This window comes from Cucumis melo, chromosome 4, assembly GCF_025177605.1.
Source record: "Cucumis melo cultivar AY chromosome 4, USDA_Cmelo_AY_1.0, whole genome shotgun sequence".
Lineage (NCBI taxonomy): Eukaryota > Viridiplantae > Streptophyta > Magnoliopsida > Cucurbitales > Cucurbitaceae > Cucumis > Cucumis melo.
The window spans coordinates 3,124,045-3,264,701 of NC_066860.1; the positions used below are offsets into that span (position 1 = coordinate 3,124,045).

Genomic DNA, 140,657 nt, shown 5'->3' on the forward strand with positions numbered 1-140,657 from the left:
TATTCAATATTTTTTATGATATGAATTTGCATTTAAAAGTGCAAAATTATATATATATAAAAAAAAAAAAGTTAATCGTGCTTTGGATGGATTTTGAATAACATGAGTGACCTGAACGACTCTAAAATCATTTATGTTGACTCAGTACTTTTTGGTGTAGGCTCGATGTCTTATTTGAGCCCAAGTTCCCTCGTCTGTTTGTAACACTTGACAGTGTTACGTCCTTTATCATGAAAATTCTAGTATTTGTGATAGGAAAGAGATGGAAATTCCAGTGAATGGAAAGTACTGGGATGACAAGTAAGTACTTTTTAATGCATCTAAGTGATAAATAAATTGAAGAATAATAAAGTTACATCAAAATTATTAAATAAAATATAAATTACTATTTCGTTTCATGATTTATGTTGTGTACTCTTGTGATAAATTATGCTTATTTTGACAATAACTAAAGTCTTTTAATTACATTTACTGTTTTCATTTTGATAACAATTATAAAAGTTCTATAGCCACCGTATCTTTTAGTACGTGAATGAAATGATAACAAAATTCTATGTGATCGTTCTCTTGTGTGTGTGTGTGTTTTTTTTTTTGTTTACCTTTATCATATAGTCTTTAATTGATTGTATTGATGCAAACATTATTACTTAAACTCGTATTTATGCATATTATGTCATTTAATATATTTGGATTGCTAATCTAAATATTGCTCAATTATTTAGAATACGTGTCTTCAACAAAATGTAAGTAAAATTTTGGTATTTTTTCCTTGAACTAAAATGAAAACAAATGTACGAATATTTTAGTTAATTAATATTAATATCAATACTCGTTCCACGTGGTGGAATATAACAAACTTGGTATTGAGTAAAAAAATCTCTGTTAATATTCCAAACATGATCTCACCTATTTACTTTTGTTGGAATTGTCATTGGGCCCTCTAAATTCACCCAATACATTGCTTGAATTGCAAGGTAATTACAATGAAAATTTGAGAATCTGACATTGTAGTTGTTGGTTTAGTCCAATTCCAACGTTATCAAAATCTATCATAGGTTATTGCATTGCATATTGACACATGAAGTATTTTGGTAGAGGATTTTCGTAGTTTCACTACCTAAAGGTTTGAAACAAAGGTTAGAAGTGAGTATTTGTATGGTGGAAGTTTTTAACGGTTTGACATGATACTATTAAAGATGTATAACACTTTTAACTATAACCTTCTTGGAACTGTAAAGACAAATTTTGTTATATAACCTAAACGTCGAGGAAAAGTTTAACTTTACTCGTAAGTTTTTTTCTTGTATCAACTTGGATCTTATAATTTAAATTTCATTAATTTTGACCGTAAACTTGCTTAAGTGTTGCAAGTAGATCAAACCTCTCCATAGTTTTAATTACGGTGAGCTATATTTCGTTCGGTAACCATTCGATTTTGAAAATAATTCATTTATTTGTTATTTACTTTCTACCCGTGGTTTAGAAAATCAAGCAAAAATTTAAAACGCAAATAAATTTTTTTATTTTCTTTGAATTTGACTAATAACTCAACCATTCTAATTTGTAAGAGATGGAAAGAAAATATAATCAATGTTCAAAAATAAAAAAAATTCAACCAATGGAGTATTTGTTTTAAATATTGAACAAGCATCTTAACTTGTTTTAATTAAAATAAAAGTTTAGCTTAATTGAATTATACAAAAATTTAAATAAATAAAAAATGTATTTAAAAAAAATTATAAATCAAAATAGAGAACAAACTATTTATATAAAGCAATAAAATTGATCCTTTTAGTATATTTTACCGTAGAGGATAAATAATTTGTATCTTTTACTACTCTCGAAAAATCCTTAAAAATATATCGCATTTTGACTTACTTTCGGCGTGAAATAAATTCGGCTCAAAAGGGGAAAACGAAAAAGAAAAAAAAAAAAGAAGAAGAAAACGAGAAAACGAGAAAGCGAAACTTTATCGACTAAACGCTTGAAGTTTCTTAATACACTCCACCCGCGCTCTCAAAAATTGGATTCGCGGCTCACAGTGACGTAATCATTCTCTCTCTACAAGCAAAGACAAAATCGTTGCCGAATGAGCTCATACTTGTCCAAAATAATTTCCAATTCTTCCGTTTCCGATTCAAATCGCTATAGCTTCTTCCTTCATCCCAATTTGTATGTGTTTTTGTTTCTAAGCCATGCATTTAGGCAGATATGTTGAACTGGGAAGTGTTGGCGTCTCGTGCTGATTGATTTTTCTTTACCGTTTGTTTCTTTTGGAATGGGTGTTGGGAAGTGTTGTGTTGCGTGTGATTGAGAGGTTGTTATTTGTCTACTAACGTGGGGTTTAGGATTTCGAGCTACCAGGGTTATCTGATTCTCATATTGGGTGTAATTCTTTTTGTTGCTAATTTATGATTAGGGATTTTGTTTGTTAGATGAAACGTAAGTAGCTCGTTTGATGTTGAAATTGGTAGCTGATCGATTCTGTTATATGCCTGAGTTCTTGCTGAGAGTTTGAATTGTCAGGGGACTAAGACCTGCTTCTTGGTCCCCCACAGATGAATCGTTTTTGGTTTAAGCGAGACTAAGAGGATAATGAATGTGAAACTTGATTCTTCTTTCTTGGGGACTCAACTTCATAGCTCATTGCATTGTGTAACGAATGGAAAATTTGTATATTTGGGTCGACGCCGATTGTCGAAAGGGGACTCTAAGAAGTATGTATGTGCAAAACATAACGAATGGAATGCTCGAGTAGAGAGGTTTTCGCGTTTTTTTGGGCAGCATTTGAAGTCATTGAGCATAAAGCTTAAGCCAAGACACGAGTCTTTGATGAAATGTGCCAATGAGCCTTTTGTTCAAACAAAATCTCTATCAAGTTTACTACGTCCTGTGTGGAATGAGGGGTTGTTTTTGATTAGATGTTCTGCATTCGCTGCTGTTGTATCTGGTATATGCTTACTGGTTTGGTATGGGCAGACAAAAGCCAAGGGCTTTGTTGAAGCTAAGCTTCTTCCTTCTGTTTGCAAAGCAGTCAGTGACTGCATTCAGCGTGATCTTGATTTTGGAAAGGTTAGAAGTATTTCACCCTTGAGTATCACATTAGAGTCGTGTTCCGTTGGTCCCGATGGTGAAGAATTCTCTTGCGGCGAAGTTCCCACCATGAAACTTCGTGTTTTACCTTTCACCAGTTTGAGGAGAGGGAGGGTAATAATTGATGTGGTATTGTCTCATCCAAGTGTGGTAGTTGTGCAGAAGAGGGATTATACGTGGTTGGGGCTGCCCTTTCCATCTGAAGGGACCTTGGAGAGGCATTCATCTTCAGAAGAAGGCATTGACAATCGTACAAAAATCAGGAGAATTGCCAGGGAAAATGCAGCTGCTCTCTGGTCCAAAGATAGGGATGATGCGGCTAGGGAAGCAGCTGAGATGGGTTTTGTTGTTTTTGACAGGAGCTCAGGTTTGTATGATACTAGTGATTATAAGGAGGTTGTAGGTCCTACAGTAGATATCGGAAACTCTAAAACATTTTTTTTCAAGGATGAGAATGTTCATTCGAGGGAACATCACTGCATGGATACGGATGTGGACTATAAAATAAGGCATGCAAAGTCAGAGAAGTATTTTGATGTAAAAAGCCCTGATACAAGGCTTAAATTTTCATCCAGAGCAATGAAAACGCTTATAAAAGGACAATCAAAGAGGAATGCAAGTGGAGACGATGTGTATGTAAATAGTTTTGCTGCAAAAAAGAGAATTCTTAGGCGTAGTACATTGGCAGCTCAGGATTATTTCAAGGGTGCATCTGAGGGGAAGTTTGGGGAGCCTTCACAATTACACAAGAGTTTTAATAATGCGAACCTTGACTCCTACTTGATCAAAAGTGGGAATGAAACTAATGCTGACTCCTCCATCACGGATACAGATGTCCAGTATGGGAAACAAAGTTTAGATGCCAGATTGAATTCTCTTAAAGAGAAAAGGGATATCGATATTCCGAACCATATAGATGATCAGACTTCTACAGTTACAGGCTTGGGAAATAAAGACAGATGGTCTTTTTCAGTTACACCCAGCATTGATGAGTCCAATGTGAGAAAGGAAGATGTTATAGGATCTGATCATGTTCCTGATGGAATATCTGATCACATGCGTAACACATCTCAAACACCAACTTCAACAGGTCATGAACATCAGCATGGAACATCTTGGCCAAATTCTTTCTGGGGACTAAGCCCAGAATCGGCTTTATCTTATTTTCCTAAAGATGTGGCCAAGAAGCTGTTGTACCATATTAGCATGTACGTTCAAAATCTCAAATCTGGCTTTGTTCAACACGCTAGAGGTGTCATAGATGGTGGAGATGTGATGAAGAATAAAGGAACCAATACAATGCTTCCAGTAACGATTGATTCTGTTCATTTCAAAGGCGGGACACTTATGTTACTTGCATATGGTGACAGAGAACCAAGGTAGTGTCTACTGTCTTCTCAAAAGTAGTTTATCTAAAACGGTTTTTTGTTTTTGTTTTTTCACTTTTCTTTTTTAAATCAAAACATCTTTACTGCGCGAGACAGAGCAAAGAAGCAATATTTTCTATGCACACATATATTTTGAGTTAAACTTCGATGCTGGCCATCATGTGAGTTGAGTTATTATTTGGGAATTGTATATTGTATTGAGAGGTTATAGATGAATTGAGACACCACTAATGTCTACCGTAGGAATGCTCATATACGGTTTTATATGCTGAGGAATAGGAAAAAATGTGTAATGATGCTGCCTGCTAATAGTTTGATAATGTAACTGATTGAAGCCATCTATATGAAGTGATTAGCTGGCAGGGAGCTTTTACAAAAAAGTAGTAGAATGCTTTATATGGGGAATCAAGATCAGCGTGGTTAAAATGGTGTTTTCGATAATGTAAATAAATGCAAGCTCCATATGGACAAAGTGTTTACAATTTTTAAAATATGTATCCAGAGAGATGGAGAATGTTAATGGGCATGTGAAATTTCAAAATCATTATGGCAACGTGCACGTTCATTTGAGTGGTAATTGTAAGTCATGGAGATCAGAATTTGTCTCTGGAGATGGTGGCTGGTTATCTGCGGATGTTTTTGTTGACATCTTTGAGCAGGAATGGCATTCAAATCTGAAAATTACCAACATATTTGTTCCGGTATGCTTTATTAGCAACAATTATCTATATTTAAATACTGAGTTGAGATTTGGAAGTTCCCATCTACTTATATGAAGTGCTTACTCTTCATGGGTTCCCCTATCATTTCTATGCAGCTTTTTGAGAGAATTTTAGATATTCCAATCACGTGGTCCAAAGGAAGAGCCACTGGTGAGGTGCTTCTCTAACCTTTTGTCCTGCAGATTGAGCTTTAACACTTTCTAGAAGGATGTTAAAATTTTAAAGCTGTGACTAAACGTTATATGTTAACCTACTGATTTTATTTTATTTGTTATTATTTGTTTTAGCAAGAATTAAATTTTAAATTGAAGCAGTGAAAACAGACTAATGTTAAAGAATGAATGCCCAAAAAGAGAAAAATAGAGACAAAGCAAAAGAATTTAGTAATAGGTCACTAACCTGTTGATGTTTTACTAGCATGAAAAATTTAAATCAATATTTTAACAAGAGTTGAATCTGTAAAATTGCATTTATTTATTGTTGACTGCTATTCTTTATTTTATTTTCTTTTGGAAATTTATTTTGTGAATCTGTTGTCAGGTTCACTTGTGTATGTCAAGAGGAGATACATTTCCTAATTTTCAAGGGCAACTTGATGTAACCGGTTTAGCCTTTAAGATCTTTGATGCCCCATCAAGCTTTACTGTAAGTCTGACATTGTCAGTGTAACACGATTTTTTTCATTTCACGTATTAATTCTCTGCTATATCAGTAGAAATTTAAGTCCGTTGCAAGATTACTGCCTTTTGTGGTTTATAGGGAAAAATGCTGGTCATGTGTAGATCTTGTTCTTTGATTCAAAATGGATACTTTGTGGTAGGAATTCTTAGGTGCTTGGTGAAATTTTAATCCAATATTTTATAAAATTAAAGAATGGGCGTCATGTTTTGACGGTAAGTGTGACTGAGGAATTGCTTCAGAGAACAACCCTTAGAACTCCATCCTAAATACTATATTTAAAATTATTAAACTGTCTCCAAGGTAAAAAGAACACACACACACAATCATTCATTTTTTATGAACATTTTAAACACAGTTAAATTGCTCTGTTATCTGGAGGACCGGAGTTTGGAAGTTCAATAAGAACCTACTCTTGACAGTCAAATTGCTTTTTGTTATCTTCAAGGAAAGGGAGAACCTTCCCTTGTTGGTTCTGCAAGTCTCTATAGACGTTGAAGCTGCCTCAGAAATGTGAGGTGCTTCTTTTGTCTCTATTCTTAGGTGGTGTCAATATGAAAAAGAAAAGTTTCTGAAATACAATTCTTCTTTGATGCTCCACCCAAACTGGTGATCCTAATTTTTTCTTCTTAGGAGGACCCAACCATTCTACTTAGGAGGACCCAACCATCTTTTTTGTTCTTCTCTGACTGTAGTTCCTCGTTGGCTAAGGCTGATGGGGGCTTTTGTGGCCTGGGTTCATATGTCATATTAACTTGCAAATTTAAGGTTTTCAAGTTATTTTGGGTTAGAGTTTAAGCGTCCAAAAAACAGTTCAATGATTAATGCTTGCCCAATCTTTTTGTGGAATATGTGGTTAGACTTGCACAATCTTTTTAAGAATTAAATACTTTTTTTCTTTTACCAATAATAGGTTTAAATAATATTGACCTATTATTTTATCCAATGCTCCTTTCTTCGCTCAGGTGACACCTTGTCGCCTCTCGCCTTAAGGCAATGAGGAGACTTGTCGCCTTAGAGTGCACCTTGCACTTTAAAAACACTGGCTGACATAGAAAATCATTAAGGAAGTGAGAAATCAAGCGATCAGCAGCGGGAAGAAATAGTTTTGCCATGTCTGTTTGGGATCTTTTAGGCCTTAATACTTTTTTGTTACTCTCTCATAATTTTTCTAAGTAGTTGAAAATCTTTTCTTCGTAACTCTGGCTCTGAGGTTAAGGGTTTTATTCATTTATTTATTATTTCTTTCTGTTCTCAAACCAGTTTCTTATATGAAAAGAACAATAGTCCTGGGCTGGTTTTGTTTACTGAAATTTATTATAGTATAGTATTATAATATTATGTTTTTGAGCATGTTGAATACCCTGTCTTCTTTCCAAGTTTCTTTCTTTATCAATGTTGAAGCATGAATTGCTGCTTTCAATGTAGATTTTATTTAATTTTTATTTTAAATAATTTCTTAACATACTACCTAGTGATTGGATTGAACATTCGGCTCATTGTACTTTTAGCTATTTGCCAGTGCTCATTTAGAACTACAGTATCATGGTAATTCAAGCACTTATGCAGGAAATAGCGGCAACTTTATGTTTCCGTGGTCAGAGAATATTTGTACAGAATGCAAGTGGTTGGTTTGGCTGCGCTCCATTAGAGGCATCTGGTGACTTTGGCATTAATCCGGATGAAGGAGAGTTTCATTTGATGTGTCAGGTATGTTCGTATTTAGGGGAAACTGTCGACAATTATTTTGCCCTGATCTCATCAAATGTATATTACTCACTGTTTAGATGTATTTTGCCTTGTCATCTAATGAATAAGGTAAGATTCTTCAAATACATAGTCCTCACTTTCTTCCCTTCGACAAAAAAAGAACATTGAGAGGAGGACAAAGTCATTTATGGACATCTAAGTTGCAGTCTTTCTTTTGTTTTTAGTCTTAGGTAATCTGTTCACACCATCATTATAACCTTCTTGGGGGATTTTACTTTGAACATCTTCTCCGAAAGTTTCATTTCACAATATATTTGTGTACGTGTATAAATATAATACCAATCAAAAAATATTTCCCAATCTTTATCTCAACTGTTTGGGGTAGCGTCTATATAGAGGTCAGAGAAAGACCTAATTATCTTTTTAGTTACATTTTTCTTCGTACCTCCAGGAATTTTGATTGGATTCTTTTAACCCAATGATGTTTTTGCTGGACTATGTTGTTCTTGCTGTATTATGGATGGGCTTTTGGTTTGATCCGTAAAGCAAGTTCAAGAGCTTTTATTTAAGATTCTAAACGAGAGATATATGAGGAGCCTTGAAGACAAGCGCGGTGTGGTGATATTTTGGAGATTTGGGAGCAGATTTGTTTGGCCTCCCTACGGTTTCAATCACACCAGTCTTGCTACTTCATTTTCTGCTTGAACGCTTAGTCAATTGGAATCGAGTAATATATCTGGAAATCCCTATTGATTCTTTATTAACACCGTTTCAAACACGAGTACATTCCAAAATACTGTTACTTGGTCATCTTTACCCTTGACCATGACCTCCCTTGCATTTTTTATTCACACAACTCTTCCATTTTCAGATGGAAGACGAAGAAAAAAAGAAAAATTGGTAAAAGGAAAGAAAATTATGGAAGATTTCGTCACAATCAAATATGAAAATATAGTAATACAATTGATTTCTAAATTCAGTTATTGCAGTACAGTTTTTCATATAAGTATTTTGTGTGATATTGTTGCCCTAGCCATCACATTTTCATTTTCGTTCTCACTCTTTTATTAGTTCAATTTGCACCCGGCGCGGAGTTTGACTGAGGTTGAATTCAATTTGGGTGTAGATTTGTTTGGTCTCACTGTGGTTTCAATCACACCAGTTTGCTACTTCATTTTCCGGTTGGAGAAGTGGATTTTTTTTCTTTTAGATATATATATTTTTTATAATCCTCGTTATAGCTTGTGTTAGATTTAAACCTCAAGCCGATGTTTGTTTCAAAGGTTGGGATTGGATAGGTTAGGCCCTAAGCCCAACCCTTGTTTGGTACAAATGCTCTAGAAGCTTTGGCTTCCTACAAACTTTTTCCATGGGTTTGAATGGTAAATATTGTTCAAACCCATGGTTACCTCTTTGTTTCTTTTTTCCTAATTTAATTTAGAAAGTTTGTCGGCCAACTTTCGGACACCACCACCGGTGATAGTCGTCGGTCAACCTCCAAGCGTCATTTCCAGTGACTCTGTCGGCAAACTTCCGGCCACCAGCTGTGGTGACCTCCGTGGACCTGCCTCAGATTGCCACCGCTTGACCTTGAAAATATTAATAAAAATACTTTTAAGTATATAACAAACCAAACAAAACAAAACTTATATATAAAAGTACTTTTAAAAAAACACTTGTCAAACACATTTGTGTTTTTATTTTAAGAAGTTTTTATCAATAGTGTTTAATCATTCTAATATTTAAAAAAACACTTTCTAATCCTTTTTTGGAGCTCTTTTTAACATTATTATTATTAGATTATATTTTTTAATTATTTCACTTCTCTTCTTTGTTTATGATTAATGTTTTTTTCATTTTTGGTGATTTTGTTTATTTTCTTCTATTTTTCCTAGGTAAAAATTGACTACTTATTTATTGCAATCTCAATTATAAATCAAATATATTGTTAAAATAGTAGAAAATGTAAATATATATTGCATATACTATTGTTTATGTTTTAGTTTAATAATATTTTTGTTTTTTTCCTGAGTCGATTTAACTAGAAGACTTCTAACGTTTTTAAAACTTAAAAATCAAAATGTTGGAAACAATTTAGTTGCCAAATAAAAATAAAAATTGAAACTTCATGATTACTTTTATTCCTCAAATATAATTTGGTACAAAAATTTACAATTTTCCAATAACTGAAGTTAATATTAAAATGCTAATTTATTTCAATTTGAAAGTAGTAAATTATGGTTAAAAAACCCGAACTTTTTAGAATTAATTAAAGTAACAAAAGTTTGTGAAATCTTATTTCATAACCTAGTAAAATCAAAATATCAAATTAATAAACAATAAGTCAAATAAAATTATAATTAGTCAAAATTCTATTTCAAAATAATAATAAAAAAAATTCTTAGAAATTTTTTAGTTTATTTAAATTCAACTATATTAAAACTATTAGGATGAAAAATTTATACTAATTTAAAATCTAATCAATGATTAAATACAAGAAAATGTTTCACAAACTAAAGATTTAAAAATCTGCACTTCATCGCAGGCTTCCTAAGCTTGCACTCCAAACACAGTTTTCTTAAATTTAGACAACCTAAAACCTGCACTCCAAACATAGTTTTCACATTCCCAGGCTACCTAAGCCTCTCAGCCTAACCCACCGACTTAACATTCCAAACCTGTGTACCAAGTGCTGCCTAAATGGTAAAAGTCTACTTAAGACTAATGGGCAAAAAGAGAAATTTAACAATGGTTAAATCACCGGTTGACCCAAAAGTTTAAGCTAACGAGGGGAAGGTAAATTTAATATTAGTAACCCAAAAGTTTAAGCTAATTTAGTATATCAACAATTTTACACTTCCCCTCACATGTAAATTTGAAATATGTAGAAAACCCAGAAGTAGAAATCGATATTAGTTGGGGAGGAAACGAGACATTGTATGGGTTTGAACACAGGTTCTCTTGGATCTCATTTTCTAATACCGTGTTATATCACTAGTTAACTCAAAAGTTTAAGCTTATAAGGTGAAGGTAAACTTAATGTTATATCGACACTCTAACCGCCACAAATAATGAGGAGAAGCAGCAGTTTCTCTTTAGTGGTTATTTATCATTTTGTTAAATGGTTTCAACCTGTAACCTTGTATTTGTTATATTCTCAGGTTCCCGGTGTTGAAGTAAATGCCCTGATGAAAACTTTCAAGATGAAACCTTTCTTATTCCCAGTAAGTTTAAACAATTTTCTCCTGGAAAATCAAATGGGTTAAGAGGGAAGTCTTTATTATCACGATCAACCCTCTTTGGTTAATGTGCGATTTTCTTCCTTTAAAGTTTAAAGGCACACACACATATGTCTGAATGAAATAAAATTTCGAGAAGAATCTTTTAAAGAAACATTTCAGGCTTGTTGATTATTCTCATAATATTGATCACAGTTAGCTGGTTCGGTAACTGCTGTGTTCAACTGTCAAGGTCCATTGGATTCACCCATCTTTGTAGGAAGTGGAATGGTTTCCAGGAAGATGAATAATTTATTCTCGGATCTTCCTGCATCCTGTGCTTCAGAAGCAATTGTGAAAAGTAAAGAAGGTGGTGCAATAGCAGCAGTTGACCGTATTCCATTTTCCTATGTCTCAGCAAATTTCACTTTCAGCATCGACAATTGTGTATGTTTTTGAGATAGCAATTAGCTAATTTAGAGTTTTTATGGGTCAAAGCATTAACAAATTCTATTGTATTTTTGCTTACTTGGTTAATGATCATTAAAAATTGTATTTGAGTAGGTTGCTGACTTATATGGAATTAGAGCCAACCTTGTGGATGGTGGTGAAATTCGAGGCGCCGGGAATGCATGGATATGCCCAGAGGTGAACCACAGGCTATAAACATTTGTTGTTGGCGTGTGTGCGTTTTTTCCCTTTTTAAGACAGCTGTTTTAAGCTAATTTTGTTCTTTCCTAGAAAAGGGTGAATGCTTAACCACTCATCCATCCAAAACTTGAACTTTTCTCATTTTGCAGTTATAAACTTAGAAATGAAGTATGAAGTTGCTGGAGACAAGGGCAGTAACCTTACTGCCTTTTTGGATCTTGGTCAGGCATTAACTTGAATCCCATATTTAATCGGTCCTCCTTTTCAGGGAATTTCCCTCATAAATAAACCTCCATTAGTCACTTGACAAGTACAGCGTCGTTTCTGGCTTTTAGGATTCTATTCCAAGTCTGTTTAAGGGATTGAGGAAGAGTAACCCATTTCCAGCTCACAAGGTGGCATCTTTGTACGGAGCCAATGCATTCCCCTATAAAGTCCCTTTACGTTTTCCTCAAGGTTTGGCCACTTTGACAGGAGTTTTGAAAGGGAAGAAAAAAAATAGCGAGATACTCCTAAGAATAAATTGTGTCAAAGTAATCCTTCCACCTTTGGGGATGGGTGTATTTCTTCATTTGGCCAACGTAGTCTTTAGCTTATCAGCAGTAGGGTCCCAAAATGAATTCTACAATGGATTGCCTCAGAAGGAGAAGGCAAGTCATAGTGTCTACATTGTTGCCCAAATAACCAGCCTTGATTGCAACATCTTCATTAAGGACGCTGTGCCCTCTGATTGCAGATTATCTCTTTGTTGCATGAAGATTCCTGAATAACTCCTAGTGTATAATAATTCTCAAACGGCACCTTTATGCCCTAAAGAGATGTATTCATTTATTATAGTTTCATTGAAAGTTTTTAAGTTAGTGGTAGGTTGACTGAAGAGTAAATGCCATCATTCGGTACTTTTGAATGACTGTCATGAACATAGACTTGAGGAATTATTTTTTTCATTCATATCTTTAGATCTAAAGTTTTCGTTATTTTTTTTTTCTATTTTTCTGGAAGTTAATTTATGTCCTATTCTGACGTCGAATTTATTTCTTTTCAGGGTGAGCTGGATGATACGGCAATGGATTTAAATTTTTCAGGAAATATATCATTGGATAAAATCATGCATCGATATATGCCTGGCTATTCAGATTGGATGCCACTTAAATTGGGACTTCTAAATGGGGAAACCAAAGTTTCCGGATCCCTCTTGAGACCGTAATACTGTTTCTTTTCTTTTCAATTGTTAATTGAAAGCTGTCTCTGTCTTCCTCTTTGGATCTGTCAGGCATTATGTCATGATCATGTTTTCTAGAATCTCCTGGATTTTCATCATTCTTTGGGCTGGTTACATCTTTCCCTCTCTTTCTTTCGGCAGGAGGTTTAACATTAATTGGACTGCACCACTTGCTGAAGGATCGTTCAGGGATGCTCGAGGAGATATCAATATTTCCCACGATTATATTATTGTTAATTCCTCCTCTGTTGCTTTTGAACTCTTCTCAAAAGTGCAAACATCATATTCTGACAAGATTATGCTTGATGAAGAAGTGTTTGATACAAAGAGGACTCCATCATTTACTATTGATGGAGTGGAGTTGGACTTACATATGCGTGGTTTTGAGTTCTTGAGCTTAGTCTCTTATATTTTTGAATCTCCAAGGCCTATGCATCTAAAAGCAACCGGAAGGGTTAAGTTTGTGGGGAAAGTTTTGAGACCATCTAGTAAAGATTTTAGTAATGAGAAGAGTAAGCATCAGGTGCAGCCAATTGATGAAGAGAATAAAAATGGTCTTGCTGGCGAGGTTTCAATTTCTGGTCTTAAGCTGAATCAATTGGTTCTGGCCCCTAAGCTTGCTGGGCTATTGAGCATGACTCGTGAGTCAATCAAGGTTCTATCTGAATCCCTCTTCTGAAAAGAATTAGTCTTAACTTTGAAACTGACATATGAATTTATTTGTTTTACTTTGTACACATTTCCTGTGTAAGGTATTTCCTCAAGTTGTGTCTTTGGTTTATGGTTTAGCTTCAATTGACTTGTCATTTTTTTTTTGACTTTTTAATTGAAGGAAATCAAACTTAAGTTTATTTGGTGAAAAAGTCAAACAAAAAAGATGCACTGTTGGAGAACTGAGTTATTTATATAACATCATAACGAACAATAGAATTTAGTCAAATAAAAAACTTTTTTCCATTGTTGTTCATTCCATTAATTTATCAATAGTTGCTCTCCAACTATAATCCCCAGCAAAAGGCCTCCACTGCTTTTATCCCAAGTCTTGCTGTCCCTCTAAATCTATGACAACTGACAAATGCTGTCTTTTGCATCTGTATCAAAAACACAATAGATCTAAAATTCTTGCATCAAAGATGTCCAACAGTTCTTGCCAAGGGCACATTTAACAGAAAGTCATGCACAACACTTTTGTCTGTCCCTTACACACTACACACTAAGATGGACTAAAACTCATGCTTGAGCACCTCTTTTGAAATCCTTCTGCAACAATGCTTGGTCTCCAAGGCAACATGTACAATGAACACCTTCTTAAATAATTTTTTTTTTAATGGAGACAAGCTTCTTTATTAATAGAAAAACTCAAAGTACAAGAGAATTATTCAATGAGGATAATACAGAAGTCTAAAAAAAGGAGAGGGAGAGAAAGAGGATCAAGAGGCGCACCCGGACATCTCAACTATGTTATTAATAAAGAAGAGAGAACAAACAAATTAGTTTGTTACTAGGGATGCAGTTTGAGAGATATCATAACTGTCTGTTTTGCTTCTTGTTTGCCTTAATATGTTCGTTAGAGTAAGATTGTTTTTTGATCTCTAAAATGCCCAGATATTTTGAGTTCAGATATTTATGAAGTTATTATAAGCATACCAAGAATTAACATCCAATCTTGTTCTTATAAAATCTATTTATCAGTGGTTCTTTACTTTGTGCCCTAACTTCTCTCTGTTTTTGCAGTTGGATACAACAGGTAGGCCAGATGAAAGTCTTTCAGTAGAAATTGTGGGGTCATTGAAGCCTAACTCAGATAATTCTAGAAGGTCGAAGTTGTTCTCTTTTAATCTTCAACGGGGGCAATTAAGAGCCAATGCACGTTACCAACCATCTAGATCTGCACATTTGGAGGTATGCATATGGTTTTGATATTTCAAAGAAGGGATCTTTTGTACTTTGTGTGACAAGCTTACCAGTAATCACACTGCACACCGTTGAGCTGATACTCTAGGAACATGATAGGCTGATTATGATCTCCATTCTTTATGTCTGTTGTTAATAGTTACGTCATTTGCCGCTAGATGACTTGGAGCTGGCTTCACTTAGGGGAGCAATACAAAGGGTAAGGCCAATCTTGTTCTTGATACAATTGTTTCAAGGCTGCATTTTCATATCTATAATTTAAGCAATGGTAGATCAAGGGGGAAGATAACTGCAGCAGGAGGCTTGTGACAATATCTTTCTTCTTTCTTTTTGTGTAGGTTGGTGATGTTTTAAATGGATCGATCAAACATCACATTCAGTTTCACATATAAATTTTCTGTTGATACTGAACTTATTTTGTAAAGATGACAAATAATTAATTAAGTTTATGATTTATTTTAGCTAATTCAACGTGTTTCGGTGATATATTTTATTGAAGTTTTGAAACTAGTCCTAAATGGAAATTGATTGTTTTCCATCTCTTTTTGATGTGATTTCTTCTTTCTCCTCTTCTTCCCTTAATGTTTCTTCTGCTAGTTTATATAGTTGAAATCTTTTTTTTTTGAACTGAATGTTAATTTCTATTTCAATTATTTTTTTGAACTGAATGTTAATTTCTTCTGCTAGTTTCCGTTGCTATGTATATTTGAAGCTTGTACTTAACAATGACCCGTTTACTTTCAGGCAGAAATTGAACTTAATCTTCAGAAAAGAAGAGGTCATGGGGTTTTATCAGTACTTGACCCAAAATTTAGCGGCGTGTTGGGAGAAGCTTTAGATATAGCTGCTAGGTGGAGCGGAGACGTGGTAAGTCACATATATTTACTTGCGTTTGTTATTCCATTAACTTTTGTTATTTATAAACTGCTCCTGTTATCTCCAATTTTTTGGGTCTGGGGGGGGGGGGGGACACATTAAAGATGTTAACAACATTGGTAGACAACATTGACGTTCTGCTTACTAAAGATTATCTCTCCATACCTTTATTATCTTTTAGCCCAGTTCTAGTGGCCAAGATCCATACAATGGAAAGAGGAGAATGTGGGTGAAGTAAGTGGGGTGGTTTTATTATTATTATCATATCACCATCGGGAAGGTTGAAGAACCTCCCATTTTAACTTGAAGTTCTTGATGGTGGGAATGGAGCTTAATAAGTTTGTTCTAACAATTGATATTGTTTGATGAAGATATGTTGTAATTAATTATTTGTGCAGATCAGATTAAAGTTTGTTGGATAAAAATTATACCATAGTCAGGAAATTTAATTTTGATTAATAACAAAATTTAAACTGATTCAATTAATTTTTGAACGACTTTCAATTTAATGGATAAAATCATATTCTGCTTACTATAATTAATTTTGAATTCTTTTAAATTGAAAATATTATGTTAATATTCTTACAAAAGAATTATATTAATATAATATGAATAAGTAACTAATAGAGGCAATTAAAATTGATTGGTTAATTCTGAAGAGGTAAATTGATTTAGTATGATTAATAAGCTTTAGCTATAAGAATTTTGAAGTTGTCACACAAACATGTATAACAAGAAAAAGCAAAGACATTTCACTTGATCGTAGACTTTTTATGCCTAGTTATTTGGTTATCAAGCATCCTAGTTCTATCAAAAATTTGAACCAAATGGCTAATAGCTCGATGATCTCATATGGACGCAAAAACAACCTTTTTAGACCCTTTCCTTATATGTTTCAATTTCTCAATTATTTTAGGGTTGTTTTTAAATACAGAACAAAAATATTTACAAATATAGCAAAATATCCTAGTCTATATGTACGATAGACTATTGTTTGTATCTACCTATCAGATATTTTTAATTACTTTCAGCAGTTTTATCATCTAAAATAATTTCTCATTATTTTATACGAGCATTTGTGCTTCCATACTTTGTAAATTGTACCAGCTATTAAATATTTAACGATATTCAGATCACCATCGAGAAAACTATTCTAGAGCAAAGCAATAGCCGTTATGAGCTTCAAGGTGAATATGTGCTTCCTGGAAGCCGTGATCGAAATGTTACCGATAAGGAAAGTACTGGATTTTTGAAAAAGGCAATGGCTTCCCATCTGAGCAGTGTCATATCCTCCATGGGAAGATGGAGGATGAGACTGGAAGTTCCTAGGGCTGAGGTTGCTGAGATGCTTCCACTGGCCCGCCTTCTATCGCGAAGTACAGATCCTTCAGTTCACTCAAGATCCAAGGTTATCTCCTCTTTACTGCATGAAAATTGACCTCTCTTGGGTATGCGTATTTATTCTTAGATTGACTTTTCTTATTATTATCTTCTAAAATGTGGTCAAGAAACTTATATCTGCTTATAACGTCAACCATAGCTCTTCCTTAAAGCATGTCCTTTTATTTATTTAGTTTTTAACTTTTATTTTATTTTTTTCAATTTTTTTTGTAAATTTTATTTTAATATGAATATTACTCTTTTAATGGTGTGAACTTGCAAGGGGTAAAGCAATGCCATTTTTTTCCCTCAAATCTACGTCTAGCATTTTGATGAAAATGACCATAACAATTGTGGAAGGCTTTATTTTTTTATTTATTTTTGACTTCCTACGCCATAGTAGCACATTCAAATTTGATGTACGAGAAATATTTTATATCCATCATTTCTTTCTTTTGGATAAGAGATCATTTCATGGATGAATAACATAATCCAAAGAGGCACAAAATGAGGTCCCCGTAGGGAATACAAAAGGTGTTTCCAATTTACAACAATTAAAACAATGATCTTTAAGGGGCTGTAGCCTGTAGATTCTTACACATATGGGGCTTGCGCTATATCTTAATTGATGCATTTTACACAAGGACAGGAGCAAGACCTTAGCACCTCTTACTTGATAGATGGGTGCAGGCTGGATCAAGTTGACTTTTAGAGTTTGGATTACATGTTGTTCCTTGTCAATGTTCTTTTTGGTCATTCTCTTTTGCGTAAGAGGAAATTTTATGAAGGAACGTGTATAGGTTTTATAGCTGGACAAAAATAGTAGGATCTTAGGACGGGTAGATAAATATATTCGTTTGTGGGATTTAGTCATTGCTCTGTTGATATAGGTGGTATGCTCTCCAAAGAAACTTTTATATTTGTAGCATTCTTTATTAGTTACAATTTGATGACTTCTTTCTAACCTCTATGGACCCTCTCCTTTTTTTTTTTTTTTTTTTTTTTTTTTTTTTTTTTTTTTTTAACGGAAGCAAGCCACATTCAGTGAATAAGAGAAATGAGACTAATACTCAAGTTACGATATAAAAATACAAAGTATAAAAGAACAAAGGATCGGGAGGAGCACTAGGAAATCTCAACTAGGTTGATACAACCTTAGCACCATCCTAATATCCAAACAAACTATCTAACTGACAAAGCTAGACAATTACAACAAATGATCTCCACAATCCAAGAGGACAATACAACTCAAATGCTACCCTAACTGTAAGATGAGGTTCAAAATGAATATCTAAAGCAACAAGACGAAGATGTCAAGACTAAAACAAAAAGCAAAATACCCAAGGCGAGCAACATTAGCCTGTAACATAAAAGCTCTCCAATTGAGGCAAAAACTCTCCAGTTGAGGCACAAGTCTTGAATGGAAAAATCTGCAAAAGCCTTAGCTTGGCAGCACCAAGAAGAGGCAAGACAAGCAACTTCAAAGGGAACCATCCAATCAGAGAATATATCATGGAAGACATGTTGATTTATTTTAAACCAAACTTCTGCTAATAGTGCCCTAACAACATTGGACCATATCAAATGTGGCTTGGTGTGCAAGGCTGGACCCACCAAAATTTGTGATACATTATCACGGTTAACATTGACAAATACCCCACTAATGTTAAATATGTACAATAATCGTTGCCAATGTACAATAATCGTTGCCAACACTGTTTAGAATAGTGACAAACAAAGAACTTGTGTAGTAAATCTTCATTTCCAGCCATACAAAGGGGTCAAATGGAAGGAGACAAACAATGTAAAGGGAGTTTATGTTGCATAGTCGATGCACAATTCAAGCTGCCAAAGATTAATCCAATCAAGAATATAACGTTTCTTGGACTTTTAGACTTCCATAGGGCTTTACCCAACTGCTTATCCAATGGAGATGCCAAGGACAAGTGAATAGAGAGGGATTTAACTGAAAAAATCCCATTAGCTTCCTATCCATATTCTCATTTATCCTTATCTGAATTCAACTGAAGGAGATTCTGGAAATCAATTATTTCGTTCTCCTTCAATAGCCGATGGAAGAAAATAGACCAAGACGAAGATGATTTACCCAAGTGATCGAAACTGAGCCATTAGGATCTAAAGCAATTCAAAATAAAACAGGAAAGCGTAACCTGTGAGGAACCAAATTAATCCATGGATCGAGCCAAAACCCAATTCTTCCACCATTACCGACGACCAGAGACTCTACCTTCAACCATGTAAGAGTTATACTAATTCATGGACTTTGCAAACTTAGACTGTCCTTATCAGCAGTATTCCAATTGAATTTGTGTTTTCCATGAATACTTCTGACAACTTGGCACCAATGAGTTTTTCTCATTAAAATATCTCCAACCCTAATCACCCAACTTGTCCATGCTAGCCATAGTTTCTTTGAAAACTCTCAAACTTCATTCAAACCAAAATTTCCAAAAAGAAGCCACAACTGCATTAGCCCGGAGATTTTTGCTTGCCCACAACCAGAGGATTCAGCAGTTTTGTTTTACTTTGTTTTCTTCTTGCTATTTGATGGGGATGGAATAGCAAAATTTTATAATTCTGTGGGGTGGAGGGGTCCGAGGATCTTTGGTACACAACTAAATAACATTTCTCTTTGAAGACATTTGTTAATATGACTTTTTGTAATTATCAACTTAGCCTATTCGTTTGGTTTAGACCCCTTGGCGTGGGTCTGTTTCGTTCTTGGCCTTTTTATTGACATGTTTATTTTATTTTTTGATGTCTCATCCGGAATCCACCTAAAACGGTTTAAGAACCTCACAAGCATAAAAGTAGTAGAGCAATGAAGAAAACCTTGCCTATGAACACATCTTTTTGCGTTTGATCTCATCCCCTGCAGTGGAACTCTTTTATTTTTGTGTGGTTATTAATGAAGTGTTTGTTCTATATCTAGGGGAAAAAAGTGTAAAATTGAAGCGAACAGTGAAAATGCCTCCTTTCATGAGTATCATGCAAACATACCAATAAAAAGTAAAGTTGATAAGAGTAAAAGTTTTACCTTTCAAGAAATTGGAAAATAAGGGAGTTTTTAATTTGTGGGTATTCTGTATGGGAAGTGTGTTATCCTCACTTGCTAAGCTTTTAATTTTTCTATCAAATGCAGGATCTTTTTATACAAAATTTGCAAGCTGTTGGATTATACACCGAAAGTGTTCAAGATCTGATTGAGGTACTTTTTGATAGAATAGTTGAAGCAGCTATGTTTTAACTGTGACTTGCATTGATCAGTCTGTAGTCTGTATTACCTTCCCGGAAATGTCTTTTTTTCTTTTCTTGATCAATGATCTTGTCTTCAGCTGCACTGAGGACATACATTCAAAACCCCATGTTTTGTTTTTATCTTACTTTTCCAGGTGATACGGAGACAATTTATTCTATCAGATGAAATTGTTCTTGAAGATTTATCTCTTCCAGGCTTATCTGAACTCAGAGGCTGCTGGCGAGGCTCTCTTGATGCAAGTGGTGGAGGCAATGGGGATACAATGGTAGATCTTGAATTATAATTTTAGGCCATACAAAGTTTATTTCTCTTTCTTTCTGTTTTCGATGATTAGCAGTGGTGCATATTGAAAGCAATAAACATGAAACTGTCTTACGTGGAAACCCAAGAACCGGGAGAAAAACCACGATGTTTTTAGTTTTATTATTTTCTGATAATCATACAATAGGTACGAGAGGGAATAAATAGAAAAGTACAAAGAGATAAAAAAGGAAAGAATATTTAGGGTAAATCTCTCTAATGGGCTAAGCCCACTAATTTTAACACTCCCTCTCTAGTTGGGACGTAAATATCAATGAGGCCTAATGTGCTAACACAGAAGTCGAAGTTTGGTCTGAGAAGCCCCTTGGTGAGGACATCAGCAACCTGTTGGCTCGAATGGATGTACGGAATGCATATGCTTCCACTGCCAAGTCTTTCTTTGATGCCGATCAATCTCAACATGTTTAGTTCTATCATGCTGAACTGGGTTGTTAGCAATACTAATAGTGTCTTTATTATCACAAATAGCTTTAATGGAGTCTCACATTCCTGATGAAGATCAGATAGGACATTCTGAAGCCAAATTTCCTTACATATTTCCAAACTCATAGCTCTATATTCGACCTCAGTACTGCTCCTGGCCACAACATTTTGCTTCTTACTCCTCCAAGTTACAAGATTGCCCCAAACAAAGGTACAATAACCGGAGGTAGATTTTTTGTCAACAACAGATCCTGCCCAATCGGAGTCAGTATATGCCTCAATGGTCTTTCTGTCTGTCATTTCGAACATCAACCCTTTACCAGATGTTATTTTTTAAGTATCTCAGAATTCTTTTGACAGCTTCCATGTGTTCCTCTTAGGGAGCCTGCATAAACTGGCGGACAACACTCGCAGTAAAGGAAATATCAGGAAGAGTATGAGATAAGTAAATCAATTTACCCACAAGGAGCTGATATTGTTCTTTATCAACTGGAACTTGATCATCAGAGTTTCCTAGTTACAGTTGAATTCAATAGGAGTGTTAGCTGGACGACATCCCAACATACCTGTTTTGGTTAGCAAATCAAGGGTGTATTTTCTCTGAGACACGGAGATGCCTTCTTTAGATCTGACCACCTCCATTCCAAGGAAATATTTCAGATTTCCCAAATCCTTGATTTCAAATTCATTACCCATTCTCTGTTTAAGTTGACTGATTTCTGCCTGATCATCTTCAGACAAAACGATGTCATCCACATAAACTATCAGAATTGCAATCTTTTCTGTCTTTGAAACTTTTGTAAATAAAGTATGATTAGAGTGTCCCTGATTGTACCATTGGGACTTGACAAAAGTAGTGAATATGTTAAACCATGCTTTGGGTGACTGTTTCAGACCATATAAGGATCTCTGGAGTTTATAAACCTACTGACCAAATTGGGCTTCAAAGCTAGGCGGGACTCATGTAGACCTCCTCTACTAGATCTCCGTTCAGAAAAGCATTTTTAACATCCAGCTGATATAGAGGTCAATCTTTGTTTACAACAACAAAAAGGACTTGGACAGTATTCAATTTAGCAATAGGAGAAAAAGTTTCTAAATAATCAACACCATAGGTTTGAGTAAACCCTTTTGCAACTAACCTTGCCTGGTGTCTTTCAAGTGTTCCATCTGCTTTGTATTTGAGAGTGAACACCCATTTGCGTCTCACAGGCTTGTGTCCCTTGGGTAGAGCACAAATCTCTCGAGTGTTATTCTTTTCAAGAGCCTTTATCTCTTCCATGACAACATTTTTCCATGTAGGACACTTTAAAGCAAAGTTAATATTTTTTAGTATTGTGGTAGAGTCAAGGTTGGCAGTAAAAGCTCTAAACTGTGGTGAGAGATTCTCGTATGACACATAATTAATATGGAGTGCTTTGTACAAGACCTAGTACCTTTTCTCAATGCAATAGGAACATCAAAAGAAGGATCATACTTGTCAAGTTTCCCTGTATGACCCTGTTCAGCTTCATTGCTACTGGTTTCTGTTCTGACCTCACTACTGTTCTTTTCTTCCAAATTTTCAAGAACAACAACATCAGACCTTTCATTCTTATTCATTGTATTATTAGTACAAGGTTTAGTAGGGTTTTCCATACTTTGATCTCGAGGAGGTTTGAAGTCTTGGATTGGAGCCAGCGGTTGACTACTAAAGGACCTGACTTGAGATTCCTCCTGTAATACGCTTTCCAAGGAACTTGGTTTGTGGGTAGGATTATAGGATGAGGATCAATGTCAGACATGGTACTAGGAGTAGGTTTGATAAATTCAAAGGTGCTGTAAAGACTCTTCACTCACATTCTCCCTCTAAAGATGGCTAATGGAAAAATAAGGTTGGTCCTCATAGAAAGTAACATCCATAGTGACAAAGTATTTCCTGGACGGCGGGTGAAAACATTTATACTCGTGCTGGTGAAGGGGATACCTAACAAATACACAAGCCTGAGCCCAAGGGGTAAATTTGGTCTGATTAGGGCCAAAATAATGGACATATGCGGTACACCCAAACACACGAAGAGGAACCTCTGAAACAAGACGAGTAGAGGGGTATGACCCCTTAATACATTTTATTGATTAAATGAGCTGATGTAAGAATAGCATCTCCCCATAGGTATGAAGGAAGGGAAGTGGAAAGCATAGGGGAACAGGCTACTTCCAAAAGGTGACGGTTTTTCGCTCGACCACTCCATTTTGTTGAGTGTAGGTGCATGAGTTTTGGTGAACAAACCCCTTGAGGCTAGAAATTCACTAAGGTTATGGTTTTGGAATTCCTGACTATTATCACTTCGAAGAATAACAATTTTTTTATGGCATTGTGTTTCAATGATGTGATAGAAGTTTTGGACAATAGAGGAAACCTCAGATTTATCGGTGATAAGGTATGCCCAGGTAAGACGGGTATGATCATCAATGAAAGTTACAAACTACCTTTTCCTAGATGAGGTGGTGACCTTAGAGGGACCCCAAACGTCACTATGGATAAGGGTAAACGGTTGTGTGGGATTATATGGTTGTGAAGGAAAAGAAACTCGATGTTTGTTTTGCCCGAAGACACATCAAAAGATAACGAGGAGACATCTATTTCAGGAAAGAGATGGGGAAACAAATATTTCATATGGTGACCCAACCGAAAATGCCACAACATAAAGTCAAGTTCAGAAGTGCTAAAATTGGAAGACAGTAAACTAGTCGTAGAGATACTACTATCAGAGGTATCATCATCAAGGATGTAAAGTCCCCTGCTATGCCGGGTAGTGCCAATCGTCCTTTCTCGAACTCAAGTCCTAAAAGCAAATAGATTTAGATAAGAAAGTAGCTTTACAGTGCAGCTCATGGGTGATCTTACTTGTAAATAACAAATTGTAAGAAAGCGTAAGCACATGCAAAACATTCTAGAGGGAGAAACCGTCAAAGAGAACTATTTGTCCTTTTCCAGCAATTAGGGCTAAAGAGCCATCGGCTATCCGGATTTTCTAATTACCGGCACAAAGGTATAAGAGACAAAGTGCTTCGAGAAACCTGTCAAGTGATATGTGGCCCCTGAGTCCAAAATCCAGGGATTCTTCCCATCAACACTAATAAGGCCAAGGGACTAAGACATCCCTGACTGAGCAATGGCGCTTAGAGTAGTAGAGCTAGCCTGGCTAGCAGTAGGGCCAGTTGGCTGAGAGGTGCTGGCAGTCTCCCTAACATTGGTATGCCTTGAGTTCTGTTGCTCGTTGGAGGAACGTTTGTTACCTCTTGGGGGCTGATCGTGGAGTTTCCAACACTGATTCTTGGTATGCCGTTGTTTCTTGCAGTGCTTACAAACAAAAATTGGTTTCCCATTATTCTTTTCATTATCATGGGTCAAGGATCGAGCACTAAAGACAGCAGAGTTAGTTATATAATTTGAAGGCACATTAGGAAGTGAAATTATCGGGTTCTTGGAATACATCAGTAGATCGGTCTGTGTCGAGGATGCACCAACTTCAAAAATAGCTCTCTTATAGGTTTGGTTAATCCTGAGACCACAAACATATGGTTGTCCATAACCGGAGGGTGTCGATGATTCGCCCGCTTCAATCTCCGATCTGTTATGGCGTTGGTCAGCCCCGTTCCTATAGAAGAAAGGTTGCTGTAAAGGGTCAACGGACAGATTTGCATTGCATTCCATGGTGGTGTCCACGGCGGCAGCAGTAGCTTCTGTTTTGCTCTGGGTGTTTCCTAAATTTTTTTCTAGGGTTTCGTTGTTGCTTCGCTCTGATACCATATTGAAAGCAATAAACACAAAAATCGGCTTATGAGGAAACCCGAGAACTGGAAGAAAAACCACGATGTTTTTAGTTTTATCATTTTCTGATAATCATAGAATAGGTACAAGAGGGAATAAATAAAAAAGTACAAAGAGATAAAAAAGGAAAGAATATTTAGGGTAAATCTCTCCAATGGGCTAAGTCCATTAATTCTAACCGTGCATATACATTGAACAATGTGGCTTTAAACATTTTGGTTGAAAGTTAAGTTGATGAACTGAAAGTATGTTACTATCTGACTAAGAGGTCATGGGTTCAGTCCACGGTGGTCACTTACCTAGTAATTAATTTCCTACGAGTCTCATAACACTCAAATGTTGTAGGGTCAGGTGGGTTGTCACGTGACATCAGTCGAGGTGTGCGTAAGTTAGCTCGGATACTCACGGATATAAAAAAAAAAAAAAATTGAAAGTATGTTTACTGTCTGAACCATGTACTAGTTGACTAAATAAGCAGCTGCACACTTACCAAAACAAATGATGTCAGAAGTTCAATATTTTATTGAGTTTAATTGTGGAAACTGGAGGCCCTTTTTTAGATCAATAATAGAAATGCATATCATTGCTGCAAACAATTAATTGTGTTGAACTTGGATCCATTGGCTTCTAAGAATGATCATCATTTCTTGGTGATTTTCTCAGGCGGAGTTTGACTTCCATGGAGAGGACTGGGAGTGGGGAGTCTACAAAACGCAGCGTGTTTTGGCTGTTGGTGCATACAGCAACAATGATGGTCTGCGGCTGGAAAAAATTTTTATCCAGAAGGATAATGCCACAGTGCATGCAGATGGAACTTTGTTTGGCCCAATAACTAATCTTCACTTTGCTGTTCTAAACTTTCCTGTCAGTCTAGTTCCTGCTGCGGTTCAGGTAATTGAATCTTCAGCAAAAGATCTTGTTCACTCATTGAGGCAACTTGTAGCTCCTATTAGAGGTATACTGCACATGGAGGGAGATCTCAGAGGCAATCTTGCAAAACCAGAATGTGATGTGCAAGTAAGGCTCCTTGATGGTGCCATTGGTGGTGTTGATCTCGGTCGTGCTGAAGTTGTTGCTTCTCTTACCTCAGGCAGCCGTTTTTTGTTCAATGCAAAATTTGAACCAATTATCCAAAATGGCCATGTACATGTTCAAGGAAGCATTCCTGTGATGTTTGTCCAAAATAATATGGGAGAGGTGGAAGAAGTGGAAACAGATACAAGTAGGGGAACTTTGGTTCATGCTTGGGGGAAGGAAAAGGTACGGGAGAAGTTCAATGACAGAAAAAGTTCTAGAGATAGAAATGAAGAAGGTTGGAATACTCAATTGGCTGAAGGGCTTAAAGGATTAAACTGGAGTCTTTTGGATGTAGGAGAAGTTAGGATTGATGCAGATATTAAAGATGGAGGTATGTTGCTACTTACAGCTTTGTCTCCTCATGTCAACTGGCTTCATGGAAATGCTGACATCTTACTTCAGGTGAGCACACTCCAAACTACATCATGGGTTTATATCATCTAATTTCTTACAGACTGTAGTTCAATTACATTTACTCTAAAAAATAGGTTAGAGGGACCATTGAGGAACCAATACTCGACGGATCCGCATCTTTCCACAGGGCTTCAATATCTTCTCCTGTGCTCCCTAAACCACTCACCAACTTCGGTGGTACACTCCATGTAAGATCAAATAGGCTTTGCATCAATTCCTTGGAAAGTCGTGTAAGCCGAAGAGGGAAGTTGATTCTGAAAGGGAATCTGCCCCTTAGATCCAGTGAAGCATGCCTCGATGACAAGATTGATTTAAAATGTGAAGTTCTGGAAGTACGAGCAAAGAATATTTTCAGGTTCCCTGTCTAGTTATTTATGAATTTCAAGTACTCTGATGTTTGAAAGGTTGTGGAAGCTTGGTATTGATTTTGTACATCTGTTTTTTTCTTGATGTTTTGGATAGATTTTTACGACGTGGCCTTACTTTTTATTTTTTAATCCGATCTTGAGATTCATAAGAATAATGGATAAAAGTAATTGATGAGGTTTTTATATTGGTTCGTGTTTCTGATTAAATCGTGACTGTTTTCAGAAATAGAAAAAAAGGATAAAAATAATTGAAGCAGCCCTGTTTCATTTTTTGAGAGCATGTTAAGAAGAACAATGCTCTTTCTTGCTCAGCATAAGAAGTTTGGACCTCTATGTGACATGAATCTCAAGATTTATGCACTTTTATTATGTTGTTACATAGAGTTTGCCTTCCCTAACTATAGTATTTCCTAACATGTTCTCTCTAGCCTCTAGCACTCTTTCTAGTAAATCTCTTCTTACTTGTTGGTTGATCCATCCGCCACTTCTAATTCCTCTTTATTTGGTTCAGATTTCAAAGAAGTTTAGCTTTTCTCTTCATTTTTTCCAAAGATCTTCCTCTATAGTTTTGAGACCCTGCAGTGCGTGTACAAGAAGGAACTGGGAGATTAAGCCTGGATAACGTGTTGTGCTGATTTTATATTACTATGAAAATTGGCTCTGATTTTTCGAAATCTTCAGCCTATGTTTGTTTAGCTCCTAACTAACATTGCCTAGACGTGATGAGGAAGCTCATTGATCTTCCTCTGTAACAGTGGGCAGATTCTTCGGTGATGGGCCTTTTTTTGATATTATTTGGAGCATCTGGTTAGAAACATGAGTAGGACAATATATATATGTATATTATTTTGCCAAAGAATGTAATATTTCAAGGAGAAACCCTAAACTTAAAAAATTATTTTGCCAAAACTTAAAACTTAAAAAAATATTTCAAGGAGAAATCCTAAACAAAAGAGCACTTGCAAACAAAAGCTTCAAAATGGATGGATGGAGAGGAAACACCAAGAAAAGACAATCAACCAAGCTGCTTCGAGTTTGACATGATGAAAAAAAATTCTTTTGTCCAGGAGCCTTGCAAAAAACTTCAAATAAACCCCATCAAATCTCCAAGCTGCCTAAGTCAGAGAACTACCGAACAATATAAACTTTTTTTAAAGTGATTCAGAGTTAAAATTTAAAACCTTAGTTGGCATTCGATTGATCAGGTATGTAGTTGTGAGAACTGCGCTACCCCATAAATATTTTGGGAAATTCGTAGAGAACGGCGGCTTCAAGTAAATGTCTATTCTTTTCGCTCAACAATTTCATTTTGTTGAGGAGTATCCCGACATGTGGCTTGATGAAAAATACCTTTTTCGTGTAAGAATCTGGTTAATTGTTTGTTGAAATATTTAGTACCATTATTAGAATGAAGGATGCGAATTTTAGTTTGGAACCGAGTCTCAATTGTATTGTATAGTCTAACAGAAACTCTTTTACCTCCAACTTGTTAGTTAACAAATAAAACTAGGTTAAATGAGTATGATCATCTATTAAGGTGACAATCCAACTCTTTCCACTATAAGTTAAAACTTTAATTGAACCCCAAACATCAGTGTGAATTAAGGAAAAAGGTGAAGAAGCCTCGTAAGGTTTAGGCAAATAAGTGGATCAATGATGTTTGGCAAAATTGCAACTTTCACATTGAAAAAATGAACAATCAAGACTTTTAAATAAATAATTCTGGAAACAAATATTTTTAGTAAAAGAAATTGGGATGCCTTAATCTGCGATGCCAAAACATTGTAGTTTCTCTAACGGAAGGAGAACATACACTACTGAACCCCTCAACTTGTTTATAACTAGCTGAAACTTCATCAAAGTAATAGACATCACCAATTATCCTAGCACATCCAATCGTCTCCCTTGAGTCTTTATCCCTAAAAGTACAATGAGTGTCACAGAAGACAACACGACAGTTAGCATCTTTAGAGATTTCACCAATGGATAACAAATTGCAAACTAATTTTGAAACACGAAGAACATAATGCAATGCAAGTTTTGTAGTCAGAGGAATAGTTTCTTTGCCAACAATAGGAGAAACTATCATCGGCGATGCAGATTTTTTCATTGCAATATATAGGAGAGTAGGATGCAAAAAAGGAAGAGGAATGAGTCATCTGATCAGAGGCTCCAGAATCTATAATTCATGGAGATGAGTTTATGCAAGAGAGGGCTTGAGGAAACTTACCTGATTGTGCCAAGGAAATGCTAGGATTATTAGATGAGGAAGTAGTCTTTAGCACTTTCAAGATTTGATCAATCTGCTCCTTACTAAATAGGTTGAAATCACCAACATTTGCATTTGTGGTGCGTAGGTGTGAATTTCTCGCCCCTTACTTAGAACTTCTCCAATTCGCAGGTTTTTCATGAAGCTTTCAACATTTTCACGTGTTTGACAGGGTTTATTGTAATGGTCACACCAGACTCAAGGCTTTTCATGTGTCTTGCTGGAGTGATCAAAGGCTTTTATATTTATTCGGTCACCAACACAGAACTTTCTACTGAATCAATAGGTTTTTTTCCCATCATAACATTCCTATAGCTTTCTTCCTTGTGAACTTTAGAAGAAACGTCATTAATAGATGGAAGAGTGGTTTTCCCAAGTATTCGACCTCTAACCTCATCAAATTCAACATTGAGGCTGATGAGGAACTTTTAAATACGACCGTCTTCTACAGTTCTTCTATAATGTTTTTGATCATTTGTAGACTTCCACAGTTCCACTCGTATGAATCAAAGAGATCCGAGTCTTGCCAAATCATTTTTAGGGAGTGAAAGTATTGTGTCACCAAGTTTCCTCCTTGGCGTATATCTCCTAATTTGAGATTCAACTCAAATACCTATGATTGTGTGAGGATTCTCACTCCTTTCTTATATTCTTTTACTAACTCAATGGCAAAAACAGAGGCAGCACTCTGTGTTTATATATTTATATTGCCAAAAACAGTAGATACAAGATATATGATAGAAATAACTAGGAAATAAAACAAAGAAACATTAAAGAACAAACCAACCTATTCTCCTAGGCTAAGGTAGGGTTCCTCAGCCGCCAATCCCTCTTCTTTACCAAAACATTCTCATAAATCTCTCATACCTAGAATGCTACCCTCCCCTTGCTATTTATAAGACATTTGGCCGAATAGGACAAACAAGATTATCCTGTAGGGCCCACTTGCTGCTCCACTAACCCACTATTTCATTTCCATTCTCTCTTTCCTCCTTGCTGTCTTGTAACTTTCCTTTCTTGCCCTTCCTCTTATACACATTAATAATGGGAGGTCTTACAATACCCCGGGGTTCCAAAATCACCTTGTCCTCAAGGTGGAATGAAGGAAACTGTTGATTCATTGAGTAAACGGATTCCCAGGTGGCTTCACTGTCGGGCAATCCTTTCCATTTCACCAGCCATTCATTGGCTCCCAATTCAGGACTTCAACGTATGCCTAAGACTGTCTCCGGCCAAAGTTGCAATTCAAATTCTGCTGTGAGCTTTGGTTGTTGGGTTTGGACGTGGTGCTGGTTGCCTAGTTTAAGTTTGAGCTGTGAAATGTGGAAAACATTATGAATTGATGCTTCGAGAGGCAGATCAAGTCGGTATGCCACTTCTCCTATGGTCTCAGTGATGCGATATGGGCCATAAAACTTAGGAGCTAGCTTTTCTGATTTTTTCCTTGCTAAGGAGCGCTGACGGTAGGGTCTTAACTTAAGAAAGACTTCATCTCCTACTTTAAACTTAAGTTCTCTCCTCTTTGAGTTCGCAAATTTCTTCATCCTGTTTTGAGCAATCGTGAGGTTTTCCTTGAGCGCACTAATAGCCAAATCTCTCTCTTTCAGCATTGTTTCAACTTCATCATTAGGTGTCTTCTTATCTCCATAGGATATCAGGGGTGGTGGGGGTCTACCATACACGGTTTGGAAGGGAGTCGTGCGTGTTGAAGAATGGAATGTGGTATTGTACCATAACTCTGCCCACGGTATGAACTGATGCCATTTGTTTGGTTGCTCATTACAAAAACACCTTAAGTAGGTTTCTAAACACTGATTGACCCGTTCTGTTTGGCCATCAGTTTGAGGATGAAAGGCAGTGCTTCGTTTAAGGATGGTATCCATGGCATAAAATAATTCCTTCCAAAAATTGCTTACAAAGATTTTGTCCCTATCTGATATAATTGACTTAGGGATGTCGTGTCTTCGAACTATCTTATCAATGAATTCAATGGCTACTTGCTTTGCTAAGAACGGATGCTTCATGGTGACAAAGTAAGCATATTTACTCAGCCGGTCCACGACCACCATAATCACGTTCATACCTCCTGCTTTAGGCAACCCTTCGATGAAGTCCATAGTCCAATCTTCCAATATACGGTCGGGTATGGGTAATGGTTGTAGAACCCCTGCCGGTTTGGTTGCTTCACTCTTATTTCTTTGGCAGATTTCACACTGTTCAACATACTTCTTAATGTCTTCCTTCATACCTTTCCAAAACAGCTCACCACTCATCCGCTTGTAAGTCCTCAAGAATCCTGAATGGCCACCAAATATAGAATCATGAAAAGTGTGCAAGAGGCTGGGTATAATTGAAGATGATTTGGACAGCACCACTCTTCCTTTATACATTAACGTGCCATTTGTTAAGGAGTATTTTCCCTCCAATGCTGGGTTAGTCTGCAACTGTTGGGTTATGAGTTGGAGTTCTTCATCTTTCTCGACTTCCTTTGTAACTACTTCCATGTCTACAATGCCTGTTGTTGACAGCGCCTTTAATTCTATTGAATGATCCATTCTTGAAAGTGCATCTGCTGCCTTATTTTGGAGTCCCGGTTGGTACAAAATTTCAAAGTCATATCCCAATAACTTGGTTAACCACTTTTGGAACTGTGGTTGTACCTCTCTCTGCTCCAATAAAAACTTTAGAGCCTTTTGGTCTGACATAATGGTGAATCTCCTTCCTAAAAGATAATGCCGCCACTTTTGCACGGATAGTACTACAGCCATCAATTCCCTCTCGTAGATGGACTTGGCTTGAGCCCTTGTAGACAATTTCTGACTGAAGAATGCTATGGGGTGGCTGTTCTGGGACAGTACTGCTCCCAATCCACTACCTGAGGCATCAGTTTCTATCATAAAGGGCAAAGACCAATCGGGCAATGCGAGTACGGGTATGGTAGACATGGCAGATTTCAGACTTTCAAATGCAAGGGTGGCGTTCTCATCCCATTTGAAAGCGTTCTTCTGCAGTAGTTTAGTCAAAGGTGCTGCAATCTCACCATAACTTTTGACAAAACGTCTATAGTAGCCCGTCAGCCCCAAAAATCCCCTTAAACCTGTCACATCTTTGGGTTTCGGCCACTGTAGCATACATTTAACCTTATCCTGATCTGCCTCTACTCCATGTTTTGAGATAATATGGCCCAAGTAATGTATTTGTGAGTGAGCGAAAACACATTTTTTGCGATTAGCATATAACTGGTTGTCTCTTAGTGTTGCAAACACCATCCCTAAGTGTTTCTCATGCTCCGTTATATCCGAACTATAGACTAGTATATCATCAAAGAAAACCAAAACACAACGCCGGAGAAAAGGTTTAAATACCTGATTCATGAGGGATTGAAAAGTGGCGGGGGCGTTGGTTAGACCAAATGGCATCACCAAGAATTCGTGATAGCCTTCATGCGTCCTAAACGCAGTCTTCTCGATATCTTCTTCTTTCATTCGGATTTGATGGTAACCTGATTTTAAATCTAGTTTGGAAAACACCGTGGCCCCATGTAACTCATCCAAGAGTTCTTCAATAACCGGAATGGGGAACTTATCAGCTACTGTAATCTTATTCAGCTTCCTGTAGTCTACGCAAAACCTCCAGCCTCCATCTTTTTTCTTGACTAACAGCACTGGACTTGAGAAAGGGCTGTGACTTGGTCTAATGATTCCTGTCTGTAGCATTTCGATGACTAGCTTTTCTATCTCTTCTTTCTGTTGATGACCGTATTTATAAGGCCGGACATTGATTGGCTTCTGCCCTGGTATGGTGAGTATGCGATGATCGATGGTTCTCTTTGGTGGCAGAGTGGTAGGACTGTTAAATACGTCGGAGTATTGATGGAGTAAGAACTGAATCATTGGTAATCCCTCTTCATCGCCTGGTTGGCTCGTGTTTTTGCTATCTGCACCCTCATTTTCGATCTCATACCCTTGCCAATCAAGCAAAAAACCTTGACCTTCCGCTTCCCATGTTTTCTTTAAAGTCTTGAGTGAGCATTCTGCTCTTATCAAAGCCGGGTCTCCTTTTAAAACCACCTTATTTCCTTCCTTCCAAAAGACCATTGTCAACGATGGCCAATGAATCTTCATGGTGCCTGTTGTATCCAACCATTGCATTCCCAGCACCACGTCTATTGTTCCCAGTCCCACTACCAACAGGTTAGTTACTACTCTTAGCCCTTCAAGCTGGATTTCCACTTTGCTGCAAATGCCCTCTCCCTTACAACTTGTGCCATTGCCAATAGTAATCCCAAATTGAGTGTTTCTATTGATGGGGATTTTCCTTTCCGTGGCCAGCTCATGATGAATGAAATTATGGGTTGCCCCACTGTTAATCAATACAATAATCTCTTTTCCTTTAACTATTCCTCTCAGCTTCATAGTTCCCTTGGTTGTCAAACAGGTGATGGCTCGGTATTCTATCATAGTTTCTTCTGGCCCTTCCAACTGATTGATCTCTACTGGTCCTGTGTTTGGTGCCTCTGAACTCTCCCCTTCCTCGGTGCTTTCTTCTTCATTCAAGATAAAGAGCATGAGCTCCCTTTTTTCTTTGATTTTGCATCGATGTCCATGAGAATATTTCTCATTACACCTAAAACAGAGACCCTTGTCTAAACGTGCTCTAAATTCGGCATCAGACAGTCTTTTAACGGGGGCTCTCCTTTTTGATAACTTCCCTTGAGGGGTATAGTTATTTGCTTCATTTGGAACTCATTTTTCCTCATAATCCCTTTATCGTTGTTCCATGGCACCTTATTACCAGCAGTTTCGCTTCTTTTTGGTTCAATAATACCCATCTCTGCTTGTGCCAATTTGAGTGCTAAGTTACGGTCATTCACCAACTGGGCTGCCATCATACATTCTTCTAGTGTTTGAGGGTGTCGACTCATCACTTCAGCTTGAAGCGCAGGTTCTAAGCCAGTTAAGAAAGCATCACGGAGCACGCTTTCATCCATGTGTGGGAGAGGTGCCGAGTAGTTCACGAACTTCTTGACATAATCACTGTAGGAGCCTTCTTGTTGAATGCGTATTAGCCTAGCCCCCAAGCTTTTCTGTCCGGTATCTCTGAAGAATTCAAACATTCTGGTCTTCAAATCTTCCCACGATTCCACCTTTCTCCTATTGTGGCTCCACCTGTACCAGTCCACCTCATCTTGTCCAAAGCTCACCACAGCCACCTTGACCTTTTCTGCTTCTGGTAAGTTGTTGATCTCAAAAAAATGTTCTGCCCGGTAAACCCAGGATTCTGGATTTTCTCCCAGAAACATGGGCATTTCCAGCTTTTTATACTTGCTTCGATCGATCTGGTGAGTATGTATTTCTCCGGTCACATCTGTCTCTTCCATTTTTCCTTTCATTTTCATAATGGATCCGTCGGATGTGCCAGATTCTTCCTTTTTCTTATAAGACTGGTCTCTCAACTCATCGGCCAATCTCTCCATACTTTTCTTCATCTCCAGCATCATTTCCTTGAGGCTTAACACCTCCTTTTCTGTTCTTCTAATCTTTCTTCCATTTGTCGCTGTGCCATCAGTCTTGTTATCACTCCCAGTTTGACAAGGCTCTGATACCAATTGTGAGGATTCTCACTCCTTTCTTATATTCTTTTACTAACTCAATGGCAAAAACAGAGGCAGCACTCTGTGTTTATATATTTATATTGCCAAAAACAGTAGATACAAGATATATGATAGAAATAACTAGGAAATAAAACAAAGAAACATTAAAGAACAAACCAACCTATTCTCCTAGGCTAAGGTAGGGTTCCTCAGCCGCCAATCCCTCTTCTTTACCAAAACATTCTCATAAATCTCTCATACCTAGAATGCTACCCTCCCCTTGCTATTTATAAGACATTTGGCCGAATAGGACAAACAAGATTATCCTGTAGGGCCCACTTGCTGCTCCACTAACCCACTATTTCATTTCCATTCTCTCTTTCCTCCTTGCTGTCTTGTAACTTTCCTTTCTTGCCCTTCCTCTTATACACATTAATAATGGGAGGTCTTACAGATTGATTGCCTAAATCAAAGTACATTTGTGTCGCACTGTCCCACAATTCCTTGGCCGTAGAACAACACATGTAATTACAGCTGATTTTTTCAATCATGGAGTTTACAAGCCAAGTCATTTGGCCGAATAGGACAAACAAGATTATCCTGTAGGGCCCACTTGCTGCTCCACTAACCCACTATTTCATTTCCATTCTCTCTTTCCTCCTTGCTGTCTTGTAACTTTCCTTTCTTGCCCTTCCTCTTATACACATTAATAATGGGAGGTCTTACAGATTGATTGCCTAAATCAAAGTACATTTGTGTCGCACTGTCCCACAATTCCTTGGCCGTAGAACAACACATGTAATTACAGCTGATTTTTTCAATCATGGAGTTTACAAGCCAAGTCATAACCATGGAGCATCCCATGTAGCAATCGAAGGGTTGTCTGGGGCAGTTTTCTCTACGGTTGTTTGGTTTTGGGGCAGTTTTCTCTACGGCAATGTAGCCAATTATCCCTTGTCCACGAATATATCTAACACTTTGTGACCAACTAAGAAAATTCTCCATTAAGTCAGATCATGGTGATTTGGATAGTGGGGGCTATTGGCATGGATACAATTATCGACTTTAGCCATAGGTAACTTAGTATCCGACATGGCGGAAGCAAGAAAGGTAAAAGAACAAAGATAACAGATCTGAAAAGACCAACCAAACTCGTCACAAGTGGCGGAATCAGTGGTGGACGGCTCAAAAGGGGCGACTAGTGAGGACCACGACAAACAACGGCGTAGACAAAAAGAACACCAACTTACAGCAAACAAAATGCAAGACAATATGGCTCCAGCGGTGTCCAGTGATTGGTGGTCGGCGGCAGCGATCGGTTGGAGTAGAATGATTGGCGGCAGCAACCTTCAAGGCAGCAGCAGTCTGTTAGAGTTTTAGGGTTTTGTAGGTTTGAATAAATTAGGGTTTTTTTGGGTTTCAAAAACCTTATGTGATACCATGTTAAAGAATATAATTTTCTGTATATTTCATAAAGAGAGAAGCGGTTTCCTAAATATAAGAAGAAACCATTACAAATAAGGAATTTTTTTGCGAATATAATACAACCAACACAATAAAATATAATACAAAAAATAAAATAATCAACATATACAAATGGAGGAAGAGATGAGGTATCCCCAAACAACCAATTCTTAAGTCTCATTTATTAATAATAAATAAAGAGACTTGTCTCCGTCTCCAAAAAAATTTGGGTTAGGCCATAATTACAAAAGAAACTAGAAGTGGAGGATCACGTAGAAGTAGAAAGAGTAACCAAATTCCGAAACAAATCATTTAAGATAATATTTCGGGATCTGATGTTCTAGTATTGGGAGGGGATTTATAATATAGCACACTTCAATTTTCTTTATTTTATATGAGAATAAAGGATTTGGTATAAGACAATCCCTCTTCCCTGAGGAAGGTTGATGAAAGCCTTCCATCCTTTAGGTTGATGGTAGCAGTAGAGTTGGTAGCGCACGTCAATGTTCTCTTCAAACTGTAATTTACTAAATCCCTTTTTTTTTTGGTAGTTTGCTTTATGCTTTGCGGCCTCCTACGCGCAGCTTTTTTCTTTTGTACATTAATTCATCTTTATAATGAATCATAAAAAGCTTTCTTCAGCTATCTATTTTGCTCCACTCTTCCATTAAATTAAAATTATTTATCTCTCTCTTCAATATTGCAGTGGCCAAGTTGACTCTCAAATGCAAATTACTGGGTCGATATTGCAACCGAACATCTCTGGAAATATTCAATTGAGTCGTGGAGAAGCATATCTACCACATGATAAGGGTAGTGGAGCTGCTTCATTTAATAAAGTGGTATCAGACCAGTTCAGTCTTCCTCCTGGCAGTTCGAACCAAGTAGTTGCTTCTAAATATGCTTCGTTTTTCAATTCGGAATCTACAGCATTGAAAACTAGATTCCGTGTACCCCGAGGTGATATTTGTATTTTCAATCTATGTACTTTCACGTTGCATTTGTACATAAAAAAGAACAATGTTCTGATCTTTTATCTACAAAAATGCCCCAACTTTGACGTGGGTTTGCAACAAAAAGTTTTTTTTTTTTTTTTAAACTATAAAAATCTGTTTATTAACTCCTGAAAGGGAGAAACCAAAACAGAAAAAATTTCGTCTTACAGAAACAAACTAACCAACTACTAACTAAATAAAAACCGAAGAAAACCCCAAAACAAACTAAAGAAAACCAAAAGAGAACCTCTGAACAAAACAGCAAACCAGCTTCAAAAATGTCTAGAAAGGAGAAGCTGCACACCCATTTGGAACTTGAGTTTGCAAAATGGGTTTTTTGGTTTAATAGGAGCACGAGCTGTCGGCTCTGCGAAGTCCATGATGGTAAGGAAAAAAGACCTTTAGGTCTCCTAGACAACCTGTGCACATCACAAACTTTGTCAGGAATGTACAAACGATTCCAGTTAAATTTTCACATTTATCAAGCTTTCATCTAAGTATTTATCAAATGATATATAATTAAATTCGCCTTCATCCACGAACTTAAGCTTTTAGGTCAACCGGTTATTAACGATGGTATCAAAACAAGTGGTCCTGGAGGGTTCTGTACTCAAGTCCCTGCCATGTTATTCCTCCTATTTCACTTGTTGGGTTTTCCACATATTTCGACCCCACAAGTGAGGTGGAGTGTTAGATGATTTATAATTAAATAAGCCTTCATCTATCAACTTAAGCCTTTTGGTCAATCGGTGATTTAAAAGTATCAAATAATTCAGCCAAAAATTATTGACAGCATGAAGTTCTATTTTAGTATAAATTCTTCTCTGGAGCAGTTTTAAATAGTTTGATCCGTCAATTACATGACTTCATATGAAGATTTACATAAACTGTGTCCAGGAGTTTGTAATTATAACTGGTGAAAATACAAACAAGCTATTATGTCTTCTTTTCTTTCTAATGCTGTATTGTTTATTTTTCTCCTTTTCAGATAAAGCTGTTGACATTGAAAAGGAGTCCAGAAATGTAAACGTCAAACCTAGTGTTGACGTCAGCCTCAGTGATTTGAAGCTTGTTCTTGGACCAGAATTAAGGATTCTTTATCCTTTGATTCTAAATTTTGCTGTTAGTGGAGAGCTTGAGCTTAACGGTTTTGCTCACGCTAAAAGCATTAAACCAAAAGGAACTTTAACTTTCGATAATGGTGACGTGAATCTTCTTGCGACCCAGGTATCATCTAATCTTTAACATACTGGTTTTTTTACTAAACAAAAGAAGCTGATATTAACCTTGACCATGCAGGTAAGACTGAAACGGGAGCATCTAAATATAGCAACTTTCGAACCTGAGAATGGGTTAGATCCTATGCTAGATTTAGCTTTAGTAGGTTCCGAGTGGCAGATAAGAATACAAAGTCGGGCAAGCAAATGGCAAGAAAAATTAGTGGTGACGTCAACCCGTTCTGTGGAACAAGATGCTCTCTCACCCACTGAGGTATTTTTTTTTGGTTTTATATATATAAATTTGTGAGTGTTTGAGGTGTCTTGACTAATATCACGAGACAACTTGTTTGATCCTACAACAATTGGGTGGTAAGGAAAGTTGTAGGATATTAAATCTACGGCCAACTAAGATTATTCCTCGATAAATTTCCTATCCTACAAAAGAAAATAACTTCAACTAAAATTGGAAAAAAATGTTTCCTTTTGTAGTTTGTCTAATAAAAAAAGGAATAACTTCAACTAAAAAAAAGAAAAAAATGTTAAAAATATATATATTATAAAAAATTAATTTTAAAAAATAGTGTATCCCAACGTGTCCGTGCTCTAGTATTTTAGAAATTGGCGTATCACCGTATCCTATCGTGTTCGTGCCCATGTTTCTTAGATGCCAAGTGTGGAGAGTTCGGGGAAAACACTACAGGCTGACTTGACAAGTAGAAAACCTGAACTACGGGTTTATACTAGAAGAGACTTTGACTTGAAGGAATCGGGAACAAATAGTTGATCTATCACATAACCAACCTGTTTGTTCCAAGGAATATACAGGAGGCCTTAAATGATTTAAATTGAAAATTAGCAATAATGGAAGAGATGATTGCACCGAAACAAAATTGCATAAGGGACATAGTTGAACTACCAAAAGAAAAGTGAACAGTTGGATGCAATTAGGTGTTCACGGTAAAATGTAAAGCTGATGGTAGTGTTGAAGGTACAAGGCCAGATTGGTTGCTAAGGGGTTTACTCAGACGTATAGAATTGATTATCGAGAAACATTTGCTCCACTTGCTACATTCAGTTATATTAGAATTTTGTTGTCTGTTGTTGTTAACTTTGATTGGCCTCTTTATCAACTAGATGTTAAGAATGTCTCTCTCATTGGGGAACTGGAAAAAGAGGTACTTATGGACTTACCACCTGGTTTTGAGGTAGATCTCGAGATTAATGAACTGTGCAAGTTAAAGAGACCTTATATGGTCTTAAACAGTCTAGAGCTTGATTTGAACGCTTCAAACAAGCAGTCAAGAGCTATGGATCTAGTCAAAGTCAAGCCGATTATGCAATGTTCTACAAACATACTGGAAATGACAAGGTTGTGGTTTTGATAGTTTATGTTGATGATATCATTCTTACAGGCAATGATAAGACAAAACTGACTTTCGTGAAGAAAAAATTAGCCGATGACTTCCAAATCAAAGATTTAGGAACTTTAAAGTACTTTCTAGGCATGGAGTTTGTTAGGTCCAAAAGTACCATTTTTGTCAACCAAAGGAAGTATAGTCTTGATCTGCTAAAGGAGACAGATTTACTTGGTTGCAAGATAGCAAAAACTCTATTGAGTAGAATCTGAAATTGGAAGCTGCAACCAAGAATGAGATAAAGGAAAGAGAAAAGTACTAGAGACTTGTGGGGAGACTCACATATCTCTCACACACGCGTCTTGACATCGCTTTTGCAATTTAAGTCAGTTCATGCGTGCTCAATGTCGGAAAAGCATATATTGATGTTAATTGGGAAAGTCGCATGACTCATACCTAAGATATTTGAAAAGTACCCCCGGAAAAAGCATATTGTTTCAAAGACATGACCATCTCAATGTTGAAGTTTATATTGATGCTAATTGGGCAGGTCGTAAGACTGATAGAGAATCCACTTCTGGATACTGCTCCTTTGTTGGAGGAAATGTTGTTATTTGGCAAAGTGTTATTTGGCAAAGTAAAAAACAGTGTGTGGTTGCAAGAAGTGTAGAAGTAGAATTTAGAGTTTTAGCACGTGGTATTTGTGAGGGTATATGGATAAGAAGATTGTTGGAAGAATTGAGATTCACTTAGACAATGCCTATGCGCATTTACTGTGATAACAAAGCAGCAATTTCCATTGCCCACAATCTAGTCTTTCACGAGAGAACGAAACATATTGAAGTCGATAAACACTTTATAAAGGAAAGATCAATGCGGGAGTAATATGCATGCCCTATCTTCTGACAACAGAACAAATTGCCAATATGTTAACTAAAGGCCTTCTGAAGTGGCAATTCAACAATTTGATTGACAAGTTGGTAATGACTAATGTCTTCAAACCAGCTTGAGGGAGAGTGTTGATTGTTTCCTATTTGTATTATATTTTATTGCATTAGTTATATTATATTTGTCAAATTTATTTTTTTCTTTGTAATGGGTTGTTCTTCTATTTAAGAAAACTCTTCTCTTTGTGAAGTAAAAGAAAAATACTATTTTGGCAGCTTGTTTTCATTTTTTTAAAAAATAACGGACCAAACCTTACTAAACAGCAACTAAAAATTACTACATTGTAAAATATTAAAACACCTAACAAGAATACATCACATTTTATTCTAACATCCTGTAATATCGTTGGCTCAGGCTACTCGGGCATTTGAGAACCAATTGGCAGAATCAATATTGGAGTCAGGTGGGCAATTAGCCTTGGAGAAGCTTGCAACTGCTACGCTCGAGAAACTAATGCCTAGAATAGAAGGAAAGGGTGAATTTGGTCAGGCTAGGTGGAGACTAGTGTATGCTCCACAAATCCCAACTTTACTCTCCTTTCCAACTACTGATCCTCTCCAATCGCTCACCAGTAATATCTCATTTGGTACTGTTGTTGAAGTCCAGCTTGGAAAGCGCATTCAGGTTCTCTCTGCACCTTTTTATTATTGGGCTAATGAGCCTGAAGACTAATCCTTTCTATTTCAGGATCTTTATTGGGTTAAAATCAGCTTTAGTTCTGTTTTAAGAAATCAATCTTGTTATTTTTTGTTCTAAATAGAGAAACGAAATATTTATTTGATTAACAAGTTATGGTAAGTTTTTCTTAATATTTTTGAAATATTAGGAGGTTTTCAAAAATTTCAAACAGGTCTATCAAAAAATATTTTTCGTTTTGAAATTTTGGTTATAATCTTAAGAATGCTTAATAATGTAGAATGTATGATGAGAAAAACTGTTGATAAGACTGAATGAGGAAACTCTAATATGAAATTTCAGATTTTGTTCTATTGTTATCTTCTTAATTTCTTTCCCTCCTCCGCACTCTTCTAGGCCTCCATGATTCGCCAAATGAAGGAGACAGAGATGGCCATGCAATGGACGATCACGTACAAGCTTACGAGCCGCTTGCGGATGGTCCTTCAATCAGCTCCAGCTCAACGGACACTTTTGCTCGTTGAGTATTCTGCTACGTCACTGGATTAATTTGTTTCTCCACACCAGAATAAATCTTCAGTTAAAGGTAAACCATTATTTTGGAACCCCCCCCCAAGAGAAGAAAAAAAATTGTAAATTTGTATAATTGATTCCTTCTAAAATGAAGCACATTCAATTCCTGTATCTCATGATTTGACGCTTTGCAGCATAAAATTTTATAACATGCTTCATAGTCAAAGTCTTGTCAAAATAGGCCTTACGTAGATGATGATTCAATCTTTTTTGTAAATCTCTGTTATGAATGTTGAGAATTTAGTCCCTTTGTCGATGAGGTAATTGGGAAGATGGTAAAAGTTCTTAACCTACTCATTGAAAAATAGTGCTCTGAAGTTTTGATGCTGTCAAGTAGAACTTATTTATCCCCCAATTGTAAAAAACACTTATGAAAGAATGAGTTGGAGCCCTTCCTGTATTTGTCGTTTGACTTCTTTTTTATATATATATATTATCTCGATATAAGTTTGATATACCATTAAAAGAAAACTTAGTATTAGAACGATAGCTGCTGTGATGGTTACACAATGTTCTTTTTAAAAAGTTAAAACTAGCAACCTTTTGAGCTAGAAATTTCTTGCAAAATAAGTAAATGTTGATTTTTTTAAAATTTTATGGATTGTGGAGGATGTCTTATATATAATAATAGTTGTAGTAGTAATAATCATAACAATAATATTAATAACATCACCAAATCCTTTTTTCATGTACCTTGTTCAATTGCTAATTAGAATTAAAATTTAAATTTATTTGATTGAAAATGTATTTTTATTTGATTTATTTCTTTAAAATAAACAGCAAAAACATTGTTAATTGTTATTCCAACACCACTGGTTATTAAATGGCTTATGAATATCATTGTGTATGTTAATGCCATAATTTAGCATTAACTAACTTACAAGTTTTGAAAGAAAAAATAACTATTTTTTTTTTAAAAAAAATATATAGGTTGCTAGAACACATTTTTTAATCAAGTTCTTAGTTGTGTTTTGTGAATTCATAAAAGACTGAAATATAATATACTAATCATTCATACGTATTTCTTGAAAGAAAAAAAAAACTTCATTCGAAATTTGGTCGAGAGTTTTCTCTTAGGAATTTGTAGAATTTACTACTAAATGCGTATTCTTATAAAATTAGTCTTTTATTTTAGGAATTTTTCTAGATGATATTTTTTTTATACAAAATAATAATAATAATTTATTTAAATAACTATGACAAAGTTTAAATTAAAGAATTGAATTCGAACTTAAAGAGAGATTGTTGAATTTCTTATTAAAAAAAATGATTACCTATCAAATTGTTCATATCTAACATCTAAATTTAAATGTTCACCTCAAACATATTCATTATCTTAGTTACTAGACAATAAAACTTGAAATTTTTCGTTTTAGCTTACATCGGCTTTGTTTTCACTCTCATCTAAACATGAAATTTTTGCCCCATTGGAGGTTGGTCCACACAGGCCCGACTTCCTCTAGCAGAAAAAACTGAAATATCTAAATCTGTTTATTCTTATGTACCTTTTTTGCTATTGTTATTGGAAGAGACTTATCCAATTTTTAACACGTTGTACCTTTTGTCAATATCTCTATCATTTTGGATTAGGGGTTTTCTATTTATAAGAATTGGATTGTCAAGTATTAATCATGAACAAAGTCAATATATATAGTCAGATATGATATGAGCATAATCAAAATCCACCAAATGTTCAAACATTTTATTTCTATATACTCTTGAGCTTATAAATAATAATACTAAATATGGAGAAAATAGATGATTAACTCACTCTTTGAATGACATTTTAACCTTTCTATTCTGAATTTTTTATATATATGGTCTTTGAACTCAACCTAAAAATTTGATACACATTATGAATCTTTTCCTAACTGTTTTGTCCAAAAGAGAAGTGAGGTAGGACATCTTAGGTTCTTAGATTTTTTTTTTTTTAACTTTTTTGATGTTTCTCAACTATTTCTAGGTTTCTTGATTTTAGTTAAGGTTTAATATTCTTTTTTCTTGTTTAAAAGAAAGTTAGTTCGAAATAACTAACTCTTAGCTAGTTAGTTCAAGAAAATAATTGACTCAAAACTAACTCTCGTTTAGATTTCAGCTTATAAAAGGCTTCTATATTTACTAATAAAATCATCTTGAAGTATTATTAAAAATCCTCATGTTTTGCATCAAGAAGACTAGAGAGACTAAAGGTAAAATAATTTTGAAATACATAGATAAAAGAATTTATAAGAAAGAAAAGTTAACTTATACTTTTGTCAAAATTAAATAAATAACAATTACATGATGATTTTTCAACTTTTTTTCTCTGCTTTTCTCTTCTCATTTAAAAGTAATAATGTTTTTGGCAAAATATACTTGTTTAAGATTCTTAGCTTTGATTCTTATGTCGTTGGGTGATTGTCATGGTTGTGAGAAATCTTGTCTCATTTCTCCCATTTGAAATAGCAAAAGAAAAGGTTATTGACAACATCTACACTCGTTCAACGATATAAGATAGTCAAGTTTTCTATTAGTCAAGCAGCAAAGACAGATGGGTTCAATCGTAAGATATTTTCACTCTATATAAGTCAACTTTTGAAACAATAATTTCCTCAACGACTTTGTGATCTACTAACTCACTAAAAGAGCGAGCTACTTCATTCTTATCCTCTATCTCAAGGTATGCTCTGTTCCACTAACTTTTTTGGCTTCTTCAGTGAAAATCCCTAAGTCAGAACAACTTGTCATACTCGTAGGTCTCCAGACTTATTAAACCTCTAACCCATACTCAGCTACCTAGGGCACAGAAACCTATCAGAGATTTAGCCTTGTTATAACATGGTGGGAAGATGAAGTTGGTCTCAAGGGAAGGCCACACAAAAGAAACATCACAATGTTACATTACGGAAGTTGTTCTTTTAAATTCTTTATTTCTAGATTTATCGTATTATTTCATGAGTTCTCTCAAATTCCAAGAACTAATATACATCCTTAGAGAGAGTGTAAGGCGAATTTGTTCAAGAAGGATTCCTCAACCTTAAGGGATTTTGAGGCACAATCTTGTGTGAAAGAGAGTTCTCATATACTTAGGAAAAACCTAAGTTCTCAAGTAAAGAGAGTTCACAAGAAGAAGAAAAGATAACCTCAGGTGAGAATGACTCTTATATACTTAGGATAGCCTAAGTTCTACATCACTAATATTCACATACTTATGGGAGCCCAAGTACAAGAGAGAGGAAGTCTCACAATGTGTTTTAATGAGTTAGACTCTATTATTGTCATTGTAACCTTCATTATCTATAAATAAATACAATGTTGTAATCAATTAACTTAATTATATTAGTGGATTATCTTTAATGGTCCCACTGTCCTTAAGCTTAAGAAGTGTTGTATCATCAAATTTGACTACCAACTATTGTGTGTTGTTTCTTTTTTTGTTGATTTGCTTTTGTCTTTATGATTGCTAGCATGTGTTGCGTGACATTATGAGAAAGATCTGCATTTCAAAATTTCAAAATCAATTAAAAATAGGTACAAATGTTTTAAATATTTAAACAATATTAAGAAAAATATCAATTTATACCCATGAACTTCGGAGTTATATCAATTAAAACTCTTTAACAATAATTGTTTAGACTCCTCTAGATTTTGACTAATATTGTATAAAGTTTATGATTTTCATAAATTAAAATCCAAATTTTTCATAAGTCAATCTTATACTTTCAGTACAATCTTCATTGAAAATCACTTATGCATTGATTCTCAAATGTATATAGATTTTTTCAAATGTCAATTCTACAAAATAAACGATCCGAGTGAACACATGACCAATTCTCAAAGAAAATTTTAATCAAGAGTTTAAAATGACTATAGATCTATTTATAAAAATCCATTGTTTTACCTGATATAATTATAAATTTTACGCTAGATTTTTTCAAAGAAAACATATCTGAAGGTATAAATTGACGTTGAAATTGATACAACTATTGATTTAGAGTTTAAATCGATCCGAATTTAGGGTATAAATTCATATATTTGTCCGAATTAATCGTACATGTCGGAAGCTTAGATGTATTGTACAAAGGGATCCAATAATCGTTACGCGTATTCAAACGGCGGCTAGGCTCCGTAACTGACGGTTTGTTTTCTGTTCCTAACTTCCTTCCAAAACCATTTTAACGGCGCCATCCCAACCGCGGAGGATCGTATCCTTGTGTCCAAACAGACCCCTCAAAATCAATCACCAAAAGCTGAAGTAAAAAAAAAAAGTCTTTATATAGTCTCCTTATACACAGCCATGAGGATCTTCTTCGAGACTCGTCAATCTCAATTTCTTATTTATTGACCCTTTAACTTTCTCATCATTCCTTCATTTGATCCTTCAACTCATTAGGGTTTCTTTACTTCTCTGTTGAATTTCCCTTTTCAAGATCAAGATTTTGTCTCCGAGGGTGAGTTTCCTTCTTTGGAACTCCGATCGTCGTTATAGCTCTTGAATTCTCATGTTTTTCATTGGACTTTACTGTTTTTTGTGTGTATTTTTTAACTGATGTGTGAAATGAATGAAGTTTTGTTTAAAACTGATGTATATGTTCTGATATCCAACTGATTTGCTTTGGTTTTGATATGTTCTCAGTTGATGAAATGTTAGGTTTAGAAGTAATGGTACTTTGCGTTTTACTCTTATGTATTTGGTGATTAAGATTTGCTTTCTTCGATTGTGAAGTGATGAAATCTTTACTTACTGAATGTTAGCTTTGGATATTTGGATTTTCTTCTTTGAATCTCGGTTTTGAAGTGGGTTTGTTACAGGATTTGATTCTTCTGATGTTGCCTTGGTTTGATCTTTGTTTTTCTTGGTGAAGAAAGGTAGATGTGGTTGGATATTTTATTTCTGATCATCCGAATTATGCTTCCAATTGCTAAAAAAATATTACATTGTTGTGAAATTGTGTGCGGGGATTATGTGATGCAGCTCTCTGGAGTTTTCTCGATCTGAATATTATATGATCATGCTTGACTTGAGTGCTATGAGTTTGTTCTTACATCTTCAGTCTTCCTTTGTTTTATTTTTCGGGTTAAATTGTTTTGCAGGAAGGATTGGACAAGATAGAAATCGTTTCTCCATCTGGTGAAATGAAGCCACATGGATCGTCTTTGAATCCGTTTGCAACATCTTACATTCCACTCTCCCAGAGAGGGGCTAACAGAACTTTTATAGCGGAAAACACTTCGAGGGAAAATATTGGGGCTAACTTGCCAGGATACTCCGAACAATGTCTATATCCTCCATATAACAACAGCATTTCCCCTCGGTTAAATATGAATCATGGTAAAAAAGCATCCGTTGCAGCTTCTTCAGCTGTGAAGAATCACCCTTTTCATGGATCATTGTCACAACAGAGTAGTGATTTGTCAGAAATGGAGATTTTTGATCGAGAAGTTAACATGGATCTTGAATTGCTTCAAGTCAGTTTCCCTGGACTATCTGAACAATCCCTTACTGATGTGTATTTTGCAAATAAAGGTGATTTGGATGCTGCTATAGACATGCTGAGCCAGCTTGAGGTTTTCTCTATCTCTCCCCTCGTTTATCGTAATCTGTTGTATTGAACAAACTTGGTTGACGAACGTTGTTTTACGCTTGTATAATGATCTTATAAATGTTGCGAATGCAAATATGCTTAACTAACTCATTTGTTGGTTTAATTCGATATTTAGAACAAACATCCACATGATGTTGAATACGACCCTGAAAGTCTCCCAGACACTTTGGACATTGGTGATATCTCCGAATCCGGGTTTGTAACCGTTGACCAACCCTCTTTCAGAATGAAGAATGTAGCCAATCAAGCAAGTACTTCATCCAGATTCTAAGAGTATTTGTTGGTTTTGAGAAGTGAACTTCTCTTTCCCCTTGTGGGTTTTCTTTGATTACTTTTTTTTTTACTACAAGTAAACATCTTCCTTTGGGATAAGGGGATCCTCTCTGGTTATAGGATTGTATAGTGTTCCGAGTTCTTTGTACTTGCACGAACTCATTTGCAATGGTGTCGACGTCTCTGTTTCGACCGATCAAAAAGATCGATATCTCTTCCATTCCACAATTGTTTTGTGTTGTAGGATACATATATACTTCACAAAAACAGCTTGATATTTGAACTATTTTGGGATTCATAGAGTTGTATGTCTATTACTTCAATAGACTTTTTGGAATTGGACCACTTTTTTCTTTTTCTTGTTGATGTCATTTCCTATTTTCATCAGTTTGCTTAAACGTTTATCCAAACAAAACCATCGTTTTCCCATGAAAGAAGGATCCTAAGGTATATAACTTTATGATTCTAATCAATCCAGAAATTATATGTCCATTAATTATTGAATGTAGAAAATATCTTGATGAATTATTGATGGGTTGGTTTTGCTTCATTTTTCTTCTTCAGAGGAAATAAATAAATAATAAGATTAAATACGATGTTAGGTTTCTTTTTTAATCTCCAAATTTTATCAACTTTGAATTTTTACTTTCGTATTCAATTGTATACTAATATGCTAACGTATTGTATAAAATGTTGGGAACTTTGTGTGTCTTAAAATTTTTAAATTTATGTTTAATACGTTTTTTATCTATTTGACAAGTATTCTTAAAACATAGATACTGAATTCAATTATTTTAGATCTATCAAAATGAAAATTGAAAGTTTACTTAGAATCAAAGAGTGACTAATTCAACTATTTTTAATTTTGTAAGATCTTTTAGATTCAAATTGATAGAAAAGTTATCGTACAAATAAAAATACTAGAAGGTAAAAACACAAGGTTCGGTAACTAATTTTAGTTTTTTACCATCTTGGTCTATTTTTCATTACTTTTTTGGGAGAGAGAGATTCGTTTAGAAGATTTTTAGTTGATTTAAAATGAAATCAAATGATAAATAGCTATAAATCATAAATTGATTTACTATTAAAAAATTAGAGGTCGTTTGGAGCAAAGATTATCTAAAACTATAATAACTATCTTTTGGTCCAATTAGCTACCGTAAACATTATTTCGATTTGTTACGGTTTTGATATTTGATACTCATCATTTTTTTATTTTTTTGTTACGGTGTTTACTATTTTCTTATCAAACTAAAATAATCTACACCCTAAACACAAACTATTCTAATCATACTATGATAACTTAAGATTATGATAACTCACTCTTTGCTCCAAATATCTTCTTAAAGTTTAAATTGGTAGAACTGTCAGTGTAAAATTTTAATCGACAACTGTGTTTGGGATTGATTGTGAAATAAAGAAAAGTAATTATAAGATAATCGATCTTTTAACTATCTTTGTGTTTGGTGAAATAAATTATAATTAGTTCTAAAATCATTTTTAAAGTAAACGTTCATTCTATGTTATTTCCTAAATTAGTTATTTACTCACTTTTAGATTCTCCTCGAAGCATGTGTAATTTTTAATAATATTTAATATTTCATTTTGTTATTTAAAATTAAGATTTATTTTATATATTTATTTAAACAATTAATCCTAAACATATAAATAAAAATGATAATATTAGGTCACTTTAGTCGTAGTATCCCTAACACCATAATTTAGTATTTATAGTCGAGAAAATTATCAAAAAAGGTCTTTTAAAAAATATAACAAAACCACAAGATATTTAGACGGTATAGAACAATCTAAAAAATGAAAAAGGCTCAAACCCACGATGAAAAATCTAATCTATTTTTTAAAAAATTTTTTAGATTTGCTATCCAATATCTCAACTATTTTTTTCACCATCTTTTATATTTTGTACACGATCCTAAACAATCAAACAAAAGTCATTTGAAAAAAGTTAAAAAAAAATAGATTTTTATATTTGGTACACAATTTTGAACCAAATAAGCAGAAAGAAGAAGATAAACGGTTTGCAGAAGAAAGGAGATGGAAAGGAACCAAATAAGCAGAAGAAATGACATATCAATTTACCGAAGAAAGGAGATGGAAAGAAATGACAAACTTAAAATATTTATAAAAAAAATAGTTCGTTTTTTTATTTTACAACCCGGTCCGTAAATATTTTGTTGCTATGTTATATATATATATATATATGAAAATTTCCTTTTACTTTACAAAACACTAATTTGCTTTATATTACATTTTAGAGGGAAAAAATACATTTAACATCAACTATTTTAAAAGCTTTTGTAAATTCAAACGAAATCTAAGTCAGTACCTATCGAAAATTTGTTTAAGAATAAGGTTTGATCCTATTATATTTATATATATACACACCTATATACATGTATACACAGTTGTTGGCATGGTTAATGTGATTTATATATTTGGCAATTTGTTGATTGAAAACTGATAATTGAACAAAATAAACTATCCTATAACTTTCTTTTGTTAAGGAAAAGGAAACGAAGTCTTAGTCCTAACCCCAACCCTAACCTCTTTACCCTATTGAGAAAATAAAGTAATGATTAAATTAAAGAAAATAGTTTTAATTTTGTTCTTTGTTTCGAAAACATTTTTATACTTTTAAAACTTTTAATTTTACCCACTAATTTTTATAAACATTTCAAAATTATCTTTATATAGAAATTCTTTACAAAAATTAGCAACGATTGATAGTCTAAAATAATAAAATAGATTGCCACTTCATTTTAGGTAGCGTCACATTGTTCAAAGTCCCAGTTTATGTCTACAAAATTTCTACTTCAATAATAATTATTTGAAACGTTTATAAGAGTTTAAGGATAATATTAAAATTATTTGCAAACAATTTTGAAGTGTGAGACAAAGTTCATGGTTTTTCTATAATTTTAGTCAAAAGAAAGAAAAAAAAAACAAATTGCAAAACTTATTCTTGAAGTATAGTGGTAACTTAATAACAATCTTAAACTTTCAATTATAAAAATCGAGCGACTTTCGACTCTGCAAAGAAATTAGCTTCCCAAATGATAGAAAACTAACCCTCAAAACTTATGCAATAGTTATAATTTCTATAATCACGTAAGTCCAATGGTCCAATTTTAATGAATTTAAATGCTCAAATTATTAGTATAGGAAATGTTTGAAGTGTTGGGATGCATGAAAAGTCTAAAGGTCAATAAAAAAATTTATGAATTGAAAACCGTCTAAATAGAATAAGTTTGGTTATACAAATTGAGTTCAAAAGGCTCAATCCAAATATAAATTTTCTAAGTACTCTATCTACAATACAAAACTCAACTCATTGGGGTCTCTAGACAACTCCTTCGAAAGTTAAGAGTATGATTGCAAATATCACCCAACGAAACGAACAAATGAAAATAAAAATGATCATAATGAAAGAAAAAAAAAAACAATGATGAAAAAGCAAAACGAGAATTTGAAAATTCACCGCGAGTTTCGGTTATAAAATTCCTAACATTCTCATCAGACGCGGTATTGATATATAAATCTTCCACCTATGTCCATCACAATATCGACGCACGAATTCTTTCATTCTCAATTCTCTACGGATTTCTCTTCTTTTCTTTTCTTTTCTTTTTTTTTTTTTTTTCATTAATCGAAGTTTATCGGCCCAAATTTATTGAAAACGAAATCATTGATCGATCCGGAAGTTTGACTTTCGTGTTGGAAAGATCGATTCATCGAAAAAATTTTCAGAAGTGTGTTGGAATTTCATGTTTTGGTGTATTGTTTGCGAGGGAAAAGAGGGATGAGTTGAAGTTTTAGATCATTTTGAAGATCTGGGTCTTTTTGAAAGAGACCTAGTTCTAGGGATTTTGAGCGATTGGATCTGATTTTTGTTGAAATCGATCGAGAATGGGAGTAGATTATTACAATATATTGAAGGTGAACAGGAACGCCAATGACGATGATCTCAAAAAGGCGTATAGAAGATTGGCTATGAAATGGCATCCTGATAAAAACCCCAACAACAAAAAAGAAGCTGAAACCAAATTCAAGCAGATCTCCGAGGCCTATGAGGCAAGATTTTGTGTCTCTTCTTTATTAGATCCTTAAAACTGATTTATCTTCTTCTCCTTCTCCTTCTCCTTCTTCTTCTTCAGCTTATATTACTCTTTAGGGAAATTTTGTTTCCATTAATATTTGTTCTGTTTTTTAATGATTGGAACCTTGAGAAAGAGAATGAATTAGGGTTTACGTTTATTTCTTTGCTGAAAGAATCTATGGAATGTTGCTCGAAGGGCCAACAAACATTATGGGAATTTTGGAAGCCTAAATTTGCTTGTGCTTCAGCTCAAATAGTTTTGCTTTTGGTGTGCATTATAGTTGCCTTTTTCCATTCAGAATTTGTGATGCTTTGTGGTTCTGTATTATTCTGTCTCTGGGATTGAAATCATACTTAATCAGATGATTTTTTGTTTCTGATTCATTATCTTGCCAATGACCAGAATCCAATATCCAAATTGTTTGTATGATCAAAATAAATTTTGTAATACAGGTGTTGAGTGATCCCCAGAAGAAGGCTATTTATGATCAATATGGTGAAGAAGGGTTGAAAGACATGCCACCACCAGGCAGTGGAGGCTTCCCATTTGCGAACGGTGGTGGAGGAGGATCAAGCGGGTTTAATCCGAGGAATGCAGAGGATATATTTGCAGAATTTTTTGGGAGCAGCCCTTTCGGTTTTGGTTCATCAGGACCAGGAAAGTCTATGAGGTACCAATCAGATGGAATTTTTGGGGGATTTGGTGGAAGTGAAAATATTTTTAGAACATATAGTGAAAATGTAACACTAAAGAAACCTCCACCGGTTGAGAGCAAATTGCCCTGTACTCTTGAAGAACTGTATTCAGGATCAACAAGGAAAATGAAGATTTCAAGAACAGTTGTTGATGCCAACGGGTATGCAATTTTCATCCATTTTCTCTCTTTTTCTATTAGAAAGTGTAGTATTATGAGAAGTAAAAAGGAGTGTTACAAAATAAGAGTCTTCCATGAAATTAACTATAAGTGATGATAACTATTGCTGAAGAATTTCTTATGATATGAGTTGTGTGCTGGTACACTATTACTAAAACAATGAATGTCTGAGAAGATATGATAAATGTTGTGGTTGACTTGTTTTTTAGTACAATATTAAGACTATGTTCCATAAAATCTTAACCAGGAAATTCTATTATTTGGTTGAACATCGTTTCCCTTGTGTGAGGTTGGCAGATCTGCTCACAGTAGTCACAAATTTACCCTTTGTGGAGTAGAAATGATGAGATCTTACTTGTTAGAATGGCTTTGTTTGACAGGCTCCTGGGATTTACGTATGAATATCTCTATATCTTTAGTTGTTTTTTATCTAATGAGATTCTGTTCCATCATATGTATGAAAATGTTACAGACGACAAGTTCCCGAGACAGAGATATTGACCATCGATGTGAAGCCCGGTTGGAAGAAAGGGACCAAAATCACCTTCCCAGATAAAGGAAATGAACAACCAAACCAACTACCTGCAGATCTAGTATTTGTCATTGATGAGAAGCCCCATGATGTTTTCAAAAGAGATGGTAATGATATCATTATGAGCCATAGGGTGACACTAGCAGAAGCATTGGGTGGAACAACTATAAATCTCACCACCCTCGATGGTCGTAACTTATCAATACCCGTAATAGACATTGTTAGCCCAGGCTACGAGCTCGTGATTGCCAGAGAGGGAATGCCAATTGTAAGAGAGCCAGGTAACCGAGGTGATTTAAAGATCAAATTCGACGTAAAATTCCCAACAAGATTAACACCCGAGCAACGAGCAGGACTCAAACGTGCTTTGGGAGGTTAATGAAGAAAAAAGAACAATAAGATATTGGTGATCACTTAATCTGCCATATGCAAAAACTATTTGGCAATGGATTGTTGAAACAGTAGGGCCAATAAAACCATATGCCCTCACAAATTTAGATTCCCACTCTTGTAACTTACCCACAAATTGTTCTTTCATTTGTAAACTGTAACATTCTGTTCTTCCCAGTTAGTTTTGTATTTACTGTTCAATGATTTTCCTATTGTTCTTTCATTTGTTTAATAATTAAAAAAGAAAAAACATTTTCTTTTATAATTTACAAGAAAAAGAACCGACGTTTTCCAATCTGATGAGGCGTTTAAAGTAAATACCAAAAGATTCTAAAATATTTAATACGCCAATGAGGCCACAGCCCAACATTATACGTCTCTGTCTCTACCGACAAACAAATCTGTAACAAAGTTTTTAACTTTTAATTATAATTGATTCATTGATTAAATAAACAAATAAACCTACCCTATGTAATAAATGTGAAGAAAGGACAAAATGGGAAGTGAAAGGCCTCGGGATCGACCCAAAGCCTATACAAAATCCATGTAGAACAGTTAAAAAGATGGGAAAAGTGAAAAAATTCGAAGAATACAAGAAATAATAAGACAAAAAGCTATAAAGGGGGAAAAGATGAGGAAGTATGTGAAAAGAGAAAACAGAAAAGGAACAAAGAATTTAACTTTACACAAGGAAAGAAAAATTCAAAACCCTCTATTATTTGAAGGGTTCGAAGGAGCTGATCTTCCAAATGACCCATAAAACTGACCACTACTACTATTTAAATTGCTAATAGGCTGTAAATTATTGCTGTTGTTGATGTTATGGCCTTGCTGAGGAGCCCACCATGTCCCTTGTTGACTCACATTTAAGGGCGGGGGGTGCCCCATGGGCTGTTGATTATGGTTCATCATGTACTGAGGCCTTATCGTCGGCTGCTGAAACCCACGTACGGGTTGTTGCGAATGTGAGGGAGGAGGTATTTGCTGATGTGAGGCCGCAGCTGCTTGCGGTTGCCATTCTGGGATATCGTCGTCATCGTCATTCCAAGGCTGCATGGCTACCGAACTGAACCCACTCCTTTCTCCCCAGTTTACGGTGGAGGGGGTGTTTCCAGCTAAGTTTTGCCCATATTTGTGCACAAGCTCTCGCATTTGCTCTACTGGACGTGACCCAGTTTGGGATGGTTGGAACGAGGGTGGTCTCGAGGACTGCCCTCGAGGGGTAAGAGGGTGCTTGTTCTGCAAAGAGAACCCAGGAGGGTTTGCAGAACCAGAGAAGTTAAATTCAGGGAGATCGTCATCATCCCGAGCAGTTGAAGGACCAAAACCAGGAGGGACGTCATCATCACCATCGGCATCATCCTCCTCAGGCGGAGGACGAGCAGTGGCAATAGGAAAATAGCCATGAGGCATAGTCTGTTTAGGGGAAATATTATTAGCTTTAAAGTTTGACGTCTCCTGTGGTCTTCTAGAACTAAAATGTTGCTTTTTTGAACTGCGTTTGTGGTGTGATGTTGAGTTTGGTGACATTGACATTAATTGAGTTTTTCTCCATACAACAACGCCTATTAAGCCATTTTCAATTGCATTAAGTGCCTCATTAGAAGTTTCCTTTAGAAGGATCCTGCCAAGCATTTCAAGAATTCTTCTATGTGGTGGGCAAAAATAAAATTCAACCCCAGATCCAGGTTCCGCTATACCAACTCGCTCATCCACAACATATGACTCAGCTACCTGCAAGATAAGGAATTTCATGTATTAACACGGAAGCAGAATTAGAAAAGCCTGCTGGAAGAATCAGGATGAGAAGAGCCTGCTGGAAGAATCAGGATGAGAAGAGCCTGCTGGAAGAGATCACTAAAGAGAGAATGAGTCCCTTACCTCGCGTAAATCAGCTCGTTCACTTTCAGGGCGTCCCTCCTTCAAATCCAAATGAAGAACCTGCAAGAATACAAAGATTAATATCTTCAACGAAACCCAAAACAAGAACAAAATTAAAATTTATTCGTTAACATTAAACCAAAATGCTATATACAACCCTCCCGAATTCATTTGTTTTTGAAAGAAAACTGAAAAGAAATATATTGAAACGGTGAGAGCAAGGCCGTCCATTTTAACGACTCAATTGGATTGGAGTTGCAATGTTTTTGCATTGTCCTAGTAGTTTTGATTCACTAACATCTTCAAATCCCAAGATTGCTGAGCGAATTTGAGTTGAATTCACAATTTTCTGAAAACATATGCCATTGTACGAATGGTATAAATATTGTTCAACGAAAGACTAAAATTATGGGACGTTTTCCAAATTCGTCCGAATGGAGTTATAACATCGCATAGCAGTCCAAATTTTACAAGCATTATATTTTTGACAAAAATGAGAACCAATTGAAATTGCATTTTTTTTCTTAACAATCATCAAGATGTGAAATTATTGCCCAAAACATTCGTCGCAAGTGTGAAAAACCTATTATCATCCCAAGCATGGTGATTGCCAAAAGGTTTGAACGGAAAACATTGAAGAAAACTCTAAATATACTCTGATGTTTCATCTTTTGTTTTTGTTCATTTTTGTCCCTGGGAGTGAATTTCAAGTGGATATTATCTTCTGTACAACAAAAAAAAACAAAAGATACCATAACGGCACGACTCCGTGATAATGGAAGCTCTTGAAGGAACTTCTCAAACGCATCCAATCTTACTCTCCCTTTAATCTCAAGAATGCCAGGCCAATCTTTCGCCGAAGTCCTTTCGCCACTGCAGAAAGGCAAACAAATTAAAGAAAACGCATCAAGAACATCACGGCCGGACCCAAAACCATTGGAAGTGTGAGAACTTTATTACACAGTTAAATTCAATCAATCAATCGATCCGTTTCATCAACCAAAGAGGCAGGGATACTGTCCACAGGGTGCAGTTTCAAACCCATGTTAAAGATTACGGCAAGTCCAATTTCAACACGTAATAAACCTCAACCAAGGAAAACATCTTCAACACACCAGATCCTCAATTTTTTTAGGCTAGGGGCAACACTAGATCCACAATTATAGAAAATTTGTGACAAAATATAGTACAACTAGTATCCAACATTCAAAAGCATCACCTAAAAACATTGAAATAAGAAGCTATGCCTTCAAAACACTTCTGGTTAAAAACATAAGCTCCTTGAAAACGGCATATCCAGCCGCTTAAATATCCCTCAAGTATTATAAATGGTCGCAAAAGAAGGCCAAAAGATGCAAAATAAGGAAATCATACGGGTTCATCTCAATACTGGCAGATAGAAGAACCAAGTCTAATAAAAGTTTCATATCTTGGAAAATTAATATTCGACAAAACTATTTGATTGAATTGAATACAATTAGAAAGAAAAATAAAATCAAAGCTTAAAAGAAAGAAAAATGCACACCTTATGTAGGTACCCACGACAGAAGTCATTGTCGAAATGTTGTACTGGAGAATGCCATCCCATAGATGTTCTAACTTAACTGCGGTAGCAGGAGATTCTGTCTCAGATTTTGCATTATTACTATCATTAGATTTTGCAACGTCGTTCCTGTCTGACGTTCTTAAACCAGCTTGGTTGTCATTAGAATCCACGTCAGGTTTAGTAGGACTAGGTTGCAAATCCACGTGACCAATAGAAAATGACGCAATATCTGCTTTTGTATGAGACTCTTCATTATTCTTTTCTGTACTGACATCAGTAGCACCTTTGGTAGGATGAGCTGCAGTCTTCAACCGAGAGTTAGGCTCAGACTCACCTTTCTCAGAAACAGGAGATAATTTTCCAGCACCTTCAGCTAAAATATCAAAAGGCGGCTCCGTATCGAGGGACTCCATGAACTCATCTAGGGAGACGATTGGAGGCAGCAACTCCGTATCCTTCAGACCGTCATCAACCATGAGTCCTTGCATCAAATCAGACCCTTCATTTGATGCAATTGTGAAGGTGTAACTATCCTTGTTAGATGCAGCATTTTTCTGGCCAGAAATGTTCTGCTCATCCTTAACTGTTTCGGGTTCATCAGGTGACCCATCTTCAGACTCATTCTTGTTGCGTTGACTCTGAGAAAACGTAGAAGCCCCAGATGAAACATCTGCAGAGGCATTATCGTATTCTTCAACTTCTACCTGGAATTCACCTTTATGTGTCTTCTTTACCAAACGCCTGATATCAACTTCAGTGTCCGGTAAAACCACCATTTGTGCAAATTCTTCAGCCTTCGCCATTCTCCACTCAGAAAGCTCCTTGGAAGCAAGTTCCTCAGCAGTCATCGAGCACAATCTTTCCGGGGTAATTTCCCCACTCATAACCCTTTCTCTCAATTCAGGATTATTTCTGTCTTTCAGGTTGAACAAAAGGGACCTTCCTTTTTCCTTGTACTTTTTATTAACACCGCTAAATAATTTAAATAATTCTTCTTCAATTTTCACAGCTAAAGACTCGGGTGTCTGAACTGGTTTTGCTCCCTGGTTTTGATTTCCTATACCAACATCTATCTTCTGAAGTTCATCAGTTAAAGTTTCCTTTTTATCAGCTACGCCTAAATCAGCCTCCAGTACCCACGAGAGACCATTTTCTTGTAAAAGATCATCTTTAATAAAAAAGTTATCCCCAAAAGAAATATCTTCATACGACAAAACATTATTTGGTTGAAAGACTCGCCCATCATATCTCAATGCATCTAAATCACTAACATTTACACTTAGCGAACTCTTATCTAACATCTTTCCTACATTGTCTTCAAGACCAACAGAATCTAATTTTTCAGAAAAAATTTTCTTTGAGTCATCAGATACATGACCAATAGCTGGACCAGATGATAAAGAATTTTCCTGCTTTGGAGCTGCAGACTTTTCAGCCTCTGTCCGAGGACTTTTTTCTTCATTTGATGACTTGTCTTCCTGCTGTGGCACCAAGGCTAATGCCGCAGTCAAGGATTCCCTCATCTTCGATCTCACAGACCCAGTTGGTTCATTTTGTATTTTGGAAGTTGGAGTGGGCGGAGCAGTCTGGCCTTTGGAATAATTTGATCGTTGATGTCCAACTTTAGTTGGATGTGATTCCATTTGCTGTACCTTTCTTTTAGTTCCTGCAGGGGAATGCATTGGAGCAGGAGCTGGGGAATTGTTTGGTATTTGTAAATGAGGTCTTTTGGCTATTCCAGAAGCTGGCTGCAACCATGGTCGATGTTCCATGGGTGCAACACGCTTATTATGCAATGGAGACTGCTGTGCGAGAGAGTTCAAAGGCTCATTTGATGCTTTGCGCTTCACGGGAAGTGATAGCATCCCTTCTGCAGTTCTCACCATGTTTCCAGTCCCTCCAAATTGATTGTCGGGTATTTGAAAGTGTTGCCGTCCAAAATTGCCAGTTTTAACATCAACCTGTCCTCTTTGCATGTGTGATAGCATTCCACTCTGAGTTAGAGAGCTACCGGAAATTGATTCCATCAGTTCCATCTGCCTGTTGGGTACTAAATATTGATGCACGGAAGGATCCGAGGAAGAAACAGCAACCCCTCTAGGAGCTTCTGACAGTGAAGATTCCATTTTGTTTGTTATAGGGTCCAATTGACTACTTTGCATTAATGCTATTTGATTCTTCAAAAAAAAGATTGTTGACTACTTTGCATTTTCTGTAGTCATGCGAACATTAAGTACTTTGCAGACAAACTTTCGCATCTGCATTCAGAACAAAAATATACCTTTCAGAATCAAAATACAATCGAGCACTGCAGACCTATATCAGAGTTAAGTACACTGTTAAATTCTTTCAAAAACACAATTGAGATTTTTATAATCTGCAATGTTATTTTCCAAAACCAACAGTTAAACTCCATTATACTTTATATGGGTTATGTCCAGATACTAAGGCGCAGGGGTACAAACAGAGAAGTAACATAAAAATAACAAACACAAAGGTATCCGCTGAGTAAAATTTATCACTCCATGTCCCACCAAAAAAGTTAGGGCACATGCATCACTCGAGTTGAGACTCGAAATATTACCCCAAGGCACGAGGGTAATACCAAGGTGCATAAGAATGACAATACAATATTGTCTCAAGTATGCCCTCGAGACAACCTCAGAGGCTACACTATTGTTTTATAAGCATGAGACTAATACGTAAGAGGATCATCTAATCAAGTTGATTAACTCTATAAGAAAAATAAATCACATAGCTCTTCAACTTCAAAAAGAAGATACCACCTCCATCCAATAAGATCCTAAATAACCTAAGTTCATAAATTGGATCGATTCGCCATCACAAAACTTTTTGTCAGAAAAGTAAACCGAAAAATATACTGAATAGGCATCCCTCTACAGTTTATATAATCTTTTTTTATATGTAATAAGACTAAACGACTTCCCACACCACCTAAAGGCAAATGACAGAATTTCCAGGCAAGTAATAAACCTTCCGGGTTCAAAATAAATAGATCAACTCAACCTCAAATAAACCCCACGCATAACCTTAGAACACAAAATTATACTCCACTATCAAATCCCAAGAACCAAGTCCGAAAACTCAAATTCAAAACAACCAACCAAAAAAATCACCCGAAGAACAATGAATTAATTCACACCAAGTAAAAAAAAATACACCAACAAGACGCAAAGCCAGAAAACACCAAGAATCCCACAATCATCACAACAAAAATCAAAACAACCCAATCAAAAGCTCACCAATAATCAATCCGAAACCCAAAACCCTAACCTAACACCTACCCATCATCCAAATCTACAAGAACTGTTAAAAGAAAGAAAGAAAGAAAGAAAGAAAGAAAGAAAGAAAAAAGCAAGAAGCGAACATACATACAGAAATGATCCAATACAGCATGAAACGGCGCGACGAGCGGAGTGCAAGTGAGAGGAAGACCACCGGATAAGGAAAAAATTCAGAGAGAAGAGTGAGGAAGATGGCGATAGAAGCTTGAAGCAGAAGAGTTGAGAGAGGAGATGGAAAGGGTAAATCGAGAGGAGAGAGGTGTGAAAGAGAAGAAGAAAAGGTCGGGGGCTTCAAGATGCAAACCCTAGAGAAATTCAATCCATGACAGTCGAGTGAAAAAAAGAAAAATTCAATTTATGTGATCACTGCATCATCATATTTGCCGCCACGTGTCAGCCACATCCAAGGCGGTTATCTTAAATGGAGATTCACACGTGCCGCATATTACGTGTCAGTTTTTATTTTCTAACTTCGATAAGACAATGTGTCCATCTGAAATGACGATTTTGATCAAATGTCATTTGATCTTTTTCCCTTTTTCGAAAACATATTAACTTTTAAAAAATTGATAAAAATTTAATATTTAACAAAATACTAATCCTTCGTAGTACTAAATTTTGTCGATAGAATATAAATAATTTATCAATTTCTATTTTTAAAAGATTCTTAATTGAAATTCTAAATCTTTTGAACGCTATTAATCTAACAAAATAATGGTAATACCAAATTAAATCTTGAACTATGCATCAATTTAGAACTCCAACCTTTAAAAATATATTAATTTAAACTCTTCTTTTTGTTTTTTTTAAATATATTTATGAAAGTTGAGGATTTATTAGTTTAAGATTTGAATTGATATAATCTCAAAATTTAAAATTTAAATTAATAAAATTATTAGTTTGTAGTTTAAATGGATGGAATCAAGTTTAAAGTTTAAATTGATATTTGTTAAAATATGAAAAAACTATTTTAAATGATAAAATTATTAAAACTATTTATAGATATAGTAAAATTTCAGAATCTATCGATAATATATAATCTAAAATTTGTTATATTTTATAATTATTCTCGTTTATTTTGTTATAAATAGCTCCAACTAATATTTTTTTTCTTTTTTTTCCTGTTATATATTGTTTGTTGATATTTAAGAAAATAAAATACATAGGCCTAATTCAAACATAGAATTCAATTAGAGTCGTATGATAGCGTTTATATTTTATATTTCTTGTTTCTGTTTATCATCTTTCAAAAAATATATTGTTTGATAGGATTTATGTTTCTCATTTCCAAAATTTAAGAAATATTTCTAAAAGTGGGTAAAATAGCAAATAACTTTTTTCAAAACCAACAAATGTTTACTCCTTCTTAAAAAGAATTTTGAGTTTTACTTTGAAAACTTCCCAATTTTACAATTTGACATATTTTTACAATTTAAAAGTTTATTTCGACGTAAGAATCGAAACAAATTCAAATTTAAACGGAAAAGTTTTTCTTTTCAAAAAATAACAATAACAAGGAAAAATTGCACTAGTTGTTTGATAAATTGTAATATAAGTGAAGGATTACATTGATTGTATGTGTTTAAGGGATAAATTGACGAAATTAAAAGTTTAGGATGAAAATTTAGTTCATATAATGCAAATGCTACTAAACTTTTTTCTTTTACATATTCATATTACTACGTTATCGTCAACCTTTTTAAGACTTTAAAACTTAGAATGTTTAATGGAAATATAAATTATTGAAATAGGTGCAGTAGGTCCAAATCCAAATTTTGAAATAATTTTTTTTTTTCTTTTTGAAGAAATGACTAATATTCAAACATAGAAATAGAATCACAATCAAATCAACTTATTATGGGAAACAAATAAAATAGATCAAAGATTAGTGGTCACAAGAGACTTAGAGATAGATTATGAATCTAAATTCCAAATGTTGAATATGGTTGGGAAAATACAATTCCTATTAAATAGTTGAGAGAATCGGATACTTAATTTTAAAGTTAATAAAACCTAAATTGTAGGTAAGTTAGACTATGCTCGACTTTGTGTGAGGCGAGTTTGATATTATTATAGAAACAGAAAGTTTTTATTTTTTAATTTTATAAAAACATTAATCGTACCCATTGAATTTAATTTTTGTTTATGAGTGTAATTCCAAATGTCAAATTTTAGTTTAGTCATCACTACTAATTAACCTTGTTATTCAAATTATATAAAATTGTTGTTCTTGCTATCATCATTCAAGAAAATGAACCATATGATATATTTCTAATATCTATGGATAAAAACTATTTATTCCGTGTTTTTTTTCTTCCATGTTCTCCAAATTTTTTTATTTTCTTTTTCCATTTTCTAGTTTTATTCACGAGGGAGAAATTTTAATTATATTTGATGAAGAACAAAATGAAGAAACGAGAAGCTATATACGAGAGGAAGAATTTGAAAAGAAGAGCATAAGCTAAAATGAGAAGCTAAAGCGAGAAAAAAAAACAAAGAAAACCAATAATTGTGCATGAAGAACAAGAAAAACGAGTTAGAAGCTAGAACCAAAAACAATAACGAGAAGCTATAGTGAGGAAAAAAAATAAAAAATGTAGTTGCATAGGAAAAAAAATAAGCTAGAACGAGAAAAGAATTCGTTTCAAACCATCGCACTAACAATATAGTACTTTCACACACAATTGACATATGTAAAAGGTCTTTTTTTTTTTTTTTACTCATTTGAACCTCTAAGTAGCTATCTATACAAAAAAAAAAAAAGCTATATAATCATGCCAACCAAAAAATAAACAACAAAACTAATTAGTAGGATTTTTTTTGCGTAAGTTGACATTTTTTAGAAGGGGCTTGTACATAATATAAGTTAGTAAAACAATTTCACAACTCTAAATTTATACCAGACAAGAGATTAGCCAATCTCAAACTTGACACAAACAAATCACATACAAACCTATACGTTCACGCAAACCTAAACCATGAATCAAATACTTAAAAAGACTTCATTCAAAAACATTGCGTCGGTTATTACAATATATATGTCAAAGAATCTATCATTGATAGACTTTACTATATTAGCAATTCCTTTAAAATGTTGTTATAAACTTATTATTAACCCTAAAAGTACCACCAATTGTAATTATTCTTGTAATAATGGAGAACTTCAACTACTCTAATAATAGGCTCATTCGGACTAATTGAGCTACAATAGCCCACTCCTGCAAGATACTTGGGTTCCAAACACCTCTTAAGTGGTTATGATTGCAATTATACAAAGAACAAATAACGAGAGAGTTGTCTAAAGAGATGCTCGACTATGTTATTCACTTAGGCTCTTCTAACCTAAGGTTTTTTTTTTTTTTTTTTTTTTATACAAAATTTCAATGTTAAAAGGAAGCAACCCCATGTTACAGCAACAAAAGAGTTGCTATAAAAACGGGCAAAAGAGCTAAAGTCACCTAACAATTAACATTACCTCCAAACGAGCTTGGAGGATTGATAAATAAAGTATTTTAAGCTAAGGGAAAATTATAATGTACATGTCATGACCTCATAAACATAAAATTACACAGAAAGAGATATCTGGAAGTGTACCAGAACCATGGAGTGGAGAGGAGGAAGTGAGTTTCCAAGTCATTGAGTTCAAGACTTTTGCTGTTCTTTTAGCTCCATCACAGTTGGGGGAGGTTAGAAAGAGAAATGGGCAGATTAAGTGAAATGATCATAAACATTCTCCTGCAGAATATCCTCTTGGCAAGAATAGGATCATTCTTGTTCTTCAAAATAGTGATAGAACTGATTTTGTAGACGTTAATGTAGCTACGCATTTGAACTGCAATGAGAATGAATATCAATGAAAAGACTGAAATGTTTAGAACTTAAGGACACAGTAGTATAAACTATAGAACGGATCGTGTATTACGGTAGTGAGAAAACAGAAATCTTTGAATTCCAAAAACATTCACTCTCGTAATATTGTTCCTGGATAGGTGACCACTCTGGATTGAGTCTTTTTTATCACTAGACCAATTCATGATGAATACAATAAAAAAATTAAAATAAAATATTAGGATTATGACTAAAATGCAATGTTAATATGACATGATCATTAAATGTATATAGTAATAGCTTAATTCAAATTTTAAATTATATAAAAAGAAACAACGTTCGATTTAAGCATGTTTAGGAATGATTTTGAAATTGTTAAAATCACTCTCACCAACTTCAAAAACCACTCTCAAATATTTTTTTAATAGTTCAAAATTAAATGAATCTTAAATTTTTACCCTTTTAAATGTATAAGCATGTTTGGGAGTAATTTTAAAAATAATAAAAAATTATTTTAACTAATCCACGACACAATAAACATGTTGATAAGATCGTTTATCAGAATAATTTCAAAGTGTCAATATGATCCAACAGTTTCAACAAAACAATGAGAGATATTTTTACCTTCGGTTGTTTATACTTTTGACGTATGGCATTTAACGAGGAAGCACTGGTGTTAAGTTGCAAGTCTTGGAGGGCAAGCACAACAGTCTTCAGCTGAGAAACGTTGTAACTGGTATAGTGCTCTAGGGTTGGATTCTGTAAGAAATGCACAACAAATTAGTCCGAGACAAGTTTTCTTAATAAACTAGAGAGAGAGGAAATGTCATGTTGGAAAAATGACTAAGATTACTCTCAAATATGTTTTTAATCGTTTAAAATTAGGTTTGACGATATAAATTACACTTAAAAATATAAAATTAAACATTAAATTAATTTTAAGTGATTATAGGTGTGCTGCGGAGTTATTTAATTGTGACAAAAGTGCATTAAATCATTTCAAAATCACTAAAAAAATGCATGATGAGAGATAAGATAGAAAGAACGTAGATGTCATAGGAGTGAAGCACAGACCCACGGATGATCCGATTGGTCAAGTGTCCATCTTGCAAGAAATACGGCGGATGCGGCGATCAGAGAAGGAAGGAACTTCAGGAAGCTGTATTCAACAAGAGTCAACTCAGCTAAATAATTGGCCAAAAACTCAAGTTCAATGCAAGGAACCTGATTGCAAAATAGTTAAAATGCCACAATTAGCTCCCATTGTTCATATAATTTCTCCATAAAATATATAGAAATTATAACCAACATATAGAGTAAGTACCTTGTAAGAGGCATGAGCTGATTGTATAAATCTCCTGTAAGATTGAAATATCCAAGTCAATATAGACGTCCATATGTATGCCAACTTATGGGCGAAGAATGGTGAGAATATAATACCTTAGAAATGTCTTAGTAGTGGGAACAGATAGCCGAAAGTGCAGTATGTTCAAAACTTCACTCTCCATTTCTACAACCTGCTAACAAAACTTCAATCGTGAATATTCGACAGTTTCGTGTCCAATGAAATTTCCAACATATAATTGTTTGGAACAAAAATGATACAAGGTGGTGAAACAGATTTACTTAGATTGACATAACATTGTTTTCAATCCAATCAAAACTAGAATGAAACATCATAGAATTCGACTCACGTTTGTTAGAAATTTAACGTTCAACTGTCTCTTCTAAGAATAGTTCTCATATTCAAATTGACTCTCTAATTCCAAGAAACACTCTTATTTTCCATTATTCCGTATGAAAAAATTTCAAGCCTTGGGGAATTTTTTTAACTAGAAACTTTGAAGGCTTTGAGTTTTTCTACAACTACACTCATGTTTGTACTACTCAATCACCACCTTATGCGAAACCATTATTTTATATCGAGTGGTTCTCTTGTACTAAAACAGACATTCTTTCTTGTTTGACGAGCAAATGTATCTCAAAGATTCTTCCCTTATATTTTTTCCCTTAACATCATGACTCAATCAATGCAGTGAAACAAACGGCAACTCTAAGGCACAAAAACGGTGTAATGGACAAGAAGAATTAGAAAGATGTTGATGACGCATCCGAACAAGACCAACACATGTAAACAAACCAAGAAGCCAAGTGTATACCTCTCCTTTGGTGTAAGTATTATCTGTAATGAAGCAGAAATCTTCCACTCGCGGTGCACAGATCTCTTCATATTTCCTTCAAGTGAAAGAAACCCGTGTTTAGAGTATAGTATGTGTACTACATAAATGACTTGGTATTTTCTGGTCTCTATGAAATGCAGTAATCATCATTAGGAATACGAAAAGTGGTTTTGATATCATATGAACAACTTAATCCCATTACAACAATATCTGAAATGTAATGCTTTAATTTTTTCCAAACCAGAACTGAAGTTCAATTCGATGAAAGTGTGAACTTGAAATTAAAACTTACCTTAACGCATGCACAGGCAACGTGTGTGTGTGCAAACTGACTAGAATTCTACATTTATCTAAACGATAAAGGAAAATATACTAAATCCATAGTATCTATTCTACACACAAAGTGGATACTTTGAACTATTCCATAGTATAAGAATTATAGTCAAAACTTACGATGCAATTAACATGCTTGCAACACCAACAAGTTGTAGTCGCTTCTTTTCGATATAATTTTGAGAGAGAAATCGATCGATGAGATTAACAGTGAGATAGAGTGTATCTGAAACTAGATTATATTCTTCAGAAACCTGAAAAAACAATTGATTATCAATAAAATTGACATTGCCAATAATATTTTTGCTTAACTAGAAGATAAATTTTCAATTCATATAGCCACGAAAAATTATTGACTTCACAACTTGACTTGATGTCATGATAATTTTTTCAATTGCCAACAAAATGTCAAAAAGTAAAACTTTTTTATTATCTCGTGAAAAAGGATTTTTGTCAACTCGGTGCCTTTAAAAGCAAGTCCATCAATGTAACATATCAATTAGGTCAAAGTAAAGCTGTAATAGTGGTGAACGAACCTCTACAAGCCAATCAACCAGTATTCCTCGCATGTTTGCAGTGATATCTTGCTGCAACTGTTCCATATAGTTAGTTGAGGCCCTTTGATCAAGCTGAAAAGAGTTGAAAAGAGGTATTAGTATTGCATTGCATGTGAGCTAAAAGTGGCAGTCAGTAATTTTTATGTAAACCACAAACATCTTAAGCATTTTTTTCCAAAGAAGAAATTCAGCTACTTCCTAAAAATTTCAGAAGTATCGTATTTCCCTTTCTAGTTTACAAAATCTACTTTCAAGTGAAAGAGACAATAATTTCAGAAGTTTCGTATTTCCATTTCTATACTTTTTTTACTAATGTACGACTGTATAACATGTTTAATTATGGCCAATTGTCTAAGATGAATACGGCATCTGCATCGACTATGGCAATGTAACGTTGGTAAATAGTGAACAACAAACCTCTGTCACACGTATCCTGTCATATATGTCTGGAGCATATGTGCTGCATGATTGAAGACATTTAGAGTTTGAATCGATGTCTATAACACCTCTATCCCTTGATGCTGCCGATCGTTGAGGTGCCATATATTTTTCTGCAAAATTATACAATTGTAACATTGTCACTCCTTGCCAATTAAAGACCACAATGCTTTTATATACTACGTTATTATGTGAGTTATTTGAAATTTTTTCCCATTACCACGGATATTATGTGGGCACTGATATTAATAGAATCGATAATTAACATTTTACTCCATGATGACCATACTTCCAACCAAATTTTTGTAATGTTCAATTTTCCTGCAAAACTAGAACATTCAGCTATGCTAATTAATTGTGCTCCACAAACATTGTAGATGCAGTTTGGCTTGGACAATAAAAAATGAAAATTGTCCACCCTCCAGTACAGTTCTTGCAGCAGACTACTTGTATAAGGAAGAGGCATCAAATTGTAGGTTAGGTTTTTTTTTTTCCAAAAGAAGAAAAAGAACAAAGAACAAAAAGTTTAGAATTAACCGGTTCATTTTTCAAAGTTAAAGCAATAGTGCACAAAGACAACAATTACAGACTCACTGAAATGATATAGCCGAGTCCCAGGCTGGTGTCTACCTCTTATAAATCATGAGAAGTTTGAAATAGAATATAGTTCACCTAAAATCACATCTTTCTATAATAACTTTAAAGGAAAGTTAGTATTTCACGATTTGTCTTTGCCACTACTCTGTACTATTATACATGGTGTGATATAATTTATAACGCAGCCCTTTATTTGGATAAAATCTTAAGAAGTGAGTTGTTAAAATTCTCAACACATGACAAAATATCATAACAAAAAATGCAAGGCATGCATGCTTCTTCAGTTCGGCACTTGCAATATTTCCCATTATGAGGATTATATAATAATATTTAAAGGGTCCTGGCCTGGAAATTCTACACATGGAAGGCATTCAGATATTGTCATTTGATGGTTCAGTTAAACAATAAAGATACATAATTCATACAAAACCAATTTTAGAGATATGTTGTATACCATTTGGCTGAGGGATAGATTCTTCTGAAGACACAGAGAGAATCATATCTGAAACTCCACATTCTCTGCTGGTAAGACTCCTAGTTTGCGCTGTTCTCTCTTTTTCGTCCAAAGTCTCTCTTAGAGAGACCTCTCGATATTCTACCACCCTTATTTTAGATAAATCCTCAGCCAGTCTTGTGTTTGCATCTTCTTCTGCACCTAAAATTTCTTCAGGAGCATTTGAAGGCACATTTGCCTTAACTTTTGAAGAAATTTTTCTTGTTGTTTTGGCACCCTGTCAAACCGTGGTCAGTAGCAGTTAAAGAAATGCCTATATCAGCGCCAGCACGAGTCACGCCAACATTTCGAAAAGGAACGACACGACAAAAATCCAAGGTTCAATTTTACCTGAATATTAGAAACATTTCTGCAATTCTTATCAAAACCTTTGGTGGAAATGTTAGTCACATCCTTGAGCACTGCTCTTCTTTTGTTAGGAAGGCCATGGGAAGAGCCTGGACAACTCTTAATATCATCAGATGCCATTCTTTTTGAGTTAGCTCGTAGAATATGCTTCTGAACTCCAGAAGATTTTGAAGAACATAAGATGCCTCCTGATTCGCTCAGCTCTTTTGCCCGTGCTCTCGTGATTCTGCTGGAGCGCTCTTCGACTTGAAGAGTAACATTTTCCCTACTCATTTTTTACTCCCTAGAAGACCGGGGGTTCATCACAGTAGATCAAAGCTCGTTTTCATCGAAGCTGCATAACCAACATAAGATAAACGGGCAAGAGCAGTCACTAAGCTGAAAACATTAAAAACTAGAGGTACAGATAAAAATCCAGAAAAAGCAAAGCATGATAAGGGCTAATTCAAAACGCAAAATAACATGCAATGGACTGAAGACTTCATGGAAAAACAATAGCACAAGACCCTCGTCACCTCTTAAACTTATAGAGAAAAATCTGAAGAACATCCCTAAACTACTGTGACACTCGATCCATCACTATTCTACGGCTAAGTGATACAGATGTAACAGTGCAAATAAAAGGGAACGAACGATCGCTTGAATTTCCTATTACATTTTCAAACAAGCTTACTTAAACATTAAAAATCGTAAGAGCTCGAGGTGCAAACCTAGTATGCTCATTTTTATCCCGTAGCCGTACAAATCTTCCTATTTCTCCTCTCCCTCCCCCATCGCCGCCCATGAAACAGAGGAAGAAGCAAACGCACTCCCTCACAAAAACTTAATAAATCAAATCAAATTTCCATCTCTTCCAAAACGAAAAAATAAAAATAAAAAAAAAGGGAGGCGAAAACATGAAATCATGCAGTACGCAAAAAAACCCGCATGATTTGAACAGAAATACAAAGGCCAGAGTACTAAACATAAACTAGATTTCTCAATACACTTAAATGAAACGGAAATCAGCACCAAAACCAAGTAAATCGAAACGTCCACAATAATCATCATTCATCATAGCTTCGAAACGGCTAAAACCTCGAAATAAACATTCAAACGCACAAAATAAGCAGTCGTAAATGAGCGCAATATAGATCAGATAAAGTGATTAAAAAAAGAAGAGATACGTATACAAAGCTTGAGCGCTTACGGCTCAAAGGAGAGCTCCACGGCCTCCAATGGCGGTGGGAAGAGCTCTCAGCAGAGGTAGAGAGAAAGAGCGGGAGAAGCTGAGGTTTGGAGATAGAGAGAGAGAGAGGGAAGGAGTGAGTAATGAGAGAGAGGGAGATATAGAGAGTGAGAGCGTCAAAGGAGCGTGAGCGGGACGAAGGTACAGTTTGAACTTCCATTTAAAAAAATATATATTATTCAAAATAATAAATGCTATAAAATTATGATATTATTAAAATAATATTGTATTTAAATATAAAATTATAAATATACCTCATCCAATTTTATTTTCTGTCTCCTTTGACTTCCAAAATTCTCTAATTTTCAAATTATTTCAAACGAAAATTACAAATATCGATCGATCCCCGGATCCACGAAATAGATCCTAAGGGACCGTTTAGGATCAATATTATCTAGAATTATAATAAGTAAACATTGTTTAAAAGTCTTCGATCAAAGACTCCAAATTGTATTATTTCAAAATTCTCAATTTGCTATAATATTTACTATTTAACATTCATTGTCTTTTTATTTTTTTTGCTATAGTGTTTACTGTTTCTATATCAAAATAAAATAGTCTATACATCAAACACAAAATGTTCTAATCAAATTGTAATAATCTATAACTATAAGTTATTTTACTTTTTTTTTTTTTTGTTAATATACCATTTTATTATTTAATTCATGGATCTTCCTCTTTATGAATTTAGTTTTGTTGAAATTTATTGAATAATGAATAATTGTTTTTGAGAAAAATATTTTAAACAAAATAATTTTAAAAATATTTACGAATATTGTAAAATATTATTGTATATTTGTGATACTCACAATAGATTATTATATGTATCTATCATGACACATATAAACACAGCTAGTACTCTAATGTCATTTATCTAGCTAAATTGTATTTTTAAAATATATATATATATTTTTTGATTCATTTTGTTATATTCGAAAATAACTTTAATTTTTTTGTAATAAAATATGATATACGATTCAAATTGAAAATTCTAATACACAAAAAAAAAAGAAAAAAAGTTTTGCTATAATTTTAGATGTTTGATTTAACATTTTTTGAAGAGAAAAACAAACTATAGGTTCTAAATTTAGAATTGTATAGATTGAAATTTAGTTATAATTTCTTGAATTAAAATCACAACTTTTTATAATTGAATCAACTTAGGCTTTCATTTTTATCTTTTGTTTTGAAATCACTAGTGCACCACTTTCCACACATATAAAATGCAAGGATTAATTAAGTTGCATATGAGTTCCAAAATAAAATGTATAGTGACAAATTTTCTTTTCTTTTTTATGTTTCTACTAAATTTATCTATTTATTTGAAAATGGTTATGTGGTGAACTAAAATTTATTCCATTGTAATTTCGAGGTGATTTTTTTAATATAATAAATTTAAAAATATAAATATAAGTATATAAATTACTATCAAAAGTTTAAAGTGATTTACTCGTGAAAGATACCAGCTCCAAGTTCGTGATAATAAAATAGTAATGTGTTTGTTTGTGTCTCTTATCGATAAATTTTATGCTTCACTTATAAAACAGTGATTTCTTTATTTTCTTTTATTATTTTGCAAACGGAAGCTTAGGTTTTCTTTAGCCAAGAAAGAAGAGTGAAGCCGATTAAATGAGTTTTACAAATTCGCAAACTAGTGTTAGCTTAATTAAAACAAATGCTTATGATTAGTAAAAACAATTCATCCGGAGAAAATTTCTAGTGCTATGGTAGTATGAAAAAGTTTTTAAACTACGTTCGTTTATTATTGGTCAACTAAACAGCTATTAAAAATTGCGTGGAACCCACACGATAGATATTTGATAAATTAATAAATCATTTAACCACGAATCATTACAAGTTTTTTCATTTTTGTTAAAGGGTGAATCAACTCCGAATCCGTCCTTTGAATCAATTGAATTCCCACCAAGGCCAATATTTAAAAATCAACCCCAATTTTGAAAACCAAGAATTCTAACCCTTTGCTCATGTCAACGCACAATAATTCACTCCTTTAGCCTCAAATGCACTTATTTCTTCATTATTTTTGCAGTTTTATAAAATATAATATAATCGTTTTGTTTACGATTTTCTATGAGTAAAAATCTAAATTTATTTTCTCTCAATATCTTACGACAATTTGTATATTCATCTACGTCAAAATTAATTTGATTTCGAAAACATTGATTAAAAATTGCCCTACAAAAAGAAAAGAAAAAAAAGGTGAAGTGAGTGTTTATAGGTTTAGTTATAAAAAAACCAAAAAATTCAAAATTAAACAGTCACTCAAGAACCTAAGATAGTGAAAATGAGTCCACGGAAGGTTTAAAATATAATTAAAGCTTTTTAAAGTATATTAATTTAAAGGAAGATTATTAAAAATGACAAAACTACCAAAAATATTTCCAAAATATAACGAAATATCATATTCTATCGATATTGATACTTATAGAAGTAGTCTATCAATGTCTATTAAATGCATATATAGACAATGATAAAAGTCTATCGATATCTATTATCGATAAAATTTAAAAGTTTACTACTTTTTTTAAATATTTTGATTCATAACGCTATATTGGAAAATGATCGTAATTTAAACTTATATAAAATAGGACATTTTGACCTAAATTAAACTTATATAAAATATGATATTTTGACCTAAAGTGTAGAGGAAAAAAATTCATTAAAGTTTTAACCTAAAGTTTTATATAAATTCAATCGGTCACTGTCTATATGATTGTCAGTTTCGTCTTATTCCAAGGAAGAAAGGTCCAAATCGTGAAATTCAAAATTTAAATACTTTTAGTGACAAAAAACAATAATTTTAAAATTTGATGTAAAATCGGTTTACATGAAAATACACAAACAATTCAAAAAAGTGGTACTATGGATCGGCACGTAGGCACATGATTTCATCACATCGCCATCGTTGAAAAAGGGTTCAATAATTTGCCTTCAAATTCAATACTCCCCTTATAGTCATGTGCCCAACTCAAATTAAATTCAAAAAATTTATATTTATTTACTTCACTAATGATAAGATATCTTTAGTTACTCTTTTTATTTAGCGACGAGTTTAGCTCGAGGTAAAATAACAATCAATTTATGATAAGGAAGAGATGGAACGAGAAGTAAAAGCCAGTATGGAAGTCTAACATATTATAAGTACGATGAATATGAGAAATAGGAAGAAAAGGAAAAAAATGTTTTCACTGAAAGCTTGCATACATCAATGATTCAGGTACAAAATTCGTTCAAATAAGAGTATTGGTGCCTTTAAGGTTTGTACCACGACAAGAGAATCTTATTCGATTACCAACGTCTAAAATCTAAGATCGACAAACGGTGACAAATAATAGATAATTCCACTTGGCTAGGGTTTTGGAGACTTTTTCCCAATATTACAAGTCTTGTTCAATCTTCGAATAATAATACAAAAATATGAATCAACAAAACTCCACACTCGATCATCATAGCGACCTCAAACAAATTGTTTTTTTCTACACACAACAATATTTTACACGCGCTTAACGAGGGTTCGACCCCTGATATTTACAATAGTGTATTTAAATTAAAGAAAAATAAATCTTAATTCTATCCATAAATTTTTTCGCTTCTCTCCCTTAGAAAACCAATCATTTTTTACGAAAAGATATTATATTTCTGCTTTCTTAAGCTCATTAATGAAAAACTCAATCATGGTGTAGTAAAAATGTAACTGAAATCTTCGTTTGATTCAACACATGTGACTATTCAAATGGAGATTCAAACATTTTATGCCACGATGAATGATATATATACATTTCTACCCGTTAAGTTGCCCTAAGTAAATAATAAGTAAAATTATATGTTTGCCATTGTTTTAGGTATGTGTTTTATGTATCATTATTTTCAAATCTTTATTTTTATGCTTGTGTATTTAATTTTATCCATACCGTTCCATTCGATTACTAAGCTACTAAACTGTGCTCATATCAACGTTCGACTTTAGTCGTTAATTCAAACTACATATAACCTAGTTAACTTGAAATTTTGAAAAATCTTCCATCACCGCCAACAAAACTCAAATCTATAGTTAAATGGGCATGTCATTCATCAAACAAACAATAAAGTTTTGTCAATTTAAAAGCACTTATTGCATTTATAGAAATGAAAGATTGATCTACACATACACTTTATAAAACATAAAAGAAACTTTAATTCTTCACCTCTTACTTTGAATTAAAATAAAAACCAATGTGAGGGGAAGGGCGTGAGAGTGTTTATGACAATGTTGAAAGTGGCAAATGAAAAGTAAGAAATTACAATAAAATATTGTGATGGCATAAATTCTTTTGTCTTTGTACCATAACTTTTTAATAAAAGAAGAGAGGAAAATATTAATGAGTATTTATTTACAATAATGATAAATATTAAACTTTGGGGGGGGAAAAAAAAGAAAAGAAAAATTAATTTTTCTCGTGATTGAATTTAATTTTCTGTTCTGTCAAAAATCAATCTGAAGGGGACCAAAAATAAATTGTTTGGATCCGTAAGAGAGGGAAATGTCCGGGTCGGATATGTACTTTCATTATTAATTTTGATATAATGTCTATGAATTAAAAAAAAAAAAAAAAAAAGATCTTTCACATTTTTATTTTTCAATTAATCGATTTTGAAAATTACATGTCAAGTTGAATATAGATTAATGCTTCGATCTTCCACCCGTTAGACGGGTGAATTAGAAAAAAGAAATTAAGCAACTATGAATAGTCTCGTTAAATATTGAATTGCTTTACTTTAAACGACTTCTATGAAATTCGTATAAAAAGTTATATATTAAGGTATTGCGTTTGGATTGATTAGTAAAAATTGTTTTTCAAGATATAAATTTTATTTACACATTATTTATGAAATTTGTTTAAAATGAGAACATTTTCCACATTTCTTTTCCCTAGAAGCTTCACTCTTTGATCCGCTCCCTTGCTGCGTCTGTAGTTTTTTGAAGTAGGAGATTTGCGTGCGTGGATCATGTGCCAATGTTGCGGGAGGGACGCCTCGCGAGCCGGGCTTAACGAGATGAGGCCTTTTGGCGAAGCCAAGTCAATTTCGGGCCAAGATCTCATGAAAGGCGTCCTAAACGGCTCCTATCTGATCCCTCCACGGATCCAACTCAGTATCTTCCCTTGCTTGAATCTTGGACTTCCTCTAGGTCTGTTCATTCATTTGGTAACATTTTTCTTAAAGGCATTGTTCTTTTGGTATCTACTTATTGTTTGTGTTATTGTCAAATTATTGAACACTATGAATTGGTCATTGACAATGAATGTCAAAGTCGGCTATTGGTTGTCAGCGAAGTTGATTGTAGGAGGGGATAGATATTGGCAAACAGGGGTTAAAATAGGCCTACGAATTTTATTCAAATAAGTTTAACCCTCGTTAAATTTTGCACTTTCTCATCGTGTGTATCATCATCTTGTTAGAGTGATGATGTACCAAATTCGCTCTCTTATATATTGGGATCGATAAGGTTGGTCAAGAATTGTGATGCGATTCATGATCTGTTCTCAAACCAACAAAAAAATAATGGTTTGACTCGAGTTATGAAAAACAGTGAAAAATAGCTTCTAACGTCTTGAGTGGTAAGTACGAAGAAAAAATTGTCTTAGGCAATTAGTTTAACTTTAAAAGTAAGTATTGATACGAAAGATATGATGCATTTAATAAAAATTCGTGGTGCATTTATTTGATTGTTTGTTTTCTTTATATTTTTTAATTATTCTTTTTTTACCATGTACAAAATATGAGATACGTGGGATTAAATATAATAGTGCATCTAATCGTCATAACCCAGAGTTAAAAGGTTATTAAATACATTTTCGATTAAAGAAATACTTAGATGCATTCCATCGGGAGTATATAAAGAGTTGGGTTGAGAGGATTTTTTTAGACTCACTCGAAAGGATTGGCCGTTATCTGAAAAAGATCTCCACCTCAACTCATCTCTTAAAATTTTGTCTGCCGCACATGTTAATAACTAAAATTTCATAAAACTCAAATATTAAAATTCAAAATACTTATTATAAACTTCAAACAAACATCATAAATATTTGAATGATATCATAAATATGGAGTGAGTTGGATCAACCCAAATTTTAAAAAGTATAACCCAAACCCAACCTAACCTAAAAAAACTTAAAAGATTCAATCTAACCCAATTGGAAATTTAAAATAACTCAACCCTACTTTGACAATTTTGGTTTGATATTCCAGTTCATTGAATTGTGAGTTATTCAATGAAAATATGTCTTTAGATATGTGTTTGACGGCGGATTAAAAAACTGGATTATAGTTTAAATGTTTTTCATACTATATATTTATAAATCATAAAACTAGTATTACTTATCAACTGAGATTCAGTTGACAATAAACCGTTATTAATTTATTTGTGAATATGATTTATGTTTAAAAAAATAAGTTAAATTTCAAATTTAGTACATATTGTTTGGAGAAAGTTAGAGTTTAGCACGTAGTTTCATAAAACTACATATATAGTTTCGATGATTGGAAAACCTTCCTAAATACTCAATACGAGTAAAACTATTTTTTATGATTTTATTAAACAGAAAGACTAATTATAAACTATAGAGACCAAATTCTGACATTTTAAAACCATGTCGAGTTGAATATAGATTAATGTTTCGATCTTCCACCCGTTAGACGGGTGAATTAGAAAAAGGAAATTAAGGAACTATGGATAGTCTCGTTTCGTTAAATATTGAATTGCTTTACTTTAAATGACTTTTATGAAATTCGTGTAAAAAGTTATATGTTAAGGTATTGTGTTTGGATTGGTTAGTAAAAATTGTTTTCCAGGAAATAAATTTTATTTAAATATTATTTATGTGATTTGTTTAAAATGAGAACACTTGTCTATTTGGTAACATTTTTCTGAAAGGTATTTACCTATTTGTTTGTGTTATTGTCAAATTATTGAACACTATGAATTGGTCATTGGCGATGAATGTCAAAGTCGGCTATTGGTTGTCGGCGAAGTTGATTGTAGGAGGGGATAGATATTGGCAAACAAGGGTTAAAATAGCCCTACGAATTTTATTCAAATAAGTTTAACCCTTGTTAAATTTTGCACTTTCTCATCGTGACTATCATCTTGTTGGAGTGATGATGTTTCAAAATTGCTCTCTTATGTATTGAGGTCGATAAGGTTGGTCAAAAATTGTGATGTGATCGATGATCTATTCTCAAACCAACAAAAAAGAATATGGTTTGACTCAAGTTTTGAAAAATAGTGAAGAATAGCTTCCAACGTTTTGAGTGATAAGTACGCATTTATTTGATTGTTTGTTTTCTTTATATTTCTAAGTATGCATTTGTTTGATAATAGTGCATCTAATCATCGTAATCCAGAGTCTAAAAGGTTATTGAATGCATTTTCCCGATTAGAGAAATACTTAGATGCATTCCATCACGAGTGTATAAAGAGTTGAGTTGAGAGGATTTTTTAGACTCACTCGAAAGGATTGGCCGTTATCCGAAGAAGGTCTCCAACTCAACTCATCTCTTAAAATTTGTGTTTGGTTGGGTTGTCAAATTATTTATTTTAAGCCCATTTTTATCGACTTAAATTTTGTCTACCGCGTATGTTAATAACTAAACTTTCATAAAACTTAAATATTAAATATTAAAATTCAAGATACTTATTACAAACTTCAAACAAATATGGATGCGTTGGGTCAACCCAAATTTTAAAAAGTGTAACCCAAACCCAATCAAACTCAAAATTAAAAATAACTCAACCCAACTTTTACAATTTTGGTTTGATGTTTCAGTTCGTTGAATTGTCAATTATTCAATTGAAATATGTTTTAGATATGTGTTTGGCGGCGGATTAAAAAACTGGATTATAGTTTAAATGTTTTTCATACTATATATTTATAAATCATAAAACTAGTATTACTTATCAACTGAGATTTAGTTGACAATAAACCGTTATTAATTTATTTGTGAATATGATTTATGTTAAAAAAAAATAGGTTAAATTTCAAATTTAGTACATATTGTTTAGAGAAAGTTAGAGTTTAGCACATAGTTTCATAAAACTACGTATATAGAGTAAAACTATTTTCTATGATTTTATTGAACAGAAAGACTAATTATAAACCATAAAGACTAAATTATAACACTTTAAAACCATATAGACCAAATTTGTAATTTTAATCTAAAAAGTTTTATAGTTAGTATTTTGTATTATTTTATAATTTACAATACATTATATATTTAAAAAATGAATTGAGTTTATAACATCACGTATATATTTGTATCTATATGTTTTTTTTACATGTATTTAATATAGTTATGCTTTTTAAAATGTAAAATTCAATTTCTTGATACAAACATTAAAAAGTTTATTTTCAGAATTTGCAAAATTTAGATTACAAAATATGAAAACATTTTTTTAGAAATAGAAATCGAATTTCTTGAAATTGCATATTTTATAAACTACCCAACACTCATATATCCATACCCATACATATGTAGTCTATTCGGTATCTAATTTCGTCATAATTCCATGAAACAAGTAAGGGATCGGGTTGACCCGATCCAACTCTACATATATATAGGTCTTAAATGAGTATTGTAGACTTAGAATTTGAATGTATATCATATATTATCTTTTACTGCACCTTAAATCACAATTTGTTCACTTATTGCACTTTAAATCACAATTTATTCATCAATTGTTTTTTGTTGGGTTGTTTTAATTTGAAGGATGAAGACTGACAGCTTCTTCAGTAGAGAAAATTGAAAATTTGGGTTTTGAGTTGCAAAAGAACAGATTGAGTGAGAGTGAAGAACACTATTTTTTGACGTGCTTTAGTGTGTTTTAGTTTAACCTCTGCCGAAGATGGTTGGCATCTAAAAAAAATCAATTCATTCCGCATTTTCTCCATAATTTTTGTCATTCATCCGGCGGACTCTTACAAAAAGTTTCAAATTTTTCTAAAGATATGTGTAATAGACGCAAGACCGGGATTTTGTGTTGCACTGCCGGCCGCCGGAATAATCTGTCGGACGATTGTCGCCGTATTATGTTCGTCACCTTTTAATCTCTGCATAAACCCTAAACCCTAATCCCAAATGCCCATTCACAAACTTAGCCTTTTGATATACAGAATCCTCTACGCCATCCAACACAATCATCCTTCTAGTTTTCGATTTTCAGCTCTGCAATTCTCCTCTTTGTCTGCTCATTCATGGCTGTCCATGCCAGGAAAGCCCCTCATAAAGTGGCCTTCATTGCCCGACCAGCCTGCCAATACGTTGCCATCAAATTCTGCCGTCATTTCAAACCCTAACTCTGCCATTGACTTGAAATTCGAAGCAAGTTATGCGCCGAATGACTTGTCTACCATTTCTAGCATCCTTTCCGATCGCACTGTTCGGCCCGGTGCCGCGCTCGAGGATGCTTTGGACCGGACTGGAATCGTGCCGAGTTCGAGTTTGTTGGAAGCTGTGTTCGATCATTTTGATTCGTCTCCTAAGTTCTTGCACTCGCTGTTTCTTTGGGCTGCGAAGAAATCTGGATTTCGCCCCTCTGCAGCATTGTTCAACCGTCTGATCAACGTGCTTGCGAAATCGAGGGAGTTTGATTCTGCTTGGTCTTTGATAACTTCTCGTCTACTTGGAGGTGAAGAGTCCTTTTTGGTTTCGGTGGAGGTTTTCGTGATATTGATCAGGCGGTATGCTCGTGCAGGTATATTTTTAACGAGACTACATTTCGGTATTTCTGTATGGATTTGGTTGATTTTCCATTTGTTTTTACCCGTCCCAGGATATGAAAATTCATATTTGGAAATCACAATCCTTCGCCATTCCAATATAAGGGTTATAATCATCTTGATATTTTCACTCTCTACTATTGAATGTTCTTGTTAGAGATAACGGTTTGATTTGTATTTTCGTTTTTGTTCTTATGCGATGATCATTGCTTCAGGCATGCTTCAACCTGCTATTCGAACGTATGAATTTGCTTGCAACCTAGAAACAATTTCAGGGACCGGCTCCGAGGGATTGTTTGAGATTTTACTGGATTCACTCTGCAAAGAAGGCCATGTCAGGGTAGCTTCCGAGTATTTCAATAGGAAAAGGGAAATGGGTTCAAGCTTTGAACCGTCAATTCGAGCATATAATATACTTCTAAATGGATGGTTTCGGTCAAGAAAGCTTAAACATGCTCAGAGGCTCTGGTTTGAGATGAAGAAGAACAATATATCTCCCACTGTTGTTACGTATGGCACTCTAATAGAAGGGTACTGTCGAATGCGTAGTGTCGAAATTGCCATTGAATTGGTGGATGAGATGAGGAGGGAAGGTATTGAGCCAAATGCAATCATATATAATCCAATAGTTGATGCACTTGGGGAAGCTGGGAGGTTTAAAGAGGCACTTGGAATGATGGAGCGGTTCATGGTTTTGGAGCAAGGTCCGACTATCTCAACGTACAATTCTCTCATCAAGGGATATTGCAAAGCAGGAGATCTTTCTGGGGCTAGCAAGATCCTTAAGATGATGATTGGTAGAGGATTCACTCCGACCCCGACCACTTATAACTATTTCTTCAGATTCTTCTCTAAATACGGTAAAATTGAGGAGAGTATGAACCTTTACAATAAAATGATTGAATCAGGATATGCGCCAGATAAACTTACATATCACTTGTTGCTGAAGATGTTATGTGAAGAGGAGAGGTTAAACCTTGCAGTTCAAGTTTGCAATGAAATGAAGGCTAGAGGGTTTGACATGGATTTAGCTACAAGCACCATGTTAATGCATTTGCTATGCAAGATGCATAAGTTTGAAGAAGCTTTTGCAGAATTTGAGCACATGATTCATCGAGGAATTGTTCCTCAATATCTTACTTTCTGCAGATTGCACGATGAATTCTTGAAACGTGGATTGACAAAAATGGCATCTAAGCTGCAAGAGATGATGTCTTCGGTTCCTCATTCAGAGAAGTTGCCCGATACCTATAATCAAACTCCTGATTCTGTTCGTGCTAGAAGAACATCTATTATGCGTAAAGCTGAGGCAATGTCTGAAATGTTGAAGGTCTGTAATGACCCTAGAGAGCTTGTCAAACGCAGAAGTCCATCTGAAAATGCTGTATTTAGTGCAAATAAGTTGATAGATGATATCAAGAAGAAGGCCAACCCTGGAACTTTTTAAAACCATCTACTTAAATTTTGATGTTGCTGGCAAATAACTTTGCATTAGCTCAACAAAAAATGACTTGCGCTACATAATTTTTCCATAGGAATCTTTGGAGAAACACGAATATATGGACCAGTTTCACAGGCATGTGCAGATGTTTGGCGAGGGGATAAACATACTTTGTTTTGTGGATCGAGTGTTTTAAGGGGGAACTGGGGGCATTTGTATATCAAACGAAGAGATTGCAAGAATTCAGCTTGGACTCGGGATTGTATTATACATTTGAATGTAGAACAGAGCGTAAGTCCATTTGATTGAACCTCTTCTTCCAAATTATTATTATTAGGGTCTCTTTGAAACACAATAGAGTGTTGTCGAAGCAAGAAGCACCGAGTCGAAGGTGGCAATTGACATTAGCTGTTCATGAACATCACTATAATCCAAATCCCTATTTTGGCTTTCCCGTTTCATTTTGTTCAATATGTTATTCTTTTATATGTGCAAAAGCTTTTTCCCTCGGGGATCAAAATCCATTTGTATTTCAACTTTGAAGTCAGGTCTTGCGACCAAAACTGCATTGGCAGCGACGTATGTGGATGTTGCTGAAAAGCAAGGTTTTTCAACAGAATGATGATGAAACGCACAATTGCTGGGAAGTGCTTTTGCAACCGAACTTCAGTTGAATTGCATCATTGTCCATTAACAATGTCACAAGGAGCTTTGTGATTGCTGATGAAATTATTTGAGCAGGCTACCACAATGTTGCTGACAACAGCGGGATGTAAGAAAGAGAAAATATAAAATAAAAATACATCGAATTTGTATCCTGTGGATATTAGGAATCAAGTAATTTTCAATCTACATTCAACTCAGTCACATAACGACGATTTCATCTAATAATTTCTCCATTACAGCGGTAACTGGTATGTTTCAGGTTAGAAATACAGATGCAAACAAGACGGCTAGCTCGTGGAATCCACTCCATATCCTCGTAAGATCACTTTTTTTTTAAGTTCTTTGCCACTGGAGCATCACACACATCAACTAATTTGATTGGGGGAAAATCACAATTTACCTACTTTTCAAAAGGGTTTGGATTATTATTCTAAGTTAGGTCGTATAGATAATTATCAGCTTTAATAATCTTCATTCGAGCATGCTTTGCTTTTGATTATATAATTGCTTCCTTGAACCATTGTTGTTATCATATTGTTTTAAATATCACATCGCATTTGTGGAGTGGGAATTTGAAGCTACTTGTTAGTAGTAGAAAGACACATTAATATCTATGTAGTTATACTTTTTTCAAGGTCTGCTTTGGGAGGTGTGCATACCAATGAAGTTTTGGATACTTTAATAGTTGTAAATATAACAATCACTTTCGAGCCATTATCGCAAAAGAATTTGTAATATAATAAAATTTAGATTAAACTTTTAGAATGTACCATCATTGGTTTAGCTACAACACTGTTTCAAAATCTTCATTTGCTATAGTTTTTATTAATTTTTTCTCAAAATAAAATAGTTTACATCTAAAATTTATTTTATTATAACACAAACTAGAATAATCTACTCTATAAACACAACCTAATTACGACAACTTAGGATTATAATAACCAACTTTTTGCCTCAATTATTCCCATGATTTGATTCGGGGAGTGTCTGAGGCGAGTGAATTAGTTTTAGTTATTAAAATTAAGTCGTAACCGTTTGGGTTTAGGTCTAGATTATTTTAGTTTGGGTTGTAATAGTATGTGTTTGTTATGTAAATTATTTTAGTTTGATAAGAAAAATAGTAAACATTGCAGTAAGTAATAAAAAATCAATGAAGGCAGAATAGTAAAACTATAGCAAGCAATAAATCTTGTAACAAACAAAAGATTTTGAAAGAATATTTACAAGAGTTAATTAATAATTTTTAAATAGTATTTACTAGTAAGAAGTGATTACTACTATTTAGATAATTCTTGTTCCAAACAACACGTAGGGAGTTAATGGATTCCTTATTTGTTAGGGTTTTTTTTTTTTTTTTCTTTCTCAATAAGGGTTTGACTTCTTTTTGTGATATATGCAACCAATTTGGATTAGTTGCTAATCCTAGTTAGTAATTGTAGATTGGATAGTATTAGTAGTCTTAAATAAGAGGTTTTTCTAAGAATAATAATAAAAAATAAAAAATAAAACCAAATATTTACCTTCCATACTATTTTGTCAATTTTTATTTTAACAATTTTCCAAGAATTGACCCAACGAATTCAAAACTATTTATTATCATGTTTTGGTATGTAATTATTACTATCAATCTCTTTAACCTTGAAAAATTAAAACTAATTTAAAAGGGCTTATATCTTTTTTTTTTTAACCTAAAATTGTATTCTATGTTTTTTTGAAAAGTTTATCTACCATGTGTTTGGTAGATAACTTGTAAACAAAAATTAAAAAATTTAGAGATTATTTTAAAAAGAATAAACTATTATAGATATTTTTAAATATGACAAAATAACAAAATAAAAAGAAAATGAAACTTTTTTTTTTGTGTATTTATAAATAAGTTTGGTCATTTTTGGTATATATGAAAGGAGTCTAAATTATAACATTGCAAAACACATATTTTTAATCTTTTCATGACATTGTGTAATTTTAAATATCTTATTTTTATTTAATATAGTCTTGTATTTTAAAATTCAAAATTCAAAAATTGAATCCAATAAAAACATGAAAAGTGTTGTTTTTAGAATTTATACTGTTTATTTATTTAACGGAATCTAAAATCATTAAAATATAATTTTAATTTTCAACCAAAAGACCAAATATGGAATTTTCTTTCTTCTTTTCCCTGAATTGAATTAAAAATTAAAGAAAAAGAAAATCTTAAAATACAAGAGAAAAATAAAGTAGCATTGACTTGATATTAATTTCTAACTTGAGCATAATTAAATACACATGAAAAATATCTTATGTCATTTCATGAGGTCCAAATAGAAATATTCTCTTACTATATAATAAAAATAAAACAAAGGACAAAAAAGTGATATGCAAAAATAACATATCTAACAAAGTATTATACACACACTTTTATATATATGTATGAAAATTAGAGATTGAATATTTCACTCTCCCAACTATATTAAACAAATTTATTTTTAAATGAAAAATAATAAATAATGAAAAACTTATGAATTTCACATATTAATCTATGGAAAATTCTTATGGATTTAAAATTTTGAAAATTATTTATAAAATATAGTAAAAAAAAAACTCAAATGTGTTAGGAAGAATTCGATAGATAAATTTGTTATATTCGGTAAGTAATTTTTTTTATTTTTATTTTTGCTATATGTGAGAATAATGAAATGAAAAGAAAATGGAATAGTGATTTTGAAAATATCAATAGTTGATATTTGATATTGATGTCTCATTTATGGATATATTGTTAATAGATATATTTTGGTCCATGCATTCTATTTCTTTTCTTTTGGTCATTTTATTTGAAATGTTTATTTTCATATCTGCATTTTCAATTCTTGTTCATTTTAATTTATGCAATTTTTAAAATTTTGTTATCTTTTTTAAAGAGAGAAAATGGAAATTTACTTTTTTTCTTTTTTCTTTTTATTCCTAAGTATTGAATAATATGTGTATTTAGTCTCGAATTTAAAAAATGTATATTTTAATTCCGAATTTTTAAGATGTATATGTGTAGTGTCTCGTTTTAAAAAATCTCTCAAATAATTTTATAATTTTATTTTAAATAATTATATGAAAATTTAAATATAAGAACTAAAAAGTATATTTTATTAGAAATCAAACTCACATATTCCTTAAATTTTGGGACTAAAAAGCATATTTTCAAAACTTCCCCACAAAATAAAGAAATATGAAGAGAAAAATGTGAATGGAGGAATAAAAATAATGACTTTGAAAAAATTGTAAATACCAAAATATATGTTTTGAAAATATATGATGGACTAAGATGGATCAAACGAAGGTGTTAATTTGAAATATAATAAATTATAAATTTAAGCAATTTGTTAGTAGCCGTAAATTATATTTACGTAAGTTTTAACATCCCCATCACCTGTAAGCTTGAAATATATATATATATATATATATATATATATATAAATTCAACAAGTGAAAATCAATATTAAACGAAAAAGAAATGATATTTAAGGGCTCAAATACAAGACTCCGTCAACACCTGTTCTGATATCATCTTAAATCACTAATTCAATCCAAAAGTTAGGTGAAGACAAGCAGTTCAATCATGTTATTGTTGGTTGCAATAGTTCAAATAAAACAAAAAATTCTCAAGACATTTTTTTCTAAATTGAAAATTAAGTTGATTTTTATCTCTTCCAACAATTTGCATATTTCTAGTTGATTTTTTTTCTTTAATTTTTAAACCCTTGATAACAAATAGTAGGAGCGACTACTCTTCCGTCGAAGTGGTTTTTTTTTTTTTATTACAAAACCAACCTCGAACCAACCATAGTCGGTCAGTAAATGTTCAAATAGATTTCGACATGGAATAAGGGTCGGTCTAACGGTTAAAAATATGTTTTGAATATCGACCATTTGAAATTTTTCACAAATAAAATTTGTGAGTGAAGGTGAGGTTGTAAGTAAATATTAAAAAGCAAAATGGACAAGACAAGCTTGAACATTTTATTTAAGTACAAAATGTTTATATTTTAATTACAAGTAAACCAAATTTAACTAAACAATTTGCAACTCAAAACCCAAAATTTCAATTTTCTCTTCAATGGACTGAAGAAGTTGTCTGTCTTCATTCAACAAAATCTTCATCATTCATATATCCTTCTCCATGTGATTTTGATTTTGATGAGCTTCACACCTCTTCAAAATTTCCTTCTTCCGCAACAAAATTCGTTAACGAACTCACTGAATTTATCATCATTTAATCAAATTGCCTCACCGGCGCCGGCGTCGGGAAGTTTTCTCAAGATGCTTTTTCTGTTCTGTTTATCTCGAGAAAAGAGCCTGATTCTTTTTTCAGTTTCCTCTCTCTTCTGATTCTTTTTACCTTTTTCTTGTTTTTGGTTCTCTGTATGTTTCTTTTCAAAAACCGAGTTTCTTGTCTTTTGTTGTTCTCTACACTCTTGCTCTTTATGCAGAGTGAAATGGATGCTTTCGTAAAGAGGCATTGCTTGTGGTTCTGTCTCTAATGGCTCGTCAAGGCGCTTATTCCGATGCTGGTTACTGCAGCAATGGTGAGAAGAAGAGTACGAGTCAGGTTCCACAGTTAGGTAATGCGATCTTCCATGATTTTCTTGGCATTAAGACTAAAGATGCTTCCGTACTTTTGGCCGCGAAGACGCCGGATGTAAGCTTCTCAGAGGCATCGACGCCGCCGTCGGCTTTGGCTTCATCCAGTGGCGGCCGTGGACTCATCTCCGCTGCCTCCGATCTTGCGTCTGGTCTGTTTAATTAACATTCATTATCTTCAATTTGCGTTTTTCTAGGTTATTTAGTGTTTGTTGGCTTTGTTTAATGATTTTCTTTAATTGCTTCTCCTTTTGGCTGAATGACTTCGATTTTTCTGTTTTCCTTTTGTTTTGATGAATATTCCGATCGTTATCGTCTTCTGATAGTTTTCCGATTCTCATTGAGCGTGATTCTTCATTTTTTGTTACATTTTTTTGATTAGGCAGCTTTTGATTATAAAAAATTGATTATTATGTGTGAACTCGTCTTTTCTGTATAAAGTTGACTTCCGTGGTTTTATTCAAATTTTCTTCCTGCAACGTAGAATTTCTGTCTGCAACGCTCTTTCCTTTTGCTCTTTATGTCACTGTAAAGTGTAATGGTTTGTTTTCTTTGAGGTCACCATTGGTTTGAAGCTTTCTGAAAGACCTCTTTTCCATTTGGTTATCTCTTTTCGTTCTGTTATTTTTTAAACTATATGCCATTCTGAAATGGAAACTACACTTATTTTTTCCTAGAATCTTTCTTTCCCTTTGTTAATTTCTTCCTACTCAGTCTAGAAGTCTCATTCAGCTTGTATATTTCTCCTTGAACCGAGTGTTGTGACGTGCATTTCTTATTTTGTTTCATTTGTGAAGTTTGAACTGAACTTACTGATGTATGTAATTTTGAATCCTTACTGTGGCCTTTTGCTTTATCTTCAAGTGTCATCTCACATCTGTCTGATTTGAGCACTGAATTGTTATTTGATGTAAAATTTACTCTGTTCTTTCCTCACTTTTGATAGAAAATCAGGTTTGTGATTACCTTGAAGGGGTTCCATTCTATAGTCCAAGGAATGATATATCTGGACCTGAAAATGGTAACCGAATAGCTGGGATTAAACGCGGTAACCCAGATTCTGCTTTCATGGGACCATATAGAAACCAAATTCCTCATGTAAGCCTCTGACTCTCTTGAGAGTCGCATACAGTGAAGGTTTCGACAGCTTTTAGTTTCTTTAGTCATACTCACATGGGAGTGAAAAGGATTTTAATGGATAATTTGATATAATTTTCTTTAATCGTGTATCAGATACTACAAAATGGAGCTGGTGGAGATCGACCAAGATACAACGATAATGAGGTGGTTTACAGTATGCAGCCACCACGAATTGCTTCTTCTTCCCTCACACAACATTCTCTTGGCACTAGATTCAATCCTAGTGTTTCCAAATGGGAGAGACCTATTCCATCAAACATGAGTTCTGCACTAAATTCTTCTCTTGGGAGTCAGTTTGTGCCTCGTGTTCATCAAATAGCTTCCAATTCTTCAAGGGAATTTAATGTTGCTCCTTCCAATATTTCTCAATCTGCTGCTGATGAAGGATCTAGAACTGGGATGAAAAGCCCTGGACTTTTAAGTAGCTTTAATGCTCGACATGATCGAAGACACTCATCTCAAATGTTGCTAAGTTGCGACAAGCAGAAGACCAAGACCGAAAGTTTGGCATACAAATCTTCTAACTCTTCAAGGTAGATTCCTGACTGCCGATCATTTTGAACAGCTTACATTTTCAATTGTCCTTCAACAATTAAGGTCTCAATTGATTGCCACTTGGTTTTTGAAAACTGTGTTTCCCCCCGGTTTTCATCTTTCTCAAGTAAACATTTAAATTTTTAGTCAATTTCCAAAAACAAATACATGTTTTTCTATGCAATTCCCCCCGTCAAAACTTATTTTGAATTTTGAAAACATTTGTAGAAAATAGATAACAAAACAAACAGACCTATAAGTGGAGTGGTGAACCGACCTAAGAGTGCTGTGTGTTTAAATATATTGTGACAGTCCGCAGGGTCTTGATTCTGACAACAGACAGATGACTATTTTCTACGGCGGTCAAGCTCATGTTTTTGATGATGTCCATCCAAACAAGGTATTTTTCCTATATGGCAAATGCTTCATTTGAAACCAATCTGGGTTTATAAGTATTCATTATACTATTATCATGTTTTCTTGGACTTTTGAACTGACAAGCTCCCCGTACATACTTCACAAAGATTTATCGACTTTGGCTTCAACAAATTTTCAATCAAATGGGCAATTGGAATATACTATCCGGCATACTTAATGGAGACTTAGCTATGATAAAGTTTTGAGTCAATTGAGTAAATGGCAACATACATTAGTATAAAGTACCATCTAATTACAAGTCAAGAAACGAATAAAATTTGCTCCACATCTACATCTTTTTCTTTTTATTTTTCTTTTTTTTTTAAATAAGAGTTTGTTCCATAACTTTGTTGGAGAAAATATCTCGTTTCTGAGTTTGTATATATTAGCAACTGACCAAGTTTTAGAAGGATGAATCATGTATGCATGTTTAATCTCCTAAATGAAAACGTTTTAGTTAAAATTTTAGGGTGCCGAATAATTTTAATTAATTATACATTAATCAGAAATTTCGTTTTGTTGTTAATTAATTATACATTAATCTCAGTATTTGCTGCCGAATATTTTTCAGGCTGATATTATAATGGCCTTAGCTGGATCAAATGGGGGCTCTTGGTCAACAAATTTAGCACCTAAATTAAATGTAACTAGGGTACCTAGTGAGCAAGAATCAGCTAAAGATTATCATGGAAAGTTATATCATAGTTTGATATCCACCAGTCGAGGTGTTGGCGATACTCCGATACCGACACAAACAGGTGATTCTAACTTAAAAGAAGATTGGATTGCCTGAGTATGATTGTTAATATCAAAATATATTTGTATATGCGATCATGGATTCTTACAGCTATCTATCAGGTTTTCAAGACTCGATAGTAAGATTTTACTTTCTTAAAAAGTTGTTTGCGAGTTTGCTGATGCAATCCTTTTCATTTAGGTTCATTTTAATGGCTTTTATACACAATAAATTACAAACCAAAACCAACATTCTGGCTGTAGCTGTAGGTGATCATCCACGCAGTGTTGCAGTGGAAGAGACCCGAAAACCTGTTCGTGCAGCAGATATCAATGCTGAACAGTACAAAGAAAGCTAAATCGTAAGATAACTGTTAGAACCAAATCTTATTGCCATTTTCATCTATCAGTTTTTTGTTTCTACAAATAACAGTGAATTGCTTTGTTAAGGCGACGACAACGGCTTTCTTTCCATCCCCATCCTGCCCTCGCCACCCTCGTGCCTTCTGTTTGCAGCAAGAGGTAATTAGCCAAAACTCAAGGGTAAAGAGATTTATAATAGAAGGTATTGTTGTTAAGTCCAGTTTTCATGAGCATTGTCGTTATTTATCTTTTTAGCAAATACAAAAACAGTCAATTGCTTGCTTAAGGGGATGGGGTTCGCTAATATTTGTTTGATGCATAAAAGAAGTTGGTTGCCTTCAAAGCGCTATAAAAATTTCCATATTATCTTATGTGAAGAGTAGTGGAAAATTAGGTTATACTTTTTTTTTTTTGCCCCTAATAAATAAGATGCAATGTCATGTCATGGATAGACTCTTTCTTTTTAAGGGTATTTTGGTCATTTCAATTTTGAGATTAATGGGTTCTTTGGGTTTTTTTTTCTTGCTCTTTCCTATTTAAAAAACTCAATTCCCTCCGGCATTGATTTGATTTTTTTTTTTACTTTTAACTTTTAAATTTTAATTTTATCGACCCTAATTTCGTCGAGGTTGATTATTGGTCGGTTAGAGTAGGTTTTTCGACTAAAACTTCCACTAAATTGATTATGGTGTGTTTAGTAAAAAGTTCAAGTCGGCCTTGGCAGCTGAAGAATGAAAGTTGGTCATTGGTTTAGCTCTTTGAATTTTTTTTTTTTTTTAATTTCTGATTTGAGATTTTTTGAAACCGATACTGATCAACCCCTCTTATTCTCCTACCAATCGATTTTGGTTCGATTGGTTGGCTGGATTTATCGGTCTATCATGGTTATAAGTTTTTTTTTAAAAAAAAAATTACCAATAATTCAAGAGTTAAAAATGTGAGAATTCGAAATTTAAGGGAGAAAGTTGTTGTACCAAACTTGACCTAAATTACACATTTATGGATTTTTATTAATATTTTAATTTTAGTACCGACTCTATTTATTGGGTTGAGAGTGTAAAATATTTTTAATAATATCTATACCCACACATCTCTTGATCATGTGGACTTTTTGATCTTCAACGCACATGTTGATGTCAGTTAAGCTACATTCATTTAAATAGTATTAACATGTATTGATGATTTATGTACATATTACATCTTGTACTTACATTACTTCCATGAGATCATGCAAATTACAAAATCCCAACTATTCTCTTCCACCGTTTAGAAATAACGAAAATTCTAACGATATCTCTCAAAGTTTTCATCTAAAACAAATTAGGAATTTGATTGTTGGGTGGGTGGGTGGGTGGGGGGGGGGGGGGGGGGGGGGAAGGTTGTTGTGTGATTTGAGATGGAGAGTGCATTTCTTATTCCACTTTGTCATCCCTAATCAATTAGTACTTAATATTAAGAAATTGATAGGCCTACAATTAACATTGACAATCCAATTAGGTTAGGATATAGTAGTTGAGTTTATCTTACTATATAAGTTATGTACAAATACTATAAAATGTTACTATTATCGATCATGCACATTTATAAATTATATACATAGGTTTCAGATAAATGATATCCAAAAATTACATTCAATCCAATCCAATCCATATAGTTTGACTTGTGTTATTAACTCATTAGGGTTGGATTGGGTTAAAAAAATGATAGTCTTGTGTGTTAAAAAATGAAAGTCTTATGGGTTGTGTTGGGTATATATTATATTATATATTAAAAATTTATCATATTATTTTCGTGTATATTTTTTCATGATTTTTAGCAATATTAAATTTAATTAAATTATTGATTAGTTAAATATTTTATTTGAGTTTTTTTTAAAAAAATATAACAAATCAGCAAAATATTTACATTTACGATGTATAAAACAATTTTGAAAATAGAAAAAACTCACAAGCTCACAATTTAAAATACCAAAGTTAACTTAGTCAACACGCGATAAAAATTGGCCACACGCGCGTGATACACGATCATGTAGATTTTGATACATGATCTCGGGCAAATCAATGCCTCGGGATGAAAGGATTATTCTTTTGGTTATTGTATCTTGAACCTCAATGGCACTAAGATGGTCCAGGGATGAAAAAGTTTTGCCCTTATTTTATTCGATCTCGGGCATACGTTGCCTCGAGATTTCTCAAAATGAAAGACTTCTACCTTTAGTTATTCGATCTCGGATCTTAATTGCATCGAGATGGCTCATGATTAATAAATCGCAAGGAAGATATAAATCACAAGGGATATATGAATTTTTCGTGCATTATGGACTTTTATTATTTTGTTATTACGGGTCGTAAATATTTTGGGTTTTTATTACATTTATGTAAATTTTTTAATATTATATTCGTAAACTAATAAAGTATAATATATAAATAAAGAAGATTTTTAGCAAAATGACGCATTTATATTTAAAAGTATAAAAAAAATTGATAAATTTTTGTATGTTGGGTCATTTTGCTAATAAACTAACAAATTAAAATTCTATAACCTTGTTATGTGTGATTATCAAAAGTTCTATTTTTTTTTTTACTATATTATTGATCTTTCTAAGTAAAATTAGTGGATAAATATATATTTTTTTAAAATATCGACTACATTGATTGACTAACAAAGATGTATAAAACCACGAGTGTATATGAATATATTCCTAAATCTTTCCATGTGGACAAATTACAAAAATTACACATAAAGTATAGTAGTTAACGTGACTATGCTCTCAAACTTTCTATTAAAATTAACTAAAGTATAACTAATCTATCTTGTAATTTTATTATTTTTTACAAGTAGCTCAATACATTTTGAATGATTTATTCTCTCAATATTAAAGAAATTTTTTTTGAATGATTTATTATCTCAATATTAAAGAAAAAAATTTATCCGCTAGTTTCATTTAGAAGTACTAATATCTCTAGTTAATTATGCAATAAGTTTATTTTAGTGTACCGCATTATAGTTGTATTTTTAGACGTTGCTATACTTCGGTAAAATGGAACTAAAATGGTTATATATTTTTAAAACATATTTATACTAATATTTAGATAAATTATTTTAAATAAAAAAAATTACTATAAATATCTTCGACATATAGCAAAATGAAAAAGTATCAAAATGGATGGTTTCTATGCTTCTAATTATAAGTTCCTCATTTTTTGCTATATATGTATGTATAAAGAACCATCTTCTTTATTTATATTTTTATAAATTTAAAATAAAATATTTAAATAAGTAATACTTTGAAAAATTTTTCATAAATATAACAAACTATTAAGCCACGTGTAACAATAACCATTTTTTAAATATTCCTGTTTTCTTCTCATATTCGCTTTGTCTTTCTTCTTTTTCTTTTAACCATCGGCTAACAAACAATAACCCTTTTTCTTTTAACCATCTAAAGGATCGTGTACGCGACAACGAGATTGACAGTATATTATAGATATTTTTCATTGTGGACCATAATTTTTTTTCGTTTTGAAAATTATTCGAGCTGGCGTTTTATTATATTTTTCAAAAGACTCCCGACACATTTATAATTAAATTTAATATAGTTAAAAAACATGAAAAGACAAGGTACCACATACTATGATAATTAATTATATAAAAAAGTGTTATATACATAAAAAGAAAAGAAAAGAAAAGAAATGAAAACAATTGGTACGTGGGCCCACCTCAAATAAAACTTTCAAGACAAACTTTTCTTTTTTTAAGGCAAAAGAATAACTCTATATTCTCCTTAGTTAAAAACCACAACTTTTCTCCCATATTTTGCTAAAACTACTTTCTTCCAATTTTAGTTCATTAACTTTTAAATTCAAATTGTGTGTCTAATTATTTGTATCATATATTCTTTCATAAAAATAATGTAATTATTAATTGCAAATTTGAAATTTTAATGATTGTCTAATACAAAGATTAATTTCTAAATATTTTTTTTTCTTTTAGTATAAGATTTTTAAATACTAAATTAAAAGTATACATAGGTACAAGATAAACCTAAGAGACTTGTTAAAGTTCAAATTGGAAATTTAAATATTTATTAGTTATAAGTTTATAGTTTTAAAAATTAGGAATTAAACTGTTACTAAATTGAATGTAGTTTTAAAATATTATTAAAGTAAATCACAAAGAAAAAATTTTACATGCGAACAAAATGAAGTTTGTATGTTTTTATTTTAAAAAATTAAAAACCAAACAAGTTTAAAATTTCCAAAAAGAAAAAGAAATTATATATAAACTTGTACACAAAGGTAAAAAATGAAATTGTGTTTAAATATATACAAATACAGGAGTATATAATTAAGACTATAAAAATTGAGAGTAGGAGGAAACAACCTTGGCGAGAGGGACATGTGCACCCCATCCCGAATTCATGAATTTAGAAGTCAAGGGTAGAGCACTTCATCCAATTCCTCTTTCTCTCGACAAATATGTTTGAAGAGTATTAGAGAAAATAAGTTTCCACCATTACCTTACCTTCTTAAAGATTAACAAAAAAAAAAAAGGTGTTGATAAAGTAAGAAGACGATGAGGATGTTCAAAAAATTCCATAACTCGACCAACTCGAACTACTCAACTCAAACCGTAAGAATTGGATTAAAATTTACGTTAGATTGGATTAGAAGAATAAAGTTAATCTGATCCAATTCGATTATATATAGATATAAACCTAAAAGTAAACCTCAATTTTAAATGTATAAACTTGTAGCTTGAATAATAATACGTTCAGTATAAAAATTTATTTAAATAAATTATCGATAAATGTAAAAAGAAAAAAAAAAACCAACCAGCCTATCCAATATGACCCAACCAATTTTTTTTGGGTTGGGTTGGATTGATGGGAGGATTCATCTTTTTTTTTTTTACATCGGATGTTTTGAGTTGGTCATAATTTTACTCCGACCCGACTAAAGTACACTCTAGAATACACCATTAACTTCGATATTTGAGGCACTACGGTGAAGAACAGCGGCCCAATCGGCCACTATAGTGAAGAACAGCGGCCCAAACATCATTGGGCCGTTTATGGCAAAGCGGAATTGCGAGATAAACCTCTCAAGTTTTAGGTGAAAATATCACCGAACTTTTCTCTAATACACATTTTGTAATGTACTGCATATGATGTACTACAACAACGCCAATCTGTACTATACATTACATCACAATTCAACTTATTTTTTTCTTCCATAAGGTGCACAATTGCTTGTTTCTTCGTGTTTGAATTTAATATCTATTTTGTCTAAATGAAAAATGTTTTGATAGACTTCTGTTCACTATCAATATTAAATATTTGCAACATGATCGGTGATAGATTTCATAAACATTATGATCCTAAAACCGTTATATTTGCACCATTTTTTTCCCTTCAATTTTCCAATCCTAAGATATGTTCATCAATAAACGAACATCGGATTTGATTGATACGAAATAAGATGAACATCAAAAGCAATATTAACAATGTAGCCATTGATGTGATTGATTGATACAACGATTTACAAAATAAAAGCCATACAAATTTACAAGGAGAAACAGTAATCAGAGCTAATTTCAGAAGAAATTACTTGAACTCCCGGAGCGTTCTTCTTCATATCTATGAATTCATATGCAATGGCTTCCCACTTCCGACGCTGTGACGGCCTCGGGAGATTCTCCGGCACGATGATCTCCAACGATTTCGCTCGCCATGGAGCGCATTTTCTAATCTTATCACTCCATCTCGGTATCTTCTTCATACGCCTCCGTGAATAATAATCCACAAGTTGCGGCGACGATTCCAGAGCAAGAGATTCACTAGCAATGAAGACGTCGCTGATTTCGATTGCGAAAATCAAACTCGCTAAACCTAAAGCGCATACGCTTCGACTTCTCCATGATCCTCCATCTTCTTTCCTGAAGTTAATCGAGAAATCGAAAGATGAAAAAAAAAACAAAAATAATAAAATAAAAACAGTACTGAAACAGACCTCGATTCGTCATAGAATCGGTAGAGATCGATTGAGTTGTAATTTGATCAAGACTTATAGAGGTAATTTAGCGGTTTTTGTAGAATCGAAGGAATTCAGATGGGGAGGTTGAGGAAGGAGAAAAACTGAAGAAGATGAACAGTTGATTGTTAAAGCCATTACCTCTAGTTTTAATTTGATACAAAAACAGAGGAGCCGAAGAGATGATTGTTGTATATATAGGGATGGATGGCGGTTACGGGAAACGTTAAAGTTACCTTGACTGTGACGGAAGTATTGAACACGTGGATTAGACAAAATTAAAACAAAAACTGCGTTTGCCGGGAGTCGAACCCGGGTCTATTGCTTGGAAGGCAATTATCCTCACCGTTGGACTACAAACGCAAGACGAAGAGGAAAGAAAATAAATATTATTTATATAGTATTTATTTGTTATAATTATTTATTTATCTTCCCTGTCGCTATATATTTTCCACGTAAGTATTTTACTATTTACTATCGTTTCTCTCGTTCTTTCTTTGCTTTCTTACTGTTTTTGAACCTATTATTTAGGTTTTCATCTTCTTTCGATGGTATACTCTGAATTATGCAGCCCTACTAAGAGTATAACCATATAATTTATTTTACTATGTCTAGTTTTTTTAATTGTATTTTTATTTCTACTCTTAAATATCGTTCGGGTTAATCAATAATATTTATGTTTGTTTTATTTACTTTCACCGGTCTAAATAGATTTTGAAATTTAAAAGATAAAGAAGAGATTTTCGTTCGTACAAAAGCATGTCATTTTCTTAAATATATTTTTTTTTTGTCTTTTAAGCTAGTTTTAGGTATTTACAAGGTGGAGTTGTGAACTCCACACAGTCGGTCATGGACAAACTAATTTTACTTTTCATTGTAAAAATAATAATAATAATAACTTTTTTGTCCCTAATTTTGTAGTCTAGTTTATGAGACGTATATTTGGGCCTTAAGTTTTAATTTTGATTTTAATTTAATATCTAAATTACAAATGTTACCATTGACATTTGAATTTTGTTTGGATTCACTCTTGAAATATCAATATTTACATTTTTAACCTTAATTTTTCACTAAATACTTACTTTATCGAATTCAATAAATTTAAAATAACTAAGCAAATTATAATTAAATAAATTTCTATATTTTTCATCATTTTTAAAGTTAAAATTTTTACTTCATAATTACTCTAAATTAATTAATGAGTTAAAAATATCAAATCTTCAATTTTAGGAGGCAAAATGTAAAAAGAAAAAAAAAACTCAAATCTTAAATGTACAAAGAAAACATTTTGATACTGAAATCATGAATATAAATAGAAACTATTATTAAAGAATCCAAGGAGAGAGATAAGAAAAAGGTATCAGTTTTTAAAACACGAACCTAACCCCACAACGAAGAACGAATCACGTCGTCGTCTGGTAGCACAAGAATGAGAATCACAAACCCAAAGTCGAAACCACAAAATTCCCTTCCCACCACCACCACCACCACCACCACAACCAACAATCAACAATGGCGGCATCATCTCTAAGTTCTTGGTCCCACGCACTCGTCAGAATCTCCCCCTACACCTTCTCCGCCGTCGGCATTGCCATTTCCATCGGCGTTTCTGTCCTCGGAGCCGCCTGGTTTTCTTCTTCAACCTCTTTTCTCTTTTTCTTTCTTTCTTTTTTTCTTTTTTCCATTTGTAGCCTTACTCTCACTTCAACTTCTTCCCATTCATGCACTTTCTATCTCTTATTCTGGAATGTTGTTATGTTATCTCAGGGGAATCTACATAACCGGAAGTAGTCTGATCGGTGCTGCAATTAAAGCTCCACGTATTACCTCGAAAAATTTAATTAGGTAACAAAAATCTCAATCCCGAGTTTATATTTCCTTATTGGATGTACGTGGAGTTTGATTGAGTTTAAGCTAATTGTAATTGCTGAGTTCTGATTTCACTCTTCGTAGTGTTGTGATTTGACTTGTTCCGGGAAGATTGATCAACTGAAAATAGGATGAAACTTTCTGTTGTTTTATGATGTCTGATTGATTGATCCATAGTTGTTTAAAGCTTAGATCGTACAAGTATCAGGAGATTATACTGTTTAGGCTGTAGAATTTGGACAGAATTCAAATTCTTATGCTTTTGAATCTCAAATTTCTTTTCCATGGTTGGGCTTGTTATGATATTATCATTTGTTGATTCGAACGGTGCTTTCACAGTGATTCCTACTATTCAACCTGTGCAATATGTTAAATGTCTTTGCCATCTATAGTGTTAACAAGTATCTAGTATAGGTCATGTTAAATATCTTTGTCGTCTCTGTAGTGTTAACAAGTATCAAGTATCTAGAGGTGGTTTAGAAGGTCGTGAGGTTTGATGTGTCTTTCTGCTCGTCAATCACTAGACCTTTTGTAATTATGATATTGGTTTTGTTTGAGGATTTCAGTCTTTTGTAATTAAAGTCAGAATCTTCATTTTCTTTTTCAATGAAACCTGATTATTTGAACCCACCCTCCAGCAAAAAAAAGAAGTGTGGTGATTAATATGAAGTTTGGACTGTCTTAATGAACGATTCTTTTTCTTTTTTCTTTCAGTGTAATTTTCTGTGAAGCTGTGGCTATATATGGTGTCATTGTGGCCATCATTTTACAAACAAAACTGGAGAGTGTTTCTGCATCTCAAATTTTTACTCCCGAGTCTCTAACAGCAGGATATTCAATTTTTGCCTCTGGGATTATTGTCGGCTTTGCCAACTTGTTTTGCGGGTTTGATTCTTCATCTTTAAACCTTTCCTTTTTCTTTAGTAGAGTGAAAGAAGAAAAACCCATCAACTGAAAATTTTTAACTGGGAGGTATGGTTTGTTTGTATAGGTTATGTGTAGGGATTATTGGAAGCAGCTGTGCATTATCTGATGCCCAAAACTCATCTCTTTTTGTAAAGATTCTTGTGATCGAGATCTTTGGAAGCGCACTCGGATTATTTGGTGTAATTGTAGGAATAATCATGTCTGCTCAAGCTACATGGCCTGCAAAGCCAATTTAATTTTGCTAATTGCTTCTGAACTTGAGGATTTTTGGTTCACTTTCTAGAGAGTTATGAAAAGTTATTGCCTTTGTTTTTTCCAATAGACTGTATATGTAAAAGCTTGGTTGTGATAAACCATGTAAGAACTTGAAAAGTGTTTGGTGTCCTTTTTTTGGTCTTGGACTCCCTAGGATGCCTAATGGTATGGCCTTGGCATGCATGTATATGTAAAAGCAGTGGAAAATGAAATTTGAACTGCTAGAATAATATCAATATACTCGGTGAAGGCTCCACTAACTGTGAAGCCCTATTTCCTTTATACCACCGAGAATATGATTGTGTGAGTCTAGTTCAACAATAATTGCTATGTATTATTTTCATTGAAGTTAGATGTTTGACTCTCTATACAGATTGTTGTACTAAAATAATGAGATTGACAGACAAAGCATGTTAGTTTCAATATCCCATTGTTAATACATACCTGCACAAGGGGTGTCTAAAAAACTCAATTACTATATATATTCAACCTAGTGTTTAGAAAAACCTTCCCGAATGGTCTCGACATAGCTCTGACACCTCACCTCAAAAAGATGAGGGTCACAAAATAAGGTGTGCTATGGCTGGATGCGCCCTTGGTAAAGCCATAAAGGCCTACAGCCTTGCAACTTCTTAATTATTTGAGAAAAAAATAATTAGATTTTTTCTTTATTAACTAAAAACTCACATTTTCTTGGCCTAAATGCAAATTTTTGTGTTAAAGGATTTTTCCACTTCAACTACGCTCTACCTTTTTTTTTATGCAATGCTTACATATACAGTGTGCCTTAAAAAAATGCCAAACCCAACTTCTTTTCCCCTCGTGCCTTGCTCTTAAGTTCCATAAGATTATTGCACTTTATTGCACCTTGAACCTTGAGACTCAACCGCCACTCAAGTCAACACACAACCGATCCCAACCTCGTGCACTCAAAAAATCGATAGAGATGTTAAAATGAAGCCATGCAGAGAATATATACAAATTCTATAGAATCGTATAAGAGTTTCCAATAACAAAGACATATGATATACATTTCAGATATACAAGGAACAATACCGTGCTAAGGTTGCTAACCAGCCAACCAATTGTAGCACAACGTCCTTTTCCTTAATAAGCCAAGCCTCCACTAAATGCATCCCCATCGTTTAGTAAACTCTCTGTAAGCCAATACCCATCCCACGAGCCGCCAACCCTCTGCCAATGAACACCAAAATTCCTTTCATTATTCAAGGCTGTGTATTCATATTTCTACAAGTACTCTCAACTTACCTGAACCATGGTGAATTGAAATATTTCTTCTTCCTTGGGGCGACAACCTCGTATCCATACCCGCTGCTTGAATCGGTTCTGTTTCAGAGTTTGTAAATCCGCACAATATTATTTTACAGAAGATAAATTTACAAGCAAAGAAAGTACCAAAGAGAGAGAGAGAGAGAGAGAGAGAGAGAGAGAGAGAGAAAGAAAGAAGCTGAATAGAGCTGAACTTAAGCACGTCTGACTAATAGTGGGCTACTAATGGAGGAAAGTTCGATATGGAGCATGATTTACCTCCTCTACAAACAAACTGCTCAAGATCTTTCTCTCTTTATGGCCTAACAATACACGATAAGTTGAATGATGGAATACTCGTCTAAATCTTTCAAACTGCACTGTCAAAAATGTAGCAAATCATGAAAACACTGAGCAGATACAGTATTGCACATATAAATTGCTGAAGCTGAAGCTTCAAATGGTACCTGTCCCAAATCAAAGAAGGGACCGAAATATGTTGACCTTCGAAGAGGATCGAACCCAGCAAACTGTGATTCGTGGAGATGTATTTAATTTACAGGCCACCATGTCAATAAACAAGTATTTGTTATGAAAAAAACAAAAACCCTTCATAATTCAGACTACCTGGTACATGACCTCAATTCCATAATCTTGATGGGGTCGATCATTGTATCTCAGTGCATCTAGCTGGTGTTGAATAGCTTCTTCTGCAGTGAACTATATAGATAGTTTCAAGTTGAAGATCTTGACTGAGAAAAAACTACAAAATCTAGTACTAACTTGCATAGTTGAACAGTTACATGTAGTCTTGGACCTATAGGATCCTTCTTGTGTGCATCGTGCCTGCAGAAGAGTATGAGTTAAGAAATTTAGTTTTCCTGAAACTGTTTGGCCCGAGGAAGAATGGAGAAAACAAAGCAGGAATCTAAATTCCAACACCAGAAGAGTATGAGTTAAGAAATTTAGTTTTCCTGAAACTGTTTGGCCCGAGGAAGAATGGAGAAAACAAAGCAGGAATCTAAATTCCAACACCAGGAAAAATTCTTAACTCGTCAAGAACAATCCTATGAAGAATAAATTTAGTTTTTATGCGTATATACATTAACATCGCCGAATGAGACGTAATGAAGAAATTTGTCGCATTAACCAAACGAGGAAGCCTGATTGATTAAAACCGAACACAAATCGTGATCTTTCTCGATAAAAGCACGAGTAGGTCTACAATTCAGATATATGAATACACAATCGAAAAATAACACATTCACCATCATCTTCCTATTTCTCTCGAGATCAAACTCTGCCATACGATACTGCGACGCCAAAATTCGAGAAATGAAAATGAATCATGGAAAAGAGAAATTTATGCGTACCAATCAGCAGGAAGAAAATCGGGAACTTCGGCAGAAACTCTGAAGCGAGAATTCATGGAAACAGTCACAGGTTTATTGACAGAACTCGTGAATTTGCGGTTGGTAATCAAAGACATGGATGAAGGAGCCGCGGATAAGGACGAACAACATGACATCCTCTTCCACCCGAGGAGAATCTACTTCTTCTTCTTCTTCTTCTTCTTCTTCTTCTTCTTCTTCTTCTTCTTCTTCTTCTTCTTCTTCCGCTTCTTCTTCTCTGATGAAATCGATGATTGACGATTGATTAGCGTTTTGGAAGTTCAAGCGTCGATTTGATCTGCTCTTGTTCAGTTACCATTTTTCTTGGATTTGTGTCAAATTACCATTTTAGTCTGTTGAATTTGATCCAAAATTTTATCACTTTTTAATCTTCTCGTTTACGTATTTACTTTGAAGTCATTTTCAATAATAACAAAATATTAAAATTATTTATAAAAATATTTTCATGAATAATAATAATTATTATTATTATTATTATTATTATTCTTTTTCTTTTGCTATTCATAACAATTTTCTTTAACTTTGAACATATACCGACATTTGGATGAAATATTAGGAAATATATATATGTATGTATATATATATATATAGTTAAAACTAATTTAAATTGACATTTATATCTATCTATTGTATGATAATACATTCTTAGGTTTAGTACATACAATTTTTTGAATTTTTAAACTTTTGAAATTTGGTCCTTGATATTATTTTTTTAATTTAGAAAACTATATTAACTTATTCAAAAATAAAAAGATTCGTGTCTTCGATAATTCTTCGATAATATGTGTAATGATATGTGTTTTTACAAAATACCAAGATCTAATATGAATGCCTAGGTATGAAAAAATTATAGTAGATGAAGTATTTTTTAGCGATTTTGATACAATGAAATTGACATTTTTTATAGAAACAAACATTTGTACTATTATTATTAATATTAATTAATTAACTATACCAAAAGTTTAATGATTTATACGAAGAGTAATGATTTGTTAAAGAAATGTATGTATAAATTAAAGAATGAACACCAAAATTAAAATATCCAATTATTTATTTTTTATACATTAACTGTTAATACAGTTATTTTTTGTTTTTGTTTTTAGAAAGGAGCATATTATAAAAAAATTTATTTTCAAATACAATATAAAATCGAAATTATTTACAAAATATTACAAAATCTAGTAAATACTTTATACATCAATTAATTTTATTTTATATACTTTTCTAATAATTTTAATTTTGTTGCTATCTATCAAAGTTTATCTTTAAAAAAAAAAAATCATTGATTAATAAGAAGTGATTTAATCAAACAATTATTAACGTTTCTAGTTTAAAAACAATATCAAATTAATCTATATTTATATTATTTGATTACAACAATCAATTAAATAAAATACCACATAAATCAATTGCATAAAATAATTATCTAAAAAACTCTATAAAATAAGGAATTTAATGGATTTAATTTAATTTTTTTTACCTTAAGTTGTAAATTTAACCATTATTCAAAATTCAATTGATAAATGTTTTCTATTTTATACAATTAGTCATTTATAAACTTAACGATTTTATATTAATTATTTAATGGTTCAATTGTTTTAATACTACCAATATAAACTCCTACTATAGTTTTAACTTAAAACTTCAGTGTTTATTTTGAGTACTAAGAGATTTGGTATAAAAATTGGATTAATGAGGATATTTTTAAGTTTAAAGGTATTTATGAAACTTTTTGCAGTTCATAAATATATTTGAAACAAAACTTCAACGGTTTTTACCTAAAACTAACGGTAATGGTGTTTATGAACTATTTTGAAATTCAAACATAGAAACATTTTTAACACAAACCATACAGTTTAGGGGCAATTTTTACAATTTAACCTAAAATAATATAAAACAATAAAATACAACATTTATATGAAATAAACTCTACTAAATTTGAAACAAATAATCTCACAATAAATCATAAAACGAATAAGAAGAATAATTAATTGGGAGGAAGAAAAAAAAAGTACTTCAATAAATCACAAAATATCTCAAATCTGCAGTACTAAAAAAATTATATGTAGGTAAATCGCATGAAATATATAAGTTGAGAAAGTCGAGTAAAACGACAATACACCAATATCAAAATTTAGAAGATAGTGACTTTTGAGTTAGCTCATAAAACATCAACTTATCGAATAACTTTTATGTAAAAATTAAAAAGATAGAATATTAGAAGTGATTATCTTATTATAAATATTTAACTGTTAATTCGTTGTAAAAATCAACCTTTTGACTGTTTAATTAAAAATCAATTCAACAACTCTAATTCGTTGTAAAAGAAGAAAAAAGGAAAAGAAAAGAATGCAGATCGATCCGTTTGAATCAAACGGCTGATAAAGCGACGGAGTTTAAATCACAACCGTCCATTTATATCATAGATGATCCAGCATAATTTTGATTGTTCGCCTTTCCAGTTGATCGTAATGCTTAAAGTGAAAAAAATCGTCACTGAGTCTTCACATTCTCTCCCGCCATTCAATGAGGCGCGCTGCTACTCCTCCTCCTCCGCTCCATCAACTGTCCGCCGCCGTTTCCACCGCCACGACTGCCACCAACACATCCCCTGCCATGTCTTCTCGACCTCCCGTATGTTACAACTTTTCTTCATTAAAGTATTTTTAGAATGCTTTGTTTTGTTCCGCGCATATGTTTTGTTCCGCGCATAACTGTAATTCTGTTTTTCTGGTACGCAGTACCGCGGCGGTGGCCGGTACGGACGCCACAGAGGCTTCTCGTCGGAACGGCCATACTCTGGCGGCAGAGGTCAATTCGTCTCCGATGATTCTCATTTTCAGTCTGTTCAGGAGTCCAACCTAGGGTTCCGGCAAGGAGAGAGAGGAGGCTATGGGAACAATGCTGGATCTTATACTGCACCTCGAAACCCTAGACCTCCGTCTTTTGGTGGAAATCATCAATTCCGACAGGCTCCGCCATCCACTCAGAGGCATCAGTATCGGGGACCTCATCCTCATACTCACTATCAGCAGCCACCGTCGTTTAATCAGAACCAAGGTGTTCGTATGCCGCAGCAATTTCGACCTCGGCCTCCAAAGCCGTTAGATTTTCGCCATTGGGATTATGCAAAGACACAGCCTCCATCTACTTGCGGTAATTTGCTTTTCCCTTCCTTCTGTTGAGATGAATTTGTAAAAGGAACTTGACGCATTTGTTATCGTTGTCAAAAATTTCAGTGCGTTGTTTGCTGGAACTCAGTAGTAACCGTAAGGAAGGGGAGATGGAGACTAGAACTGGTGGAGTGCTGGACACTTCACACACCAGTAGTTCACTTAACCGTTTAAGGGTAGACCATCGGATTATTATTATTTTATAAATTACGCAGATTGAATGCATTGGCTTAATCGAAATGAATGGAATAAAGTTGGATAGGTTTGTTGTGTGAATCGGAGCATAGAACTGGACTCTTATTCGTTTGATTTAAATGCTAAGAGAAGTCGTTTCCATGTCTGAGAGCAAGGTAATGGATACTTTTGGTTCATTGCAAGTCTTTGGCTGCATCTTCCGAACCCTGGACAATGGATGGTTTAGAAAAGTTTTTAGAGGTTTCAAATTCCAATTTCAAGGCTTTGCGTGTCACTTTACCACGGATAGTTTATTTCTTGAAATTTGATTTATACGACGATCTTATTGACGTCCCAATCATGCATCAAATAATAGAGAGATTTACCTTGAGCAATATTAAAATAGTTTAGATCTTTTTTTCTTTCTCTTCGTTGCAGGGTGGGATGTCATAGGGCATCCTCCTGACCTAGTCAAAAGAAATTACGGGAGTGTAAAGAAAGAAAAAGAAATGGCCTTATCTGGAACACTTCAATAGAAGGCCAGCAACCTAATACTATATCAGATCATCAAACTTACTCGGCCACTCAAATAATCCTCTTCTCATGAGCCATATCTTAGAAAATTGTTCCTGTTCCACTCATTTGCCCATAAAATATTTGGTTTCCCTAGAATGAATGACCATGCAACCAAATAGTTGATGTGATGGGGAAGAACCAAATTATTCTGCTATAGTTATTTACTCATTTTTGTTTTGTGTTGTACAGAGCGGTTTTCAATTCTTTCATACAACATCTTAGCTGACTACCTTGCTATGGATCACAAGCATAAGCTCTACCATCATATTCCACATTACATGTTGGATTGGGAATGGAGAAAAAACCATATTTTATTTGAGCTTGGATTATGGTCTACTGACATAATGTGCTTTCAGGTAATGGTTTGATAGAAGCATATCATTATTTCATTTGACTTGTAGGTTTACAAGTCTTGGTGATTGGACACATTCTTTAGGACCCTAATATTTTCTTAATATCACTCGAGGTTTCAAACTATGCAATTATTGTTCTTAGTTTTTTTTTTTTTTTTTGCTTGGGAAAAAGGAAAAGATAGGCTAAGTTTAGTCTAAATTCTGCATGATATCAAGCAAATATTAGGGTTTCATCATATTAAGTTAAAATGATGTTAAGGTGTCTGTATTTGTAGTTAGTGGTTTGACATGATTGTAAGGGTTTCCTTTTCTAGCCGCATGCTTTACATTAATGTCGTCGACAATTGGATGTGGTAATCAAAAGAATTGGCATACTAGGAAGAGAGAACTCAAACTTATTAGTGAACTAATTAATGGTTCTGGAACTCTTTTAGCAGCAGAGCATAATATTAGGGAGAAAATTTTCACTTGTTTGATAAGAAATTTTCCTGACTCTGTCAGTCCAACGAGAGATTTATGCTTCACGCTCTCCTTTGCATCGAGATGAAACTTTGTTATGTGTTTGAAAGATCCTTAGAAGAAATTGAAACTTCAAAGTTGTTTGGAGTTGGTAATTCTAAATTATGAAGCCTCGATAGACTCTTCATTCATTTTATTAAAATCTTGGAACATAGCAAAAATTGATCTTGGACGTGTTCTAATCTTTTATTTATCCTGTTTCTATTTTGGGTTATATGATTTCATCAACTTTCTTTATTTTTGTTAGCTATCTATCTAATAAACTATTGACATTTCAATTCTTTTTCATCTATTAGTACAAGTATGTCAAACGTCCATTTCTTTATATAATTCCATGTGCATGCAATTGGTATTGGTGTTTGACGAGGAGTGAGGACCTTTTCATTTTGTTGACTAATTTATTTTCATTGCCATTTTGCCTTAAATTTACTCATATATGGCAATGTCGTATGCATAAAATTTTCTCCAGGAGGTTGATAGATTCCGCGACTTAGAGGAAGCTCTGAAAGATCGTGGGTTCAATGGAATTTGGAAGGTAGGCTTAAAATTTGCTGATCTTTTAAACTGGAGACCGTGTGGAACATGTTCAATCCTTTTCTCGATTTCAATCTATTGCCAATTGAAACCCACACTTAGTTGGTAATATATTTTGTTATTTACTGAGTAAAAATTGAATTGAATCTTCTGTTTTTGTCTCACTGCATTTAGTTGTTAGCTTATAGTAGGATTGTTGTTTTTATACTGCGGCCAAGGACTCTTTTCCAGAAAAATATTGACTTGACACAAATTTTTATAAAACTTATTTTAAAAATATTGACTTGACACAAATTTTGCTCTTTATATAACCCTCTTGTACATTGAGCTTTTGTCTCTCTATTTTTCAATATTAATAATAGCGAGATTCGTTTCCTTTAAAAAAAATTATTATAATATATTTTTAGAAAAATTCTTTAAAAGCAGTCAATTATGGATAAACATTGTTGCTGTTCGTTTTAGCTTAGTTAATATAATATCTTAATCAACCACTTATTTTTCATAGTAAACAGCATCCCTTATTTTTTAAGATTAATTTAGCTGGAGCAGTTTTACTTGTGTTGCTATAAGTCTATAATTTGCAGCATGTGCAGTGGCGGATCTAGAAAATATATTGACAGAGAGGGGTAAAAGAAAATATAAATTTGAACCTGGGTTGAAAGGGGGGCTGACAGTGAAAATAACCACTAAGCTAACTATAAATATTGAAAATTAAGTAGTTTTCTTTATATATATTATATAAAGACAATAAAGTTGAAGGGGGCTCGAACTCCCCCGGGCCTATGCTAAATCCGCCGGTAAGCATGTGGGCATTTTTTAGATGAAGTACTTAATTTGAGGACTAAAAGGAGAGGAAAGAGGAGGTTATCTTTAAGATTGACATTTAGTAAGCCTATGAACACGTGGATTGGATTTTTTTTTTGGACAAACTTATGGGACTAAATATTTAAGGATTAAGTGGCATTCTGGATTCAGAATTGTATTAGAGAGGTTTATTTCATTAATTCAATGATAACGTGTTGTTTCGTTCATAACAAAATTGTATTAGATCAATATATATTTATATCTTTTTTATTTTTGTCATCGAGAGGCCTAGGTGTACAATATTTACTACAAGGTCCTTAGGCAAGGGGATTGCTGCCATCTTTTATTTTTCTCCTTGGCAATGTTCTAAAAGGCTATCAAGGCTTACATCTAAAAGCAACATTTACTTTTAGCCTCAAGACGTACTATGCCTCTGAACCACAAGAGGCTTATGTCTCTGTGGAAACGCACAGAGGCTTAAATTTTGTATGCACCCTGTAATGATTAGAAGAATAACACTAATTTGTCTTTTAACAATATAAAAGTTTGAGTTGTGAAAATACAAACTATTATTACATTTGATACGATGACTTCAAAGGTATCGAAGGAAAATACTTATAGTATTTGTCAAACCTATAAATGACAATAGTAGTGAGTTTTAAAAATACCATTTTTAGAATTTGTTTTCCCCGTTTAAGTGGCAGTTGAAAGGGGTTCTTTATATTTACGTTAGAATCAGTAGGCTTGGATCATGTTGAAAGCCCAATGGTAGTTTAGATTTACTTTGTCCTAATTTTTTATTATATAATTAGGCTCGTGTTGCCTATAAATATTTTTCCTTTATACCTTTATTATCATCACAACATAACGAGAAACATCTATATTGTGGTTTTTCTCTCTTTACTATGGTTTCCACGTAGACCTTCTGTTCTTTCTTCGTCTCAATTTTTCGATAATTTAGTTATCTATCTTTTATATGATTATTATTTTTAGCAATACTTGGTTGTACTAACTTGGGATGGTAAGGAATTAGGTTATCTGTTTGGACCACCAGTTTGCAAATGATATATATTAGGGGTGAGCATGATAGACCGAAAAATCGAGCAACCAAACCGAAGTCGGTCGAGAAACGGAAAGGGTCGGTTTCGGAAAGTTTCAAATCGAGAATTTTTACAAAGTATTTTTAAGTGTTAAATCGACCCGACAAAAACTAACCGACCCTTCCTCATCAATGCCAAGGTCGGTTTGACACTTTACTAAACCGTCGATTCGGAGCGACCGACCGATGATCACCCCTATATATATATATATGTGTGTGTGTTTTTTTTTTTAACCAAGGGAATTTTCCCTCTGGTTGTTGTCTTCAATCTAAACAAACTTTTGTCCGACTGTGATGCAGTTTTTGGCCTTAAGACAAGAAGGGAATGAGTTCCATCTTAGGTATAAACTGTTGTCCTCCCAAGTTAAAATTTTTTGGGGGACTTTGGGTTGGGTGCGAAGTAAGTAGCTTCCTTTCCACTTATTTAGGGCTCTCATTGGAAGGAAATCCTAGGAGTTGTTAGTTCTAGAATCCTATTTTGGAAAAGTTTCGGAAATGGATGTTCGCTACGAGAAGAACTTACTTCTCTGAAGGAGGGAGGCTCACTCTTATTCAGATTTTATAAGAGGATTTTTTTCTGTTTTTTTTTCTCGCCTTTGTTCAGATTTTCGAATTTGGTCTATATGAGGAATTTTTTGTTAGTATCATGACTCCTAATTCTTTGTATGCTCACGTATTCTTTCATTATCCCTGTGAAATTTCAGATTTCTTACTATAAGACATGAGTGCAAGTTGTATCTTAAATTTTAATATCATGGCAACTTGCGCTTATGTTTTTTAGTAAGTTGAACCTTAAATTTTAATATCGAGTTATCCGATGATTTTTAATAATTGGAAGGCTATTATTCATTAGTGTTGGGGGGTCTTCTCGTCCCCTTCTCTTGGGTTGTTCCTTCTTGTTCTTTCTTTAATATAATCATTTGTAACTTATAAAAAAAAATCATGGAATTATTCATCAAAAAAGAAAAATTAATATGATGAAATAATGATCATAGTATAAAGGATGAATTGTCACATAACTTAGCTATTTCCTGAATGCTTGATTGAAATAATAGAAAGTTTTTGTTGAGTTGAAAATTCTGATTATTTATTGATTAAGGTGTAGATGCGTACTGGAATTCCAGTTGATGGCTGTGCAATTTTCTGGCGAGTGTCAAGGTATGGTTATTAAGATTTATTTGTGAACTTGTTGCATGCAGCGTTTATCTTCATAATCAGGACGACAGTTTTCGGTAGTGATTAGAAAGCATGTCAATATCCATTATCTACTGTTGAGAGGGCAAAGAAGTGTAGATTACTTGTATAGAACCCTCATTTTGATTACATATGATGCAACCTCCAACTTGTTTTAAGTACATATTTTTGGACCATGGTTTCCCCACATGGCACGAAGAAATTTATTGGACCAACATATAAGTGGAACATGGTTTCCCCTCATATCACAAAGGAAGTTATTGGGCTTGCAAAAGTTGTGCTGTATTGTTCAAAGCTTTGACTGGATAGGAGTGCTAATTTCATCAAATTCAAATTCTCCAGGGATCAATAGATTTTCCTTTATTGCTCTATTTTGTTGTAAATAAGGACAACCCCTCAATGTTCTCTGTTTAATCTCTCTTGTTCCTCTTCTTATCCAAAAAAACCTCTCTTGTTGCTCTTTGATTTGACCTTTTGTACTCCTATGGAAGGCACCTTCTTTTGTATTTCTTTAGATTATTTGGTTGATCAAATTAATTGCTTTTTTTGTTTCTTATCTTAAAAAAAATATCTAACTTAACCAGCATGGGTTGGCCTAGTGGTGAAAAAGGAGACCGTCTCAACTACTAACTAAGGGGCTATGGGTTTAATTCATGATAACCACCTACTTAGGGAATTAATTTCCTACGAGTTTCCTTGATATCCAAATGTTGTAGAGTCAGGCGGATTGTCCCATGAGATTAGTCGAGGTATGCATAAGCTTGTCCGGACACCCACGGATAAAAAAGAAATCTCTAACTTGATTTGTGATGAAGCATGCACCAAGGGTTTTATATTGACTGCAACCGTTAATATTATTTGTACTGCTTTAATTAGTTTTACAGTGAATGTGTACTGGAAATTTTATGTCATTAGCTGCAGTTGATACTGGCCAAATTTGTCAGGATTAGGATTCTGTCTATATTTCATCTGGTAGCAGTTTTCTTCTTCTTCGTTTTTTCAATAATTTTTTTTTTGCAGAGTTTCTTCTGTTTAAGTGCTCGGAATTTGATATTTTATTTATATTCATAGGTTCAAGCTTCTGCATGAGGAGTTTATTGAGTTCAATCAGCTTGGACTACGGGACAATGTTGCCCAGATATGTGTTCTGGAGGTGTACATCATATTCTGCTAGCTTCATATAGTGTAAAAATTTGATTATATTGTGTGATCTAGTATGTCATCTATGTTTATACTAAATACACATGCATGCCCATTCTATAATAAACGTGTATGGATGCAGGCCTAGGCATCAATCTAACATTACAAATTGGTTTCAAGATAAAAACACACATGACCTATCTACAGGACACAAATCTACTTAAAAGGAAATGGCGAGTAGCAACTCCCTATTCAAAATTTCAAACTTGCTAACTAACCGGAAACTACCCATTATAAATTCAAATCAGTACTTGGAACAGAAATTCCTCTTTTACATTTTTTCTTGGAATACATCCTTGTAATTAGAGGTCCAACAGGATTTATGTATCTGTTTCTATTTTATATTTTAAACTCCTTAAGGGAAAAATAATTTTCTTGGAACTTTTCTTAATAAAATTGGCAGAATTTTCAGAGTAATGTTAGAGATTATTCTTTTAGAGAGTTACTTTAAATTCCTTAATCATTTCTTTTGTTGGTTATCACCCGTGTTTCATAAATTTTTTGCTCAGTATTATTTTTTGTTGAACAGCAGAGGAGTCAAGATAATGGTGACAATTCAGTTACTCCGCCGGTTAGGTAATTTAGGAGTTTTCTTTTGCTGATAACCTCTTTTTGCTGTCTTAAGTTTTGAGAAAGTTTCATGAATAATGATTAAGTTAATTAAGTTTAGGGGGTGTTTCGGGCAATAAGTAGGTTATTATAATTGGGTTATAATAGTTTGTAGCGTGTGATAAGGGTACTAAGGGGTATCAACCTAGTTGCGATGCTTGAGTGCACCTGCTAATCCTATTACTATTATTGTTGTACTTTGTACTCTTTTTTCATTATATCAATGAAAATTTTTGTTTCAATTTAAAAAAGAGTTTGTGTTTTGGGTATAGATTATTTTGATTTGGGCTATTTTAGTATGTGCTTGAGGTGTAAATTGTTTTAGTTTGAGAAGGAAATAGTAAAAACTGTAATAAAGAATAAGAAGATGATGAATGTAAAATAGTAAAAGTTGTAGCAAATGGGGAGTTTTAAAATAGTGTTACTGTAGCTAATTGAGGACTTTTAAATTATATTTACTATAGCAAGTAGTGATTATTATAGTCTTAGATAATTATTGCCCCAAACACCCCCTAATGATTTATTATTCAAAATAAGTTTAGATCTCCCTTGATACTTTCTCTTTTCTTCCCATTCACTGTTCCCGTTAACAAATAAGTTCCAATGAACGGTTTCTCTTTCTTTTTATGGTACAATATTTTTCTGGAAGGTTCTGTGGTTGTAAAGATATAATAAAATAATTTCTTACCCTGCAATTCTGGATCCATGACCTGGAACTTAAAGTTTACAGCTTCTATTATTGCTGTCTAATGATAACATTTTTGACGTGTGTTTTCAGTTCATATCTATGAACTCTATGCTCCTTACATTTTTAGTTTCTGAAAAGTTTGTATTATATCTTTGCAGCACATCAAATCCCAATAGAGTTGTAGTATGTAATATACATGTCCTGTATAACCCTAGAAGAGGAGAAATCAAGCTTGGCCAGGTATTTTCTCATTTAACTTCTTTGATTCTCTGCGCTTTAGCAAATAAAGTAGATAGATCCGTACAATTTCACTTTCTGCTATTCGTTGGTCCTTGATACTGCAAGTCATTGTTATGCTGTAAATTTTTTGCTGATAATGGAGTTCTAAAGCTCCAGTAAAAATGTTTGTGTTATGATATATAATTAAATTATCTTCACCCATCAGCATAAGCTTTTCAGTAAATTGATAATTTAAGATGGTATCAAAGGTTGCTTCAGGATGTCTTGTGTTCAATATATTGTTTTCCTTCCTATTTAATATTTGTTTCCACTTGATGAGTCTTTCTTCGTATCTCAAGCCCGCATGTGGGGAGACTGTTAAAAATTATATTAAATATTCTTTTAGTTTAAGCTTTTTGGTTGAACTGGCGATTTAAGAATTTGAAGCATGTCTATGACCTCTATTTAAGTTGCATGTCAAGCTAAACATTTTCATTATTGCTTTTGCAAGCGTAACTTGTACAATATTTTAAAACAGGTCAGGGTTCTATTGGAGAAGGCTCACACTATTTCAAAAATCTGGAACAATGCTCCAGTCGTTCTCTGTGGGGATTTTAATTGTACACCAAAGGTTGTCTTGTCGAGCATTCTTAGTGTAACGCAGTTTGATCTCTTGAATCTTGATAGTTATACTTTTAGTTTCTTCAGTACAATTATGAATCTATGATGGTAATAGTTTTTTTTTTTTTTTTTTTTTTTTTTTTTTTTTTTAATTTTATTTTAATAAATGCAGACCATATTATATAACTTTATTTCATTTTTACAAGTGCAGAGTGCATTGTACAACTTTATTTCCGAACAGAAGGTAATACTTTCTTAAGATCTGTGTATTCATCATGGTCAGGACGTCTGATAAAAAATCCTATAATCCAAGTATTTCCTTAATTACAGCTAGATTTGTCTGGATTGGATAGAGACAAGGTATCGGGACAATCTTCTGCTGAGATTTTCCAACCTTCATCACTCTATCGTAATCCTTGGTAATATTTGACTGGCTAGGTTGCATTGTAAGTTTCATACGATCACATTAAACTAAAGAAAAAGCTTGTCGAATGTGCAGGTTCCAGAATGCCAATGGTTCAGTTCCCCTCCAGCGGAGGTCAGAATCTAGTGATTTTGAAAGGAAGCCAGATAGTTCTGTGACTGACATACAGAAGCAAGATTGTTCACACAACTGCGTGGAAAACGAGAATCTTGCATCAGTGAATAACGTTTTGTCTCCTGATAGGTCTCACATTGACATTGATGCGCTTGATACTTCTTGTAACAATTTCCAACTTGGAATGAAGGGTACTACTCTACATTCTGAAGGGCAAAAGGAAGGTCAGCATAGTGCTTTGTTTGACCACAAAAGTGTAGGGGAAACAACTTTCTGTGAGAAGACAGATGGCTTCAACGAATGTTCAATCACATGTGCTGAAGATGAGTTTGCTGTTGGTCATACTAGTAAAAGAGTTGGTGAACTAGTTTCTCCTCTAGGAACCGACCCTGAAGTACTTCATCTCAATGAAACTGAGGAATGGCAGATAGAAAAAGTTGATACCTGTTGTTTAAACAATACACCTTCTACAGATGGTTTCAAGGATCACAATTTTGGCAAGCAAAGCAAAGATTCTGTCAATACTATTATCTTAGATGATGTACAGCTTGATTCTCAGACAGTTTTTTTGGATCCAAAGAATGTTTCTTCTACACCACCTTGCAAAAACTCCATGGCCGACACTGCTATAGACTCCTCTGACGTTGTAACTTTTGGCCACTCAATTGCTGGAGTTGAGAAGGAAAGCTCCTCTGACAGGAATATTGAAGGTGGCCCATCATTGGGTTTGCCCAGGATTGAACCAGCAGTGGATGAGAGACCAGAGATTTTATCTTCAGATGAGCAGGACGTAGCCGCATTAAATGGAAGCTTAATCGAGGACGATCGTACATTTCTCTCAGCTCTGCATGATGTTGAAGATCCCTTTTCATCCGATGTTCAGCATTCTGGTAGTCATCAAAGCTTGGTTGCACCACCCACTGGATTTGAGAATAATTTGTTACCAGGATTGGATACCAAGTCTCTTGAAGTCGAATATATGATTCATGATCGCTCATTATGGACTCCGAAGGAAATAGAAACTGCTACTGGCAATGCAGATAGCACTCTAGTTGAACACTCTCTAAGACTTAGAAGCACATATACTGAAGCTGAGGTGGAATATTCTATCAATATAGTTCTTTTCCTCTGATGCAAATGATGACTATCACTCCATATGATTTTTTTTTCTCTCTCTTTAGTGTATGCTTCTTCCTTTAGAAATATACTCATAATTTTGTAGTGGCATCTTTGCAGGATCTTTCCGGGACCAGAGACTTGAATGGGGAACCCCTGGCGACTAGTTACAATAGGTGTTTTCTGGGCACTGTTGACTACATATGGTAAAGTTATAGTACTTCTTAAGTTTATGAATAATGTTCAAACGCTGCCTGTTTGGTCTGGAAATTTAAGGGATTTATTAGTATTATGATTATTATGATTATTATTATTACTACTACTACTATTTTGAGAAGGGGGGGTAATCAGCAATGTATCAAAGTAAATAGAGCTTGGATTTCACAGTAATATCCAGTTCTGCTTAATATTTGTATAGGCGTTCAGAAGGTCTTCAGACGGTTAGGGTGCTTTCCCCCATAAGGAAACAAGTCATGCAGCAGTTGACTCAGGGATTTCCTACAAAGGTATGGTATATGAACTGCAAGTTGGTTTAAAAGTTTAAGAATAGGATGCTTTTGACAACAGGTGGTCGGTGAACATTGTCCTGCGATTGCAATTGCAACAAGTTTTGCCTTTTCCCCTATCTACAAGCAATTGAGTTCCCTCTTTGCCTTTTTTTAGGCTTCTCTTGTTTGGGTTTGACCTATGTTTTTATAACGCCACTCCATGAAATTGGTTTTACATTGAACATTGTTCTGTTTTTCTCCGTAGAAATTGCTTGGATGGAAAAAAGTCTATTAGGATTTGCACATAGGGTCTTCTGCTTCCGTTGCTTGAAACTCCAATAATTTGCGTAGACGAAATATTTTTCTTAATCCTTCTATGTGCCTTCATTTCTTCCTGTTGTGATTGTCTCATCTTTCCTCCTATGGGTGAAAGTGAAGTCATGATGTATGAGTCAAGTGGGAGTGCCCAACCTACACTTTGAAAGGATATGGGAAAAGGATGGAACAAAGAGAATCACTCCTTTTATAACAATATTTATTATTATTATTATTATTTTATTTGATTCTTAATATATCATTTGATTTCATGACTTGTACATCATTCGTTAAGTCAAACATAGACAAGAATGGATGATAAAAATACAGAAACTTCCGTACAAAGTCAATGAAATGTCAAATCTTTTACTTTAACGCAATCTGCCTACTATTGAAGTTGAATGATAAAAGCAATTTTTGGAGTGGTTTTGAAAATGTCAAATGATTTTAACAATTTTAGAATCACTTCCGAACATGCAATAAGTTTTATTGAAGAACCGTTACCTATTGCTTTGTCAACTGTTTTAAGTTTAATTTTGGAAGGTACCTAGATAAGAATATTAGTATAGTATTAGTTAGGGGTGTAAGTGTAATTAGATGGAAAGTTAGTGAATCTTTTTATAAATAGTGGATGGGTGAAGGTGGCCATTGAGTGGTTTAAGGCTTGAGTTAGTATGCTCAAGAGGGAGGTTTCCAAGTACTTGTACCTCATCTTGTATTTCATCATCATATTTCAAGATATTCAGTTCTTATTCTAGTTTTGAAGGATCCTAACAAATTCCTTGTCTGTTTTATTTAATCACCACTTTGCAGAAATGGGGCAGCGATCACATTGCCTTAGCTACTGAATTGGCATTTGTAGGGAGTCGTGAAGAGTGATACTATGAATCCTAGGTGCAAATGATAACAAGTAAATAAATCATTTTCTTTGTAATGGGAGGTCCTTTTATTTGAGGAACCCAGCTGGTTCCAACAGCACCAGTCTGCAGGTGCAATATTGTTAAGTTGGAGGAGATAACAGAGCATAAGACAGTTGAGTTTTTTCCCCTATAATAATTGTTATTGTTTTATTTATAGATGTAGCTTTTCATCATTGCTCAGTTTCAGGTTACTTTATAGCTGATGTTTTAATTCATTAATTATTGGCCTGGATGAGCTATGCCAATTGCTGCGTTGCAGTTGAATTTTTCTTTTTTATATTTATGAATTAGATTGGAATGGGCTCCCTTGCTGAACTGCCTGCTTTTTTTGTATTCTAAGAGTGTAGCCTAATGTTTGTTGTAGGAATGATACCTTGATTACATAGGAACTTATAGAGTAGTCTTCTGAAAGAAAATGATAAATTTCATTCAAATATGTACAATCTTGAACATGGTAACTCATTTAACTTACTAAAGAATACGAGTGAAAAAATGCTCTGCATTGAGACTGAAATATCCAGATTGTGCAAAGTACGAACATAAAAAATATCGAATGTTATTTGTTTGACTTCAAGTCCCCCAAGACAATTGATGGGGGAAAAAGAATAAAAGTATACATTTGTACAATGCAATAATCCGAGCAAGCAGCAACTCAGGTGGGTTTTTTTTTGTGACAAATTCTACGATTTTTGGTGACTAATACCTGCATCACCAACAAGTACGAGGTGATCCCCGTCTCTGATAAGGCATGTATCCTCAACTTCTGCTCCTTCTTTAGTTAGAACCATTGCTATTGGAATCCCATACTTTCTGGAACCTATTTCACGTAGTTCTTGGATGGATTTGGGTAAAAGCACTACCTTTCCAGAAATGTTTCCCGTTTCAGGGCAACTGAGAGTAACTCTTGGCTGGTAATTCGTTCTCATGCTTCGGCTATTGCTAAAACTGAGTGATGCGCGTTGTAGAATGTCCCTTTCACCTTTATGATTTCAGAAAGCACTTATAATATATGTTAAAAGCTGGCTTTAGAAAGTGAGTTCTAATCGTTTAAGATAATTTTTAAATTCTCTACGCACAATGATATAAAATCTAGAGTATTAATGGTCTAGTAAGACCAATATAAAAGTGTTCCTTTTAGGTTTTAGGTTTTAAAAATGTGTACGCAATCTAGAGATTTTGATTCATTAGTTCCCTTGAAATTTGGGAAATTGAGACAATGAGTTTCTTAAGTAAGCAAAATAAAACCTCACCGGTGTTGTTAGTTGTCATGAATCCCACTAGTGAGTTTTGATAATTATTGCTCCTCCTTCTAGGAGGCCTATCATAAAACATTGATTCTTGCACGGGAGAGGGGCAGGAGTTTTCAGAAATCCGCGGTGGCATGTTTGATTCGCTCGGGAATTTTATGTATTTTGACTCGGGATCTTGTGGAATATGGAAAGCAGCTGGTGTATGCACAGCTTGCTTGACAGAGAATAGTTCTTTTATCTTTTCATGGCCTTGATGATCTGCCAATCCTCGAGGAGTCCATCCATTAACATCTGGCTTATCAATGTCAGCCCCCTGATCTAAAAGGAACTTTACGGTTTCACTATTTCCTTCACATACTGCCATGTGAAGAGCTGTTGTACCGTTGCTTCTTGGTAGCGTTATGTCTCCACCACAATGGATGATGGATTTGAGCATATCTATACTGTTTTGTTCTGCAGCGGTGCAAGCAAACTGAGCAACGTTGCCTGAAGATATTTTGGCACCGTTGTCCATTAGAAGCTTGACTATGGACTCATGCTTCCCTTGTATTGCTTGCCAGACGGGTACGTTTCCTTCAAAGTCTGCATAACATAAGAGCCTTGAGCAAATTAACTTCCCCAACTTTTCAGCATCACGTTGCAGGAAGTACTACTACAAAAGATACCTCTTTGGTTCGGGTTTGCTCCATACTCTAGGAGTAGAGCTACGCAGTGTTCTTTTCCTTTGGCTGCTGCAATATGCTGAGAATGAAAAATGGCAGATAAGTTTAACAACTCCATTTCGATTGATTATGGTTAGCAAAGATGAGCAAGAATAATAGATAGAATTTGTGTACTAGTGCAGTCTTCCCATCTTTGGCATCTACTTCATTTGGATTCGAACCCCGCTTTAGCAATTGATGCAACAATAAATCATCACCACTATCGGCAGCATGGTATGAAGTGAGAGGCATTTCTGTTTTGGCCCTAGACAATGCCTCTTCTGCTTCTTGCAAAATTTCCTCCATGATGGGGTCTTTTATCTCCTTCAGGCGCTGCGAGATAAAGTTTAAACATACAGGTAGCCAAAACTTAGTGCCTTCGCTTAGCACATAAAGTCTAAGTCACTCGTAAACGCCATAGACTTGCTTTGCATCTGGTAGATAGATAGCAATCTTATAGCTATAACAACTAAACCAAGTGACCAATCACGAAATAGATAAGACTGTTTTCTCAATGATGTCACTTGAATCAGTGACATTCTTTAAGCATTCATAATTAACACTAAGTTCTGAAGGAGAAAAAATTGATGCATGAGCTACTCCAACCTTCAATCTTGGGATTGTTTGGGAGGTTGGAATGTAAATAGGATCATTGGAAATCTGAGGAGCATTTAAATGAGTGGGGAATCGAGGGCAAAAACATGAAAGTAGTGGAAAATAACTGAATTTGGCATTACAAATCGAGTCTATAGCCCTCAATCCAAATATGAACAAGGTGGAACTGATTACAAACCCATTCCATTCCATCCTCCCAAAAGCCCCTAATTATTGAGATACTAGGAACTTTAATGATTAATTTTCTCAAACAAGTGCAATCTTGGGATATCTTCATCATCCTTTCATATTTTGTTTTAGTCAAGCAGTGTAGGGAAAGAAAAAGTCATCTTATTAGGGAAAGTTGCTGACCTTAAGGAGATTGTTCATTATTATTGCTCCATCCCCAACGCTAGCTTGTACCAAGTTAAAAAACGAGGTACGATTCAAACGCAACAATTGACTCAAACGGCTTGTTCGGACTGTAAACAATTGTGGTTTATAACTAAGCACACCTATCTCACCAACGACATCTCCCTTTTTTGCTTCACCCACAATCTGAAACAATCCTTGTCAAGAAAAAACCAAACCGCCTAACATCATTTTATGTGTTGTCAATCCCATCAAAATCCAGTTACCCTAAATTGTTAAAATAGTTCCACCTTGCTCCCTTAATTACCTCTTCCATTCCATTTCTTTGTGTAATAAGATCCTGCAAGGTGGAGTAAACGTCAGAAGAAATACGACTCAATCAAAAAAGTATTAACTTCTTGTCGAGGTTACAAAGAAAAATAATACAAGAAGCCATATTTCAGTTGGTATGCATACGATAGTCTGTATATTTGGCAGTTCATTTGGTCTATAAGGCCAAATTTAAGAACGAATCAAATCAGAAGGGTCGATTTCTCAATCTTTCTGAGCTCCTACAGGTTGAAAAGATTGAGAGAAATAAGTCCAGCACCACCCCAACTAATAATCGAAAGGATGGATTTCTCAAAAAGTTGATGATTCCACATTTTTTTAAAATGAAATATATTTATAGTGGTAAAGGTCAACTGCTAGAATTTGTATAACCTTCAAATTAAAAGGTCAAAGGCTGAAAATCTTTAGTCTTAAGATTTGGCCTTGGATGGATGAAGCTTTCTCGTGTAAATAAAACTTCATATTCAGAAAATGCTTGAAGGTACAGACAAGAAGGATACAAAAATATTTGGAATGTGTAGTAGATCAAGGGATCGTTTTTTCTCTTACCACCGCGCCAGTGACAATGATATAGAAATCTGTTGGTGCTTCATTCTGCAAGATGATATCTTCTTTGGGAGGGAAGTACTCTGCCTTCATTTCAGTTACCTTCCAAAGTCAAAAATCGAAAGCCACTTAAAGGTTAGTTTTGATGAATGAAAATTAACCGTTGTGCTTTCTATATAATTTGATTTACTAGCCTTAATAGCAAGATTCTCAAGCTTAAGGGATCGATTGATGGGTGGAGTGAGGTATTAATGTCTGCTCAATGCTTGAGGTTTCGAGGCTCAAGAAAGCTTAAGGAAGTTGATATCTCAACTCCCTTTTTTTTTGTAGTGTTTACTTTTATCCAAATCGTTATGTTAACACAGGCGTGGGCTCTAAGAAGTTAGGGATTGAATTTGAGATCGTTACCAGTTGAAAAATCAAGTCTGTTGATACTCCATTAAACAAATAAGTTCTATCAACAAGTGAATAGAAGAGATGGAGGGCGATGCTAGATCTGATGGCTTTTGGAAGAGAATCAACTGTCTCTTGTTGTTGTAATCCCTCTAAATCAGTTCTGAATTTCAAACACAGATGAGCAAGCATCTGTTCTTGAAGCCGAACGGGTAGTTGATTTCTATTGGCGAAATTCGAGGATGCTTGAATGGTGTCCCTCTGAAATAACTCAATGCAACGTTATGAAGATGAACACACAAAAATATTCAAGATCAAAGATAAAGGAGTAAGTTACTGTCTTTTCAATCACTGATAAATCAAACAAACAAAATAGAAGATTTTAATCTCTAACGTCAAAGGATACATCGATGCATTTCAATTATCATTGTGTTATGCTTTCTTGAGGTGGCTATTGGAAGCAGTTGTATTCCTCTATAACCACCATTTCACGAGCTCATATCCAACTATGAGCGTAAAGAAAGAAAGAAAGGAAGGAAGTTAAGATAAACTTACAAATTTCCTGGTTCGACTGGTGCCATGGACGATCAAGTTAGTCATATTTCCGATGAGATAAGCTTGCAAGCCAAGAATAAAGAAGAGGTAAAAGACACAAAAAGTAACTTCTTGTTCATTTACAGGATGCAAATCGCCATAGCCAATGGTTGTGATAGTGGTAATTGACCAGTAAATGGAAGTCACATAACGTCTTGCCAAACTTTCTGTATGAAAATCTTCCATGGATAAGGCCAGCCATGTCTTTTTTGGGTCCGGATAGTTTGCTGCTATTAGATAGAAACAGCACGCAGCAAAATGAACCGTGAACAGGCACACCTATACACACACACATACATACAATTCAATCCAATCCTCATCAGGTAGAATCTGCCCAAAAGTCATTTATGGCTTTCTCATTTTGAAATTTATGCTTTTTCTACTTGAATTTTGAAATTAAAAAAAAAAAAAAACGTGTTTTGACAACTACTTAGGTTTCATTTGGTAAACTCTTTGTCTTTTTGTTTTTTTGAAAACGAAGGTTATTCTCTCAATCTCTTACGATTATTAACATATTTCTTAAGTACAATGATTGAATTCAATGGATGGAATTTAACGGATTTTTATGTTTTCAAAATTTAATTTTTTTTTTTTTTTTTAAGGTAGGTGTCTCTTAAGATGCAATTAAGTATCGTTCTTTTAAAATTGTTGATATAGATTGAATACCAAAACAAAAGAACATGTTGGGACATATAAGCTTCATATTAAAAATAAAAATTAGAAATCATTTTCTTAACAATTTAAAGCATGAACTCGGTTATATCTATTTGGTCTCTAGACTATTACATACTTACGTAATATAGGAAATTTTAAAAAAAAAAATTTATTTAGTTGATCCTGAAAAATTCATTTGAAAAGATTGATGATTGATTTTAGATATGAATATAAATACTATATGGAACAAAATTATAAACCTTTAATTTTGTATATTAGTTATGGCTGAATCTTTTGTAACTAAATTGGTAATTTTTCAAAGGTTAGACAATTCTGTGAAAAGTTTAAATGAATTTAATAAAGCAAAACATCCAGTGCAGTCTACTTACAAATATAAGCTTAGCGCATCGAACCATGAAATAGTTGTAGTTCCTGTCCTTTTCTAACCTGCCACCATTATTGAAGGGGACAAAGAAAAATAAATCAACTCTTAATCATGGACTACATCTATCATATCTCAATGTATAGAATAACCATGTAAGAATATAAGGATATAAGGATAGTTTTCAAAAGTATTTGCTTGTTTTTTCTTTTTCTTTTTTAACTATTTCGACTTTTTAATTTGCATATTAAAGTGATATATTGAACTATTAGCCAAATTTCGGAAAGAAAATTAAGATTTAGACAACTATTTATTTATTATTATTATTTAGATTTCAAAACTTGACTTGGATTTTAGAAATAATGGTATCTTAGATAACAAGAAAATAAATAGAAGATGTGTTTATAAACTTAATTTTAAAAAATGGAAATAAAACGAAGTGTTATTTATTTATTTTTTAAAGATCGATACTTTGTGAAAGAATTGTTATCGGGGCAAAATTTAGCTAACAACATGCAGCTGAAATTTGCAAAGATGAGGATTTAAGCAATAGTTTTGATTTAAGAAAGTTCATTATTATTTGCTATTTTACCTTGAATTTTCATCGGTGTTCTTTGAAAATAGTCAATAAACAACAGGGGAAATGTGCAAAAATAATGAGGATTTAAACGTAGTTTTGACTTGTGAGATTTTATTATTTTCTAAAAATTATTTTAATTCATCGATGTTCAATGAAAATAGTTAACGAAAAGCAGGTGAAATTTGCAAAGATGAAGATTTAAGCATAGTTCACAATTATTTGCTATCTTAGCTTTTAAAGACTGCTTTATGATATATGAATCTTCATCATCATTTGGTGAAAATAGTCAATATTATTACTTTAAATAATGAAATATTATACCAAAGTACAGCAAAAAAAAAAAAAAAATACAAATATAATAAAGTTTAATCGATTTTTATTGATGTCTTATCAATGTTTATGTTATTGATAGATTTGTAAAAAAATTTGTTGTGTAATTTAAATAATTAAATATGGATATTTTATGTCAAATTAGAAACAAAATAGTTAATAGATACTTAAAAAAAACTTTGGAATACTACTTTATTTTCTATATTTTTGGTTTGATTTTGAGTGTGTAATTGCAATGTGTAACATTCTTAGGAATAGTATCTGTAAATACCGGCTTATTAATAAACTTCTATCACTATTACGAGATAAGTTTGATCTAAATTTTGTTTTCTGCATTGTGGTTTGGAATATTTTTTTAAGATATTAATTTTGGTCCATAAACCTTAATGAATTGTTTGGGGGAAGGATTGGGTTGTGGAGAGTTAGTGTTATGATAAACCTAGTTTTATCATAATATGTGTTTGGGAGAAGTGTTTAAAAATGTAGCTTTATAATAAAGATGTGTTTAGGGAAATGGTATAAAAAAGTAGTTTTATGGGAGAGTTGAAGAGATAGGGTTATGGGGAATTAGAAAAAAGTTTAAGAAGGAGAGAGAAGAAGTGTTATGATAACCTAAAACATACAAGGATTGGTTTACCATAACCCAACCCGATAGTGATAACCTTTGGGCCAAACGGTCCTTAAATGTTTTTAACTTTTGTCCATGTTGCCTTATTTTTTACTTTATATCAATTTGGTCATTTTACACGTAAAAATAATCACTTTTATTTTCATTTTTAGAATAAATAATGAGATAGTTGCAAATGTAGCAATTATATTCAAAATAATTAAGTATATAGCAACATTTTAAAAAATTGCAAATATAGCAAAATCTGTCAAAATCTATCAATGATAGGAGTCTATCACTGAAAGACCATGTAGTAAATGTTGGTCTATCACTCATAAACCATAAGAGTCTATCAACGATAGAAGCCTATCACTGATAGATTTTGCTATATTTGCAATTTTTTGAAAATTGCTACATACTTAATAATTATTCTAAAAATTGCTACCTATTATAATTATCCATAAATTAATCGACTAGTATTTATAAACTTGAATTTAATTAAAAATATCATGTTAGATAAATTAGGAAAGCTTAACTTATGTCATGATTTCTCTTAGAAATGTAGGGGCCTGAGCTTCTCAATTTCATGTTCTTTATATATAAACACATAAATCTGAAGTTAATAATTGGGATTCAGCTGAAATCATGTAAATGATCTTTAATGAGTTTGATGAATTTGTAAAAATAGTTTTAATATTTTGTTGTTTATCTGTGAATATGGGTGAGGTTTGTTTTTAGTCGATTATAAATCTGTGAATCTGGTGGTGTTTTCTTTTCAGAATATTAGGGAATTTGGTTGTACCTTGCGAACATGGAACTGACTCTTCGAAGACGCCATAGACGAAGCATATTGAAGTATCCATAAGCCTGAAGCGAAGGAGGAAGAATAGCACGAGCCACTTCCGATGGGATGATTGACACAACATCCAATACCAACCAAGATTTCGCATACCTCAGTGCAATCAGCTTCCGATCATCCACCAGCAGGTATGTTGTTTTATCCAAATATGCCACAAAGAATGTCAAAACTATATCAATGGCGAAAAATCCATTCACCACATTGTCGAATACAGCAAGAACTCCCTTTGGGGAAGGTATGAACCCGAACTCAAACGGACAAACCCACGCCGTGTACAATACAAGAAATATCAAAAACGTTTCCCAAGCTCTGCGATTCAATTCATTAATTCATGTAGTTAATAATAATAAGAAGAAGAAGAAGAAGAGGAAGAATGAGGTAATTAGAGTTTGTCAGCAATAATCAAGAACCTGTAATTGTAATCGAATGGCGATATTGTAAGACGACGGAGTTTGATTCTTCGATTACTTTGTCCATTGGCACCTAGCGGCGGCAGGATTCCTCCGGTGAGACTGTAATGGCTACCGTCGAGACTGTAATGACTACCATCGTGATCTCTCGCTACTTGCTCGATCTCTTTTTCTTGCTCGCTCCCGCACATTGATCTCCCTATTAATCCCTTCTTCTTCTTCCACTTCTGTTTCGACATTTTGAAGAAAATAATAATCCGTAATTCGTAAGCCTTCTCTCGATTCAGTTCCTACAAACCTGAGCCTGCAACAATTAAATTAATCTCAAAATCACGATCACAACAATCTGAAGAAGAAGAAAAAGAAGAAGAATGGGTTTAATTACATAATATTGTAAGAACCTGTAATTGTATATCGAAAATGGCGATATTATTAAACGACAGAGTACGTTTAACTCTTCTCTCGATTTACAGATTCTTCATTTCAATAATCTCAGCTACCTAATTCCTAAACCATTATTAATCTGAGGCAGCTAGGAATTCTCAATATAATCCTCTATCCCGAATTATATATTCCTAATTAATCTCTTCCTCATCCTCCGGCCGTCGATCCAGTTCTTACAAATGTGAGGCGCGCGGCAAGCTAAGTAGCTTGCATTTAGGGAATTTGAGCTGGAAGAGAAGTGAAAAATGGTTAGTTTATGAATTGATGAGTAAAGAAAAAAGGAATATAATTAATCCAATATGGGCGAGCATGGCTAAAAATGGAGAGAAAGAGAAGGGAAATGGAGGAGGGGTTGACGAAGAACGGCCATTGATTATTGGATGTTGGTCCCGACTCCCATGGTTGGTTTGTTGAGAGGCATTACATTATTAACTACCTGAACCTGAAGCATTGTTGTGTGCGTGAAATTAATTAGTTATGGAAAGTGACTTTCCCTTCTCGATTTGACGTTGCTTTTATTAACCTATCATTTCCTTCTTCTACTTCTCTACGGCCCCCTTCCTATTTTTCTTATTTTATTTTAATGGACAATAATTAGATCTTAACTTTGCTTTGCGTTGGATTCGATTAGAAAATAGAAAAAAAAAAAAAATTGATTAGGACTTGGGTTGTGCAACTAAAGAATCGGCTGATCGACCCCAACTCACGACCAATATATATGTATGCACCTTGAATGATAATTTGTTCGCGTTGCATATTAAAAAGTGATATGAAAATTTGTGAGATAAGTAAAGAATCGAGTTGATCGTTCATTTTTTTCTAACCCGAATATTTTGGTTTGGTTCGTAATTTTCCTCTAACCCGGTCCAATCTAACTTATGTACACCATGCCCTACTTTTTTTTATTTTGTCATCCGATCAACTATTTGCTTCTTTTTTTGAAAATGTGTATAAATATAGAAACTATTTTTGATAAGATAGAATGATATTTGTGTTTGTCATAATAGTTTATTTTGATTTATCCCTTTCAATTCGATATTTTATAAATATTTTGTTATATTTGAAAATAATATTTTTTATAAATACTATAAAATAGATATTTCTTAGGGTGTTAAAAGATCGAATATCATTTCCAACTATTCCATGTGTCATGTACATGTTGTTCAATATGTAGTACTTAGTATCCATTGTAATGTCACGTACGTTTTAGTTGTCAAAATCAATGATAGTGATACCTCGTGTATGTTGTAGAGATGTAAGATTGGTTTAGTACATTTTGGGGAGAAACTTCAAAGAAAGATTCCTAATTTTATACATTTTTTTGGTGTTATATTTTATTTTATTTTATTTAGTATTAAATATAATTAAAAAAAAATTGGTATTTATGTTTTCCCTTGTGTGTTTGGCTTCTTTTGAGTTACAACAAACTTCATAATAGTATGAATACATGATAAATTATTACTATATTATTATTAAATAAAAATACTTTCTTTTTTTTTATCTCTAGGTTTTCGAATTAGTTTCTATTGTGTCCTTTAAAGTTTCGATAATATCTTATTTTAATATATCCTTAAAATAACATACAACTATTAACGGAAATGACGATGACTAGACTAACTTTAAATCAAAATATATGGTGATGATAATGACCTAAGAAGCACGGACACTTCAATTTGGATAGTACACATACGTGTCGTGTTGGACACCTTGGACACTCTAACACCTGAATACCTATTGGACGCTTGCTAGTGCAACAAATGTATTAGACATGTATAGAATACTCGTTGGGTAGACTAAAAAGACACATATACGACAATAATAATAACTTTTGAACATATAATACATCAAGCGCTAAGCCTTTTAAGCATATAATGCATCAATTTATTTACTATTAATTTTCTTTTACTATAAAAATGATATATATATATATATATATATATATATTTCAAAAATGAATATTTTAATAAACGTGTCCTTGTCGTGTGTCGTGTCCTAGATTTTTAAGATATAGTGTGTCGTCGTTGTGCCCCTGTCACGTCATATTCGTGTCTCATATCCGTGTGTCCGTGCTTCTTAGATTAATGACAACTTTGAAATAAAGTTCGTATGTGTTTTTCTAGGGTTTCAACCGTGAAGCACGTAATAGGAGAAAATTTGCAGCAGTTGAATACTAGAGAGAGTCGTCATCCTAGTACTCCTAAAGAAACAAAGATGAACTTTAAAGGTTCCTTACCCTGATGCTACAGGCAGCCTACGAATATATAAGGATTCAACATGGCTATATACTTGCTAGATATACTTAGTCAGATCTATTAATACAATCTAAATCTCAGATGACTGTGTTGATTATGGCTTTGCTGGAGATTTAGATCATAAAAAGAGGTCATTTACAGATTATATACATTATTTATGTTTGGAGGCAGTGTAGTTAGCTGGAAATCAAGTTTACAAACAGTAGCAACTCTATCTACAGTAGAATCAGCTGAGTTTATTGCAACTATATAGAAGCGGTACAAGATGCTACATGGTTAATTGCAAGGATTAATTACAGAGTTGGGTTATTTAAACAAAATACAATGGACATATTTTGTGACAACCAAAGTGCATGCGTACTGAAAATCAAACAGCTATATATGATAGAACTAAGCATGTTGGGTATCGTATATTGCATTTTATCAGAGATGAAATTGAAAAAGGAAGAATAAACACGTACTGTAAAATCAAAACATAAGAAACCCAGCTGACTTAGCTTGTTAATTAACCAAACAAAGTTTGAGCATTGTCTAAATTAAAGTTGTTCAACTTGACTGTTGTAGGGTTATTAATTTTTCTTGAAAAGAAAACGCAGCATATAATATTAAAGGAGTATTTTGTCTCGAGGGGGAAGATTATTGGTTAAAAGTATATATGGTGTGACATAATTAAATACTTTGTAACTAAAAAATAAAACATAATGGGAAGTTATCTCTACCAATTTTTTTGTTAAAGGGCTGAATATATAACCTCCAACATTACTTAGTTACTGATATATCAGTTTCTCTAGCCGTCAACAGTACTACATAGTTGCTGATCATAAATAGAAGAAACAAGTTAGAAATTTTGTGAAGAGAAAGGCGAGATTATGTGATTTTTGCTTTGTATAATTTTGAAAACCCTTGATATAAGGAAGTTCCTTGTTGCTGCATGCCTTCTTAGAGATCAGCAGTTACTGTATGTCTATATATAATTCTCTCTCTCAATATTTTTTTTCTGTTCTTGAGCTTGATTGTTTACTGCTTCAGAAATCTTCTTTACAACTACTACTGTATTTGGAAGTTTTAGTTCCATATATATTTCTATTTTTTTAATGATTTCAAATCTTGTTGTTTCAAACAGTACTCTCCTAATTACAAATACAATAAAATTATATCTAGCATTACAATTTTACAAAGTCCTTTTCTTGTGAAAAATAAATTACGTGAGACTTTGTAAATGGTATTTTGAATGTATTAAGGTACTATATGACACTTAGAATTGCTTTGCTTTAGCTCTAACCATGGGTTCAAATGTAAAGTTAAAAATAAAACAATCAACTATTTAAGGTTTTACTTAAAAATGTAATTATTTGTCAAAATAAGCATAATAATTGAGTAGTAATTTACATATATTGCCTCCACATTTGAGATCAAAACTAGAGATGTTCATTTTCTTAGATATATTATTAAGCTAAGAATGAGAGAATGGGTGAGGGGAAAAGTGAACGGAGGCAGGAAGACCAAATCACCCATTCCTGAAAATGGAAGGATTAAAATTGCAATTTTCCTTGCAATTTAATACCAACATGATTTTGTATATATATATTTGAAGAGGGGTTTTAAAAAAATATAACAAACTGTTAAAATATTTACACTATATACAACAATCGTTAAGATAAAAAAACTCATAGGTCCACAATGAAAAATATAACAAATGTCATAGTCAACACGCGATTAATCAGCCACACTCACGTTCGAGTAATCTTCTTCTGAATGATTGTGTATTACAGTCAAAATACACAATCGTAGAGTTCTTTTCTAATGATGTTGAAAAATACTTCAAATTTAGGGTTTAGGGTTTAGGGTTTAATGATCGTGTTAACCGTGAAAAATAATCGTGTTAATCAATGGAAAACGATCGTGTTGATTATGATAAGTGATCGTGTAGTCCAATGTAAACGATCGTGTTTGACTATGTTAAATGATCACTATGGTAAGTGATCGTTTAAATCATATAAACACGACGATCATGTAGTTCTTTTTAAAAGATGGAAAAAGAATTCAAATGCAAACGTTCGTGTTAACAATGACAAATCATTGTTTAGATCATGTCAAAAATAATATTTAAACGATCTATTGATATTCTTAAATAGGAGGAAGATGAAGTAGTTCTAAAGAATACTGTCGAAAACAATAAAGATAGAATATGATATTTAAATTAAAAAATAAATGATATCGGAAGAGAAGATGAATAAATCAGAGAAACAGATATAAAAGGGGAAGTGACTGATCCTCCAAATCTAAAAGATAAAAATATTTTACATGACTCTGTAAACTTTGGTTTCTTTTGCTAGGCAGTAAATATTTGAGGGTTTTGGTATTGTATTTGTGGCGGAATGGAGTAAGTGGGCCTGGCATTGGGCCGTATACGTAATGGGCCGATCGTTGCATTCCCCCGTAAAATCTTACAAACAACTCGACCAGGCGATTCTTCCAGAAAACGTGAGAAAGGCGAAGCCGAAGCCGAAGTGGGCAGTGAGAAAAATCAGAGAGCAAGTCTTTTGGGGGCAGGAAGAAAGGAGGGAGATCGAAATGGCGTCCTTTATGCAGTTCCTCGTTGATCCAAAGAAGAATTGGTTCGCTCGTCAACACATGAAAGCGCTCACCAAACGACTCCGTAATTATGGTAATTGAAACCCTAATCATTTCTTTTTCTATTGCTTTGATTTCGAATTTTGATCTGTTGGGAATTGATTTTGGGTTTTATTACTATGTTAGGTCTTCGATATGACGATCTGTATGATCCGTACTATGACGTTGATGTGAAGGAGGCTTTGAATCGACTCCCGAGGGAGGTTGTTGATGCACGCAATCAGCGTTTGAAGCGAGCCATGGACCTTTCTATGAAGCATCAGTATCTTCCTGATGATCTTCAGGTTTTCTTTCTACTATGGATGTTTATCTCCTTGTTAGATCGGTTTGAGCCTAGCTGAAAAAAATAGAAATTGTTTTATGTTTATCATTACTGAATATCTAAATGTTGTCATGAAGTAGTCAGTATTATTTCTGTATCCAACATGGTCGTAATATAATTGTTGAGCGTGCGCTATTCTCAAAATCTGGGATTTATTGGATGGTTATAATTTTTCATGGTCACCGGGAATTAAGAAATAATTATATTGGGTTTAATTTTTTTTTTGCTCCAACTAAGTACAGCATGCTGAAATCTAAACCGTAATTAGATGGTTAATAGTTTGAATTTTAATTTTTTTAACCTATTGGCAGACAATGCAAACACCATTCAGGAGCTATCTTCAGGAAATGCTGGCACTTGTAAGTCTTTCCACTATACAAGATCTCCTGCCTTTTTAATTAAAGTTAAAAAAAAGTGTGGTAAAAAAAAGTGAAAGAAAATGTCTGGCTCTGTTAGGAATAAAGCAGCTTTTCTGTATCTCAGTGTCAGTTATGATTCTTGAGTTTTGTATCATATAACCTGTATTTGGGATTTATTGAATTTTATATCATTTACCATCTGTTAGATTATTATTCCAAAAAAAAGATTTTATTTACAATCTGTTAGATTAGACGGTATTTTGCTACGTACTTGCATTGCAGTAGAATTGTTTATTTATTGTGGTTCTAATGTTATCTGGTTTCTCGTTCTGTCCTCGGTTTTCCTTTCCATGATTTCATGATCTAGATAGATATCAGCTCTTACGTAATGTGTGAATCCTTGATATGTCTTCTTTTGAAGCAAATTCATGACTTTTGTTGGACTTTCTTTGTGGTTGAATTCTTGATCTGTTCTGTTGTAACATTACATGAGTCATGAGTAAATTACTTTATCATGTGCAAGTAAGTAAAATGTGTGCCGGTAATTATAATTTTGGTTTTATTAGTCTGGATTCTTTGATTTTTATTTACTGGCGAGTATGGAAGGGAGGCTGGGATAAGAATTGGACTTAGCAAGGTTGATGATTTGATGACTAGCCTGCTTCAATTCTTCTTATTGATGTACCTGATTGCTTTATATTACGTCTGAGTTTAGGATTAATGAAATTTGTATTAATGTTAACTATGATGTAGCAGCAGCAAGTAGGGCAATATGTTTTCCTGCATTATCTGCGGATTACAACTCCTTTGATTTCTTGGAATGCTTCTTAGTTTAGAAATAATTAAACAATCGAATTTAGGGTGTATGGTAAATGATTTGCTAGACTGCTGTTATATAGCTTCTTTATCATATTCCCTTTGAAATTTGAGGTAAATGATTTTGTTTAGCTAAATTAAACAATTTAATTTAGTATGGATCTTTTGTTGATATTTCTCTTTATTAAATGGAAGAAAGCTGAGTGAATGTACCTAAAGATTCTTTTTCCCCCTCTTTGGGTTTGTTTTGCAGGTAAAGAAGGAGAGAGCAGAACGTGAATCATTGGGAGCATTGCCCCTTTACCAGCGCACCATTCCTTAAGCTATTTCTAATTTTCATAGTTATTTTTGGATGGAGTAAATGTCGTTTAAGACACAGTTTCTTCCATGTGTGATGGATTGGAACATCTCTCCATCATTTATTTGTTTTCAACTTTTGTATTTCATTATCAAAGTTTCATTCACCATCTGTTCGAGTCATTATTGATATATAATAAGTGTGAAACTTATTTTATCATCTCGATTGGATTTCATATGAGATTTCTCCCCCTTCACGGTTAGTCCTTTTTCTATGACTTTTTTGGTCCCATTGTTTTAGCCTATATTCTTGTTACAAACTAGTCTTCGCTTGGATTTTTAATATCATTTTTTGTTGGGTTTTTTTAAATATTATCTACATGTAACGACATTAGAAAGCAAGTAGAATTTCTTGTCGTTGTTGTTGGGGTCAAAGAATTAATTGAGTCCATGTTTCCTGGCAACGTTGAACATCGGGTGAGATGTAGATTTTTGCTGCACTCAGGGCCCATCTCACGATTTCCAAATATTAAATGTCATGTGGTTTTGTCCTGCAAATTACATCAGATTCCCCTTGTGAACTTGGCTGTAAATAATGATGGCAGATAGGACCATCCTCAGAAAGGAACAACTCCGGCCTCTTCATTATCCTTTTTGTGAGTTCTCTCCCCCTTTGTCTTCTGACTTTCTGCTTCTGCTTGAATGATTCTGTATAAGCCCACCCCATGTTTTCATTCCATTCCTGGGGTGTCTCCCCGATCCCCACTTATATGCCCTGTAAAGTTGAACATTTCGATTATACCTTCCTCTTTTTCCTTGCCTTTTCTATTTCAACACAGAGGATGTCGCAATCTGAGAACTTTGGAAGAGTTAACCTGGTATATCATGATTAGAGTTTATTGTCGTTGGAAAGAAATAATTAAATTTATATACCTTCAAACTTCTGATTGCAAAAGAAAAAAAAAAAAGAAAGGTTTCTATATACTTGTTCTTGCCTGAGCTCTAATATATACTTTTTTTTTACTGTTGTCTGTGTATACTCTCTCTCCCTCCCCAATCAAGACCCATGAAAAAGGCTTTTCTACTATATGATTGATTCCTTTGTTTAGGGAGTAATCAACTATGTGGTTTGACTAGACTTGCTTGTTTTCAGCTATTTGGACTGGTTCATACTACATAATGATACTTATTTATATCTCCAGCCTGGTGCTTGGATGGTTGGATCATTTTCTGTCTTATGTTGAATTTCTTTAAGGACCAAAACAGGAATATACCTTACTCATACTTTGATAACATCGAATGATGTTTCCAAAATTCCAGCCACTAGTTAATTTTATCTGTTCTCCCTAGAAAATAGAGCTTCTAATTTATATTGTAGGTTAGAAATTGAAGTCATTCTAAAACTTCTAGGCTTGTATTATCCATGCTCTTTTGCAATAATATTATTTGAGCATCATGTCAGTTGCATCTTTCCAGTCTTCTTCTTCCATGAGATCCATGAGTGTTGCTACTGCACATAAAACTATAACAGAGTGTATAGCGGGGGCTCGATCAGATGCCCACGAAGTTCAAGAAAAGGCTCTTCAAAACTTGGTCACCGTTACTCAGGTTAGTCCTCTACACAGGAACTTGCTCGTACAAGTAGATGGATCGATTTCAATTCTTATTGATCTTTCCAAATCTTCTTTCTCTACCGTCCAATCTCTTTCACTGTCAATTCTCTTCAATCTCTCTCTGAACCATGACATGAAAAAGCTTCTTGCATCAATGGAAAACATCTACCATCTCAATACACTTATATCTCTAGGCTCCCCCGAAACTGTCAAGCTATCGGCCTCATTGATTTGCAGCCTTGCAATGTTAGACAAAAACAAAGCTAAGTTTGGTGTAGCCGGTACAATACAACTATTGGTTAGAGCACTTAAAGTTCCTAATATTCCTGCTGCCCATCACCTTCTCTGTTCCTTAGCTGAGCTAGGCCAGTTTCATGGGAACTGCACTGTGGCAGTTCGATCGGGAGCCATCCAAGTTCTTATTGGTGTAGTGGAGAGTGCTAGCGGTGAGGATCTCGCTGGTACTGCTCTTGTTGTTCTCGGTCTCTTGGCTAGATTTGAGGAGGGGTTGAGAGCTTTGATAAAAACTGATCGGATCGTAATTTCAATGGTTAATGTGTTGAAAGGAAGATGCATGCTGAGTAAAGAAGGTGCAACTGAGATACTTTTGCGATTGTTCGACGAAAGCGAAGATTGTTTGAGTGATGCTTTGAAGTTGCCAGAGTTTTTTGGTGTTGTTGCTGATCTTTCTGTGAGAGGATCACCAAAAGCTAGAGAGAGAGCTAGTTTGCTCATGAATAAGATCATGAATAGTGACTTTGATACATATTCAAATGCTGATTCAGTGTATTCACAATGGTAGTGAAGTTGATTATGGTATCTCTCTAAGTTGGTGTTTGCTAACTTAATTGCAATAATGCATTCCTCTTGGAGAGGAAATTGTTGAGGGAACAAATATCATTTTTATGGGAATGTTAAATTTGGTTTTTGATTACTAATGGATTGTTCACATATGAGACTTCATTCACCATAAATTTGTTGAAATGTAGTTTACATTTTGCAAATTATTCAGAGGGAGGTGTGGACAGAGAAAATATTTTGAAACATGAAATATCTTCTAACATAACAATGTATAAGATTGTTTATATTTATTTTATTTTTCACGTGACAATTAGTGGTTGTGTACGGAGTTTGGATGAATGCTTAGACCAACCAAACTATAAATCGTCTTGGTTTTGTAAGAAAACCAAAAATTAAAACTTTGAAATTTTGTTGTGTTAGGTAAATTAATTGATTCATTTTGTTTGTTATATTCAATTACAATTTAAAATATTATTTTAAATATATATTTTAAAATTTGTTTAATTTTAAGTTATATTCTTACCCTTGTTCCATTTTAGTCCATTCTTAGATCTTAAAATTAACTTTCAATGGTAGTGAGAAAATTGCACTGTTGTATTGATCTTTTGTTGACATCATGGGCGAGTGAATTTATAGATATATTTATCTTTTCTTTTGTTCTTTTTTTCCCCCATTTACTTCTCTTCCTCTTCTTCCATGGGGTTGTTTTTTTGTTTCTTTCCTTTTTCAGGGAAGGTTTTACGGATGTTTTTCTTTTCTTTCTTTTCTCTGACGAGCAACCAGTCATCAGTCAATTCACTGGTAGTGTTTCCCCAAACGACGAAAAAGTAAACTAAAAAAGAACAAGACAAAGGATAAGCGAGGGGGGAGATAAGGGAGGGAAACCGTGTGCGAGAAATCAATGTGACAGAAGAAAAGGGAGCGAAGAAGATCGAAGAGCGAGAATAGTTATTCTCCATGTATGTGAGGGTTTTTAAGAAAAGATGAATCGATAATTTTACATATGTAAAACTTCAATAGAAGGTCAATTAATAATCAGTTTTTAAGAAACTCTTATGCTATCTATACAACTTTTTCGATAAATTGTGGTAACAAAATCAATATTACTCTTTCCTAAAGTTTACCATTTTGAGGTGGAAACGGTTCGGTTCAAATTGATAGACAAACCGAATCCAACCAATTTATTGGTTTGAATCAAGCTGAAAAATACCATATTTATGCTTTTCTATTCGATTTTGATAATTTTAAAATACTTTAAAATAATTCGGTTCAATTTTTTTGTTCTTAAAATTAAGAACGGTTCGACTTTTTCTCGATTTTACTCTCTTTTTAATATAAAAATATAAAAATAAATATATAGTAGTTAAAAAGGGTTTGGTTTCATATTTTTTTAAATTAGGTATTTTGGGTTTGACAAGGTATTTGGTCCTAATATTTGTGGTTTAAATGATCTATCTCTAATTATTATTCAGTAATTTAAAATTTATTAGAAGTAGGGGCCACATGTAATTTTAAATTCAAACAATATTCACGTGGGTCCAAATTTGTGTTTAAAAAGAGAGAGAGGAAAAGAAAAACAGAAGCATTTGTTTACTTCAGCCTTAGAGTTGATTTTGCTCGAGTGCTAAAATTTCCAACTCTTCGCTTGATTTCGTTAGTGTTCTCATCAATCTTGTAATTCCGGATTGCCAATCGTCGAGATCTTCTGTTTCAATTTGCTCGTACAAGGACTTCAACAACCCAAATTCTCCATTTTTATTTATTTAAGGGTACACCCACCAACTGTTCGACAAAATGCTGCAATCAAGTTCCAGGCTATGGCAAACTCACTATCGCCGGAGAATATGCAAACCCATTGCTCGGATTTCCACTAGGGAGTAAATTTCTGAAGTGACTTCCGGGTCATGATTATGTTGTATAATCATTTGCAGAGGCGGTTTTTCATCTCTCGCTTAAAGCATCTCACTGACACAAGATGTGGGGCTTCGCAATCAAATTCTATGCTGTATCATTCTCCAGAACAATCCTCCACCGATCAAGAGGTGTTACCGTCTGAATGGTACGAGAAGGCTTTTGGGAAGATAAAGAAATTGAGCTGTAAGTTGAGGAATGTGGATTTGATGGATGGACGAGTTGTGAATGCTAGTGATGATTCGACCATTATCGATGAGCGTATTGAACAGAAAATGCGCACTTTCAAGTCCCTTGTAAGAATCTTGATTGGTTCCCCATCGGCTCAGAGGAGAATAACAGAGATGGCTGGATCGAGTTCTATAAATGGTCAGACTCACGCATGGTTCAGAAATTCAAGTGAACGAGAGGCTATGGTTGTTGATTCACTCACCAAGGCGTGCAACTTCCTTGGGGTCACAGTCCAACAAAGGAAACTACTGCGCCACACCATATGCCCACAGGTTAGACCATATAGGCCATATAGAATTTCCAAAAGAAAATAGCCGGTGTGACATATCATGAGTTAACCTGGTGGTAAAAAGAGGACATAGCCTCCAGATTTGAGGAGAGAAAGAGTTCAATTCATGGTGGTCATCTACCTAAAAATTAATTGAGGTGTGCGTAGGTCCGTGATATAACATTAAATTTATCTTCTTCCATTAACTTATCATAAAATTTTGGATCAATCGATGATCTAACATCTTATCGTAGTAAGAGTTCGTGTGTTCAAACCTTTAAAATATTATTTCCGCTGCAAGTAATATTGATTTGTACTTATTGGTTCTTTCACATGTTTCAAAGTTACTCGTGAAGGTAAGCGATAAAGTATTGATATAATATGGAATTTACACTCACCCTAACTTAAGTTTTTGGATGGATTTGGGATCTTATAATTTTATCCTAGGTGAGTGGTTGCTATAAAACTTTAAACCTTGGGCTCAAAATCTCCAAACCCCTATAGGCCAAGCCATGTTTTTTTTTTTTTTTGTTAATATTGGGATAAATCACTATGAAACCCAAATGTTACATTAGTATATGTTTGATGTTTAAACAGATTACACAGCATCACATTTGGACTGGTGCATTGGATCAAATACTGAAAGAGTTAAATTTGGAGTTGCTTCCATTATCTAATCGCTCAACCAACAAAGGGATCATAATGGCGCTTCAGATAGTTTCAAGTTGCCTAAAGTTTTTGGATGATGCCACCAATTCAAATGTTCACTTCACTTCAACATGGATTCGACCAGCACCAAAACGAACCATTGTCAATTCATCTCCACCGCCAAGATGGGAAGACATGCTTGAGATGTTCAACGATCTGATCGGCTATCTGAAAGACGAGAAGAGTTTGGTCCATTATGTAACAAAGCTTGAGGTTATGAAAGAAGGGCTTTCCCAAATCAAAGATGTGTGGAGTGATAGAAGCATTGGATTCAAGGAAGCCAAACTTCAAGAAAGCTTGGTGCAAAAGAAGCTTTCAAAGACATTGGGCCATTCATCCAGATGCTTGTTCACTCTTTTACTTTACTATCTTTTTGGGCATTTTAGGGATATTGAAGTGGATTTTTGTGGTGGGTTGTTGAAGGGTGATGGGAATGACAAGTTTTTGTTGTTCATGGGGAGGGTTTTGAGCTGTGATGAAGAGAAAATTGTTTGGAATGGGGTGAGGCAGCTTGATAGAGCAATGGGGATTTTTAAACTTGTTTGGGAAACAGCTGGAATGAAGGGAGAATTGGGATTGCAAGGCCATTTATTTTGTGTTGAGACTGAGGTTAGGCAGCTTAGTTATAAAGGAAATGCTTATTTATTACATGAAATCAAATTATAACCAAAACATCTTTCTTCATTGTGTTTCCTGTAGGCTTTAGTTTTTGCTCAACAAAATTAATAAATAAACTCTCTTATTCATTTATGATTTCTGTTTTATGTTTTTGGGTTAAATTATCTTTTACCAACTGCTCTTCATAGTAATGATTTCTAGTAGAAGTAATGTTTAGGGTAGAGCTTTGCTCTTTCTTTTCCTTTTTTTTTTTTAAAATATATAATCCAATATTGAAAAGTAATGTTACACATATCATTTTCTAATTTAGTAATCTTATGTTGAATAAATCTCATAATTAGTCTCTACCCTTATCCCATCGAGTCTTTCATGTGATGAAAGTTATTATTATTATTTAACCAAATTTGATGGAAATTTAATTTAAAAATAAAAAGGTAAAATTGATATATTTATGAACGACACAGTTAATGGAAAAATATTCAAATATTGAAATTAATTTCTAGATAAATGGCCATTATAACCTCTTAATTAATTATTGAGATCCTACTTCCTTTCTACCATAAGCTAAACTATATGGTTGACACAGTTACGTGGCTTTCAAGCCCATCTTAAGCTCCACTTCTTATTACTATTTTTTTTCTTCTAATGATTGTCTAATCTGAACAAAATTTTTGGATACAGTTAATTTAAACTAACAAATATATAATTGATGAGTATATATATAAAATGTTCCTTAAAATCTTAAAAGTAAAACAAAATACAAAAACTTGTCCAATTTTGATCTAATACTTCTTTAATTTTAAATCTTATATTTTTAATAAATCTGACTAGAAAGAGAGAATTATCATTTATTTATACTTCACTGAAAGATAAATTTCTTTTGTCTATCTTTTAAAAAACTGTGTTTTTTTTTAAAAAAAAAACGAAAACGGTAATTCAAACAACAAAATTAAGTAAAAATAAATAAACTTTGCGCACGTGTTAGTAAACTGCGTCGTTTTGAAGAGAAGAGGAAGGTTTATCATCTTTCCGTTTGATATTGAGCGAACAAAAGTGTCTGTCTACATAAATCAACCGATGTTCCTTTCGGCACCGGTGACGGCACCGGAAGCACTTCCAGGGTTGCCATCGATTTCTGGCCGAGGTAGCTTCTTCTTTCAACACCGGCCTTTTCCATCCAGTTTTACTCTTCTACACCGTCCACCGGTTTGTCACACTCTGTCGCTCACATTTGCTCGCCGTCGGAACCAAAATTCATCTGTCAGTCCGTCTTCATCGTCTTCGAAGAAAAAGAAGGTAGAGTTCTAGATAGTGTGGTGATCTTATTTTATTTAATATTTTATTGTTTCTGTTGCGTTGGCATGAGCGTGTAATTAAGCTTATCCTAAACTTCAAAATTTGTTGTTCTACTTTTTTTTTTTTCAGAGAAATTTGATTCCGAAAGAAGCTAGGGACGAGGAGGAGGACGTACAGGAGGATGCTCTTGAGTTGTTGTTTAGTCAACTGGAAGAAGATCTCAAGAATGACGCGTCTTCCTTGGATGAGGGTGAAGACGATGAATTTAGCGAAGAGGACCTTGCCAGACTCGAGCGCGAGCTAGGATTAGCTCTTGGCATCGATGTTGATGAAGAAGAAGAGAAAGATGTCAACGATGATGACGAGGACGACGATGATGAAGTTCTTGAAGATGATGAAGAAGAGGAAATGCCTGTAAAACTTAAGAACTGGCAACTTCGTCGACTAGCCTCGGCTTTGAAGAAAGGCCGCCGTAAAACAAGTGTGAGTTTTTCAATCATTGAACCTTTTATGAAATATCAGTAACCTGTGGTTTTTGTTGCCATTTGATTTGGGAACTAGAAAGCACAAAATCTTTTTGAATCAGTTCCGTTTGGAATGAGGCTCAATTTGAATGTTCTGAATGATATTAGGTACATGGTATCAAAGTATGAAATCACTATAATTTCATTTGGGGAGACATCTATCTTAAATAAGTTTGTGATGTCGTCACTTTATTTTATGAACGTGGGCTCTTCAACATGTCCTTGAAGATGTGCCTCACTGG

General features: G+C 33.8%; 15 protein-coding genes, 1 long non-coding RNA gene and 1 other non-coding gene across 26 annotated transcripts in view; 11 read left to right on the forward strand and 6 right to left on the reverse strand.

Annotated features, from left to right (window-relative positions):
• Positions 1-1,940: 1,940 nt before the first annotated feature.
• LOC103503795 (protein TIC236, chloroplastic) lies at positions 1,941-42,002 on the forward strand. The gene is made up of 23 exons (XM_008468143.2): positions 1,941-4,472; positions 4,984-5,182; positions 5,299-5,358; positions 5,744-5,848; positions 7,451-7,591; positions 10,753-10,815; positions 11,026-11,256; positions 11,374-11,457; positions 12,506-12,663; positions 12,824-13,337; positions 14,417-14,584; positions 14,736-14,795; positions 15,341-15,463; positions 16,605-16,880; positions 20,016-20,081; positions 20,266-20,397; positions 25,354-26,169; positions 26,256-26,536; positions 36,582-36,835; positions 37,859-38,097; positions 38,170-38,361; positions 40,748-41,017; positions 41,426-42,002. Exons 1-23 carry the CDS (start codon positions 2,596-2,598, stop codon positions 41,576-41,578), a joined length of 6,462 nt encoding a protein of 2,153 aa, XP_008466365.2. The 5' UTR covers positions 1,941-2,595; the 3' UTR covers positions 41,579-42,002.
• A 3,813-nt stretch (positions 42,003-45,815) lies between these two features.
• On the forward strand, positions 45,816-47,805 carry LOC103503796 (polyadenylate-binding protein-interacting protein 5). The gene is made up of 3 exons (XM_008468146.2): positions 45,816-46,032; positions 46,676-47,149; positions 47,303-47,805. The coding sequence occupies exons 2-3, from the start codon at positions 46,718-46,720 to the stop codon at positions 47,456-47,458; spliced, it is 588 nt and encodes a 195-aa protein (XP_008466368.2). The 5' UTR covers positions 45,816-46,032; positions 46,676-46,717; the 3' UTR covers positions 47,459-47,805.
• A 3,080-nt stretch (positions 47,806-50,885) lies between these two features.
• Positions 50,886-53,575, forward strand: LOC103503797 (uncharacterized). The gene is made up of 3 exons (XM_008468148.3): positions 50,886-51,552; positions 52,031-52,434; positions 52,925-53,575. The coding sequence occupies exons 1-3, from the start codon at positions 51,388-51,390 to the stop codon at positions 53,361-53,363; spliced, it is 1,008 nt and encodes a 335-aa protein (XP_008466370.2). The 5' UTR covers positions 50,886-51,387; the 3' UTR covers positions 53,364-53,575.
• A 439-nt stretch (positions 53,576-54,014) lies between these two features.
• LOC103503799 (uncharacterized) lies at positions 54,015-60,440 on the reverse strand. 3 transcript variants are annotated; one of them, XM_017048054.2, is made up of 5 exons: positions 60,198-60,440; positions 56,781-59,059; positions 56,008-56,128; positions 55,256-55,315; positions 54,015-55,108 (listed from the first exon to the last, which is right to left on the reverse strand). In XM_017048054.2, the coding sequence occupies exons 2-5, from the start codon at positions 58,961-58,963 to the stop codon at positions 54,077-54,079; spliced, it is 3,396 nt and encodes a 1,131-aa protein (XP_016903543.2). In that variant the 5' UTR covers positions 58,964-59,059; positions 60,198-60,440; the 3' UTR covers positions 54,015-54,076. The 3 variants fall into 3 exon arrangements, with proteins under 3 accessions (XP_016903543.2, XP_050939618.1, XP_050939617.1); XM_051083661.1 differs by having other exon boundaries at positions 56,781-59,117; XM_051083660.1 differs by having other exon boundaries at positions 60,194-60,440.
• Positions 60,441-63,340: 2,900 nt separating this feature from the next.
• On the reverse strand, positions 63,341-70,256 carry LOC103503800 (cyclin-A2-2). Of its 3 annotated transcripts, none has more exons than XM_008468150.3 (12): positions 70,091-70,256; positions 68,884-69,235; positions 68,494-68,770; positions 67,422-67,555; positions 66,984-67,076; positions 66,568-66,701; positions 66,094-66,169; positions 65,375-65,451; positions 65,259-65,292; positions 65,009-65,158; positions 64,559-64,693; positions 63,341-63,938 (listed from the first exon to the last, which is right to left on the reverse strand). In XM_008468150.3, exons 2-12 carry the CDS (start codon positions 69,172-69,174, stop codon positions 63,885-63,887), a joined length of 1,455 nt encoding a protein of 484 aa, XP_008466372.2. In that variant the 5' UTR covers positions 69,175-69,235; positions 70,091-70,256; the 3' UTR covers positions 63,341-63,884. The 3 variants fall into 3 exon arrangements, with proteins under 3 accessions (XP_008466372.2, XP_008466373.2, XP_016903506.2); XM_008468151.2 differs by lacking the exon at positions 70,091-70,256 and adding an exon at positions 69,612-69,766 and having other exon boundaries at positions 63,342-63,938; XM_017048017.2 differs by lacking the exon at positions 63,341-63,938 and having other exon boundaries at positions 65,009-65,093.
• An 8,591-nt stretch (positions 70,257-78,847) lies between these two features.
• LOC103503801 (pentatricopeptide repeat-containing protein At5g11310, mitochondrial) lies at positions 78,848-81,817 on the forward strand. The gene is made up of 2 exons (XM_008468153.3): positions 78,848-79,880; positions 80,121-81,817. The coding sequence occupies exons 1-2, from the start codon at positions 79,265-79,267 to the stop codon at positions 81,350-81,352; spliced, it is 1,848 nt and encodes a 615-aa protein (XP_008466375.2). The 5' UTR covers positions 78,848-79,264; the 3' UTR covers positions 81,353-81,817.
• Positions 81,818-86,053: 4,236 nt separating this feature from the next.
• On the forward strand, positions 86,054-90,314 carry LOC103503802 (protein TIFY 8-like). Of its 4 annotated transcripts, none has more exons than XM_008468154.3 (7): positions 86,054-86,778; positions 87,573-87,724; positions 87,860-88,299; positions 88,613-88,700; positions 89,289-89,475; positions 89,717-89,814; positions 89,903-90,314. In XM_008468154.3, exons 1-6 carry the CDS (start codon positions 86,526-86,528, stop codon positions 89,809-89,811), a joined length of 1,215 nt encoding a protein of 404 aa, XP_008466376.1. In that variant the 5' UTR covers positions 86,054-86,525; the 3' UTR covers positions 89,812-89,814; positions 89,903-90,314. The 4 variants fall into 4 exon arrangements, 3 of the variants coding, with proteins under 3 accessions (XP_008466376.1, XP_008466377.1, XP_050939619.1); XR_007820216.1 differs by having other exon boundaries at positions 86,065-86,778; positions 89,655-89,814; XM_008468155.3 differs by having other exon boundaries at positions 86,065-86,778; positions 89,723-89,814.
• A 4,982-nt stretch (positions 90,315-95,296) lies between these two features.
• Positions 95,297-96,015, reverse strand: LOC127149021 (uncharacterized). The gene is made up of 2 exons (XR_007820217.1): positions 95,827-96,015; positions 95,297-95,752 (listed from the first exon to the last, which is right to left on the reverse strand). It is a non-coding gene; the product is annotated as an uncharacterized LOC127149021 (long non-coding RNA).
• Positions 96,016-96,138: 123 nt separating this feature from the next.
• Positions 96,139-96,210, reverse strand: TRNAG-UCC (transfer RNA glycine (anticodon UCC)). Its single transcript has one exon. It is a non-coding gene; the product is annotated as a tRNA-Gly (tRNA).
• Positions 96,211-97,193: 983 nt separating this feature from the next.
• Positions 97,194-99,180, forward strand: LOC103503804 (V-type proton ATPase subunit c''1). Its single transcript, XM_008468158.3, has 4 exons — positions 97,194-97,475; positions 97,615-97,692; positions 98,431-98,601; positions 98,708-99,180. The coding sequence occupies exons 1-4, from the start codon at positions 97,360-97,362 to the stop codon at positions 98,877-98,879; spliced, it is 537 nt and encodes a 178-aa protein (XP_008466380.1). The 5' UTR covers positions 97,194-97,359; the 3' UTR covers positions 98,880-99,180.
• Positions 99,181-99,847: 667 nt separating this feature from the next.
• LOC103503805 (uncharacterized) lies at positions 99,848-101,902 on the reverse strand. 2 transcript variants are annotated; one of them, XM_051083663.1, is made up of 7 exons: positions 101,541-101,902; positions 100,971-101,013; positions 100,795-100,887; positions 100,635-100,697; positions 100,447-100,542; positions 100,168-100,245; positions 99,848-100,114 (listed from the first exon to the last, which is right to left on the reverse strand). In XM_051083663.1, the coding sequence occupies exons 1-7, from the start codon at positions 101,693-101,695 to the stop codon at positions 100,025-100,027; spliced, it is 618 nt and encodes a 205-aa protein (XP_050939620.1). In that variant the 5' UTR covers positions 101,696-101,902; the 3' UTR covers positions 99,848-100,024. The 2 variants fall into 2 exon arrangements, with proteins under 2 accessions (XP_050939620.1, XP_008466381.1); XM_008468159.3 differs by having other exon boundaries at positions 99,848-100,092; positions 101,541-101,898.
• Positions 101,903-104,042: 2,140 nt separating this feature from the next.
• Positions 104,043-117,034, forward strand: LOC103503807 (carbon catabolite repressor protein 4 homolog 6). Of its 2 annotated transcripts, none has more exons than XM_008468162.3 (15): positions 104,043-104,213; positions 104,321-104,735; positions 105,692-105,858; positions 106,844-106,909; positions 109,917-109,969; positions 111,077-111,158; positions 111,735-111,781; positions 112,661-112,742; positions 113,260-113,352; positions 113,554-113,586; positions 113,673-113,761; positions 113,842-114,976; positions 115,117-115,202; positions 115,415-115,502; positions 116,613-117,034. In XM_008468162.3, the coding sequence occupies exons 1-15, from the start codon at positions 104,106-104,108 to the stop codon at positions 116,676-116,678; spliced, it is 2,610 nt and encodes an 869-aa protein (XP_008466384.2). In that variant the 5' UTR covers positions 104,043-104,105; the 3' UTR covers positions 116,679-117,034. The 2 variants fall into 2 exon arrangements, with proteins under 2 accessions (XP_008466384.2, XP_008466385.2); XM_008468163.3 differs by having other exon boundaries at positions 111,738-111,781.
• Positions 117,035-117,259: 225 nt separating this feature from the next.
• Positions 117,260-126,019, reverse strand: LOC103503806 (potassium channel AKT1). The gene is made up of 13 exons (XM_051083664.1): positions 125,723-126,019; positions 125,322-125,625; positions 124,855-125,220; positions 122,543-122,600; positions 121,461-121,778; positions 120,921-121,166; positions 120,516-120,614; positions 119,944-119,976; positions 119,637-119,822; positions 118,806-119,003; positions 118,635-118,710; positions 117,970-118,551; positions 117,260-117,698 (listed from the first exon to the last, which is right to left on the reverse strand). The coding sequence occupies exons 2-13, from the start codon at positions 125,558-125,560 to the stop codon at positions 117,400-117,402; spliced, it is 2,700 nt and encodes an 899-aa protein (XP_050939621.1). The 5' UTR covers positions 125,561-125,625; positions 125,723-126,019; the 3' UTR covers positions 117,260-117,399.
• Positions 126,020-130,411: 4,392 nt separating this feature from the next.
• Positions 130,412-132,665, forward strand: LOC103503808 (cytochrome b-c1 complex subunit 7-2, mitochondrial). The gene is made up of 4 exons (XM_008468164.3): positions 130,412-130,685; positions 130,778-130,935; positions 131,285-131,332; positions 132,402-132,665. Exons 1-4 carry the CDS (start codon positions 130,433-130,435, stop codon positions 132,468-132,470), a joined length of 528 nt encoding a protein of 175 aa, XP_008466386.3. The 5' UTR covers positions 130,412-130,432; the 3' UTR covers positions 132,471-132,665.
• Positions 132,666-133,900: 1,235 nt separating this feature from the next.
• Positions 133,901-134,860, forward strand: LOC103503809 (U-box domain-containing protein 8-like). Its single transcript, XM_008468166.3, has one exon. It carries the CDS (start codon positions 133,901-133,903, stop codon positions 134,858-134,860), a length of 960 nt encoding a protein of 319 aa, XP_008466388.2.
• Positions 134,861-136,402: 1,542 nt separating this feature from the next.
• On the forward strand, positions 136,403-138,727 carry LOC103503810 (uncharacterized). Its single transcript, XM_008468167.3, has 2 exons — positions 136,403-137,273; positions 137,867-138,727. Exons 1-2 carry the CDS (start codon positions 136,764-136,766, stop codon positions 138,641-138,643), a joined length of 1,287 nt encoding a protein of 428 aa, XP_008466389.1. The 5' UTR covers positions 136,403-136,763; the 3' UTR covers positions 138,644-138,727.
• An 875-nt stretch (positions 138,728-139,602) lies between these two features.
• The window catches only part of LOC103503811 (protein OVEREXPRESSOR OF CATIONIC PEROXIDASE 3), a 3,490-nt gene continuing 2,435 nt past the window's right edge, over positions 139,603-140,657 (forward strand). The window contains exons 1-2 of the mRNA XM_008468168.3: positions 139,603-139,891; positions 140,021-140,374. Of these exons, the coding sequence (XP_008466390.1) occupies positions 139,673-139,891; positions 140,021-140,374 (573 nt within the window). The 5' untranslated portion in view covers positions 139,603-139,672. The remainder of the gene's footprint in view (positions 139,892-140,020; positions 140,375-140,657) is intronic.

Excerpts from the sequence above, each read along its gene's own strand:
- LOC103503801 (XM_008468153.3), top strand. The coding sequence starts at position 79,265 with ATGCCCATTCACAAACTTAGCCTTTTGATATACAGAATCCTCTACGCC. Across the intron at positions 79,881-80,120 it reads CAGGCGGTATGCTCGTGCAG|GCATGCTTCAACCTGCTATT; the intron begins GTATATTTTTAA and ends TCATTGCTTCAG.
- LOC103503804 (XM_008468158.3), top strand. The coding sequence starts at position 97,360 with ATGGCGGCATCATCTCTAAGTTCTTGGTCCCACGCACTCGTCAGAATC. Across the intron at positions 97,476-97,614 it reads TCTGTCCTCGGAGCCGCCTG|GGGAATCTACATAACCGGAA; the intron begins GTTTTCTTCTTC and ends ATGTTATCTCAG. Across the intron at positions 97,693-98,430 it reads ACCTCGAAAAATTTAATTAG|TGTAATTTTCTGTGAAGCTG; the intron begins GTAACAAAAATC and ends TTTTTCTTTCAG.
- LOC103503809 (XM_008468166.3), top strand. The coding sequence starts at position 133,901 with ATGTCAGTTGCATCTTTCCAGTCTTCTTCTTCCATGAGATCCATGAGT.
- LOC103503796 (XM_008468146.2), top strand. The coding sequence starts at position 46,718 with ATGAAGCCACATGGATCGTCTTTGAATCCGTTTGCAACATCTTACATT. Across the intron at positions 47,150-47,302 it reads ACATGCTGAGCCAGCTTGAG|AACAAACATCCACATGATGT; the intron begins GTTTTCTCTATC and ends TTCGATATTTAG.
- LOC103503802 (XM_008468154.3), top strand. The coding sequence starts at position 86,526 with ATGGCTCGTCAAGGCGCTTATTCCGATGCTGGTTACTGCAGCAATGGT. Across the intron at positions 86,779-87,572 it reads TGCCTCCGATCTTGCGTCTG|AAAATCAGGTTTGTGATTAC; the intron begins GTCTGTTTAATT and ends CACTTTTGATAG. Across the intron at positions 89,476-89,716 it reads TCCGATACCGACACAAACAG|CTGTAGGTGATCATCCACGC; the intron begins GTGATTCTAACT and ends TTCTGGCTGTAG.
- LOC103503795 (XM_008468143.2), top strand. The coding sequence starts at position 2,596 with ATGAATGTGAAACTTGATTCTTCTTTCTTGGGGACTCAACTTCATAGC. Across the intron at positions 5,359-5,743 it reads AAGGAAGAGCCACTGGTGAG|GTTCACTTGTGTATGTCAAG; the intron begins GTGCTTCTCTAA and ends ATCTGTTGTCAG. Across the intron at positions 20,398-25,353 it reads GAGGCAATGGGGATACAATG|GCGGAGTTTGACTTCCATGG; the intron begins GTAGATCTTGAA and ends TGATTTTCTCAG.
- LOC103503806 (XM_051083664.1), bottom strand. The coding sequence starts at position 125,560 with ATGTCGAAACAGAAGTGGAAGAAGAAGAAGGGATTAATAGGGAGATCA. Across the intron at positions 122,601-124,854 it reads GTCAGTTCCATGTTCGCAAG|GTTAGAAAAGGACAGGAACT; the intron begins GTACAACCAAAT and ends TAATGGTGGCAG. Across the intron at positions 119,823-119,943 it reads AAAGAAATGGAATGGAAGAG|ATTGTGGGTGAAGCAAAAAA; the intron begins GTAATTAAGGGA and ends GGATTGTTTCAG.
- LOC103503805 (XM_051083663.1), bottom strand. The coding sequence starts at position 101,695 with ATGTCATGTTGTTCGTCCTTATCCGCGGCTCCTTCATCCATGTCTTTG. Across the intron at positions 100,888-100,970 it reads CTATAGGTCCAAGACTACAT|TTCACTGCAGAAGAAGCTAT; the intron begins GTAACTGTTCAA and ends CTATCTATATAG. Across the intron at positions 100,115-100,167 it reads TTCAATTCACCATGGTTCAG|GAATTTTGGTGTTCATTGGC; the intron begins GTAAGTTGAGAG and ends GAATAATGAAAG.
- LOC103503800 (XM_008468150.3), bottom strand. The coding sequence starts at position 69,174 with ATGAGTAGGGAAAATGTTACTCTTCAAGTCGAAGAGCGCTCCAGCAGA. Across the intron at positions 65,293-65,374 it reads ACTACTAAGACATTTCTAAG|GAGATTTATACAATCAGCTC; the intron begins GTATTATATTCT and ends TCAATCTTACAG. Across the intron at positions 63,939-64,558 it reads AAAAGTATAAACAACCGAAG|TTCAAATGCGTAGCTACATT; the intron begins GTAAAAATATCT and ends TTCTCATTGCAG.
- LOC103503808 (XM_008468164.3), top strand. The coding sequence starts at position 130,433 with ATGGGCCGATCGTTGCATTCCCCCGTAAAATCTTACAAACAACTCGAC. Across the intron at positions 130,686-130,777 it reads CAAACGACTCCGTAATTATG|GTCTTCGATATGACGATCTG; the intron begins GTAATTGAAACC and ends TTACTATGTTAG. Across the intron at positions 131,333-132,401 it reads TTCAGGAAATGCTGGCACTT|GTAAAGAAGGAGAGAGCAGA; the intron begins GTAAGTCTTTCC and ends TTTGTTTTGCAG.
- LOC103503810 (XM_008468167.3), top strand. The coding sequence starts at position 136,764 with ATGATTATGTTGTATAATCATTTGCAGAGGCGGTTTTTCATCTCTCGC. Across the intron at positions 137,274-137,866 it reads GCCACACCATATGCCCACAG|ATTACACAGCATCACATTTG; the intron begins GTTAGACCATAT and ends ATGTTTAAACAG.
- LOC103503799 (XM_017048054.2), bottom strand. The coding sequence starts at position 58,963 with ATGCAAAGTAGTCAATTGGACCCTATAACAAACAAAATGGAATCTTCA. Across the intron at positions 56,129-56,780 it reads GTCGTGGGTACCTACATAAG|TGGCGAAAGGACTTCGGCGA; the intron begins GTGTGCATTTTT and ends GCCTTTCTGCAG. Across the intron at positions 55,316-56,007 it reads CACGGAGTCGTGCCGTTATG|GTTCTTCATTTGGATTTGAA; the intron begins GTATCTTTTGTT and ends GTATTCTTGCAG.
- LOC103503807 (XM_008468162.3), top strand. The coding sequence starts at position 104,106 with ATGAGGCGCGCTGCTACTCCTCCTCCTCCGCTCCATCAACTGTCCGCC. Across the intron at positions 111,782-112,660 it reads TCAGTTACTCCGCCGGTTAG|CACATCAAATCCCAATAGAG; the intron begins GTAATTTAGGAG and ends ATATCTTTGCAG. Across the intron at positions 115,203-115,414 it reads GGCACTGTTGACTACATATG|GCGTTCAGAAGGTCTTCAGA; the intron begins GTAAAGTTATAG and ends ATATTTGTATAG.
- LOC103503797 (XM_008468148.3), top strand. The coding sequence starts at position 51,388 with ATGGGAGTAGATTATTACAATATATTGAAGGTGAACAGGAACGCCAAT. Across the intron at positions 51,553-52,030 it reads AGATCTCCGAGGCCTATGAG|GTGTTGAGTGATCCCCAGAA; the intron begins GCAAGATTTTGT and ends TTTGTAATACAG. Across the intron at positions 52,435-52,924 it reads ACAGTTGTTGATGCCAACGG|ACGACAAGTTCCCGAGACAG; the intron begins GTATGCAATTTT and ends AAAATGTTACAG.